The 105239-nt window shown below is 55.6% G+C and overlaps 4 protein-coding genes across 10 annotated transcripts in view; 2 read left to right on the forward strand and 2 right to left on the reverse strand.

Moving 5' to 3' along the window:
* Positions 1 to 14279, forward strand: part of AMBRA1 (autophagy and beclin 1 regulator 1) — a 138817-nt gene extending 124538 nt beyond the window's left edge. For all 4 annotated transcript variants that reach the window (XM_074909501.1, XM_074909505.1, XM_074909506.1 and 1 more), the window contains 3 exons: positions 1999 to 2091; positions 3625 to 3818; positions 12682 to 14279. In XM_074909501.1, coding sequence (XP_074765602.1) covers positions 1999 to 2091; positions 3625 to 3818; positions 12682 to 13172 — 778 coding nt within the window. In that variant the 3' untranslated portion in view covers positions 13173 to 14279. The remainder of the gene's footprint in view (positions 1 to 1998; positions 2092 to 3624; positions 3819 to 12681) is intronic.
* Positions 14280 to 31892: 17613 nt separating this feature from the next.
* Positions 31893 to 47029, forward strand: CHRM4 (cholinergic receptor muscarinic 4). Its single transcript, XM_074909097.1, has 3 exons — positions 31893 to 31981; positions 44149 to 44190; positions 44731 to 47029. The coding sequence occupies exons 1-3, from the start codon at positions 31927 to 31929 to the stop codon at positions 46206 to 46208; spliced, it is 1575 nt and encodes a 524-aa protein (XP_074765198.1). The 5' UTR covers positions 31893 to 31926; the 3' UTR covers positions 46209 to 47029.
* Positions 47030 to 48074: 1045 nt separating this feature from the next.
* Positions 48075 to 53607, reverse strand: MDK (midkine). 2 transcript variants are annotated; one of them, XM_074909084.1, is made up of 6 exons: positions 53592 to 53607; positions 52678 to 52789; positions 49747 to 49830; positions 49484 to 49645; positions 49230 to 49391; positions 48075 to 48793 (listed from the first exon to the last, which is right to left on the reverse strand). In XM_074909084.1, the coding sequence occupies exons 3-6, from the start codon at positions 49823 to 49825 to the stop codon at positions 48768 to 48770; spliced, it is 429 nt and encodes a 142-aa protein (XP_074765185.1). In that variant the 5' UTR covers positions 49826 to 49830; positions 52678 to 52789; positions 53592 to 53607; the 3' UTR covers positions 48075 to 48767. The 2 variants fall into 2 exon arrangements, with proteins under 2 accessions (XP_074765185.1, XP_074765184.1); XM_074909083.1 differs by lacking the exons at positions 52678 to 52789; positions 53592 to 53607 and adding an exon at positions 50950 to 50970.
* Positions 53608 to 56243: 2636 nt separating this feature from the next.
* Positions 56244 to 103699, reverse strand: DGKZ (diacylglycerol kinase zeta). Of its 3 annotated transcripts, XM_074909511.1 has the most exons (33): positions 89548 to 91673; positions 83254 to 84067; positions 82323 to 82431; positions 81568 to 81663; positions 80683 to 80760; positions 80288 to 80344; positions 78054 to 78122; positions 77536 to 77607; positions 77107 to 77223; positions 76943 to 77014; positions 76561 to 76656; positions 76206 to 76288; positions 75647 to 75707; positions 75199 to 75312; positions 74649 to 74789; positions 74052 to 74130; positions 73698 to 73753; positions 72604 to 72666; positions 72285 to 72358; positions 72062 to 72173; positions 71560 to 71759; positions 71158 to 71258; positions 70942 to 71021; positions 69761 to 69805; positions 69409 to 69478; positions 64536 to 64576; positions 63835 to 64025; positions 63292 to 63323; positions 62472 to 62515; positions 61977 to 62097; positions 61416 to 61449; positions 61025 to 61124; positions 56244 to 58682 (listed from the first exon to the last, which is right to left on the reverse strand). In XM_074909511.1, exons 1-33 carry the CDS (start codon positions 89570 to 89572, stop codon positions 58566 to 58568), a joined length of 3564 nt encoding a protein of 1187 aa, XP_074765612.1. In that variant the 5' UTR covers positions 89573 to 91673; the 3' UTR covers positions 56244 to 58565. The 3 variants fall into 3 exon arrangements, with proteins under 3 accessions (XP_074765612.1, XP_074765613.1, XP_074765614.1); XM_074909512.1 differs by lacking the exon at positions 69761 to 69805; XM_074909513.1 differs by lacking the exons at positions 69761 to 69805; positions 83254 to 84067; positions 89548 to 91673 and adding an exon at positions 103429 to 103699.
* Between the last annotated feature and the right edge of the window lie 1540 nt (positions 103700 to 105239).

Consider the following 105239-nt stretch of genomic DNA (forward strand, 5'->3'; position numbering starts at 1 on the left):
AGGGCACATGGAGCACCTTGGCGAGGAATATCAGTCATGCAGTCATGTAGGTGGCTGTGGGGACCACGCCTGTACTTTGGAAAGCAAGAAAAAGCATGGAAGGAGGAGAAAAGAGCATGGGTCAGTTTAGCTCTGTTGGGTAACAGCTGCAGATACCAAGTAAACTAGGCTTTTTCTGGAAATTTTGCCTACCAGGTCAGAAAGTCTCACTTGCCTAGGGAGTGTGCTACTTTGCAGATAGTGAAATGTGACAGCTAAGTCTCAATATACTAGGCAGGGGATGGAGCAGCCAGAGGGACTGGCACAGTTTTAGTGACAGGTTACCATCTGTCAGTAAACTCCAAAGCCTTTGTAAATCAGCATCTCCCTGGCAGCTGCTTTCATGGGGTATAATGCAGTGCAGGGCTAGCTCAGCACAAAAAAAAAAAAGAAAAAAAAAAAAGTGATGACTGGTTACTTCCTGTAGACTCCCTGCATGGTTTTGTTGACCTAATTTTTTCCAGCTTTCGCCCTTGGTCCCGACCTGGGCTACTATCACCTCAGAGCCTAGCCTGAGGCCCCCAGCACACACAGCTCTCCTATTGCAGCATGTCTGAGCTGGAGTTCTTGCCAGTTCTGCTGAGGCAGCTCATTACAGGGACAACAGCTTTTATATCTATGTAAAACACCATGTTTGTGCCCAAGCCATAAACAGCTGCCAGCTACTTGCCCTGAATCCTTCCTTCAGGCTGTGGGACTACCCTTAGTTCATGCTCTTAGGCTGCCTGCAGTGTGATGCAAGTCCATCTCTTCAGACACAATCCCCTTCTCTCTACACAGGACCTTTTTTTCTTTTTTTCTTTTTTACTTGCCTTGTGGTAACCACTGCACAGCACTGTTAACTAGTCAGGAGCAAATCTGCAGTCCAGCAGGTACACGATGGTACATGGCACCCTTTTGAAACTCCCAGGCCAGCTCCCAGGAGCTGGTGTGTTGGCATGGCATGGCAAAATATTGTACAGAAAGTCTCTTCTGTGGCAGTGCAGCCCATAGTGCGTCTGGAAGCAGGACACAGCAGTAGGTGGAAGATTGCCATACTGCCTTGGACTGCACAGTGTGTGCCTGTCATCTCACATTTCTGTATGGCACAGAGTAAACTGGGTTCACTCTTACCCTCTTCCAGTCTAAGAGCTGTTGGCCCATCTCCTTAGCGGGAGACGCACTTACAGCATTATGGTGGTTTAGTTTCTGTGATTGCCTGTAGTCTTTAGCAATGATGTGATGATTAGCAATACATTGTTAACCTTGCCTGTTGCTGTGAAGTGATTAGCCAGCACTGGCTTCACGTATCTTTTTGGGAAATGCACTGTGGAAGGTTGCCAGAGCATTGGCTGTTCTGTTAAACTTAGTAGCATTAGCTGTAAAATTCAAGTTTTGGACTTTTCAGACACACAGGTAGTTGACCTAGCACAAACTTTAGTGGAAACATTAAAATATCCTCTACATCTGCCCTTGCTCTGCAGTGATTGTCAGTGAGAGGGCTGTATAGAGATTTATTTCTACGTAGAATGAGAACCATTTGCAAAGAAACTAAATGTCAAATAAGAGCAGTGTTTTACTCCGCATTACCTAGTACAGGAAATGCTGGCAGGCACCACAGAATGGCCTTCCCATTCCAATTCTTTGTTTAGTCACTTGGAGTTAAGGTAACCTGATTTTATACACACAGTTGTAAGTCTTCATTTCCTGAAAATCTCTCTGCTCCTGTTGCTGTGCCTCAGTGCTAATATTGAAAGGAAATTAATGGAGTATTCCAGAGCAATCTGGGTAATACAATGCTCCATGTTTGCAAGGCTGTTTATGGTGATGAGCCCTTTTAACAAAAACATGAACTGAGCCAGATCTGCAGTTTCTGTAGGTCAGGAATCAACAGTGTCCTATGTGTTGTGGGGATGTAATGTTGCTGGCTGCAATCGTGTCCTGCCGTACTAATATTTTTTCCTTCTTTGGTGTTTCAAGGGCCTTAAACTCTGGAGTTGAGTACCACTGGGACCAGCTGAATGAGAACGTCTTCGCTGTGCATTCCAGCAGCAGGAGCACTGAGCGGCCTGGGTGAGTCTCCTGGGTGTGGATTAAAGAGACCTAACACTTCTTAGGCAATTTTTTCCACCTCTGACACTGCCTAGTTGGGCCACCTGGCCTGCTGCCAGTAAGTGACATTCAGTGCCCCAAAGTGCTGCCAGTGATAGGGAAGTACATGTGTCATCCGTGGCCTCAGTAGCACCCTTGAGCAAGCTGTGGGAGGAACATGTGGGGCTTGATGCATCAAAAGCACCATGCACAGTAAACAGCCTTTGGAGGATAACTGAAGAACGGGGTGAGCGTTCACAGACATGGATGCAAATCCATTGGGCGGTCTTGGTGTCTGATTTTCATCCCTCTGGTTTCTGGTCATGGGACAGTTTTTTTTCAGCAATAAACTCTGAAAATAAAACTAAATCATTTGACAGCCCTATTGGCTGCTTCATCCAGTCTGTCCAGTGATACACACGTTAGTTATTCTAAACATGAGGGTGATGCTGCAGTCCCTTGCTTCTTGTCCCAGTGAAGAGTGTTTTTCCTTAAGCCATCTGCTCTCAAGAGGGTGGCAGCGGTCTTGTTTCTGAATTAGGAACTCCAGGATCCCAGAGAAGTTACAAACGGGTGTACAGGGCCATGTCTGTGCTGTCCCTACAGCTTTGGACTGACTGAGAGTGAAAAATAAGCAGTAGAGGTTCTTTCCTCTGCCATGTCAGTGGATATTGCCACTACTCATGTTTTTTGACAGCAAATATCAGTCCTGCATGGTGGGTTAGGAGCAGCTTGAAGGCAGAAATACTGCTCAAAGAGCAAGAAAAGTGTGGCAGGTTTCAAAACATTATAAAGAAGGGTTGTGAATGAGGCAGTCTTTCCTAGAATCCATCATTTTCAGCACTTACAGCCAGAGGTCAGTTTTGGAAAGAGCATCCAAGCATTGTCAGGATTCAGCTCTTGTAGTGTTGTACACTTCAGCTGTTCAGTTCTGAGAAGAAGCTAATGAGCCTTGAGGCAGTTCCTGTTGTTTGCTCTTGAGAACAGAGAATTTCTCTTGTCCGATTGGAACAGGCAGGAATGCCTGCTGGAGTTCATTCATCTGTGATGCTGACAAACCAGAAGGTCCAGAGGAGGGAAGGGATACACGCTGCGTCCTTGGGAGTTAAAACCGATGTGCAGAGGGAGGTTGTATGTGTGTTTACGGTCCTGCGTGGCGTGTCGTGTTGCCTACTCAACTCTGACTTCAAGACAGTCATTCTCCAGGCTTAGTGATGCTGCAGGGAGATCAGTCTGTGCCTGGCAGGCACGCTGCTTCTGTGGAAGGGTGGGTGGAGTGCAAGAATCTGTTGGCCTAAAACTCAAGAGATTAGACCAGCCAGCTGAGGTTGGAGAGGGGTGTCTGTGTGTGTGTAAATAAGTGCAGGTCACAATTCCCTCCAGCCCCATCTGCACAGTGGCTAGCAGGTGCCTGGTTGGAGTGGAGGCAAGAAGAGGCTCAGGTGGATGCTTCAATCTTGCTGGGACACATTGCCTCCAATGCTCCTGGTCTTATTTGTTTTTTTCTCTTTTCAGAACCAGCAGAGCCACATGGAGGACAGACAGGGACATGGGCCTGATGAATGCCATAGGCCTGCAACCCCGAAACCCCCCCACCTCTGTGACTTCGCAGGGTACCCAGACCTTGGCGCCTCAGCTGCAGAATGCCGAGACTCAGACAGAGAGGGAGGTACAGGAGCAGGAATCCGCCTCTGCAGGGACTGGGGAAGGTAGGAGCTCAAGCAATGATTTATCTGACAGAGCTTACCTGGTGAGTGAGGAGTTTCCACACAGGTTCCACATCCTGTCAAGGAATTTGGACACTCCTGTTATCTCTTCAGCAAAGATTTCTCCAGCCTAATTTGCCTGTAGCTAAGCTCAAGATGATCAGGAGCTATATAAATAGAGAACTTGTCTTTTTCACATGCTTTAGAGGGCAAAATGGACTCTTCTTCATTGCGTCTTTGTAGAATCAGCTGTACTGGCATCACTTCTCACAAATCTCCTGAACTCTAACCATCAGTAAGGCTGCAAACTGCTAAGAATTATCCTTTCTGCCTTCTGTTAAAAACTTAGCTTGGTCTTATCAACCTCTGCATTCAAAACCTGTGCAGGCTTCACAAGCTCAGAACCTGGATACAAATCAGTTCTCACAAAGCAGGTATGAGTATCCTGTGTAGTCTGATTGATGCAAGCTGTGATGAGTGTCCGGCTCAGCTATTCAAAAATGTCTCTAGTGTTTTCCAGTCCAGGAAAACTTAGCAACATGTAAAGAGCTGGAAGCAGCTGGTGTACAATTCCTACATGATGATAAAATCACTTTTGAAAGCATGGTGGTTTTCTCCGGGCTTCTTGTCTCTTGAATCCAGCTCTGAAGGCTTGCCTAGGAAAAAATTGGGCAGTATATCCACAGGAAAGACAGAGAAAATCAAAGAGACTGTTTTGAAGGTGTTGGTTCATGATGAACCCACTTGGCTTTGGGAAGCAGCCCGTGACATGCATTTTTTTGCCTGTATGCTTACTTGTGCTCTGTTACTCTGAAAGATGCTTTTTGGCATGTGACTCTTCCACAGTTGCTGTTGTACAGCATCCAGCCTGTGTGATAAAGCTTTCTCTGATCTCGGCTCTTCTGTTCAAAGTTAAGTAGCAAATTCCTGACCTGGTGGGGTTTCCCATCTGCTTATCTCAGCAGAGCTGGGATTAACTTCTCTGGAAGGTTAGTCCAGTTGAGGGCGTGTGAATAAGGCTGGAACATAGGCTGTCTGGACAAATGCTGATCTTATGGGAACTGGTTCTTCCATTGAATGTTGGTATGCAGGCTGAGAACAGGGTACAGTGTGGGACCTTCTTACATCAAGGCCATGATGGCTGACACAGCAGGCTTGGGGATCTTTCTCTGCTCTGTTAAACCAGTGGAGTTCTCCAGTGCTGCTTTTCTCTGCTGCAGTTCTGCAATCGTCTGGAGGTTTTGTTATCTCATTCTTTCTAATTAACCTTTCAATTTTCAGATCTAGGTCATGGTTTTTAACTAGACCATTAATGAGATGAGGAAGGGTTGTCCTTTACCAGTGCCTTGGGCAGGCTATCTCTACAAAGGAGCAAAACATGTAGCATTTGGAAGAAAGGGAGCACAGATAAGAAACCTAGGACAGGGACCTCTCTTTGTCTCCTTTCTTGCTTGGAAGAAGATTGGTAGGTTCCTGTCACATCCTGCTTAGATGAGGGAGACCGATGACTTAAATTCATAAAGCCCCCAGCGGAGTGGACAAAGGTGAGACAACTCTCAAAGTCCAGACGTTTATTAACTTCCCACAGTGTACTAACTGAATACATGATAACTGGCTAAGTATATAACAAGTTATGGCAAGCAATATAGTATGCCTTGCTTTACTTAATGGTAGTGAGGGAAAAGGGGAAAAAGAAAAGGAGGGAGATAAAGAGAATATTGAAATAGAGATCACTGGTCCAGGTTCCTGTGTTGGTCCTGTCCAAATTTGTCAGGGGTTCATCTGTCTTCTTCACTTCTTCATGTCTTCTTTTTAATTTCTTCCTCTCACTCCTTGTCCCCTCCTCATTTATACCCGCTATCCTTGGGTCCGTCCCCTAGGTCAACCCACATACCTACGTATCCCATGTATGGGGAGGGGTAAGGTTCTTCATGGGATGATGTAACGAGCGTGATCTTGTTAATCTTTATTAGAACATTCAAGGGTGTCAACTTTAATATGTGTTTCATGGATAATGAAGCAAAAGTCATTCACCGGACAGATGGCCCTTGAAACTTTACAAGATGGACTAGAGCAGAACCATCCTATCTTCACAGGGTTCCCTCCTCCAGCTGCATCCTGTGCTATCCAGGTAGCCTTATCAGCTCTAAAATCCACACTATCCACCCTGTGACTAGTTTCACTACTTGTGTTTGAGATGTTCCTTGGCTCAGAGGGCCTCAGGTCCCCCATCCCTTATCTCTCTCAGACTGTTTTTTCTCTCAGGCCTTTTTTTTGGGGAGTTACAAATCGTCTCTCACAGTTCCACATCTGGTGTGATTTCTGGCTCAGATGCTGACTTACCACTCTTGTAAGTGGCCTCACCTGAAAAATGGGCTGTCACACTCCTGTGTACTATATAAGGACCTTTAGAATAAAGGAGTTATTCCAATATGGACATATGCACTGGAGATGAGCCAAGTGATTTTATCCTGTAATTGATGAATTGCATCCTGAGTGGAAATTCCTCTGCAAGGGCTCTAAGAGCAGCTCAAAGCAGGGAGTTGTCAAGATATTAACTATCAGAAGCATGTAGGATCAAAAAAACTTCAGTAATCCGTGACAGAGGAAGAGTACAAGAACCCATCATGGAGCAGAAAGTCAAATTTTCAGCTGTTGTTACCAACACCTCAATCAGTTAGCTGGGGACTTGTGGCATCAGTGATCTGGTTCATCCAGACTCTTCATGCTTCACATTATACTTGAGCCCTATTGCACTGCTTGTGGTTACTGTATTTTCAGCATCATAAACTCTTGTGATGCTTGTCCAGTGTGTTCAGGCAGGCTAGATTAGATGCTGTGCTGCTTTTCTGATGGTTAATTTGCCCCTTGTGTCTACCATAACCCTTTGTTGAAAGGAACCAGTGTTTCCTAACAGCAGGATCGAGAGGTCAATGACAGGAAGGAAAAAAAAAGAGAAAGGAAAAAATGTGCTACCACTAAGTTGGTGTGTGACTTAGGGCAAATTATTAATCATCTACTAAATGGGAATAAATCTTCCTATAGTACAGTACACCAGGGACCGTGAAGATTAATTAGTGTTTTGTATGGGTCTTTGAAGATGTAAATCACTACGTAAAAGCTTAGCAGTATTAGCAGCAGCAGAATGGATAAATCAGATGTGATTCTGAGTAATGTAAAGGGAAGTGGTTTAGTTACCACCTTGTCATGAGGGAAAAAACCCAAAACAAGACAAACCCACAAAACCCCCCTTGAATGTTTAAAAAATGAAAAGAAAGTAAAACAAAGGCTAGTGCTACCCCCAAGAGTGAATTTCTGTCCTATATCCTGTCAGCCCACCGTTGTGGAGAATTCTGGCTTAGGGCATTTCTTGCAGATATGTGCTTACTGTACAAAAAAAAAAAAAAAAGTATGCAGAATTGCATCAGAAATCTAATTAAGCTCCGTGTGGGTATAAATAGTTTCCTTTTCTCATGCAAAGCTCTGCAGAGACTTCGCTATTCTGATTATCTTTCTACCTCCTTTGGAGGAATGAGTATATGATGACTATTAGAAGTGAATCCCTGTAATGTCTGTATCTTTTTGTTTTGTGGCAGTTGATAGCTGCCTTGTGAACTCTTCTCCCAAGCCACACATAAACCAAAGGAAGTTAGAGTTGAGAGAAAACTAGGAGAGGTACTGAGAAATGCATAAACCAGTATTTCAGCCATCTCCTACTTTCTTTTAAGATGACAGGCATAGTGGAAATTGTGATGGAATTGTAACTTTGAGGGACTTTTAATTAGAAACAGTCAGTTGGGGGTTGTACTACACTTTCCCTTGCAGATGGACAGGTGTGATGGGAAGGAATCTGTATTCAGCTGGCAAATTAAATGTCACTGAAAAAACAACAAAAATTCCTAATGAGATTTAATGGCCCAAAGCTTTAACCTTTAGAAATTGTAATTCCCGATCCAGACTGGGTTGGGCTGTGGCTGCCACTTGTTCAGGCTGCTGGATCTCTGGAGTAGGGTGCGAGTGGCAGTAACTGTCTGGGACTGCAACATGCGAAAGGTGCTGCAGGCTGAGAGAAAGGGACATTTGCAGAGCTTCAGGACACTTGTTTGGTTGGGCTCCCATGGTGTTCCCTGGCTATTAACAGTATACCAATACATCTTCCAGAGAATCCAGTTGTTTAAAAAGAAAAAAAAAAAAAATGACCCACGCTCAAAAAAAACTTGATGGAAGGAACTGAAAGGCAATTGTAATCTCAGTTCCTATCATCTGCATTGTCTTAAAATTCAGATAGCCAGCTCAGTGCTCGTTGTGCAAGTAGGCATGTGTTAGGAACTACTGAAATTGTAGCCGTCAGAAGACCTGCTGTCAGTGGATTGCTACTTTGCCTGTCTTTGGGGGAGCAACATAATGACTACTGTCATGCTGTATACCGTTTTTAACCTATTTTTCTCACCAGCCAGTACAAATTTCCCTCCTGTCCAACTGCTTTTAGAGAATGCAGCAGATACTTTTTGAGAAGGAAATTGGTTGTAAAATGAAGGATTGGGTTTGTAGGATTCAGTCTGTTCAAACGGTGAAAAGACAGCACATGCAAGTGAAACTTCGCTGGCGTAAGCAAAGCATCCTGAGGATGCCTAAGGAGTCAGTGTGCCTGCATGTGATCTAACTTATTTAAACTGAGACATTAGGAACACTTGCCAGGGGCTGCATGGGCAGGAATACCCTGTCCCCAGCCAAACCTCATGAATGCTAAAAAGAAGCATGTTGGTTTATGTTAGCTGAACACATTCTTGCAATGCTGTTGTTGGGTGTGATACGACTTTTGTGCGATTAGTGTGGAGATCTGCCTCTCATTCTCCAAGTAGGAACGTGGGTAGAACCCTTAGCCTTTTATCTGCCCATCCATCTGCAAAATGTGTCATATGTCCTATAGAACTGCAAATTTTGGCTTCTCTTTAAAACCCTCTGAAAAGCACTACCTAAAAAATAGACTCAGGTTTTAGAGAAGCATGTACTATGCAAGCCTTTACAGTGTGAGCTGCTCCAAGTACCTGGCTCTCTTGGGATTAAATGATGGAGGATACTTTTAAACTCTTGTTACAAAAATAAGTTTCACTCATACAAATCACCAAGGTGAGATATTGCTAAGAAATTTGTTACAAGTCAAAGCGGTTGCCTGTTTTCTGATTTCTGTGGAGTTGTTTGGATTAGCTACTTCAGAAAGGAAGTGTGAACATGCTTCAGAGCTTGGTTGGAGAGAAAAGTAACTGGTAGTATTTCTTCTAGCACTAAGGGAGGTGTGATTATTCATAGCTGGTTATGCTATGCTGCGACCCTCCCTTTCCTATTCTTATTCAAGGAGTGAATTCATTTTAAAATACCGATATTTTTATCTTTGAGCATCTGAATTAGCGGGTCAGCTCACACCTCAGAGCTATTATTCCATGTTCTCTGAAGACTCAGATATCTCTGTAGTGCTTACTCTTAGTTCTAATTTTGAAGCTTTGTTTGCAAGCATGCCTACTAACTACTGCTGGTTTTAGAAAGAGGAAAGCTGAAAATAGGATAAAAATCAAGAGTGATATCAGTATATTCCACAGCCACAGAGGAGCCTGATCTCATCCTTGCTTCTTTGGGCTTTGCTCTTTATCAGATGTGTGCTGTACATGCCCAGAGATAAACAAGTTGTATCCCCGTAAGTACTTAAAAAACCACTTCACTTAAGAGTGGAAATGCTTCTGTGTTATGCCCAGCTCCACTAAAAGTTTGCTAGATGTTTCGCCCTTGTAGTTTTCTGTGTCAAGCTTTTGTGTTGCTGGAGTAGCATGGCCGAGGACTTCTAAAGACAGATGTATTAGCTAAAGAGTATTTTGTTAAATGTTGGAGCCAGTCAGCTAGATTGATGGTTAGGTCAGTTTTCTAGATTTTGTCTGTAGTGTTCTGTGAGGCTTTTCTATTTTTCTGACCGTAGAAGGTAGACTTAGAAGAATGAGAGCTTACAGTAAAAGATTTACAGAGCCTGGAAGATCAGAATGTAGTTTTGAGCACAAAATGAGAGGAGTTTCCTTCTTCGTATGGAGAATTAGATGTGCTGTCACTTGGCCTACTCCTGCATAAGCTCAGGTTCAAGCTCTGGATATGCCTAAAGCCTTTGGAGTCTGGAAGAAAGTGTCACAAGTATGGGGTTTCTCTCTGTCCTGGTTTTGTTCAGCTGGTGGCACAGGGAATGGGGTTTGGCCACTGCAGCAAGTTGTAACATCTAGCAGTCTGAGGTTTACAGCTTTGCTGTTGTTTTGGGTAAGTGCCTGTGTGCACACTCTGAACCTCCACCAAATGGAAGTTAGCTTATTTCACTTGTGCTGAGTACTAATGTAGTCTGCACTGGCAGTGTGGTGAAAGAACGTGTGTGGGAGTCACCAGGCAGTAGAAACAGGGCTGTATGTGAATCTGTGCTGTAGCTCAGCTCAAGGCAAATCGCACAGGAAGCTTTGCTCTGAACCAGTCAGCCAAAGCCATTGCCGAAGCCTAACGGGGGGAAATGAGAGGCCAACCCCCAAAGCAGAGGTGTTTGTTGGATGCTTGAATGGTGAGGCTCACGCCTGGTCCTTGACAGACCAGAAAGGAATTTCCAGCAGTGCTGTATCTCCGTGCTCGTAATCTTAAGGCTCATGACTTGCTGATTTCTGCTGCGGCATCAGCCCTTGCCTGGTTTTCTGAGCAAGCAGCTGCCTCAACTGGAAATTCAGACATGGCACATGGTAATTAAGGGGCAGGGAAGAGCAGGGGGTGCTGTGTTGTGCTCTGCCTGCAGGGACTCCTCTGGTGAAGCACATGTTTGTAATGCTGAGGAGCACTGGCTGGGGATTCTTGCTGATTCGTGGTTTTAATGCTCCTGTATTGGGCTACTTTATAGTAAGTGATCTGTCAAGAGCACAGTACCTGCTGTTTCAGGACTTGTGTAGGTAGGGCTGACTGGCATGTCACTAAGCCAGTTGCATGTCTTGGCTTTCTCAAACGTCCTCTCCGGCCTGGCCGGATGGTTGGTAACGGAGTGCTTACCACTGTACCCTCAGGAGGACGCGATGACTGAATCCAAAACCGTGCTTCTCACACTTTCCACTCACTGCTGCTCACAATCAATGCTTCGATAACCCCTGGCACACATGTTGTTCATGCTGAAGTTTCCAGTCTTAACAGCTGGCTCTGTCTGTTCTCAGTCTTTGTGCTGCTCAGTCAGGTTCCTAGTTCACGTCAGCCACATCCTGAACAGGGATTCTCTGCTAGAGCTGTGGGCCAGGCTCTGCCCAGGAGGTACACTTGCTCACTCCTCTAGGCTCCAGATTCTCAAGTGGTTACTGGTGTCTCTGTGGTCTCGCTGATGCTTTAACCGAGGAGCTGTGTAATTGCTGTATATATAGGGAGTAGAGCAGGCTTACTACATTCCTAGCAGACAGGGACTTATTCTACTTGTGAGGATTAAATTTGCCCTTAATGTCTGTAATATCTTTACAGCAGGGCAGTATGTCAGCAGACTTGCCTGAAGATTAAATTAGCCATGCCCTGTGGTGGAGGAAGCTGGTGGTGTTTGATGCAAGTACCACTGAGCCCATGAGGAAAGGGAAGAAGCCGTCACTGACTGTGTAACATGTTAACAGCTTTAACTATCTTGCTTTTTTAAAAAACAGCCGCTACAGTGGCATGGTGTAGACTGTGCTGAATACTCCATCTCCCATGTTGGATACATGATCTCTATCCCACAGCCCCGAGCGGTTTTGTCTTCTTAGTCAGGGTGGTATTTTGGTTTTTATTGTGTTTTAAGTCCTGCCTACATCTAGCCTTGTTGACATTTGTGTTCATTTCTGTGGTGCCAGGAGAGCTCACGGCTTTCTTCTCTCCTCTAATCAGCACTGCTGTAGCTTCATGGAGCTGGCAGTGAGATTTATCTCTTTAATAAGAATCCTCAAGATCCCAGTGTGGAATGATTCTACCAGTTTATGATTACAGATTCTTTTCCCCAAGCGGTCTGGGTAGGATTTGTAGCAAAAGGAGGATGCTGGGAAGTAGAACTGGGCTGGACTTTCCTGCCATGGGGATTTAATCTCCTATATGGACTATTTTTCTGGGAGATTTTGTTCTTCAAAAGTAATCTTCAGCAACCAAGTCATCTGATGGTTCCCTCAGAGCTCAGTACAGCGTGACTGTGAAGGGAAGGCCCAGAGATAGAGTAGACAAAGACTCTAGATCTTAAGAGTTGTCTTTTGCATTCCTCAAAACATATCAGCCAAGGGGAGCAGGAAGCCTAGATCTCCCCTTAATCATAGATGATGTGGACTCTCTTCTGTAGCTGCTGTCTGCTCTTGGCCTGTTGCCTGTGTCCCCCTTGATACTGGGGAAATTGCCATCAGGTCACCTGCCTGGGGTGTTTTCAAACAAGTGAAGTAAGAAAGGCCACAGGACTCTTCTGCACCACAGTGAAATGTTTGGTTTATTGCAGTGCAAGCTGAGGTTTTTCTTCCTGCCCCTGAGGGACTGGCTGGACTGTCTCTTCAGCTGTGAGAAAACATAGTGCCTCTGACTCATCTTTTTTTCCTACCTGTATGGCTAGATAAGAGCTGCCTCTCCTAGGCTTGGACATGCAAGTCTGTGAGGGATACCCGTGGGATTGGGCAAGATTTTCTTGACAGCGTTTGGTGCCTTCGTCTGGCACTTCACCAAAAGTTATGGAAATAAAATGTTGGGCTCCCTCTGGATCAAAACCCATCTTCTGTCCCAGCACACGCACACTGTGTGACGCATCCTACCCCGCATGCTTTCTCTTTGTGTTGTAGCTTGCCTTGTGCACCAAAGTTGCTTCTGCTTTCTCTTGCAGGTGAAGGTCCAGAATATGGGGCCAGTGGGGAGGATGCCCTGAGTAGGATCCAAAGGCTGATGGCAGAAGGTGGCATGACTGCCGTGGTCCAGCGGGAGCAGAGCACCACCATGGCGTCCATGGGCGGCTTTGGCAACAACATCATTGTGAGCCACCGGATCCACCGCAGCTCTCAGACTGGTGCAGAGTCCAGCGGGGCGGAGGGCGCAGCAGCGCAGCAGTCCACCTCGCAGCAGCTGGCAGCTGAGCTGGAGGGACGGATCCTCTCAGAGTCTATGCAGCTGTCGGAGCATGGCCTGAGCCCGCGGACAGCCTCTAGTGGGAGTGAAGGACAAAGCGCAGGTGAGCTGGACCTGCCAGAGCAGGCCCAGTCCTCCATGGACACTGAGGGACCAATTGAATACAGTGACCTAACTAATAATAACCATCTTCCTGACAGTACCAACTTCTATAGTAATGACAGCACCAGTGGGGAGTCGCGGAACAGGTAGAGGTTGAGTTGTGTGTTGGTGCTACCCTTGTACTGCTCAGCAGAGACCTGTACCTCACAGCTGGCCAGGAGCTGGAAGAGTAGGGATGTGTGGCTCTGGCAAGGATGCTGGTGATTCGGAGAGCTTCTCTATCCTGGGTGAGAGGGAGGGGATGAGGACTGCAAGGGAAGCCATGGGGGAAAAAAGCGTACTGTATTTCCAATGTTCCCACTGCTGAAGAGTTAACAGGAATATGAACTGTACTGGCTGTACATCATGCAGATTTTGAAGACCCATGGGATCCCCTGAGCTCAGCCCTAACCCTGCAATTCAGTGTCATCCTTTGTAAAGCTCCTTTCCTTTCCTCTTTCCTGCCCTTTTATGCCCAGGGGCTGATCAGTAGAGTGAGAAAAGGGAAGGGGCCCTGCAGCATCCTTCTGGAGACAGGCAGTCCTCCTGGGCAAACCCGGGTGTGATGCTCCAGCTCTGTTGCTGGAGTGGAGGAGTCTTCCAGGCCACAGTGCCGCTCTGTGGCACAGCACTGCTTCCACCTCAGAGTGGTGTTCTGAGACCTGTCCTGCCTGCGCTGTGGTCTTTTCTGGGAAGAACTGGGCTTTGCCGAAACCTGCATGGCACAGGATCTGCTCACAGGTGGGGCTCTTTCCTTTTTAGAGAGCTAGTTTACTACTTGGCAGGAACCTAAGCAGAGCTGCTGTATAGATGGGTAGAGGGACAAGGGCTACTGCTCTCTAGTCAGGATGCAGTTCACGCAAGGATGTTCTAAGCTGTGCCAATATTAACATGAATGAGCCATCCCAGTGGTTTCATGGTGCCAGGACTGAGCTACACCTCCTTGGCAGGGTGCAGGAAATGTCTTTCAGCTCTAGACCAGGGTGTGAGGTATGAGTCTGTGATGTAAGGTGTTGCATGTGAAATCTTGACCTTGTACATGTAGTTTCTAGTGGAGAAATCAAGGCTCTGATATTTTGTTTTTAGTCTCAAATGTGATTTTCCTTTTCGTTTGTAACTCTCCATCCCTAGCAGGCTTGTGGAGGAAGGACGGGGAGCGTGTGAGTGCTAACGAGGGAAACACCAAAGATCAATGTCATTAAAATATGACAAACCCTTGCTTGACCTACTGTCTTCATTTGTGTGATGGTTGTCTCCGTGTTCAGCCTCGGGATAGGTACATCCTGCTCAGCAGCTCAAGGTAGCTTACAAATGTCAAATGATGACCACCCCCTTCCCAGGAGGAAAAAGCAGACCCAGCCTTTGAGTTGGAAGCCCAGCACTGGGAAACAGGGAGGAGTATTTGGGAATCTTGATTGCAAATCACCGTTCAACCAGTCTGGAGGTGAGTGGGCACTTCTGTGTTTCCCATCATCCAAGTACTGCACTAGGGAGAAAGGGGAGTGCTTCTATAATCCTGCTTAAAAAGGTACACAGAGATGCAGCACTGCCTGTCTTAGGCAAGCAGAGAGTGGTTTGTCTTGCTGACCTCTCGGGGCAGAAAAGGGGTGCGGTGTCTGTCTGTCTGGGATGAAGGAATGCGTGCTCCGGCGTTACCCCTCTGCGGTGAGGGATGCTTCCCCTGCTGTCTGAGCACCTGCCGGCAGCTGCTGCGCTCCTGCCCGGCTCCTCAAGACTCTGCACTGCAAAGACATTACAATAAATAAGGCTGTCATTAGGCAGCACTCAAGCTCCCAGTCAGAAGAGTCTGTTAGAGAACATTAAGCAAATCTTCTCTTAAATCACAGCCTGGAAATGAACCTTAAATCAAATCAGCTGCTGCCAGGCCTCATTGCAGAGTGTTAATGAGGCTCTAAAACCTACCCTGAGCCAACCACATCCCTTATCTGACAGGAGAGCAGCCTGAAAAACGGGATTCCCTTGTGTGGTGAGGAAGGTTTCATGCATCCCTGTATTGCCTCAGCGTGGGGTGGCCTGAGGATGTGCTGGCACTTGGGAGCTGGAGGAGCTATGTCTCAGCTGGGGGCTCGGTCAGACAGGGCGGTGCAGGTCTAAGCAGAGCTGTTTACTGCTCTGCTTGAAAACAAACTAAAACAGAGCCTGGAAAAAAAAATGCTTCTGCTTCGGCTCAGCCTGGCATCTCTTTTTTTCCCTGCACAATTCCTGGAGGAGTCTTGAGGCCCATTCATGGTAGATGTGATGCATGCAGAGCGTTTACAGATGTCCATTTCCGTAGCTAGAGCCAACCTACCTACAGAAAAATTTCCATCATGGTTGGAGAAGAGTCTTCCGGGATGCCTCACTCTAGCACTGGCAGATTCTTGGAGTTCTGGCATGCACCACTGCTGGGCACTCTGTCCAGACTGCTGTGCAGAAGCCTGAAGCCTGCTCTGCTGAGGACTTCCCCTTGGTCCAGACCTGCCCCCGCCTTGGAGACAGTGGCAGAGCAGGTAGTGAGTTCCAGTGGGAGCAGGAGCAAGCACAGCTGCTGTCTTTGACATGGGCTCGGCACATCTCTGAAGCTCCAAAGCAGCTTTTCATTCAAGGCTTGTAGGGGAAACTCTTCCAGATGAGGTAAGGGTGAAGGTCTGACCAGAGCAGGCAGCTTTGATGTTTCTCCTAACCCACGTTGTAGCTCTAGGCCAAAGGCTGGTGACAGCTGCAGCCTGGCTCTGTGTTCATACAGGCTTTAAGTAGGAACAGTGGGCGGGAGGGGTGTGGGTAGGCTTAATCTTCAGCTGCTGCCTTGGACAGGCTTTGTAGGTGACCTGCTGTGGCCACACAACTAAGCAGATGCTCTCAGTGGTGGTGGGTTTGTATGCATGGAGACAGATGCTTTTTTTTTTTTTCTTTGAGTTTCAGACCTATAATCCACCAAGCTCAGTTTCTGTTCCTGCCTGAGACCTAATGGAGGGAGGTGGGTGTCTGGGAAGAGGGGGGTGACAGGGTGGAAAATTGAGCACACTTATGCCATGGTCTCACTTTCCCCCCCGCCCACCCAGTGCAATTTATTTTTTCTACTTCTTGTGGAACAAAACTCTCACTCTGCCTTGGGCTACCTGCACTGGCCCAGCAGTCTTCCTTGGTTGGTTTGGGCAGGGCTGAGCTCTGCAACACCCTTGAGCAACACCCCCAAATCCACGTGACGACCTGAGGCCTGGACCCCTGCGCAGAACGGGAGGGCGGGATTGCCCGTGTCCAGGACAAGCGCAGCAGCCACACAGGGCTCCTTCCCCAAACCTCGCAGCTCACCTGCTCGCTGCAGCATGGTAACGCGGCGCTGAGGCAAGCGCCCTGCCAGGAGCGATGTGGAAATTCAACAAGAGCTGCCTGAGGAAACCAAACCAAAGAGCTGTGCGTGCTTGCTGGCCCAATTTAGGAGGCAAAATGAGAGCTTTGCTGCGTAGGAGCAGGAAATAATCTTAAAAACCAAAAGCTTTTCTCAGCCTTAGCCTGTCAGGAGCCTTTAAAGGTGCTAACAAAATCCTGGGGAAAGGAGAAATGCAGTGCAGAGAATTTTATTTAGCTTTCAAAAGGCTTTTGATAAAGTCCCTCACAAGAGGTTATTAAAGAAACTTAGTCACCTCAAGGGTGAGGGGTAGAGTCCTCCTGGAGGTGGAAGCTGTTTGAGGTGGGAATTGGAGTCAAAAGTAACAGCCAGTTCTTGGCATGGAAAGAGGTTAATGGTGGGTTGGTCGGGTTCGGTAGGAGCCAGTGTTCTCTGAAAGCCCTAATGAGCTGGAAGAGGAGGGGAACAGCTGAAGATACAGGATTATTTAGGTTAGCTAGGAAGAGAGAAGGTTCCAGAAGCCTGGGGCGGTGGGAGAAGGTAATGGTTGGAGCTCCTGTGCTGCGAGGGTGCTGGTGTACGAATCCTTCCCAGCACTAACCTGCATGGGCACTGCTGCAGCCCATGAGTGCTCTGGCACTCCCAGACCTGGGACCAAAGCAGCTGGTGAGCACTGGAGGGGAGAACCGGGATCGCACAGGGCTTCCCGAAGCCCTGGCAAGTGGCACTGCAAAGTGATGACACCCCTAGTCCCTATGAGTCCTGTGTTTTCTGCCCTCTCCCTGCTTGCTTTGCTGGCCTCTTGTTCCATCTCCAGCACCTCCATTTGACTGCCCCTGGGTGCCCCATGCCCTACCCACGTGTGGCCAGTGTGGGGTATCCATGGGGTCACCCTTGAGCTGGGTGGTGCTGGGACCCAGCTCTGCATGACAACCCGGAGCTGTGCTGGGCAGGAGGAGAGGGCAGGGACTAGGTCACAGCTGGGTGCACGGGGACCCTCCCTCTGGCATTACCGGTGCCGAAGCCAAGCCCCATAGCCACCCCTTCACCCCCTGCTCTTGCTGCTGGCCAGGCAGCAGCTGCCCTCTCTGCTTGGTCCCAGTCTGTCAGAGAAGCTGTTCTCCACCAGAAAAAGGCAAATTAATTAAAGTGTGCAGTATGTGAGCCATCCACCTCTAATTGGGATCTCGGTGTGTAGCACGTAAATGTCATGCTGCTGCTGCCTCTGCGTGCAGGGGGCCCTGGGCTCTCGAGGGGGCTGGGGGGGCACACGGTAGCCTTTCATTTCCAGCTGCCACCCTCTGCCAGCTAATTAACGCTGGCGCCCCTTTCTCCTTGCCCCCGGGAGCAGAGGCCTCTGCTCCCTGCCCTGCTGCTGCTGCGTGGCTCCTGCTGTGGTAATAGGCGGGAGGCTCGTCACGGCCCGCTCCCTTCACTCCGGTGAGCATGGGGATTTGTTTCCCCACAGTGTCTCGAACAGAAGCGCCTCTCATCTGTTCTCGGTTAGCTCCCTCAGCTCCTGTTTGTTTTGCCTTTCAAGCAGTTGTTGCTGGCACGCAGCACCGGTAGGAAATGGCAGGGATCAAGCTGTCGTCCTCAGGACACCTGCCCTGGGCATCGGCTCCCCGCCAGCCAGGAGCTGGTGTCCTGGAGAGGGCACACATCCACCTCCCATCCGAAAATCGGCACGCTCCGAGCATCCACCCTCTGTGCCAGGGTCTTGCCAGCCCCTTTGGGCCAGGCTCCCTCAGCTCGGTGGTGCCACGTAGGAGGGACTGGGGGGGCCTGAGAGCTGCCTGGGCAGGGCTCAAACGACTTGGTGGGACAGGTGAGGTGTGAGTGACGGGAGATGGGAGCCCAGCAGGGAACAAATGCCACTGCTGGAGGAGGCAGCCAAACACCAAGGTCTCCAGGAGGACCTGTTGCTGAAGCTGAACCACTGTTTGTGGGGAAAGCTACAGCTGAGCCCTCCTGTCCCACTGAGCCTTCACTTCAGCTGGGGCTGGCATGTGGGTTTTGGCAGCCATTGAGGCTTCTCCTTCTGTCCTTGCGTCCCGCCCTGATTCAGCTTGGCTAGTGGAGTTGGGCTCTGGAGCCCCTGCTCCTTCCAAGCTCAGAAAACACCTGAGACTCTCTGGCCCTCCACCTTTACCCTCTGTGCTCCTAACTCCAGCTTTACAGAGGCTGGGATAAATAGCAGATGCTAAACATGAGCTGCCACGGTGCTTTAGGCTTGGTCCTTTTTAGTTTTAAGCTCAGCTCCATGTCCAGGCCAATATTCCCACCCCTGTGGGTGCCGTGGGTACACCACTGCTCCAGCTTTCCCCAAACTCTGTGCCAGGCAAATGACAGGCCGGCAGAGCTCCAGGTTTGGTGCCTGGCACTCTGAGCATGGCTTGGCACACACAGCAAACACTGTCACCCCTCACAGCTGCTGGGGGAGAGGAAAGTCTTGACCATCTGGGAGAAAACAGGAGAGCAGGACAGGTTATGGTAGGGGTCTGTAGATGCTCTGTTGTGAGTAAATCGGGGAAATGGAGAAGAGGGTAAAAGGAGCAATAAGGGCTTCAGCTGACAGTTCCTAATGTGCAGTGGGGCTCGTGTTCTCCCGTGCTCACTGCTGTGTGTTAAATGAGCTCCAGCATCTCTTACCAACACCCGTGAAGCATCCGGGCCAAGTCTTACCTTACATTGGTGCATTCTCCTTTTTCTGTTGAGGCTGGATCAGGTTCCCTGGTGCTGGTGACCTGCTGCAAGAAGGGAGACTGCTGTCCTGCCTCTGCCCCTGCCTGGAGCAGGGGGAGCAGAGCTGGGGTGTGGGGGCTGACTCCTTCCCATGCATCCACACAGCTGTGGGTGGTGGTGGGCTTGGTGGCTGCTCTGGGCCGGCAACCGTGGGGGTGATGTCCAGGTGGAGAGGAGGGTGCCTGGGCAGGGGCTCCCACCATGTCCCTGCTGCTGGCAGCAACCCTGTGCTGCTGGGGCTCTCCCACAAACCTGTGGTTTTAATGGAGGCGCAGGTGCCCAAGGGCAAGGGTGCTCTCCTGGGCTGTTTGAAAGGCTGGTGCACCACAAACATGGGCTTATGCCCTCCGCTGATGGCTTTTGTGGATGAACCTGCATTGTTTTCCTGCAGAGATGAAAACATTTTTATCCTCAAGAATTTTGTGGCATGCTATCACTGTCTCAGAGCAGGGAAAACAGGCGAAGCCATGGCCCTTCCTGGAGTTTAATGCTGGCCCCCTGATACCATCGTAGCTATTAAAGCCTGTCCCTCAGCCCCCAGTTCAATAATATGGTAATATCCTGATAGGATCAGGGGCTGGCTCCCATGGCAGATGGGCTCCAGTCCCTCCTCTGGCGCAGCGCAGGGCCCTGCCACCCCATCGCAGGGAAGCGTTGATTCGCAGATTAGTTGTTTTCACGGCAGGCTTTGGAAGGGGGAACGAGCGAGTTCCCGTTATCAGGATGGTGGTTCCTGGCTGCTGACCAGGCGCTGCTGAAAGCCAGAACCCTTTGCCGGGCTCTGTCCCGCTTTGCTGGCTGGTATCCAAACCCAGCTTCTCTCCTTCCCCGGGGTCCTTGTCAAACCTCCCCAGGGTGATGCAGCCATGGCTCTGTCCTCTCCCTGGGGGTCATTTCTTCTGGATTTGCTCGCTCCTGCCAGGCAGGGCTGTACCCCCACTGAGGTGGGCACCCACCCGCGGGGTCCCCTGCCTGTGCTCTGTGCCTGGGCAGGTGCTGCAAGCTCCATCCTGCTTTGGCCACAGGCAGAATTAGAGAAGGCTCAGAGAAGCTGGTCAAGACTGACTGGAAGCCATCGGGGAGGCTGATATTAAAGCATTTAAGTGCTACGGCAGTATGGAGGGCTGCACTTATCTGTCTGCCCACTGCAAAAGTTCCCAAGGAAGCCCTGCCAGCAGCCCCATGCTAATCACCTACATCAAAGCAAACACTAATTAAAGCAATGATTTAGGGAAAGATTGAGGCTGGTCCTGCTGCATTGCTGAGGGGGGGCCAGGCATAGCCATGAAACAGCAGCTTTTGGCCTCCAGGACTCAGCGTGACCAGCGATGACAAGTGGACAAAGCAGTTTTGTAACACACAGGGAGCACCTGGACCATGGGGTGCAGTCTTCGAGGAGGAGGAGAAGAGCTGAACATGCAGCAGTAACCTGGCACAAGGTGCTGTCCTGCACCCAGCCTTTCCCACCCTGCTTCGTCTCCCGTGGCCACTCGCAGGGTAGGAGTAAGGATCTTGCTCTGGGGACCTTTTATTTCAGTCACATGAGCTCCTCTGCAGCGGTACTGGCTCTTGGCAGGGGGGCTCAGGCTGCTCCTCACAGAGCTGCAGCCCCAGGCTGAGTGGTCGGCAGTGCTCGGGGTGCAGTGACCCGGGAGAAGCCCCGGAGATGGGTTTGCTCTGGAGGCGCTGAGGATGGCTAAACCCGGCATTGTTTTCTGATGAGACCTCAGGTTTGGTTGACAAAGGTAGCTGTGTCGGCATAATATGCTTAGGCTCCTGTAAGGTATTTGACATAATACTTCCTGACAGCCTGATCGGAAATTAGCCCTATGCAGCACTCTGTGGGTTTAATGCAGCTAAGTGCAACTCCGTACGTTTGGGGAGGCAGAATGTAGGTCGCAGCAGTGAGACGGGGCTGCGTGCCACAGGCGGCCAGGCGAAGGTCAGGGCAGCTGAGGTCCCAGGAGACAAGCGGAGGGGCTGAGCTCGTTGCCTGGAAGTTACTTTTGGAAATCAAACTTGGGGAATAGGTCAGCTAAAACCCCACTGAGACTCTGAGGTGACACAAAAGAGCTGGCTCAGGAACACCAGCAATCAGTAAACCACCAGCAGTCAGTAAACCACCAGCAAGTGAAATTCCCATCCAGGTCCCACGTGCTGCTCCCTGTCCTGGTGCTGTCTCCATTTGTGCTTGCTCCTCGCAGTCCCTCGCTGCAGGGCTCAGCAGGATTGGGCCTCTCCCATCCTCCTGGGGTTTCTCCGGACTCCTGTCCCCTGCTCCATTCCCTGCTCTTAGGTGCTTTTCTCCAGCAACCTCCTCCTGTTTTGTTTTTTTTTTTTCCCCCTCTGGAATGTTATTTATCTTCTGCTCATCAGGGAGTATGGGCTTTCCTGCATAGAAGCGCTGCCTCCCACGCAGTTAATGGAACTGATGGGAGCGGGACGGTCTGGAGATGATGCTCACCATGGCTCGGATCCATCCATGAGGATACTCCAGGGTGATGCAGATTCATGGGCTCTGCCAGGCTGCGTGTGCCCACGTTCTGCCCACACCACCGTGGGGGGGGACACGTCGGCCATCCGAAGTGCTGCCCTCAGGTAGACCCGCTCCGCATGGACCCACCTGAATGCTGCCAGCCTCGGCCCCGCTGCCTGCACAAATATTACTTTAAAGGACAGTAAACGGCTCTGAAACCACCAAAATTCCTCCTGCCTCGAGCAGCCCCTGCTCCATCTTCATCAGGGCTCTTTAAGGCCATCCAGATGGCCTAATGGACCTCATCAAAGTACAATTTGTATCACAGTGTGCAGCTACTTGAAGCATCCCAGCTCAAGGCTGGCGGTAACGCTTTGGCTGGGCCAGGGGCACGTCTGCCTCAGTTCACTGAGGATGGATGGAGGGACTGTGCTCCGGAGCCCGGTGTGGGGAGACTGGCCCAGCACAGGGGGATGATGAGGGACCTAGGGGGGGATTTTGCATGGAGCCTGTGGGGGGGTGCTGGTTGGGTCCCCCTGAGGGGTTGGCAGCTACTTCTGTAGGGTTGGATGCAGATGCAACAGGTCTTGTCCTTTAGGAAACAGGTGGAAAAGCCCTTTGAGCCCCCACAGGAGCTCGGCATCTGTCTCACCAGCTGCCCTGGCCTGAGCTTACAGCCTCGCTGGTTTGATGCTGGCCCTTTGCTGTCCCAAGGGGTTGCTCCTCTGTGCTCTCTGGGCAGGCTCTGTGTGCTGCGAGGGTCCTCCTGCACTGTGCTCCTGCCCAGTGGCCGAGCCGGGAGAGGTCTTATGCCCTGTGCTGAGGATGCTGCTGGGTTTCCAGGCAGGGTCTCAGGCCCTGAACAGGTGGAATAAGTAAATTTTCATACAATAGCTTTACCCTTCAAACAGATAAGATCACAACTGCTTACTTTTGTCTTTTGAAATACTATCACTGAGGTGGTGTATTTTTTAGTTGCAGTGATAAAACCTATTTAGGGTCAGGTACTCACCTGGGTATGAATCATTTCAGCTCATCAGAGTGCAGCGTCCCTCAATCTGTAGAAAATCTGTCCTCAGAATGCATTGCTCTCACTCAGGTAGCTCTGAAAATTTGCAAAAATAGATATTCCCCACTTTACGGCAGCAAGAAGGGAATCTAAATAGTTTTTTTCACTGTATTGTGCGAGTGCCTGCCATCCCACTCCATGGCAGCACTTGCAGGACACTGGCACGCCAGCGGAGAAGCACGGGCACAAGCAACTGCCCGGGCAGATGCACAAAGGGAGACTGAAGGAGTTGGGCTCAGCTGGACCAGTGGCTGGCGAAGGTACAACCAGAGCATGGGGAGAGGGGTGCTGTGAGCTGAGGTCTGAAGGCCCCCTCTGCCTGCAGTGGCCTCAGCCAGATCCCACACAAGCGACAGTGGCTGTTAACACCCCGTCTCCAGCGAGGCAGCTGGAAGCACTTGCTCTCTGGAGGTGTTGGCAGCTCCTCTCCTCACACTCAAGGTTGCAAGGCTGTGTGCCCGCTCCCCCCTTGGAAGGGACTCATGGTCCTTCTCTGCATCTGGCTGGGCCCTGGCTCTGCCTGACTGTGTCCCTCACTGCAGCCTAATCACCGTGGGGCTGGAAATTCACTCCCATCACAGGCTCATTTTCATTAATAAAAACATGGGGCTGGGCTGGCATTTTTATTTATTTTGCTGATGTGATTACCTCCCTCCCACCTGTGGCTTCGCCAGCCCCTGCCCAGTGAGGAGGGGGATGCTCCACATGGGTTAATGGGCTCCCATGGGTGCCTTGGCTGTACGCCATGCCCAAAAAACCCCAAACCTCCATCATCCCTACCCTGGGTGGCTCCTCAGCCAGACCCCGCTCCAGCTGCTAGGAAGGGGTGCTGGGGCATCCCCCCCTGCCACGAGCAAGGGTCTTCACTCTGGGTCCCCAAGGAGAAGCACTTTGTCCCCCTGCCCAACTGGGGGTGACTGGCCAAATCACTGGCCAAAGGCACGCACAGGGCCAGCGCCAGGGCAGAGCAGGAGCCAGCCAGGGTGCAGAGAGGAGGAGGAGGAGGAGGGCTGCATGTGCATATGTGTGTATGCACGCACGTGTGTTTGTACAAGGGAGCACCCGTGGAGGGGAGAGGGGCAGCAGTATGGGAGGACACAGACAGAGATGTGCTGGCAGCCTCCTGCCCTCCTCCTCCTCCTGTGCTCTCTGCCCTCAGAAGTCTGATTTAAATAAATGATACAATTACTGGGAATTAAGGGAGATGAGGGATTGATGCCAAAACAGAGGCTGCTTATTTCCAACTTCCCCAGATCCTCCAGGTTTTTCTGTATGCCCTCTCCCCCTCTCTCGAGTCTTCTCTTCCTCCCAGTGAAATCGTTGGAGGGATGGAAACCCGCCTGGCTGGAGGCTGGTTCCCTCCTCCCTTGGCATCTTCTTTCCTGACTGCACTGGTTCTTTCAGTGACTTTTTGATTTTTGAGTCACCTTGAGGGGGACCTCAGGGTCCCCAGCTCTGGGGTGAGTGGTCCCGAGGCTGCAGGGGTGCATCTTGCAGGCAGTCCCAGCCCCACCACCCTCCCGCTCTGCAGCACCCCCCTGCTCACTTCCCAGTTCCCCAGCAGACACAGTAGTGAGATTATCGTAATGATGTCCGACAAGGCAGTATCAGGAATTATGCTGATAAATCTAAACAGACAGCTTATAAAAAAAAAAAAAAGCAACCACAACTGAACCCAGGCCTGTAATTTAATACAGGGTTATTAGCCTGGCCGGCAGAGAACAGACCTCTCGCATCTTGCAGCCTCAAGTCTCCTCCGTCCCTGGCTCTGCCTTGAGAAATGGCCTCTTGCCATAACAAAAGACTTCAGCCAGATTTTTGCCTTGCTCTGGGGTGGTGGAGTCTCCTTGGCGAGTGCTGGGGCTGGGTGATGGGTACAGACCTGGGGGTGACTGGGAGACCCCGATATCAGTGGGTTGCCTTTACCCCCGATGGGCTTAGGGCTTACCCCGCTTAGGGTAAACCTCGGTGGGAAGAGGCTGTGGAGCAGGGCTGAGGAGAGGGGCAGCCACGCGTGAGGGAGGTGTGACTGCTGGCGGCTGCCCACCCTCATGCTTGCTGCCCACGGGATGAAGGCAGGAGACTGACGACTGGGTCCCTGCCCTGCGGCAGCCCCACAGGGGGGCCAGGTCCCTGCTGGGTGCAGGGCAGGAGCAGCATCTTTCTTGGGATCTGCTTCATTCTGGCCGTATTAAATGTTTTCTTGACACAGCAATTGCTGACTGGTTTTTCTCTTGCTGTGGTTTTTGCACATATACTGTGTTCCTCTTGGTTTCCTTCCCCACGAAGGGAACTGTAGGTAGCATTAACATTAAAGGGGGCTCTATGCAAGGTAAATATGTTTGTGGGGAGCATAAATCCTGTCCAAACAGGGGGCTGAGCTCGGCTGCCTCAGGTGAGATGCACATACGCATACATAGAGCTCTTTGTCCCCCCAGCAGTGCCAGCGATTACCTCAAACTGAGGGAAATGCACCCTTATAAAAGAGATATTTAAAGCAGTGAGTGCATTAAAGCAAATATTTATTAGGCTGCCTGTGTATTAGAAGGCAGGCTCCACCAAGCTGCTCGGTGAATTAAATCTGATGGCAGAGCAGCTGAGCTGCAGGCAGGGCTGCTGGCTCCCTGCCCCAGGGGGAGGACAAGCCTGGGGGGCTGCAGGGAAGCCCCCAGAGGGGCTTGGGTTTGCCTCGGTGCCCCCCGCGCTGGGAGGCCAGCAATCCGGGAGGCAGCTCTGCTGGAGGTTCAGGGCCTGTTTGGGGATGGGGCTCATCTCCTCACTTGGGATGAGTTTCTCTTCCAGTGAGTGGCTTCCTGTGCCAAAGGTGGTCTCGAGCCTATGGAGGTTTGGCAGGTTTGGAGGCTCCCACCCCTGTAGTCCGGGGGCTAGTGGACCAGGGTCTCCTTCAGCTCTGCAATAGTTGCTGGCACCTTCAGAACACACCGGCCTATAGAAATGGTACAGACTGACCTCCCGAGCTGGAAGGCATCAGCATGGCAGCTGACCCCAAAAGCTTTCGGAGGGGAGGCAGCAGCAGCCGGGCTCTCGCGCTGGCCTCATGCCGTGCTGGGGAGAAAGGCTGAGCGCTCCCGCAGCCGGCGAGGGAACCGCTGTACGCGTAAGCATGCGGGTTAGTGAATTTGCAGCTTGGTGACTTCATGAATTAATGAAGTAACGAATTAGAAAATTAATGAATTAGACTAATCTGTTAAAGGGGCTTGAGCTCCTGTTGGCTTTTTCCATGACAGTCAGCAAGGTGTGTGGGATGGTGCCTGGGAGAGGGGCCTGGGGTGTGTGGAGGCAGGTTGCCAGCTGCAGGCGACTGCAGGCAGGCACCGTGTTTCCCCGCATGCTGCCTGGCTCCACAGGCCAGGCCTGGCCCACAGGCTCAGCGGTCACGGGAGAGATGTGCCGTCTTCTGCGGTGGCATGGAAAACCGCAGAGGAACAGCACAAGCCTACATTTCCACTTTTCTTTTACTTTTTTTTTTTTGGATAATAGATATAAAAGAAGTGATTCAGAGGCGCTTTCCCCCTTCCATTACCCAGAAAGCAAATAAGAGTCGCAAGAATGGGGACTGCAACAAAACAATTACATTGAAATATTTGAAGTCGTGCTTATATGGCAAATGTGACAAAATTGAGCGCAATCTTAAAATAGCAGCAGCAGCAATCTTTTAAAACACAAAAAGCAGATGATTATTGACTGAAGAGATTGCAGCACACCAAGCTGGGCTTCAGGCTGTTGGGTTTAACTCTCTCCAGAGGTGCGTGCTGCCTGTGCCTCCCCGAAAGCCACAGCAGGCACGGGCTGCATCTGCCCTCCCGCTTTTGATGAGCTCGAGCGGTCAGCAATGCCCAACAACCAACTTTCCAAGGGCTAACATCAGGTGAGATAAAGGCTAACCTTTCACCTGCCATGCCTCTTCACCTGAGTTAAGGCACCAATATTTGCGGTCAGGCTGAAATCATGGGTGTCTGGCGGCCCCCTGGCATTTCAAGGATGTTCATGGGTGGGTGTGAATTGCACTAGACAGGTGTGGGAAGAGAAATTTCTACATTAGCCACGAAAAATCTTCTTCACATTCACCTGGCTTTGCTGCACATGCCAGAGCAGCCACACCCCACTTTCCTGGCTGTGCCCTGCCAGGGATCCCCAGGGCAAGTTGGGGCCACTGGTGGCACCGTCACACTGGCCGCTGAGGCCGCACCTGCTGCATGGCTAAACATAGTCACCCGCTCCCTGGGGCTGTGGCTCTGGGATCCTTCACTGGTGCTAAAAATGATGTTTTTCGAAATAATGAAAGACTCTTTGATTACCCTGTCTCTCCAAGCCACCCGGGAGGCTGGGAAACAGCTGAGCACTAAGTGATGTGTCTAATGTGGCTTCAGCATCGGTATTTTTGTTCCTCCGTCTCTGGTCCAGGCATGCCGTGAAGCGTGAGATGTGGCTGTGGGTGATTCCTGGGGGCCTGGCTAAGCAGCAGAGCATGACCAGCTGCCTCTGGTCACCTCCTCTCACCAAGGCTGCAGCAGCCCTGCTCCTCCTTGGGCCCTGCAAATCCTCCTGCCCTGCTCCCCTGCAGGATCACTTGCTCCCTGCAGCGTGGTTTTGTCCCGGCATGTTTTGGGTCCTGGCTTGACTCGCATCCGTGAGTGACTGCCCTCCCACAGAGCTCATGTCCGGGGCACTCACGGGCTGTATGGGCCTGCTGCTGCCCTGGCGACAGCTGGAATGAGGGGGAAAGGCTGTTTCCCTGGGGATGGCGCTCAGTGGGGAAGGGGAGGACTTGTGCTCATATCATCCTGCATCTCCTCAACTGGGGGAGCAGCCGGGGGAGGGTCCAAAGAAAATGTGGCCTGGGAGTGAGATTTATTTCAGACCCTTTAAACTGTCCTAAACCTCTTTACAAATGTGCCATCCCATGCCCTTAGGCCAACTATTACGAGAGAGGCAGGTGACGGCAAGGTGCTGTCCCCTCTCCCATGGGGATGGCGCTGTCCTGGGGGTATGACCCATGTCTCCCATGGGCTCACTCACCAGCACACAAGGCAAAGTGCCCACTGTAGGTGGTTGCCTACAGCCCTGGGTGCGGGCAGGGAGGCTGAGTTACTGTCCTGGCATTTAGACAGCCACCTCCTGCCAGGCAAAGCCAGCTCCATGCCAGCAAGCGAAGCTGCTGCCTGCCTCGGGGCTCACCTTCTGCCCTGGTGATCCCTCCAGGGTGCCCGGGGTGGCTCCTCACTTGGCCAAGAGCAGGCAGAGTGGCTGCTCCTGCTCCCCGTGTTGACCTTTAATGCTCTCACTGACTGCTGAGGGAAGCCTTCATGCCCGTCTCCCTTGTCAGGGTGATGCTCAGGAGGGCTGAGCCTTTCTCACTGTCACCAGCTGTTTTTTCTCTCTCTGCCTCTCCCATTCTGAGTTGGGTTTATTTTGTTGTTGGGCTGATAGACGGATTAGCATTTATCACCAGGCTGACTACCAGAGGGTTATTAAAAGTGATTTGCAATGTAAATACCTTCATCATCAGCCACATTTTCTTTAGACTGGGGTTGACTTTTATGAATATTAAAGCTGTGTGGATGGGTTTAGCGGGTCTGTGGGAGTATGTCTGTCGGAGGGAGGGGGGCTGGCTGGATCCACCCGAGGGCAAAGGCATCTGGTGCCAGAGGGAGGGAAACTGAGCATGAAAGGGTGTGTGTGAGGCAGAAAGAAAACTTGAGTGTCCTGGAGAGGGACCAAAAGAAAGGAGAGGGAGCATGCAAATGTATGCACAAGGGCATCTCTCTATGAGCGAGCCTGGGAGGACAAGCTGAGGCTGGGGCATTTTCACTGGGGACCAGCGAGGGCTTCCAGGCTGGGAAGGGCGTGTGGAGGGAGGAGGAAACCTGGCCAGAGCTGGCGGTGAGCGGGTTTGTCCCCGGCAGTGGCCTGTGCTGGAGGTGTGTGTCTGAGCAGGCAGGTGCCCCGTGTGCTGCAGGGATGGGTGATAACTGCTTCTTCACCTGCAGAGTCCCTGCCATGAGCGTGGGGCTCTGGGAGCAGGGGCGAATGCCCGGATCCCCTGGCAGCCACAGGCTGGCATTAAGGTGCGTACCAGGAGCTGGTGCTGGCTGCTGCGGAGCCTGCTGCCTGCTCTACACTACTACGCCTGTGAGTACAGCTACTGGGAATCTCTCAGGGACAACAGGTGGGTGTTCCCGGGCCTGGGGGGGAAGCCAGAGTAAATGACCTGTAACTGCCTTCCCTGCTCTTCAAATGTACCCATCGCCTAAGCGTCGCTCTGTGGCATAACCACTCCTCTGCCTCAGGATGGCTGTGGGTGAGAGCTGTAACAAGCCAAGATGGAGCATCAAGGTGGCTATTTGCTGCTGGCCCCTGCATCTCCCACCTCAGGGGCAGAGGGGAGAGGAGTGGCTTTGCCTGTTTCTAGGTGTTTGTGTTGTTTTGGTGTGAGGGCAATTTTTTGAGATGGAGAAGCCTGATGGATCATTGCCAACTGATAATGGGAGAGCTGCAATTGCTGATGAGACATCAGGCACAGCAAAGCTCGTGGGTATGGCTACAAAGAAAAAATCCCAAAGAAGCCATCCAAAAATAGAGGATGGCAGTACAGTGATGAAAAAAAGGGAGATGTGCAGTTACATGAAAAATCGCCAGCTCCAGGAGTATTCCAGATCCTTACAAGGTGACAAGTGCTGGCTTTCGGTCCCCAGGTACCTGCCAGGCCAAGCTGTGTCAGTCAAGCAGGATGGCAGGAGACTCAGACTGTCACAGGTCCTAATCCCAAAAGGGAATAAGGAAGGACCTTCCTTTGCTTAGGCCACTGAACACGAAGGCAGGTGAGCCTCTGGCTTCTGACATGAAGCAACCACAAGTCCCTCCTTGCCCACCCCACAGCTTGGCACAATATATCTGGCCAGGGGAAGGGTTGGAGCTGGGGTCAGATTCCAGAGAGGAGTTTTACTATTTTTGTGCCTACATGGCCTAAGAAGGAAAGTGATGTCACTTTGGTGACAGCAAGAGGGGCTGGTGAAACTCGCTGGCAGCCCATGAGCAGGGAATATGTGAGTGTGTCAAGGCAAGAGAAGCAAGTGCTGTCTTTAATTGGAATATGTATGGAGAGTCTGGGCTTTCAGAAACTCTACTTCTTCTGGCTAACGAGAGTGCATAAAGCAAGGCTACGAGTCAGAAACTGAAAAGTTTTGTATTCTGTTTGGTTACACATTTTTATCTCCATGACAGATCAGCTTTGGAAGATGACTTCTCACTGTTCATTACAGTCTTTTGTCTATCCATGGGGAGTTGTAGTTTGAAACAAGAGTCCAATCAAATAACCCAACTCCAGTGCAATCAAATTGTCTTCGAAGCAGATATTTCCGCAGTCGGTTGAGTTCACCCAGAGCGTGACAAAGGTTTTTTCACATTAATGTTTTCAGGGAAGGAGAAGGAGGAAGAGAGGGTGGTATTTATTTGAGGTCAGGGCTTTGGGATGAGGCAAGAGACTCCAATTAACTGGCTGGAGACTTTGACAGGTTTTGGCTGGTGACTGCAAAAATGGTGTGGGCAGACGTTAAGCTGGCGAAAGTCAGCAAAGCCTCACGGCACTCAGCGCAACCGCGTGGCTCCGCACCAGCTGATGCTGGGAAAGCTTTGTCTTCTCACTCCTCAAGGAAGACAGGAAAGAAAAGGAATACCAGTTGACTGAACGCTCACTAAAGAAATGCCAGGATCTGGCCTAGGGTGACCAAAATAAAAGTGATGTATCATCTGCCTCGCTGCTGTGGCAGGGGCCTCTCGGTGTGCAAAGGCAGCAGCCGAGCTGTGGATGCGAGTGCTGAAAGGCTTTAACCTTTTCAGGGTGCAGAGTGAAGCATTTGAAGCTGGAGATGTGTCATCAGAGAAAATTGTCTGAATTATCTTACAATGTTCTCATTGCTGGGATTCAGAAATACGTATTCGTCTCCAGGGAGAAGATACCAGATTGCAGGATCTGGGGAAGAGAGAGGTCAGATCGGTGAACTGGGCACATCTGGCTAACATTGTAGATGGAGACGTTGGCATCAAACACCGGCCTTTGGTTAAGTGCTACCTCCCGGAGCAAGAGATGTTAAGAGAGGAGGTGAAGGAGTGGATGGCTGGAACTTGTCTGAGACTGCAGTCACTCAAAGGAGGGAGAAAGTGGGGCGTTTATTTGTTTATGTGTATTTATGTGTGTATGTGTGAGAGCCGAGCAGATGGGGAAATGATACCCATGTGTATCTGTGAGACAGTACAAGTGAGAGGCAGAGGGTGGGTGAGAGAGTTGCTCTAGGTATAAGCTGAGAGAAGAGGAAAGGTGTAAAGGGAAGGGAAGACAGAATTTTTTTTTTTTTAATTATTTGTTTCTTCTTGCTTGACACTTTCTCAGAACTACGACGAACAAAGAAAGCAGAACCTGTGGGGAAGTCAACTGATTGTGAAACTGCCTGTTGGTGTTCTTGTTCCCGGGGAAAAACCCCCCAGCAGCCACTGTTAGTGACAGCCCGACAGAGAGCTCACCCCGAGTTTCGCGCGTGGGGGTGTGTGCTCCAGGACCGGACTGTAACCGGTAATTTGGGGGCCGGGGGGGTGCACGGGGGCCTCCCTGCGCCCGGGCTGTGCTGGACCCCGCTCCGCCGCTCCCGGTGACCCGCTCTGTCCCGCCTTGAGGCCCCGGTGCTCCCGGTGCTCCCGGCTGGCCACACCGGAGCAGGGTCCCCCCCCGCGCCCCCGGTGTCCGGGCGGGTCTGGGGGGCGGGGGGGCGGGGGGGGCGGGAGCGCTGTCCGTGGTGCTGCAGAGGAGCGCTCCGACGGGGGGCGTTGGGGGGGGGGTGCGCAGCCGCCCGGTACAGCCCCCCCCAACAGATCCACATCTGGGGGCGGGGAGTGGGGGCAGAGCAGCGGCGTGGGTGCCGTGGTCCCCAAACACACACACACATCCCCCCCGGTGCGTCTTTGCGTCGGGGAAGGGGGGGCGCACATCTGGGGGCGGCACATCTGGGAGGGAGGGAGGGAGGGGGGGGCGGGAGGGAGTTGGGGGGGGAGAGGGTGGGAGGACCGGGCCGAGGCGGTAGCGCCGGGCCCTCCCTTTCCCCCCGCCCCTCCCCGCCCCTCCGCCGCGCACGGCGCCGCCGGGAGCCGGGAGCCGGCCGGGCCATGCCTACCGGAGCCCCCGACGGCGCGGCGGCGTGCCCGGCGCTGCACCATGGCCGCTGAGAACGGCTCGGCGGCGGGCGGCGGCGCGGCCGGGGGGCTGCCCGGTGAGTGGCTGCTCGGGGGCTACGTGTGCACGGGGGATGGGGGGGGGGGAGGGCACCCCCGTGGGGGCCCCCCCGGAGAGTCCCTTGGCGGGGCGGGCGGTGGGCAGCATGGCTTAAGGGCGCTTGGGGAAGGGGGGTGCGCACCCCCGGGGGATGTATCGCCCGGGCGCCCCAGGAATGGGGGGTGGTGGGGGGGGTGTGTGGGGGTGGGGGGGTGGTGTTGTGTCTCTCTGACAACTTTCCCGCACTCTAGCAACCCCGGAGGTGCCCCGCGGATCGGGACCCCCTCCTTAGGTCGCCACCCCGGGGTGTGTGGAGTCGTGCGGGGCTGCAGCCCTGCCTGGGGCGTCGGGACGAGGTCTGGCACCCCTCTTCCCTGCTCCCATCCAAACCAACGCGGCTCCCCGGGATCCCCTGTCCAAGGCACCTCGAATCCCTCTGGGCACCTCGGGACCGGCCCTGTCAGCACCCTGCTGCGGGCATATGAGCAGCCTGCACCCCCCCCGCAGGGAGCCCAGGGTGGGTGTTTGCTCCCCTGGTGAATCCTCTTGGAAGGAGATTTGTTTTCCGGGCAAGAAACTACCTGCATGCTTTCTTTGCTTCCTTCTATATTCCAACAGGAACAACAGGGACAAGATCCCGCATCTGTTGGCTACTTTGTCCCCATGCTGGCCCTTGTGGTCACCTCCCAGGACCTCTGGTCCTCGTGGCCACCGCCCAGGACATGACTAGGCACAAGTCCCCCCACCTCCCCACAGAGCCCGTTGCCAGGTCGGACACTGCAAGGGGGCCAGGTCGTGTCCCCTCCTTCCCGAGGTGGGGATCCCATCTGCCCTTTAGCCCTTGCTGGCCTCACCGTGCCCTCCCCACTGGTAATGGCAGAGCTGCCCTGGGCTCTCTGTGGCCCATCGTGGCCAAGAGTCGGGCAGCCCCACCCTTCTTCTCTCCCAAAATAATGACACTGTCTTCAGGGAGCAGTTCTTGTCATTATTTTAAATGAAAGCAACACTGGCTTCTCTTCTGCCCTGCTTTCAACCCCTCTGACTGTGCGGTGGCTGCATTTTCTAGCTGGTCTTTGCAAAGCCCGGGGCTGGGGAGATCCTTCCCAACCCGAGGAGCAGCTAGCGTTGCTCGGTGCCCTGCTGGCAGCTGGCACAGCTGCTGAGCTCTGCTTGGGCGTTTGGAGGCTCCCTGCTTTGTCACAGATGCCTTGAGTGACCTCTGAGGGCAGCTCAGCTTCTCCTGCCACTACTTGAGGAATGAGGAGAGGGGCTGGGAAGGCTGGTACCCACCCAGTAGGGTGGCTTGTTGATGCTGGCTCTGTCTATCAAAATACTCAGATGCCAGGGTCCTAGAGCCCAGAATTTCAGTGAAACATCACCAGTGACAACACTTGTGTTGAAATCACAGGCTTCAGCAAGATGCTTTTTGCTGTCACTACTGCTGGGCATCACCCCCTTCTTCCTAACGCCCTGACTTCTGTGATCCGAGCACCCGCTGCTGCTCTCCAGCCTGGATTGGGCCCCCGTGAGGCATCCCAACAAAGAGCAGGGCATCCGAGGGGGCGACTTCACCCCTACAGAGATCCTGAGAAATAGCGATCCATCCCCGGTTCACCCCTCAGCTGTGCTGGTGACTGGCGGGCAGAGCCCCTGGGTGGGGATGGGAGCAGGTATCTGGGAGCAGGGGGTGGCCCCCGGTTCCTGCGGGAGCCACCGAGCCCCGGCTCAAAGCCGGGGTCCCGGCGCTGCCGGACAGAGCGGCAGCAGCCCCCAGGGTGTCCCGGTGAGTGGACAGTGGGAAGCTGGCAGGAGGAGGAGGAGGAGGAGGAGGAGGGCTACCGGTAAAAGTGGTTTGTTTATTCACATGAGGGGCATACTCATCTCAGCAGGTCAGTCTGTTTTCTTTCATAGAAGAGAAATGAACTGAAATGATTAATTAATGCTGTGATCCAATTACTCTGAGTTTGCAGAAGGAGCATGTTTTTTTCTGTTTAAACTGTCCCCACGAGGATCCTATTGATATCAGGTTTTGTCATGGTTGGGATTTTGTTGTGGGGTTGGTTTTTTTTTTAAAAAAAATTAAAATGACAAATATCTCCCCAGGAAAAAAAAAAAAAAAAAAAAAAAAAGAAAACAAACCACAACAAAACAAACAAACAAAAAACAAAACCAGGGAATAAAAATAGTGACCCCAGGACGCGTGGCTGCTGCAGAGCAGTCCCTAGCACACCTTTGCTGTGGAGCCCTTCTCCGCCTGCCCTGCGGAGCCGTGGCCGGCAGCACCCACAGAGGTGAAGAGGGCTGGTGAGTGCCCAGCTGAGGCGGCAGAGGCGGCTCTGCAAAGACAGCGAGGACAGCAATAGCGAGGGGAGAGGGAAATGGAGGCTGTTTGCAAGGGGCTGCTGCTCTCTGCACAAACGCAGCTCCTCTTTCCGCATGCATGTACACGCAGCAGGAGTTTCATGTGCACAAGCTGACCCCTTCTCCTTGGCACGCTAAAGCAGGGCTTCGATGGGCGTCTTCTGGAGAAGCAGGCATTGTCCTTAAGCCAGTCTCTGCTCAGTCTGACACGGGGCTATGCCCTTGTTGCTCTCAGTACACCAAGGGAGGAGGTCTGCTTTGGATTTCACATCCATTCTGGGCTGGCTCTAAAGCTCTGTATTTAAAGGACATGTGTTTTGGGGAAATGTGAAGGTGCAGGACCTGGTGCAGCCAAGAAGTGGAAGTTTGGACCAGATTGTTCCCATCTCCTTCCCCTCCTCTCTTCATCCCTCTCCCAACTGAGTGCTCCTTTGCACCAGTGCCCACCATGACTGTGCTGGGGGCCGCTGGGAGGGTGGGGTGGGGTCTCAGCACCCAGGCCACGTTGAAGCCTCTTCAAGCCGGCATTTGGAGCCACACCAAAGCCATCCCTCTTCTGAGAGATTCAGGCGACCAGTCAGAAAACAGACACTGGTTTCTAGGAAAACTCACATGCTCTTCTGCCCAGGGCCCAGCAGGCCAGGCAGTGAGGTGTGGCTGTTGTCTAACTCATAGCCAAGCGGCAGTGTGCCAGCCTCGACCGTTCTGGGAGAACACTGCCCACCACAACATCCCTTTAACCCTCTAGGCACAGGAAAAGGCTCACTGCATCTGCACCCTTGAACATACCGAGGTTGGCCCTTTGCACTATATTTGGACAAATTCATTTGTTGAAGTTTCAAGGAGAAGTTAGGCATTTCCTGAACAAATCAGTCTGAGGTGAGTGCTCCCTGGGCAGGCTAGCCCACTACACCAGTATTTTGCTGTTGCAGGAGTGCAGGGCAGGGTGTCTTGCCTACAGGTCCCCCCCTTGATGTTTAGCAGCAGGGTTTTAGCAGCCGACATACAGCCAGTCCCCATCCCCCCCAGCAGTCACCTGGGTGTCCTCACCCTGTGTGCGTGTTGGCATCCATCCCACCTTCGCTGCAGATGGGTGCACTGGTCCTCTTGGACTTGTCTCTGGGCCAGGACAACATCATCTGACCTGGCTTCAGACCTGGAGTCCCGTCAGCACAGTGAGCACGAGCAAACATGACTCTGCTGGAGATGCTCCCCAGCCAGCTGCTCACGCCTTTGCCCCAGGACTGCTCCCAGGACCCTTCAGAGATGCGTTCATCCCAGAGGCTGCACCACATGGAGGAGGAACTCCTACAAAGACTTGGTTTATGTCTTGTAAGATGCAAGTTTGCTGAGAAAATTAACTTCACCGGCCTGTCCAAGCCTCCAAACTCAGCGGCTGCAGGCACAGAGCCTTGTCCCTCTGGCACTGGAGGTCCTGCTAGTCAGATCTGTGGGAGCAACACCAGCCCTCCTGTCTTTCTGTGACCCTGTCCCCATCACCCCTGCATGCGCTGTGCAGTGTGGGCTTCAATCCCACTCGGTGCATGAGGCAGTGGCAGAGATGCCCAAGTGCCGAGTTCCTTCCCGGCTGGTGCAGAGGACCCACACCCACCCTGGGCGCTGTTTCCGTGACTCAGAGAGGGCTGGAGAGGGACATGGGGAACGACAGGGCTGTTTGCTTCTCTTCAAGAGCCTTGCAGAGGAATTCATCCTAGGTCAGCTGGCGCGGGAAGAGCAGCAGCCAGGAAATTTGTCCTTTAAAGGCAGGACTCGGTGTAAACCATGGAGCTCCTTGGACGCAGTGGGCTCAGCCAGAGCTATCGATGCTGTACCAAGCTATCGAAGCTGGCTGCGCTCCTCTAGCCAAGAAAGCCAGGCAGAGAAGCAGCCCCCCTGCTATCATGAGTGCTATTAAATCTAATATATTTTACAGCACCTTGCAGCTTGACAGAGGAGGCAGTGGGGGCTTGGCACCAGGTGCCTCAGCTGGAGTCATCTGGAGGAGTGGGGTGCTGGGTGAAGTGTCATCTGCAGGTTTAAGGCTCATGGCGGAGTTGGTTTGCGTCGACCGGTTAATGGGTTAATGTCTTTGGGCTCTTTAAGCAGAATTAGATTGATTCGTCTGTGGGAAACTCAGAGCTCCAGTTGTGCAACACCGAGGTCTGAAAACATCACTCTCCAAACACAATGTCTCAGGCCCTCGCGTCCGCTCCAGGTCACAGGGCAGCTCTCTAGAGGGATGCATGGCGCCTCGTTTCAGTGACCCCTTGCTCGCAGCCCCTCCTGATGTTGATGTTAGCAGGGCCCCCCCGGGCAGCGTGACGGGCTGGCTCTGCCGCAGAGGGACAGGCGTCCTTGTGGGATCTTTGCATGACTGAGAGGGGAAGGAGTGTATCCTGCATCTTATCTCTAGTGCCTTCGGGGTAGTTTGGATCCCTGATCTATTGGCAGTTACATCATGTGCAGCCCCAGTTAAAGCCAAAAAAGCGCGTGTGTGTGTGGAGAGCAATGAAACCCTACTGACAACAGGCGTGAGTTGCTTGGGCTTGGGTCTGCCTTCTGTGCCGCTCAGCAGCAGCGTCTAGCATGGTCATCTCTAAGCTGCTTTCAGAGCTCGGATCACTCACCATGGCCCATAAGTGATGCCCAACTCATGAAACCCTCTGCTACCATGGTGCAGCCACAGGCAATGAGGTGGCTAAACCCCTGCCAAGCGCTGTGGGGTGCTGCCTGTGGTGTTAGTGTTGGGCCAGGACAGGCTGGGGACCACCATCCTGTGGAGAGAGAGGTGACTTGTAGGCAGAGCTGAGCTGCCAGGCAGGAGAGCTGCAGCCCATGAAGGTTTGCAGCCACAGCATGGCTCCCACTCTGCCCATCCAGGAGCTGGTGGGAGCCTCGGGGAAGGCAGCAGAGAGAGGTTCGCAGGTAGTGTCTCTGCGTGAGATCTCTCCCTCTCGGAAGAGTTTCTTAGGACTCTTCTGCAGGGGACATATCTAATCCCTCCCTGGCAGCCTGGAGCTATTCCCACCTTCTTTCTCTGCATCCCTCCTCTCCTCTGTTGTTCCACAGGTGGGGGTTTCCTACCTGCTCTCCTCCCCTGGCCCCCACGCTTCCATGCTGCCTGTCCATGCCCTGGGCTCCCCTGCTCACCTTCTGCTGCAGCTTCTGTCCTTCGCTCTGTCCCTTGCTCAGGCATCACCTCCAGAGCCAAACCCTCTGGCAGGTCTTGTGGCCAAGTGGGGGCTAATATTTTCAATTTCCTTTTTCCATTAGCACTCCAAAGATTCCCCTCTGCTGTCTGTCCCCAGGACTAGCACTCCCCTCTGTCACATCCACATCCATCCGGTGGGACCCTTGCTCTTGCCCCATTTTCTGCCCTTGGCTCAGGGCATCAGCTCTCTTTTCTCTCAGCCATTGCTCAGCTGGCTTATTCGTCCCCTCAAAGCTCCACAGAGCCTCACTCTGCTCCATGGGGCAAGGGGCTCTGGTTCACATTGCCCACTGTTTAAAATTTCAGATGAGCACCTTCGTGTTTTCTCTCTGCGGTGCCTTGGCTCTGGGAGGAGCTGCTTATGGAGAAACACACACCACACCCCCCATCCCTCCTGACAGCTCTGATCTGCCCGAGCCACACCACAACCCTGATTGCCTGACCTGCATCCCTACCCCATGGCCTGTGGGCACCCCAGGGTGGGGGCAGAGGGTGGGCGCAGGGTGTTGCGGCTCTCCGCATGGGGGTTAGCCCCCACCTTGCCTAGTGCCAGCCCCGACTTCTGGAGGGGCCAGGGTGGGCTGGTGCCCCGGGCAGGTGGCAGGGACATGCTGTGGGTAATCATGGCTGTGAGGGGCAGTGCCAGGGTGAGGGAGCTTCCCCACAACTGCCTTCGCCAAAGAGGGGCTGAGTCCATCTCCTTTTCCATCCCCAGGCAAGGCCTGTCCTTGTCCCTGGAGCAGGGAGAGCTGCTCTTCTAAGCAACCAGATCCAGGGTCTTGCAACTCCCTGCCCGCTTCCCCCCAGTCCCTCCTTCAGCACCATCTATCCACAGGCATCTGACCCCAGCCCCTAACCTCTCCCCAGGGAGAGCCCAGCTAATCCAGGCAGTCACTTGTTGCTGTAATCCTCTCTCTCCCTCCTTCCCCTCTGGCAGCTGAGCCCAAAGCTCTTCCCGACAGCAGGACCTGTAGCTGCAGCAGGGTTACTGCTGTTGCACTGCCTTGAAACAGCTGGGTCCTATTAAAGCTTCAGCCCAGGGATATAAAAGAACGTGAGCATCTCTCTGAGGCAGAGAGCATTAATGCAGTAGATGGCAGAGGAAAAGTGTGGTTCTAGCCCAGGCTCAGCTGAAAGGCAAGCACCTTCCTGGCTCAGCAACATAAGCTGAGCTCTTCTTCCGGCCCAGAGCTGCAGTCCTGGGGAGGTCTAAGGCAGAGGGCACAGGAGGGAGGGGACAGTGTCCCCCTTGGCCCCACTGTGGGATGCTGCCATGGTGAGCCTTTTTCCCCTGTGATGTTACCCATCGGAGCCAGTGCAAGCGTGGGAGTTGCCGGTGCCCAGGAGCCATGGGCTGGGCACAGCAGGGTAAGGCTGGGCTTTGGCTTGGTCTTTGGCTTGCATGGTGTTTGCCGGGTGTGCTTGCTATTAATGTTCCTCTGGTAGGTCATTTATTGGGCCCAATAATTGGGTGACAGGTGATTAACTAATTGTCAGAGTGGCCAGCATGCTGGTAGATTATTTGTAAGAGTCTTAACCACTTAAACACACTTTCTCACCGATTTGCTGTGGGTAATGGTGTGTAACCCCTTACTGTGTACGATGCAGGGCATGTTAGGGATACAGACAAACACCACGGGGGGCTAGCTCGACTCGGGGGGGGGGGTACAGCCATGCCGGCTGTGGGGTGCTGGTGAGCGTGCTGGGCTCAGTGCTACTGAGGTGAGCAGCTTGTAAGCCACAGCTCTGACCTGCTTCTCACACACAGGGTGCCTCGGTTTTTGCTTTGAAGCCCGGTGACAACCACCTAGTCACAAGCAGCAGTGGAGGCAGGGGAGGCTCCTGGCTTACCAGGGTGGGTAGTCAGGTTAGATGACTGCAACACTCCCTTCTGGCCCCGGGCAGAGCAAATTTTCAAAACCTGATGCACAAACACGTGCCGAGCACAGGGAGGGTTCTCCAGCCACCTCGCCTCCCCCTGAAAGCTGGCAGCTCCTGTGCTGCTGAGCTCACTGCTTCTCCCGTGGCTCCAGAAAAAGCCATCAGAGACTCCCAGCTTGTGGGGATGGAGGAATTTTCTTTGCCTCACGAGAACCAGTTGAATAGCAAAGGAAGAATTATAAATTATTCAATGGAAAAATAAAATGCCCAGATCCACCCCATACACTATTGGCAAGAAGCAATTCCTCTGGTGTGATGGCTCAGATCTCCCCTGGAGCAGGATAAGGACCTCAAGGGTCCACACAGGGGCAAATCCCCCGACCAGGCACAGGGCCTCCCCTTGATCCTCTCCCTCTATATTGTCTTTCTAAAGTGTCTGTTCCCGGTATCTAGGAGCTCTATTTTCACACTCTTTGAGGAGTGTGAATCTGTCAACCAGAACAATCCTTCACTTGCTGTAAACTGGTGCCATGACTCAGGAACTAATTAACAGCTATTAGATAATGCAATTAGCACCACAAACTGTCACCCCTCCCATTGTCCCTTCCCTCTGCGTGCATAAGCCGTAAACACAAGTACCCTTCAGCATCTTCTATCCCTCCCCACGTTTTTCCTCCCTCCTCTCCTCAAATTCTGTTGTGTCTGCGCTAACTGCCCAGCCCTGTGTCACATCAGCAGTTTGACATGACGGAACAAATCCCATTAAGATTTTCACCCTTTTGGCGCTTCTAGGAAGGCCAAGACAAGGAGGGGGCCAGCAGCAGGGCTGGGAAGGCTCTTTCCAAGGGCGACGCCGGAGCTGATGTGGCTCTAGGTCTCTTCAGCTTTGCTGTTTCTCCAAAGGGCTGATTGCACTCATGCAGAGCAAAATCCTGTCTCCTCTTGGAGCCGCTCACCCGCGGAAGCCTCTGTGAAAGTAATGGTTTCTCTAATTCCTCTCCTTCTTCCCCTGACTGGCATGTGAGTGTGGGGCTTGGTTTCTGCTGGCGATGCTTGCCGAGCATGCTGGCTGCGTGCACGGCCCTGCTCATTCCCAGAGATGTTGCTTCAAGCCACACATGGACCAGTTGTGACTGCTCAAGGATGAGGATGGGGCTGCTCAGTCCTCTGCCAAGGATGAGGATGGGGCTGGGATGCAGGCAGTGGTGGTGCAGGGTGAGGGGCGGCTGATGGTGGTGTGAGGGTCATGGGCCGTGGAGGGGCACAGGGAGCAGAAGCAGGGGTCAGTAGGGCTGCTTGTTCCAGGAGCTCACCCCACAGCTCGAGGTGCCACCATCACATGAGCACACATCAATACCAACTTCTCCCGCTGCCTTCGCTGTGCCGGTGGGGAGGGTGGTCAGCTCCTGCTGTGCGGGGAGCAACAGGATGGGCAGGAGGGAGTGAGACTCTCCGTCCCACATAGGATGAGTGCTCAGCAGGGGCTTGGTCACTGTCTGAATGCAATGAAGCACCCATTCCTGGCCAGTGCAGATCTTTTGGGTACAGATGGCCCTCAGCAGCCCATGACAGAGCTTTCTCCTTTCCTACCTGGTGATGGGTAGCAAGGTGCTTTGCAGGGGCTGACAGGCTGGGAAGGTTTGCCAGAGTGGCACATAAGGTGTGCAGAGAGGAAATAGCAGCTTTCCGACGTGTCCTTAGATGTCACCCTGTGACTGAGGAGGGGTGGGCAGAACTGGCTTTGCTCTCTTGCTCTGGAGGTGTCTCCTCACCCAACAGTGGTGGCACCCATGATCTCAGGCAGCACTGGGGAGCTTGCTGTGCCAAGCACTACCCAAAATAGTTGGACTCTACTCAAATTACAACCTTCTTTGCTTGGATCTGTGTCTACCTGTGCCTGAGGTCTTCATCCATAACGTGCAAGATGTTGGGTGGGAAGGGAAAGGCATTTCTGTGTCTTGAGGGCACACTTGCTGAGTGCTGTAGCTGCCACAGAAACCCTTAGACCCAAAAGGTGCTGTCAGTGAAGAGCTGGAGGCTCCTAATGGCTTCAATGGAGAGGAGAAAACCAGCCATAAATCAGTGCCAGAAGTCCTAGGGAGGGAGGAGGCCGGTGATGGAGATTGCTGTTAGCTGCCTGGTGAGAGCAGGTCTGGGAGAGCACCCACTGAGCGCTGCAGACAAGGGACGGAGTGTGCTGGCTGAAAAGCCAGTTGGTGTCACAGGTAGGGGCCTCAGCCCAGGAGCCCTTCTGAAGTGGCCTCTGGGCTTTGCCAAGCGTTTTCTCCCTGGCTTTGGGGCTGGCATGGAGGTGGGGAGCAAAGGGGGATGGGGACAGGGAGCAGGAGGGGAGGGAGAGGAGAAATGTGCCCCTAGAGGTGCAGGAGGAGAGAGATGGGGAAGGCATTTAGTCCCGAAGAGCTCAGAGAGGGTGTCAGGAGCAGAAGAGAGAGACAGCAGGATGGGAAGAGCAGAGGATGGGTGAAGAAGGGATGCTCAATAGGCTGAGGCATGGTGGAAAATAGCCAGGGTGTCTGAGGTGAGGGTGCATGCTGTACACATCTTCCAGCTTGTACATGTTACTGTATGCCTGTGTTGTACTTCACACCCTCAACCATTTTGATTCCCCCTCCTACCCTCGAACAGGAGATTGCTCTATTTTTGCCCTTTAGTGAAGGCTGATTTTCAAAATACCCGTTTTAAGTCCTTCACCCTGGGGCTGCAGTTGCGGTGTCTCAGCACACCAGTTTCCAGCATGACCTCTGGGTGGCATCCAAAGACACGCGCGGGGAGCTGCGCCAGTCTTCTCCTCCTTCATTTCTTGTGACCTATACAAACATTTTTATGGAGTGGGCAGAGATGGACTTTTCTAACTTCGGGCAACCGAGAGCACAAGCCTCTGTCAAGGTTGATAATTAATTAAATGCACCTAGAAGAGGATGCTGGTTCACAAACTGAAGTGAAAAAACTGAAACCCTCATTTTAGCAGAGACAAAGGAAAGGTTTCTTTTCAGGATTTTTCAAATTCTTCCTGGAAGAGCTGGGGTAGATGTCTCCTTGATTGCTAGCTTGTCTGATTGGTTTGATTAGCTGTTACAAGAATGACAGCTAAATCTCTCCATTTGAGAGAAGTGAAGAATTTAAAACTCATTTCAATTGTACTGAAACCAACCCCCAAACTGCCACGATTATATATTTCTAAGCTATTTTATACACTTATCACCTCTTCTCACTTCCCTGGCTGGGTGCCCAGGAAGGATGGCAGCGGAAACTGCTTTCCCTCTCCCTTGATGCATCCCTTGTGCTTGGAGCTGGGTGTAAAGCTGGGCAGTGCTGCCGGGCTTCCTCACCCCATCACTATTTAGCTTTTAGTATCTACTGAAGGGTGTTGCTTTCTTTTCAAAGCACTTTGTCTTCTTGGGCCACATGTAACAGGCTCAGAGGATAACGGTACAGAGGTATTTCTCTGTCCCTCACCCACTTCTTTCCCCTGTGCATGTAAGAAAAGCCCGACAACTGTTGCAGCTGTAGCCTTGCTAATGCAGAAGCAGCCTTAATGGCTATGTTGGTACCCCAGCTTTAGCATCTCAGCAGCCATGTTTATATTTTCTCACACCTGTATCTCTTTAAAAAGTGATTATATTAAACCCTTGGCTGTTTGCTGATGGCAGAAATCTCCTACCCTCACCACAAAAGAAAGGCAAGGGCATTTCTTTTAAAAGACTTTAAATAGACGCATTGATCCCAAAGCCTGCCAAACCCTGCTTCGGAGAGTTGGGCGTTAACAGTGTGTTTATACATTTAGCAAAACCAGCTTCAGGAGCCCCAGGCGTTTGGAGCCAGCGCCGCTGCCTGAGCCAGCTCGCAGAGACAGGCGGTGCCCAGCGCTCCCGCTGCGCGCTCTGGCATGGCCACCTGCCCGCCGCCCCGGCTCCCGCTGGGCTACTGGCTGCAGCGCCCGTGGGGCTCTCTGGGCAGCCCGGCAGGACCCACCGACCCGCGTGGGGCTGCTTGGACAGGCTGTCCTTGCTGGGCTGCTGGGGTCGGGGTGTGCCCAGCACCCAGGGTGAGGCTGGTGAAGGTCCAGCAGGTTTTGGGGGCCTGGGGCGTGAGGAAGAGGCAGGTCCAGTGGGGAGCTCCTCTGTCCAGCCTACCTCCCCCAGTGCCTTTACTTCACCTTCCCCTTCCAGGAAATTCCTCTTCAGCCCAACACATCAATTTTGGTCCACAGATTTTTATTTTTTTTTTAAAGCCCATTCTCCTCTTACCTTGGGGGGTTAACCACAGGCATCTTGGTTTGGATGAAGACAGTCTTTCTGTCCGTAATTCTTGCCACCTTTCATAAATAATTCCATATATCAGGCTGAGACAGCTGGCTTCACCCTGTACATCTCCATGGCCAGTGTGGCTGCGGCTGTGGTGTGATGTGGGACTGGAGGAAGGGGACAGCATTTCCCAGCATCTCTGCTTGATGGCACTCGTGTGGCCCCTTCCCCACCCTGGCCCTGTCGGGGCTGGGCTGTGAACCAGGCCAAGCCAAACAAGTTTCAGCCTTGTTTGGGTTTTCAGCATCTGCCTCTGAGCAGTGTCACCCCTTTGTCAAGACCACCTCTGTCAGAAAGGTTGTTAACCCCCCAGTAAGACGTTGTGGGCCTCACACGAACCCTTTGGGGCTGAAGCTGTAGTGTAATTTGCTGTTTTCCCTGTCCCAGATTTCATCTTCCAGAAGGAGCTGTTTGCTGCCAGAGACACAGGTGAGCAGAGCGGACCACGGCACGGGTTTGTGGGGTAGCCCCATCTTGGGGAGGTGCTTTGGGGAGGCCAGCGGGACGTGCCTGGGGTATACCACAAACCTGTTCTCGTCCCTGGGGCAGGGCACGAGCTCCATGCTGTGCTGTCCTTTCAGCTGTGCACCACTGCTCAGCTCCGCAGCCTCCTGGAGCCCCTCCGCCTCACTGCGTGTCTCCCTGGGGCACACCAGGGCTGGGCGATGGCTTCTGCCCCTCCAGAGAAGGGACTCTGGTCAAAGGGCTGTCCCCAGCCCTGTCCCTGCTCCTCTCCTTGCCGCCCCGTGTGTCTCCTCCATTGCTAAATGGGGACACAAAAAGTGCCTTCAGAGAGGTCCTGGGGGAGGGCTGCAATGACAGAGAGAAGCCCGGTAGTGCCGGAGCAGGGTGGGTTTCAAGCACTAGCCAAGAGCACTGCTGGCATGAGAAACTGAGGAGGCAGCAAATGCTGCTAGCACAGGCTGGCAGGTGTGATATTCTCCCTTTCTGTCCCCGCTCCCCTTGCAGACCCCATGCACAACCTCTCTGCTCAGCCCTGGCAGGCGAAGATGGCCAACCTGACCTACGACAACTTCACCCTGGGCAACCGCTCTGAGGTGGCCATCCAGCCTCCCACCAACTACAAGACGGTGGAGCTGGTTTTCATCGCCACAGTCACCGGCTCACTCAGCCTTGTCACCGTGGTGGGGAACATCCTGGTGATGCTATCCATCAAGGTGAACCGCCAGCTCCAGACTGTCAACAACTACTTCCTCTTCAGCCTGGCCTGCGCGGACCTCATCATCGGGGTCTTCTCCATGAACCTCTACACGGTCTACATCATCAAAGGCTACTGGCCGCTGGGGGCTGTGGTGTGTGACCTGTGGCTGGCCCTGGACTATGTGGTGAGCAATGCCTCTGTCATGAACTTGCTCATCATCAGCTTTGACCGGTACTTCTGTGTCACCAAGCCCCTGACATACCCAGCCAGGAGGACCACCAAGATGGCAGGGCTAATGATCGCGGCCGCGTGGATATTGTCCTTCATTCTCTGGGCCCCTGCCATCTTGTTCTGGCAGTTCATTGTGGGCAAGAGGACAGTCCCTGAGAGGGAATGCTACATCCAGTTCCTCTCCAACCCAGCGGTGACCTTTGGCACGGCCATCGCTGCTTTCTACCTGCCTGTGGTCATCATGACGGTGCTGTACATCCACATCTCCCTGGCCAGCAGGAGCAGGGTGAGGAGGCACAAGCCTGAAAGCAGGAAAGAGAGGAAAGGCAAGTCCCTCAGCTTCTTCAAGGGCCCCCTGATCAAGCAGAACAACAATAACTCTCCCAAGAGAGCCGTGGAGGTGAAGGAGGAGGTGAGGAATGGAAAGGTAGATGACCAACCCTCAGCACAGACAGAGGCCACTGGCCATCAGGAGGAGAAGGAGACCTCCAATGAGTCCAGCACTGTCAGCATGACCCAGACCACAAAAGACAAGCCCACAGCAGAAATCTTGCCAGCAGGGCAAGGACAGAGCCCATCCCACCCCCGGGTGAACCCATCTTCCAAGTGGTCCAAGATTAAGATTGTCACGAAGCAGACTGGGAGCGAGTGTGTCACTGCCATTGAGATTGTCCCAGCTAAGGCAGGAGCCTCTGAGCACAACTCCCTGGCCAACAGCCGCCCGGCCAACGTTGCCAGGAAGTTTGCTAGCATCGCCAGGAGCCAAGTACGGAAGAAGCGCCAGATGGCAGCACGGGAGAAGAAAGTCACCCGCACCATATTTGCTATCCTGCTGGCCTTCATAATCACATGGACTCCATACAACGTGATGGTCCTCATTAACACCTTCTGCGAGACCTGCGTACCTGAAACAGTGTGGTCCATCGGCTACTGGCTCTGCTATGTCAACAGCACCATCAACCCAGCCTGCTACGCCCTCTGCAATGCCACTTTCAAGAAAACCTTCAAGCACCTTCTTATGTGCCAGTACAGGAACATTGGCACAGCCAGATAAACTGGCGCTCAGGGACCACTTCAGCAACGTCACGGAAGCCCTTCCCTTTGCCTCCTTTGCTGGGGAGGGGAATCCTCTGCTCCTCACTCACAACAGTGCATATTATGCAGTGATTGCAGATGATGCCCTTCATCCAGTGCTGACAAAGGTCCAAGGCACCTCTGAGCTGCAGCTCCTTCCAGTCACCCCAGGCCTGGGGACTAACTTGGGGAGCCAGCGGGAAATCTGGAGGCAAGAGGAGGAGATGTGGTCACCAGGAGCCCTCCCCAGCTTCTTGCTCTTGAGAGGTTAGCCAAATGGCATCAGTGTTTGTCCTAAGACTGGATGCCTCTTCTCCCCTGGCTGACCATCTCCAGGGCATCACAGCTTGTCTGTATGCAGACAGCCTAAAGCTGGATGCTTTCAATAGGCTTTAACACTATTTATTACCCAAGAAATGAGAACAAACCAGGGCCAAACATTTGCCAACCATCTTGGACCAGGCTGGTGTGGGCATGCTCGTGGGGAGTCCTGCTGGCCCAGCCAGGTCTCTCCCAAGGCAGTCAAAATTGCACCTTAGCAGATGTGGCAAACTCCTTCCTTTCCCTTGAGAGGTGCCATCGTACATCCTCACCCAGGGACCCGGGTGGGGGGCTTTTTCCCTGGGCTTCAGCTCTGCTCTCCCCTTTGTGCCCTTTGTCAACAATTGTCTGAACAGACAGACAGACAAATCAAACATCTCACTCCTGAGCGAGGAGCGCGAAACCCAGTCACAGCCTATAAGGACGGGAACTAAAACTGCAAAGAAAAGCAGTGGTGTGGTGCAGGACTGCTTGCTATGGCCCCAGCGGAGTGTGGTCCCTGAGAATTGGGCAGCAATGACAGTGAAAATAACTGTCCTGGGGAGGGACAGGGGGAGCTGGGGGGGGGGGGTTTGGAAGAGGGTCTGCAGTGTGGCTGAGGTGCCCCGTGTCTCATCTGGGCCATAAGCAGGTCCCTGCTCTCCCCATGGCAGGTGTAGGAGGCCTGATGCACGGCTCCTGCCCTGGGTGCCCTGGGTGCAGGAGAACACCCCAGGGAGGCCAAAGGAGCCGGCTGCTGAGCTTTGTAAATGGACATAACCCTGCCATCGGTGTTGCAGCGGAGCCCACAGCATGCAGGTTCCAGCCGGCATCTCCAGCCCACCGCCGTGTGCACCCCAGACCACCCCGGGGCTGCTCCTCAGCTTCTCCCAACGTCGGGGCTCTGCAAGCCTTGGTGGACACAGCTGGGTACAGCCGAGGGATGGGATGGGGCCATGCTGGCACCGGCAAACTCTGCATCTGTCTGTCCTTCCCAGCCCCCTGCCAGGGTGATGGTGGGCAACTTGAAGGCTGCCCCAGCCCAGATGGGGACACGCCCCCCACCCACTGCCTTTAGGATAATTCATATAGCGGTGCCCAAAATGCCTGGTGGGTTTTGGGTTTTTTTTTAACTGTTACAACCACGGCCCAATCCACCCTGAGACAAATAAAGACCTCGGACCTGAAACCATTGGCCATGACATGAGGAATTAATGGGTCATCACCTGGCTGCTCCTCCCCAGCTTCCCAGTGTCACCCACCGGTATTTCCTGCAGCGTGCGGGTGGCAGCCCCATCCCTCCTTCCAAGCCTGAGGCGAGGTGCAGCCCAAAGCGCTGCTGAGAAGAGGCTGTGAGGTCTGAGCCACGCGCCTTCTCCAGGACCACGTGTGTGTGGCATCCAGGCCACTGCCACCAGCCACACGGTGACTTAACTGCTGGTCCCAGTGGGGTTGGCAAAGCTGGGTTTTGCAGCACAGCAGACCCTTGTGGGGATGACAGGTGGGTTCTGATATTTTTTTTTTTAAAAAGATTTTTATTGGAAAAGAAAACAAACCCCATTTTCCAAAAGAAGTGAGAGCTTCCACCCAGCACCAGTGTTGGCATGTCGAAGGCAGAGGGGCTGCAGCCCCAGCATGGACACACAGTTAGAAGTGACGGAGGAGAGGGGACACGGTGGATCCCAGGGGCAGTGGCTTTCTTTTCCCCATTCCCTGCTGCAGGGAAGTTGTGCCCCAGCTGAAGGGATGCTGGAAGAAGCTCCCTGAGCAGAGAGCAGTCCTCATGTGAGTAAGGGGAATGAGTGATGGGGTTACTCGAGCATTCAACACCCAGCCCTTCCCTCCAGCACCGGTACCGGTGGAGGAGTGAGGAGGCTCCTGGGCTTGCCAAAGATTGTGCTAAAGGCAACTCATTTGTGCTGGAGGGTGGAAAAATGTGTGTTCCCATGCCAGCTCTCCCAGGCACATCCCAGCAAACCCCAACATCAGGTGAGAGGAGGCAAGTGGGACACACTGGCAGTGGTGGTGGGGCATCAGGGAAGGGGGGCAGACCCTCCTGTGGGGTGGGTGGGTTTGCTCTCTACAACACTAGCAATTAAAACAAGGCAACTCAGTGAAAGAGGTCAGGGAAAGGAGGAAGGAGAGGAGGAGGAAGACTGGAGCATGGGCTGGCTGCAGCTGGGCATCCAGCCCCGTGGGCACTGTGTCGAGGGCTTGATGAGGATGCTGGCTTCCCGCTCTAGTCCTTCCCCTTGCCTTTCTTTGCTGCATCCGAGAAGCACAGGAGACAAGAGTTAGTGCGTCTGCTGGCAGCTGATCCCCCAAGCACTGCCATGGCAGAAACGTAGCCAGCATGGCCGGCTTGGCATGGCACAGGGGCCGCATCCCTGCAGGCAGCCTCCCCACTCCGTGCAAAGTCACCTTCTGCACCAGCCCCACTGAGGAGATGGGGGAATCCTTGTCCCACCGAAACTGGCGGTGACTTGTAGGGGGGACACCAGGGTTTTTCCTAGCAGCACCTGCATCCCACCCAGCCAGCAGCTGGACTTTGGGGCTGTCACATGTGCTGGTGCAGATGGAAGAGCATCCTACCCAAGCCCCTACACCACTTGCAAAGCCCAAAGGAGGCCAAGCTACCCTTCGAGAGCCCCTGCCCAGGGTTCCAGCAGGAGCCTTGGGGACCGGAGGGGTGGAGACTGACCTTTGGATTTTGACTTGATCTTGGAAGAGCAGGGCTTGGTCACATAGACGACCTCCTCACACTGGGCATTGTACAGGGCTTTCTTCAGGATGCCGGAGCGAGTCTTCACACCTGTCTGAGCGCTACACCCCCCCCAGCTCTCAAATTTGTACTTGCAGTCAGCTGGAAGAGGGGAGAGGTGTCAGAGCTGGCCAGGGTCTGGCATGAGCACCCAGCCCAGGGTGGTCCCCAGCCACCCTGCCACATGCACCCACCTCCAAACTTCTTTTTCCAGTTGCAGGGGATCTTGCACTTGAGCTTCTTACTCTCATCTTTGCAAGTTCCCTCGCGGTAGCCCAGGCCACAGTCCTTGCTGTTGGGGACGCAGGGTCCCCAGTGCCAGTCCTCACACTCGGAGCCATCCTTCTTTGCCTTTTCTGCGAGGGAAGGGGGAGCGGGTGGTCGCTGCAGGGACACAGGAGCACGCCCCGGGCTGTACCCCACCTCACCAGCCCCCCCGCCCCAGGTTGCCCCTTACCCTTCTTGCTCTTGCCAGCCTCAGCAGTGGCAGCCAGCAGGATCAGTGCCAGGAGGAGGAGGAGGCCCCGGACCTGCATCCTGCCTGGGGAGGAGGGAGAGGATGAGGCAGGTGAGGGGTTGGGGGCAATGCAGTAGCAAGGAGGGGGTATGGCGGGCTGTAGGCGGCCTGCCTGGGAGTGAGATTTTGGGCTGGAAGCTTGTTCCCATCCCTGCAACCCTCCATTGACTTGCTAGTAGCGAAATGCTCTCCATGGGGATCCCCTGCACCCCACACAGCAGCTGGGCAAGGCCCTATGGTTCGGTGCACCCAGCACCAGGCTGCCTCAGTGCCTGTGCTGCTCCTGCCCCCAGAAAGCAAAGCAGACCCTGCCTGCATGCTGGCAGCAGGGGTCCTGCTCCCTGGTGCTGCAGCCCAGCTCCTACTCCATTTCTCTGTGGCTCCTTTATTCAGCACCCAGCAGGCTGCTGCCCCACACCAAAGAGCTGGGTGGGCAGAGCTGCCATGGTGTCTTTCTCCAGCTCCAGAGGAATTCTGGGGAGGGGCAGAAAGAAAAAAAATGCAGCAAAACCAATCCTGCAGCCATGAGGGGTGAGAGCTAAACCAGCGGATTAAACATGGAAAAAAAAAAGTCCCCACAGTGTGGGAGCTGGTTGGCGTGATGGAGCAGGAGAGCTGCGCCTGCTGCTGGCACCGCACCCGCTGCACGCAGGGAGTGTGTGTGCACGCGTGTGCATGCCCCTGGGAGCAGGATGGGGACGAGGGTGCACACACATGATGGTGCAACTCCTGGGCCCCTGTTCTCCCCCTCCCCAGTGGCCCCAGGCCAGGTGATGGCTCCCCTCCGGCTGCCACCATTAGCCTCTGTGGGACACTGCTGCCAACGCTGGGGTCCCAGCAGGAATGCAGCCATGTAGAGCCTGTGTCTCAAGTCTGGTGGCCCCTTCCCTGTTCCCCCAAAGCCTTTCAGGATGACACCATAACCACAGGGCAGCAGCCAGCCAGCAAATAGATCACACCCACCCTGGCTCCATGCTGGGCTCGGTGGGACAGGGCTGTAAAGCTCAGGGTGCACCGTGTGCCCCGTGGGACGCCAGCGCAGGGAAGAGCCCGGGGTCAGCGTTTTGTCCCTGCCCCCCGGCTCCCCGGGCAGCGTGCCGGAGAGAGCAGCTCCCCGCATTATTCAGGCTCCAGTGCACTCACCTTTCATGCGTCCGCCACCGCGAAGCTGCCGGCTTCGCTCTGCATTGAACTGTCAGAGGGAATTACACAGCCCGGCTGGCTGAAGGCGCAGCCGAGGGGGTGAGAGCTGCCTTCCCCCTCGCCCAGCCCGGCTGGGAGCCATCCTGCCAAGTACGGCACAGCTCAGCCCCGTTCCCACCCAGCTGCCTTCAAAGGGGGCGAGGGCTCAACCCCGGCGGGCCGGTTACAGATGGCAAGGCTGGGGCTGAGCTATGGGCACCCCTGTCCCGCTTTCTGCAGCAGCTCGGATGGGCCAGCAGCTCTGACACCCGCACTATTCACAGCATCCCCCTAATTTCAGGTGCTCTGTAAACTTCTTCCATCCTCCTTGCACCTGCCTCCCTCCCAGCCCAGCACCTTCCAGCTCTGGTCCTGTGGACATGGCCTCGAGTGCCCATAGCAGGCTGCCCCCCTCACCCCTGCCTCGCCTCCAACACGGACACCCTCTGCTCCCCACCGAACCGGCACCGCGGGGCCCTGCCCACACGTACGCGGGGATGTGGGCAGCGGAGGGCTCCGAGGGGCAGCCCAGCTACACCCCCTGGATCTGCTCCCAGGCTCTGCCCAGCATGTCACATCCCCCAGGCAAAGGTCTGCAGGGACCCTCTGCCGTGGCACGTTCTAAAGCATTCATAAGGAAAATGGAGTGCAGTTTTCCAACTGGTTTTCCAAAGAGCCTGCTCCCTTCTTTACTGGTCAAACAAGAGCTGTTCCAGGTCGGGCTGCCAGCGCCTTCAGTCGTGTTTTCCCAGCCCAGCTCCTCCCGCATCCCTGCAGGGCCCTGGCTCCTCTCCTGCTCCAAATCCGGCTGGCTCTCGCACCGCGTTGGTCGCTCCCTGGAACGGGCCACGCAAGCGGAGCAGCCTGGAGCCTGGCCACACCGTGGCAGTCCCTGTTCCCCTTCCCCTCGCTCCTCTAGCTGCCCTGGGTTTGAATAATCTAGGATCAGCTGTATGAAAAAAAAAAAAAAAAAAATTAAACCGCCTGGTGATGCTGAAGCCGAGCCCAGCACGGCGATGGGAGAGCCTGGCCCCCTCTCCGGACACCGCTGGGGGCCACCAGGCACTGCCACCCCCATCCTGCCCAGCTCCCCCCGGAGCGGGGCGGCCGGGGGGACTCGCAGCGCCCCCCAGCAGCCCCCCCCCAGCAGCCCGACCTCCCGGCTCGGCTCAAATTGCAGCGGGCTCTGGCAGAGGTGGGCGCAGGACCGCTGCCCGCCCTCCGCGGGCTGAGCCGCTCCCCGGGCGCGGGCAGGGAGCGCAGACCTTGGGCTCCTCATGATCTTGGGGTACCCGGCACCCCACCAGTAGGAATTTCCCCGCTGCCAGGAGAAGGGAGCCCGAGCTATGCGCCCTTCCACGCTTCCACCGTCTGCTCCCTCCGCAGGGCAGGCGCTGTGCAGCCCCTGCCCCTCCGGCCGGTCTCCCCCCTCGTCCCCCGGGCTCCGGCCTGAGCATCTCCCGCCCCCGGGACCCCCGTCCCCATCGCCCTTCCTGCAGCCCCCCCGCCCCCGGCAGCGCCCCTCTTTTCCCTCCGGGGAGCCCTCAGCCTCCCCGGGGAGGCTTCGCGGGAGGCGCCCATCCCCGTGGCGTCGGGCCGCCGGCCGCGGGGGCTTGGGGTGGGGGTCCGACCCCCAGTACCGGGGGAGTTGGGGTGTGTGTGTGGGGGGGTGTGTGTGAGCACACTCACCTGCGGTGCGGTGCGCGGAGCGGTGCGGAGCGGTGCGGAGCTGCTGCCTTTGTGTGGCGGCCGCGTGCGGAGCCCCCGCGCAGCGCACAGCGGCCCCTGACGTCGGGCTCGGCTGGCAGCAAAAAGGTGGTTTTTTAGCCCAAAACTTTTCGCAAGCTCCTCCTCTGCCCCCCCGCCCCCCCGCCCCGGTACACAAAGGCAGGCAGGGCGGCCGGCGGGGGGGGGCGGCCCCGGGGAGCAGGCGGCCCCCCTGGGGGGGCTCTGCTCAGCGGTTGGGTGTGCTGGGCTCCCTGAGGGGTCAGGCCCCGGTGGGGCATGTCGCCGTGTCCCCTCCCCCTGCCCCAGGCGGAGTCTCACCTTCCGCCAGGCTCCGTGAAGCCGTGGGGGTGCAGGTGACCACGCACCCCAACAACGCCGAGTGGGTGAAGGGGTGCAGGCTGAACCGCCGGGCAGGGCTCCCCGCCGCGCTCAGACCCGCTGGAAGACGGTCCCTGGGGCACCCCTGGGGCTGGATGGAGTGAAGGGAACCACCCTGCGTCTCCATCAGCTCCGTGGACGCCTCCTTCCCCATCAAGGCCACTGGTACCAGCGAACCCACTTTTCATGGTCTCTGCCCTCTTCACCCTCATCGGCTGGCTCTGCCCCTCGTGGGAGGGCGCTGGGGAGGGGGCTACCTGCTCAGCACCCAAAGCAGCACCTCTCTTTCATGCTGGCCCAATTGTCTCCCCAGCTCCATCCTTTGAGCCCGTCCCCAGCTCAGCCACGCCACAACCCTGCTCCTCAGACCAAGCGGTGAGACGAGATCAGCCCCGCTCGTCGGGGGTGCAAGGAACTTGCAGACGTGACTGCTCCCTCCCCCCCATCCACCCCCTTTTCTTAGGAGGTGAGGAGAGGCAAGGGCCAAACCAACTCACTTCTGGAGTTACCAGCTAGAAAGGCGAGTGTCATCCCAGAAGAATGGGGCTGTGGTGAGGAACGGAGACATTTTTCCACCCCTTGCCCTGGAAGAAAGCTGCTGAAAGCAGGGCCGACACAGGTGGGGTTGGGGGGGGAGGTGGGGTGGGGTGTAATTTTTATGAGCTGCTTCACCACCAGGAATCGCTTGCTTGCCGAGAGATTCCCGCATTTAACTCACACCCTGCCGGCAGTTTCCTGAACATCTGCAGAGGTTTCGAGGAGGGCCAGCAACTGTGGGAGCACGTCGTCTCCCCTGCCCGCTACACACACAGCAACGGGTGCTGCTCTGGGTGATGAGGGCTCTGGGCATCCTGGGCTCTACCTTTGAGCACAGTGTGCAGAAATGCGTCCTGACAGCTGGACAGGAGTCCTCCCCCACCAATCTCTGTGCCTTTAAACCAAAGCTGAAGAAAGCTGCAGAGACAAACTTCACGCTCAAGAAGAAGGGGAAGGGCCTAGGTGTGCTGCTTTTGGCTGGGGTTCAGTGGCATCAGGTTTGCAAGTCTGAGTTACAGGACTGTGATGAGCAAACCAGGGCCTGGTGGCGCTGTGAAAGGGCTGGGTGTGGGGGCAAGCGCTGCTGCTTTCCTTCAGCCATCTCTGGCCAGGAGCCAGAGACCCTGCTGGGGTCCCCAGGGCAGAGCAGCCCAAGGTATGGTTAAACTCTGCAAATTTTCACTCTCTCCGTTTTCAGCCGTTCCCATTCCCCTCCCGTTGCTTCCTCAGGCTGGAGACCAGGAGACAGGTGCTAGTTTTGTGGCCGAGCAGAGATGTGTTGGTGCACATCGCTCTTGGCAGTGGCCGTGCTCGGACCCTTCAGGCACTTTCTGAGGGATGCAGAGGAGAGGGAACGGCCCTTTCCCCAGCTCAAACAAGCACCAGGAGGCTGTGTTTGCAGAAAGGGGCCTCATACTGAGGGAAGGAGGGAAGAGAGGGAGCGTGACCAACCCAGGTATGTTTCCCTGCAATTCCTTAAGTGGAGCTTTCCACCTCTAAAAAAGTCACAATGTAATTCATGGCACGGCAGCTCCGCATTTTCCACCTCCAGTCAAAGCCTGATCCTTGGGGCAGTTACCCCACTGCCAGCGCAGGGACCCAGCTGCGCACGGGGGGAGTTTTCCCAGTTGGGGCTTGCGGAGGTGGCTGTGGGGCAGGTGATCATTAACAGGGCCAACTGCTGTCACCCCAGCTCTGTTCAGCTGGGGCTGGGCTTGCACGTCCTTCCCCAGCCTGCACGTGTCTCCCATGCATACACCCCCAGGGGTGTTTCCAGCCCACGAGAGGCCAGACAGACCTCCGACACCTGACACCCGGCTGAAAGAGAGAAAGGATGCTGAAACACTTCGGGGAGAAGGGCAGGGCTCTTCCCTGAAGGTAGACTGCCCCTTTCCTAACACCCCTCATCACAGCAATCGTATTTTGGGACCACTTCTCTCCCCCACCATAAATTTGACACCAAGGCAGCTAGAAAACTCTCATTGCCATGGTTACTGACGGTCCTCGCCGCCGAGACACGGGCCAAGCGCCAACGCGCCAGGGTCTGGGCACTGAAGCAGAGTGGGCCCCCTCCTCCTAGTTGCACGTACGCCTGGTCCCTGGGCTGCGGCCCAGGGAGGCCGGGACAATTTGGTGTGCCTTACACCCACTACAGACCCCCACTGTTAGCTCTGGGCAGGAGCTGAAAGGCTGAAGGCGATGAAAGGGAGGCACGGCGGGGTGGAAGGGACAACGCAGCTGGGGAAGGAGGCTGCTTCTCCGGGTGGAGAGGGGGCGGCAGGAGCGACAGGCAGGCTGCCAAACTGCCCTCAGGAATCTGAGTTTAAGGTAGGAGAATAGCTCCCCATCACCCACTGTGTCCATCTCCGGCTCCCTCCGCAGCACGCCGTCGGCTATAACGATCACCTCCCTTTTGCAAAGGAAACTCTGCATGAGAGATGGCGTTGGCCGCGGGCATCCTTACAAGTCTGGAAGCAGAAGCATCCCTAATCCCCCACTTGTGTAACTGGAGAGCTGTCCTCCCGCCGGAGCAGCGGAGATAATCCCAGCCCTCGACACTGCAGCCCCAGTGCTCAGCACTGGAGACAGGACCCTAAGGCTCCCCTCTGCAGCTGGGAACAAACGGGAAGAGCCGCAGAGCAGCGTGGCTGGGGACAGCTCACCATAAAAAAAAGACGACAAACATTTTGAAATCTGGAGGCTGGATGCCACTGTAGTACCAGCCATTAGCTGTTGCCTCCCATTCCAGGAAGGAACTGGAGCAGGGCAAGGAACAGCAGGGTGCCAGCTCCCAATCCACACTTCCAAGCCCTTCTGGATCACTTGGGATCATGGTGCACGGTTTCCCTGTTCCACATTACACCCAATATTGATGTATGCCACAGAATGGGGGAGAAAGTCCCTCAGGACAAAGACCCTGTATCTAGGAACTCTCCCAGAGGGACGCTGTGCAGGGAAGCAGGCAAGGACCTGGCCCAGCAGGGAACTCCCCCAAGAGTACCCCCAGTTAGGACAGGGGCAGAGGCCTCAGGGTACAACCTCACTTGCACTGCGCAGGGCATCACTGGTGCAGCGCCTGCTGCATTCTTGCAGATGCAGCGGGAGACAGGAACTAAAACATCCATCTCTTTATTTCAATGGCAAGAAACAACAACATCCAAACAGTCCAAGTCGAAAAGCGATGGGAACGCAGGCTCGTGCCAGGCCCTGGGCCTGCTGGAGCTGGCACCCTCACAGAGTTACAAAAATACAATCCTACAACAGCGTTTAGGAAACACAGACCCAGGTATTGCACACAACCCCTGCCCTCCACGGGCAGGGCGACCAACACCCCCTCCGCCTTTGCCAAAATACAAGCCAGGCTTGGAATTGCACAGCAACTCAGCTCACGCACGTACGGAGGGGCCAGGAAGGGAGGGGGACAGTGTGTCTCTCAACTACCTGTACAAAAACTATAAGGGAAGATACAAAACCAGGGAGAAACTGGGAAGCTGGAGCTGTAAACGCCCCTGGGCCAGGCTGGATGGTGCCGGCTGGAGGAGCAGCAGTTTGGACCTCTGAGATGACAGTGCCTTGTCTGTTGGTGGCCTGAGAGCAGTGCTGATGGGAACTCCAGGTGCTGCTGGAGCATCCCAGCTCTGAACAGACTGGCGTGCTGTCGTTATTAATTGCCAGCACTGCCACTGGCCCCTGGCATTCTGCACTGCCCTGCACCTCTGCTCCCCACCACGGCATCCCTCGTCCTCCAAAAAGCCTGAAAGGTATTCTGGTTTTCTGCAGTATCCTCATACTCGTTTTTTGGTATTGGTATTAGGAGGGATTAAAACGGTGCCACCTAGCACTACCCAGTGGGCGCAGCTGGGTGTGAGTGCAGGTGGGACTGCACAGACCCTGTGCATCCTCCTCCTCCCCTTCCTCTCTTGGGACCCAAGCTGCGAGCAGCAACCCACTTCACAACTGCCACCCACCCAAAGGTGCCAAGCAGGTCTGCAAGGCCCAGAGCCATCAGCTCTCTTCCTCTGCTAGCACCTCCTGGTCCCAAAGACTGTCAGTTCTGCAAAAGCCTTCCTGAAGGGCTGGCTTGATGCCTCTGTGGATGCTCAGTGCCCACAGCAGTCACAGGGGAGATGGGTTGTGGTGCCTCGTGCCCCATGGCAGGCGGTGAGTGAAATGCCATCCCATTGCACATGTGACTCGGGGCTGGGAGCACTGATGCTTCCTATGCATCCAAATCTCTCTTTCTGCTGAAACTGAAGAGGGTGAGCTGGTGGCCTGCCCAGGGAGCTTGTGTCTGGGCTGGGTGAGCTCCCAAGTTTTCCTTGCAAAGTCCTGAGCCTCTTTTGGGGGATGGCAGGAGTCAGACTCAGAGGATGCATGTTGACAGGTTGGGGGGCACGGGGGAAATCCCTGAGAGCAGCACTGACCCCAGCACTGCCCCTCCAGCCCAGTGCAACCTCTAGTATCAGCGGGGGAGCTGAAGTGGGAAGGGCAGCTGGATCCAAATCAGCATTTGGGAAATAGAACGGGCTCCACCGCCACCTCTGCCCAGGCCAAGCACAGCTCACTACCATGGCCATGTGCTGCAGCAGGCTCACGGAGAGATGCCAGCAGACACGGGGTGTTCAGGCTGCCCCAGCCAGCCCTGCAGAGGGAATGATGGCGGGAGGACTCAGTAGCCTTCCTCCAAGTCATCCCTGCCCTGGGCCAGACTGCTGACTGGCTTGAGCACTAAAGACAACCAGGAGGGCGGTGGCTGCCCTGCTTCCAGAGCATTTGGGACTGGGGCAGCTGAGGGAAGGCTGGGTGCGCCAGGGACTTCCCTCCTGCCACAGAAGACCCTGGTACGGCCACACAGAGATCTGGGGCAGCCCCAAACCAACAGGAGCGGGGAGGAGGCAGGGGCAGTAAGTCACAGCGCTTCCCTTGGGGAAAAGTCTGAGGCTCACGGCTTCTACTGTCTGCCCGCATAGCCTGTGCCTCCCGTGGCTGTACCAGACAGGAGAGGAGGAGCAGGACATGAACCTAGCCAAGCATCTAAAGGAGGGGCACTGACGGCAGGGAGAGGGGGCGAGCAATGATATCCCACAAGGATCATAGGTAGGAGCCTGCGGAGCGGGCACTAGCATCATTCCAGTGCACAAGGGTGACTGGGGGCTTCAGCCTGGCCTGTCCCAACAGGGCTGTGGGATGGAGCCCATCCAGGGCAGGGAATGTGAAGGGACACACACACAAAGAGCCAGGTTTCAAGTCCCAAATACCCACTGTCCTCATAAACAGAGTCCCAGCCCAGCCTGGGGCAGAGCTCTGCTGTCTCCATCTCCTCCGGGGACCAGGTTGACATCTAGGGAGGGCTGGGCCAGACTCACAGCTCTGCCAGTTGGCATTGTCCTCTCCTTGTCCTGCCCGAGCTGGCTTGGGCTAAGGCACGCCGAGCACTACACAGCTGTCTCCTGGTCCTCACGCTGGATCATCTGGTAGTGCTGTCGGTTCTCGAGGTAGGCAGCTAAGTCAGGGTCGTTGGCTTTCTCAGCCCGGTGCTTGGGGGTGTCTCCCTGCATAGGGGAGGCAAAAGATGTCAGGGCATCCAGCACTGTCTAAACACACCCAAAGGTGCCCCTACTCCCCCACCAAAAAGGTGGCCACAGCTGGGTCCAGCAGAGCCCGCAGCCAAGCCCTGAGGCAGGCGGTAGCCAGATGCCTATGTGCTCGCCATGAGCCCGACTTTGCTGCAGGGCTGGAAGCTGTCCCCTGCAGGTCCATCAGCCCCACGCACGGGCCAGGACAGAGACTGGCCCTGACCGTCACCAGCCCCTGAGAGGAGACAAAGGTTGGTCCCCATGACCTGCTCTTCCCCAGTGCTGGGGAGGCAGGCGGGAGAGGGTGAGGAATGAGGGGTATGTCTAGGGAATGCCCAGGAATACCAACCCCCCTTCCCTCTCGCAGCCCGGCTAGCGCTCCTGCTCCCGGAGGAGGATCACATTTCACCAGCTTATTGCAGCCATCTGGACTGTGTCCACTAATGAACTCCCGCACTCCATAAAAAGCAAATCTGTTAACAGCTCCCAGCTCCGTCTCCTCTCCCCCTTCCCTCCCCCTGCTCCTCGCTCCTCCTCGCCAAGCGCTCGGGCTCTGCCGTGCCGCTGAGAAAGGCCGCGGAAACCTGGCACTCTGCCGCTGCCATTGAAAACCGGTCCCGGAAGGGATGCCCGGCCTGCCCGGCTCCTCCCTGGGTGCACAGCGGGGCACCGGCGGCTGCGGCGGGGTGCTGGGGCCTCCAGGGTGACCCACAGCCGTATTTCTCCAGGAGGAACAATGGTCAGACATGCAGAGCCTCCGCCGGGCCTGGATGCAGCTGTGGACAAAAGCCCACTCATGCGCAGCTGCGGAGAGGTGCGATGCACCGAGAAACCCCTTCTTTCACATGCGCACCCCAAGACTGAGCATGCCCCCTGGTCCCACACACATCCCCCAGCAGGCACACAGGCAGGGGGATGGAGACATCTCTGTGCTTCGGTGCTGGCTTTCCTCGGGGGCCTCCTTTATGCAAGCACTCATTTAACAAAGTGGGGGGAAAAAACCAGAGGAGGAATTGAGTTTCTTTCCCGTCCCCCTGCAGAAGCCCCACTGCAATGCTGCCTGCCCACAGCCTGAAACCGGAGCTGCCAGGGCCCCTCTGCCCAGCCGGGCTGAGGCACGCCAGCTGATAAGGCTCGGCCTCCCTCACCGCTGCAGGGTGTGGGATGGATGATCAGCCCGCTCCAAACCCGAGCTACAGGTCTGATGCCGGCTTTGGGATCCTGCCCGTGCAGGCAGGCTGTGACCCGCAGCCCGTGCGAGGTCAGCGCTGAGGGGTCCCCAGACAGCTACAAACCTGGACACGCGTTTGCACAGGCACGTGCAAGCCCAGTTCCCTGGGGCAGCCGGCATGCCTGAGCGGGACTGCCTTTTGTGCTGGCAGGTTGGGGGCTGCTCCCCTCCTTCAGGCAGATGAGGGGGCTGACGGCAGAGAGGGGCCGTGCCCCCAGAGCTGTCCTCTCACCCCTCCCAGCTGAGTCTTCAGCCAGGCCAGCCCCACTCTGGGCACTGTGCAAGGCCCAAGCCTTAGACTAGGACCAAGGAGGAGTGATGGGGAGCCAGAGATTGTCTGTACAGCACCTCCCTGGCAGCAGTAACAGGTCTGCGCATTGTCTGAGGTGGCCCCCAAGCTCCACCGGCCCCAGCAAGCTTGCAAGCTGGGCTCCTACACTGTGTCCCAGACTCAGAGCTTGCACCTTCTTGGCTTGTTCTACAGCCCATCACTTCAAGCCTCCACCAGACAGAAGCAACCGTGTCTTCTCTGCCGCATGCCAGCCCCAGGGACCTCTGCTACCAAAACACAGCCTCAATCCCCCTTCCCCCAACTCCTCTGCCAGGGCTGGTGCAACTCCCTGGCACCAAGGCACATCTCAGTTAACTTGACACGGGAGGGAAAGGGCCGCCACTGCCTGCTCCTGCTCCCTGTGGGCCAGCTTCACCCGCCGAGAGGAGCTCCCAGCACCCCCATCATGGCCGCTCGTGGGGGAGAGCGGGGGGAGCCCTGCAGCTGGGAGGGAACTTACAGCAAGAGTGTCCTTGCTCTGACCCCGGAGGGTGGGAAGGGGGAGACAGGGATGAGACATTCCAGCCCCTTGCTTTTAATTTAATAAAACAACAGGGAGAGAAGCGTGGGGAGGGGAGGGATTTAACCCCTCTGCAGCCGGGCTCTGCCAGGCAAGCACGGGTGCTTCGTGTCAGCTCCCCTCTGGCTGGCAAAGACCCCAGCCAAAACACTCTTGCTCTGCTTTCCTGCTGGCCCTGCTCCTGCCAGCCCCCCAGTCCCCCCCTGAAGCCCCCCTGCTAGCCCTCCCACCGTCACCTGCAGGTCCGTCTTCATGAGTGAAGCCCCGGCCTCCACGATGTAGTGGCAGATAGTGCGCTGGCGTAAGGCTGCAGCCTGGTGCAAGCTGGTTTCGCCGCTGAGGAGGAGAAAGCGGGACATGTGAGACGTCCCCCTGAACAGGGACAAGCAGCGCATGCAGGTGGCAGCGAGGGACAGCAGTTCAGAGGCAGCAGGAGCTGTCGGTGGGTTGCGTGCTTGTCCAGGCAGCCCTGGCAGAGGAGGGGGTGCTACTTGGGGAGGGTCAGTCCAGTGTGGACTGGGAACTGTGGCTGGTAACCAGACCGAGGGCAGCTGGTAAGTGCCCAGATGACTGGTCACCTCACAGAGGGTCTGGCCATCAGGTAATGCAGGTCAGTCAGCAACTTACTTCTCCTCTGTGGCATCGAGGATTTCTGAAGGGGCTGTGGAGAGAAAGACAGTGCAGGGTGAGTGAGACCCAGCTGCGGGGCAGAGACAGACCTGCCTACTCCCCAGTCACACTCTGCATCTTTCCATAGGGGCTGCCATTTCCATGAGGCCTGCAAAGGTCCTGGCTCCAAAGCACTCAGGCCAGCAATGGCATCTGAGGCCAGCTGAGCCCAGGGAAGAAGAGCTGTTGTGGACTCATTACAGGGAAACATCCAAATAAAAATAAAGCAGCCTGTATTTCAGTGAGAGCTGCCAAAAACAACAGGTCAGCTGCCCTGAAGCAGGACATTGAGAAATGTTTCCCAGAGACATGCTGGTCCCTGCCAGGATGCGGCAACAGCCACGGGGGCACCCCAGCGCTGGCTGGCAGATGCCAGGGAAAGCCCATACGCCAAAAGAAGGACGTAGCAAAACTGGACGGAAGGGATCTAAGCCCAGGAGCACCCCTTCTGAGCAGAGCGCCGAGTTTTTTTGGCTGTCGGGCTCCTTTGCTAAGGGTGGCACTCTGGCCCCAGCTCACCATTCTCAATGATGTATTTGACGATGTCCTTGCTCCCTGATTTGACAGCGTGGTGGAGGACGGTCTGGCCTGAGGAGTCTCGCACCATCAAGTCTCTTCCAGCCCGGTGCAGCTCTTGGAACTACAGGATTGCCAGATTGCTCGAGATAAGTTACCTTTCCCAGCTACAAGCCCCAAGCCCTGAAGCTGCGTCCCCAGGGTGCCCGGCAGGTTGTGTGGATATTCGGGGCCTGGCAAGGAGCTTTGTCCAGCTCAGCCATGACACCAAGTCCCTTCCCTCTGTGTCCCCCAGGAGAGGAACAGGGCTTGTTGCCAGGAGCCTGTCTGGTTTCCAGCCACCACTCCTAGAGGAAGGCTCGACAGTAGCTGCTCCAGGGCAATTGTGGAGTGTGGCTGGCAGGGCTTTCCATAGCCCAAGGGGCACACCAGCTGAGCATGGCTGCAGGGAGACTGCCCAGAGCCAGCCCGGCTGCTCATCGCAGTGGGAGCGCCTACCTTGCTGAAGTTGCCACTCTTGGCAGCTTCTATCAGAAGGTCATCTGTAAAGGAGATAGGTCGTGGTCAGAAAAGTCGAGCTGCAATGCCATTTATTTAATGCTGAAGCTAAGGGTTGGGCACCAGAGGCATGGAGCAGTCAGCTGAGGGTACAGCATGAGCTCCTCCAGGTGCTAACCCCTTGGTCAGACTGGATTTATGTGGCTCCTCCACCTTCAGGCATGTAAGGGACAAGCCAGGGGAAGGAGGGAGACACCACATAGCCAAGGACACAGCCAGACCTCAGCCCCAGGGAGGAGCATGTGCTGGGGAGCAGTCTCTGCCCACCGGCAGGGTGACACGTGATGGAAGCGGGGAGCAGATCTCCCCAGTGCCAGCCAGCGGCCGAGATGCCTCTCACCCATGACTCACTCACACTTTCAGGCACTGGGCTCCACAAAAGCTCCAGGAAACTCTTTCCATTTGCTCAGCTTGGTGAGGCCCCTGACCTTGTGTTCCCACCTCCCTCCCCAGCTCCCACCAGCCCTCTGGCAGATACAGCCCCCCAACCCAGCCCGCTCAGCCCCGCAGGTGGGGGATTAACCCCTCGCCACATCATTTCCCGTGGAGCCGGGAAGGCGCCTGGCCAGGCCACTCCACAAATCACTGTCAGGGCTTTCCTGCTCACCTCTGGGGTCACGCGCCCACAGGGCTCCAATGCTCCTGCCTGGCACACAGGCAGCAGGGATTCTGCCTGCACACCAGGCCAAAAAAAACGTGGCAGGGACCCAAACCAGCACGACCTGAGAGGGGGTGCGACAGAGGCTGGGACAGGGCTCACCTTTGTGCGGGAGGCAGCGCTCAGGCTCAGCACTGGAAGGGAAGAAGAAAAAGTGTAACTAACCCTGCCAGTCCCGGCAGCAGATCATCCAAAAGGGGTGGCTGGGAGTAAGCCTGCCCATGGCACCCTTCCAGCAGGCAGGAGGAGTGGCAGGCCAAGGGACTTTGCTGTTCTTTGGCCATGCCTTCTGCTTCTTCCCTGATCTGGGTTCTTCCCAACTCACATTTCTACTGCTGCTCCCAGCTCTGTTGCTCACCCATGCCTGAGGCTGGCCTCAGATGGGACAAAAGCCATCCATGCCCTTTATCCTGCAGGCCAGGCTGAGCCATCTGGTGATGCCCCAGTGCTCCCAGCAGCACTGGAAGAGGAGCAGAGAAGACAAGATGGCACCTCACCCCTTGGTCTAACTCAGCACTGAATTCTTCCTCACTTCTAGAGAGCCTCCCTGCAATTTGGCCCAGGGATCAATGCTGTGAAGGGAACCCTGGCTCTTGCATCACTGCCCATCCTTCCTGAGTTCCAGCACCCCCACTCCAGACTCACCTGGGGGCAGGAGAGGAGGGTGGAGAGGAGGAAGAGGAGGGGAATGCAAAATGGTGCCCAGTGGGTGTAGCAGACGAGTCAACGAGGTCAGGCATAGCAGGAGAGGTGCCCACAGTCTGGGTGATCACCAGCTCTGGGTCCAGCACATAGAGCTCATCCTGAGAGATCTCTGTCACATAGTTGAGGTGCTCCTGAAAGACACAAGTCAGCCCTCCTCAGAAGCAAGACCTACTTCTGCACAGCTCCATCCCCTCACACCCCATGCTTTGCAGCCCACCCACTCGCTCAGCAGAGCAATGGTGGCTTGAAGAGTCCTGGGACCTGTGCCGGGGAAGCCTCTGCATTTCCTTGTCCTTTCAGGCTTTCTATCTCCTGCCAACTTAGCAGATGACCTGTACACCCATGTCCTTCTCTCCAGATCATTAGGGAAAGTTAAGATGACCCCAGTCACTTGGGCCCCCTGGCCAGCCTTGCTACATTGCTATTCCCTACCCACTCTGCCGCAAGGCTCTGCAGGCAGCTTCCAAACCAAGTCTCTGTGCTCCCACACACGCATCCTCCCTTTTCTGCAGGACCCCGGAGATGCTGGGGCTGGTCCTGGGCCAGGCTCCAGCACCTCAATGTCTTTCTTGTAGTGAGGGGCCCAAAACTGAACAGAGATGCCGGGGGGATGATGAAATAGACGCCGAGGCTGCACTCACCTGTGCACGGTCTATTCTGTAGAACCGATCAGCTGTGGTTGCTGTAAGACAGGGACAGAGTGAGACAGGGTCATTCTTGGTGTGAGATGAGGGAGATGGGAACATTCCACCACCGAGTGATAGTGAACTATCCAGCCACTTCATGGCTTGCACAGAAGGCACAGCAAAGTGAACAGCAACCCCCAACCAGGAGCAGCCCCCTTCCCTTCGGGACCCTGCCGCTCTCTCTACCCGAGAGGCAGCCCCTTGGGCCTACAGACCACTATGCCCCTGTGCAACATGCCTTTGCCTGCCATCTCCTCCTCAGTGACTCCTGTCAGGGAGCCACAGGAAAGGTAAGAACACACCTACCTAGCTGATGCCATGGCCTTTCTGGGGGCTTTTGGGGCCTTCAGCATTAGCCTGAGCAGATGAAGCTCAGGGCTGTGCAGTGCACATCTCAGCATTCACTTGCAGCAGGTGAGAAACTGCTCCAGTTTAACACCGCACATCTTGTTGCACAGCACTAAGAAACGAGGGCACTGAGCAGGGCTGGGAGAAGAGGGAGCTCAGCCTCAGCTGACTTGACTAAGGTCCCACAGACCACCCCGAGGCCACAAGAGAGCTTGTGACTGCCAGGCACAACAGAGCACGGCCACCACCAGCTGTAAGTCCAAGTGCCCATCTCCTAGGATGGCAGGTGAGCTTCAAACCATTCTCCTCTGAGTGCAAACCTCTGCTCATTCCTCTTCTGTAGAGGAGAGATTCTGACAGCAGGAGAGGTGCTCCAACACCAACGGACCAAGTGGCTGTGCTGGAGTCAGACCCATGAAGCCAGGGGAGCAGGGAAGGGCTGGGGGCTTACGGCATCACCAAGGGAGAGCAGAACAAGTAAGAACACAGTGTCAGGACAATCGGGTTCCCACGCAGGGTGGCATTTTCCCCATGTCCCACCAGGCTGATGGTGTCTGCTTAGGTGAGGTTGCTGCAGTGGGACCCTTGGGGACCCAGGGAATTGTTTCTGCAAACAGAGCAGGGACAAGCCAGAGCAGATGAGAGGAGTGAAGAGCCACGTTTGGAGATTTACAGCCAGGGAGCTGCTGCTGAAGGCCTGTAATTCAGCTGCTTGAATGAGCCTGTGCTGTCTTGAACGAGGCTCTGGCCTCTTTCCTGACACATTTTCTGGAGCCCAGCACCTGCTGGTGGGAGACTGGCGGGAGGAGGGAAAGTGGTTCTGGTACAGCAGTCGTGGTAGTGACACCTGGGAGGGCAGTGCCAGCAGCCCCATGTGCAGGGCTGGAACCCCAAAGGGAGAAAACTGCATTCTCTGCCTAGCACAAGGCTTCCCAGGCCCACTTTGCAACGCACGACTGCTCTATGCCCTGTTACTGGGAAGTCTGGGAGATGAAGTGCCCCCCCGAGTCATTTCTCTTGGCCAGCTTGCAGATACAAAGGGAGAGCTCTGGAGCTCTTGGTCAGTGAAGGCAAAGGGAGAGGAGAAAGCTCCCCTTCCGGCAGGGGCGAAGCAGCAGCTGGAGCCTGCTCCCCATACCACTGGGACGTTCATGGCGAGCCTGGCTCCCAGTGTGCTGGAGCAGGAGGGCCCCCTGCCTGCGTGACACAGGAGAGCAACCCCAGCAGTCCTGCAATAACCGGGGACAGGCTGCCAAGCTGCCTTCAGCTCTGGGGACAGGAGGGCAACAGACGATACCCCTCGCTCCACTTGTGGGCAGCAGCCAGAGACACAGCCCAGGGCAAAGCACCGCTGCACTTTGCCACAAAGTCTCCAATACCCGTAAATCCCAAGTCTCATGTGGCTCTTAGTGGCTTGTCTGTCCCCTCACCCTCCCCAAATTGAGAGAATCATAGAATCGTTTAGGTTGGAAACGACCTTTAAAATCATCGAGTCCAACCATTAACCTACCACTGCCAAGTGCCACTAACCCATGTCCTTAAGAGCCACAACTCCACTTCCAAGTACCTCCAGGGATGGTGCCTCAACCACTTCCCTGGGTAGCGTTTTCCAGTGCTTGACAAACATTTCAGTGAAGAAATTTTTCCTAATATCCAACCTAAACCTCCCCCAGTACAACCTGAGGCCATTTCTTCTTGTTCTATCACTTGTTACTTGGGAGAAGAGACCAGCATCCACGTCACTACCACCTCCCTTCAGGGAGTTGTAGAGAGCAATAAGGTCTCCCCCTCAGCCTCCTTTTCTCCAGACTAAACACTCCCCCACTCCTCATAAGACCTGTGCTCCAGACACTTCAACGTCTTTGTTGCCCTTCTCTGGACACCCCCCAGCACCTCAATTTCTTGTAGTGAGGGGCCCAAAACTGAACACATCATCGAGGTGCAGCCTCACCAGTGCCCAGTACAGGGGTAAGATCCCTTCCCTGTCCCTGCTGGCCACGCTACTGTTGATACAAGCCAGGATGCCATTGGCCTGCTTGGCCACCTGGGCACACTGCTGGCTCACATTCAGCTGGCTGTCAACCAACACCCCCAGGGCCTTTTCTGCCAGGCAGCTTTCCAGCCACTCCGCCCCAAGCCTGTAGCATTGCCTGGGGTTCTTGTGACCCAAGTGCAGGACCCAGCACTGAGACTTGTTGAACCTCACTCACCTGACCTCGGCCCACTGATCCAGCCTGACCAGATCCCTCTGTAGATCCTTCCTACCCTCAAGCAGATCAGCACTCCTGCCCAGCCTGGTGTCACCTGTGACCTTAATGAGGGTGCATTCGATCCCCTCGTCCAGAACATCAATAAAGATGTTAAACAGAACTGGCCCCAGTGCTGAGCCCTGGGGAACACCACTTGTGACTGGCCACCAACTGGATTTGACTCCGTTCACCACAACTCTTTGGGTTTGGCCATTCAGGCAGTTTTTTACCCAGCAAAGAGTACACTCATCCAAGCCATCAGCAGCCAGTTTTGCCAGGAGAATGCTGTGGGAAATGGTGTCAAAGGCTTTACTAAATTCAAGGTAAACAACATCCACAGCCTTCCCCTCATCCACTAAGCAGGTCACCTTGTCATAGAAGGAGATCAGGTTAGTCAAGCAGGACCTGCCTTTCATAAACCCATGCTGACTGGGCCTGACCACCCGGTCATCCTGTACGTACCACATGATGGCACTCAAGATGATCTGCTCCATAAACTTTTCTGGCACTGAGGTCAGACTGACAGGCCTGTAATTCCCTGGATCCTTCTTCCGGCCATTCTTGTAGTTGGGCATCCCATTTGCTAACTTCCAGTCAACTGGGACCTCCCCAGTTAGCCAGGACTGCTGATAAAATGATTGAAAGTGGCTTGGTGAGAACTTCCACTAGCTTCCTCAGTACCCTGGGGTGGATCCCATCTGGCTCCATAGACTCGTGTGTGTCTAACTGGTGTAGCAGGTTGCTATCCATTTCCCCTTGGATTATGGGGGCTTCATCCTGCACCCCAGCCCTGTCTTCCAGCTCAGGGGCCTGGGTACCCGGAGAACAACTGGTCTTACTATGAAAGACTGAGGCAAAGTTAAGTACCTCAGCTTTTTCCTCATCCTTCATCACTATGTTTCCTTTGGCATCCAACAAAGGATGGAGATTCTCCTTAGCCCTCCTTTTGTTACTAATGTATTTATAGAAACATTTTTAACCGTCTTTTACAGCAGCAGCCAGATTAAATTCTAGTTGGGCTTTGGTCCTTCTAATTTTCTCCCTGCATAACCTCATGACATCCTTGTAGTCCTCCCAAGCTGCCTGTCCCTTCATCCAAAGGTCATAAACTCTCTGTTTTTTCCCTGAGTTCCAGCCAAAGCTCTCTGTTCAGCCAGGCCAGTTTTCTTCCCCGCTGGCTTGTCTTTTGGCACATAGGGACAGCCTGCTCCTGTGTCTTCAAGATTTCCTTCTTGAAGAATGTCCAGCCTTCCTGGACTCCTTTGCCCTTCAGGACTGCCTCCCAAGGGACTCTCTCAACCAGGCTCCTAAACAGGCCAAAGTCTGCCCTCCGGAAGTCCAAGGTAGTAGTTCTGCTGATCCCCCTTCCTTACTTCTCCAAGAACTGAAAATTCCACCATTTTGTGATTGCTATGCCCGAGACAACCTCCAACCATCCCATCACCAACAAGTCCTTCTCTGTTCACGAACAACAGCTCCAGCAGGACGCCCTCCCTAGTCGGCTCCCTCACCAGCTGTGTCAGGAAGCTATCTTCCACACACTCCAAGAACAAACCCAAGAGGGTTTCCTCTCTGCTGTAGTGTATTTCCAGCAGACATCTGCTAAGTTGAAGTCCTCTCTGAGAGCAAGGGCTAGCGATTGAGAGACTTCTCCCAGCTGCTTACAGAATATTTCACCTGGCTCTTCATCCTGGCTGGGTGGTCTACAACAGATTCCCACCACAGTATCTGCCTCATTGGCGTTCCCTCCAATTCTTACCCATAAACACTCAACCTGATCGTCGTCATTGTCAAGCCCTATACAGTCAAAACACTCCCTAACATACAGAGCTAGCCCACCACCTCTCCTTCCTTGCCTCTCCTTACTGAGGAGTTTACAGCCATCCACTGCAGTGCTCCGGTTGTATGAATGAATCATCCCACCATGTTTCCATGATGGCAACTATGTCATAGTTTTCCTGCTGCTCAATGGCTTCCAGCTCCTCTCCTCCAGTCTGTTGCCCATGCTGCATGCACTGGTGTAGATGCACTTCAGTTGGGCTATGGATCACATCACCTTTTTTGGGGAGAGAAGTCCTAATTCCTACATGACCATTCTCAGGCGAGTCTGTGGTTTCTAACACATCAGGAACCCTTGTGTCTTTGCTACCTCCACTGAGACAGCATACCAAAGGACCTCACTAGCACACTGTCAGCCACAGTCAGCACTCTCAGGGGAGGACAGTACTCACAGTCCAGGAAGCACCACTTGGGTGACAGCTTCTGGGATGACAGTGTCTTCGGTTTAGCTCCCTCTCCCTCCTGCATAAGAAAAGAGAGGATAAAGTTGTGTCTCTTGGCCTCCCCATCTCCCCGGTGCATCCCTCCTGCTTTTGGGAGGTCCCTGCAGACATGGAGGAACACAGGCACTTGGATGAAAAGGGGAACTTGAACACAAGCAGAGCACACAGCAACACAGCAATGGAGAGCAGCATGGGACAGACTGGAGCTGACACACTAGAGAGGTGCTACAAGATGAACTCACAAGACTGGCACAGTAGACGTGACAGATGGACCCAGGGGATGGAGTGAGGCCATACACACCTGAAAGTGCAGGTGCTCTAAAGCAGAAGGCTGTGGAGGGAAATCCTGCAGAAAGGCAAGGTGTGCCATTACAGCCTTTGTCTAGGTGCCCCCCAGCCCCTCTCTCATCCCACTAGTGGCATTTAATGTGCTGTCGTATCTGGCTTTACACACTGCCTGGCCAAGGTCCCTGGTCCCTGCCCTGCTTTGAGGCCAGAGCACAGTGATTGCCTAAGGACGGAGAAGAGTTAAACCATGAAGTGACTAAGGAACAGCAACCTCAATGCACAGGTTTAGAGGAGGTTGCAGAGGCATCAGTCTACCAGGCTGATGCTGAAGGAAAGTGTTAATCTCTGAGCCCGGGAGCTGCGAGCCATGTGTCTACCTGCATGCCCTCACCAGTGCCTGGGCACAAGGCAGGCAGGAGACAGGCATGTAGAGCAGGCAAAGGAGCAGATGCCAATGTGCCAGCCTGGGCAAGCAGCTCTGCACTTCAGCTGCTCAGGACACTATGCACCACATGCTGGATGGAATTCCATCAGGCACGAGAACCTGCTAACTGGGGCCTGAGCAAGGTCTCTTCAATCTTCCGGGAGAAAAATCAGACAGAGCAGTGTGGTGCCAGGAGGCAAGTTGTGGGCTCAGAAGGCATTGCTCACCAGGAGCAAGGGTTACACAGCCCGTGCCCGGGTCATGGACACACACTAGCACATTGGCAGGAGCACAAAAGTTAGTACTTACAAATGAAAAGAGTTGGAAGGGGGACAACCCTAATCCAGGCACCTCGCGGGGGGCAGAGCTGTGCCAGGAAACACGAAGCCCGCAGAGGGCTGAAGGAACACAGCACAGCAAACAAAGGGACAGAGAAAAGGCTTCCCCAAACACTCAGGGCATAATAGGTCCCCAAAGGATGTGTTCTGGCTTTTTCCACTGCCTCATAATTTTTCTGGGTCACCGACACTCTGGGACTGGATAAGGTCAGAAGGGCAACCCTGAGAAAGAAGCTGCCAGAGACCAGGCAGCAACAAGCCATCCAGCCTGGGATTCTGCCTCCACTACATGGTGAAGGCAAACCATGACCCGCTACCAGAAGCAGGAGTGTGTGTGTTGGTGCGTGCAGGTCAAGGAAGCTTAGAAATCCCTTCCCTGAGTCCCTCCATCCTCAGCATCCAGCCGTGACCACTTCCCACGCAGAGGCTCACCTCCTGCAGCCTCTCGATTTGGGTCCGGCACAACTCCAGGTCGCTGTCTCCTGGAACCACGATGATCCCCAGCGGCACAGCTACACGACAAGGCACAGATACAACTCAGGGCACAGCCTGTGCCCCATCCCCGACACCTCACACAGCTTAGCTGATGGCAGTGCCAGACTCAAGGACCATGGCTCCCACCCCCTGGTCACTCAGCTGGTCACTCACAGGCTTCCTTGAGCTTTTCCTTGTCGTAGTGCAGTGCCTCATAGTCACGCATGCTGATTCGGCTCACCCGGATCCGCAGCCGCTCGGGCACTGGCTGCTGGCTGCATGCAGGGTAGACGGAAAAAGAGAAGGGATCAGAAAATGACAGTCCACTTTCTTATCCCTCTTACCCCTCCAAAACAGGCAAGAGCAGAGTCTTGTGCAGAGACTAGGGTGGGAAGCTTGGCACCAGCAGCTTCTTCAGCATTAGGATCTGGCCATAGTTCTGTGACCTGATCCCTTCTCAGGCCCTCCTTGAGAGAGGACTGAAATGCCTCTGAGAGCAATGGATCAGCCCCATCCCTTCCCCTTTCACCCCTCCTGCCTTGGAGAGGAGGTGGCAGATTGATCTGAGGAACCTACTCATTGAGCAGAGGCATGGAGTTGCGCCGCTTGGTCTTCTGCACCATGTTGGCTTGGTTGCGCAGGGAGATGTGGATGCAGGAAGCCGCCAGCTTGCAGGGCTCTCCATCTACCTGCATGGGGATGGCCTTGGACGTGGTGAGAACCACCTGCCTGCACTGGCACAGCCGCTCCCCGTGGCCACCCACCTGCAAGGCAGCCTGCGAAAGTGTCCAGAGTGAGAGCAGAGCATGGACTGGAGGGTGGATGGGAGAGCACCCGCTGTCAGCCAGATGTTACAAGTGGACCAAGTTCTGAGGGTCTCAGGCCTGATCTCAGTGGGAAGGGATCCACAGAGACCAGGGCATGACAGCACCTTGCCTAAGTCTCACGCTGTCACACAGGCCAGGATCACAACTCCCCAGGAGAGAATCTGTGGAGCTGGTGGGCTGGCTGACGCCTGGTCAGTGGTACCAGTCACTCCCCTGGTTGCCAGATACAACCAGCAACAGCGTTGACTCACCAGAGACGTCATGGTGAAGCCAATAACTTCAATGCAGCCATCGTCATGGCGCTGCGGCTCGAAGTCGTGGTGCTCCCCGGGGTTGCCCCAGGGCATGGTGCCTGCACAGTACCTGTGAAAGGATGGTGAGTGAGGCATGCACAGGCCCCCCAAACCTGGGCAGGGATCTGTGGCTGGGGGGTGAAGAGCCCAGCACACGAGGGCAGGTCCTGGGGCAGCTCACCTGGGGATGTTCAGGAAGACCAGGCACTGGGGCTTCAGGTCCTGGATCTTGGAGGTCAGGTCTGTCCCATCACACTGGAGACATCACAGTGGCATTCAGGCTGCTGTGAGGAGGAGGGCTGGCCCACCCTACCCACCTGGGAGGAAAGGGCCTCCCTCCTCTGCTCCCTACAGTGACTGTTCTCCAAGCCAGGGGAGGCTGATCCTCCCAGGAACACGTCCTCTCCCCAACTGTGAGATACTCAGCATGCCAAGGGGCCGCTCCTCACGCCTCCGCAGCTCACCCCCCTCCTTGCCCCAGAGCACCCCTGCACACTCACCACCAGCTTGACATGCTTTGCCAAGTCTTTGGAGCTCCCGGTGAGGAAGTCCGAGAAGGCTGTCTGCCAAGGGAAGAGACAGTGTTAGTGCCCAGACGTTCACCAAAGTGGGCAGCCAGGAAGCCTGCCACCGACCTTCAGACCTCAGCTGCTGAAAGCAGCAAATCCCCCTCCCCGTCCACTGGTAGAAGCCCTCTCCTCTCCCCTTCCCAAAACAACCTGATCCATTCCACTTCCTATTTTGCCTACCAAAACCTCAGGGCACCTTCAGTAACATGCCCCAATCTCTTGCCAGCCCAGTCCTGGCTTTAGGGAAGAGCTGGCAAGGTAGGTCTCCTCTGGTGAGAGACTCGATTCACAGGAGACAAATTCAGTCTCAAGGTTGATGAAGAACCATGAACCAGAGCTGATGTGACCCCATCTAGAGATAACAGGAGAGACAGTATGGCCCTAGGGTCCCCTTTGGGTTTAACTACACAGACAGAAGGGGAGACACAAACAGGAGAGATGTGAGATGGTACAGAGCAGCACTTGGCCTTTAATACTGCTCACATACTGGTCACCCAGCCACCCGGGTAGGGAGGTACATTGAGGATGGGGAGATGGCCGAACAAAGACAACACTGAGACACAAAGTTCTAGAGGTGAGATACAGGAGGGTGGCATAATTAGCCAGGAATCTGTAACTGGCCCAAGGTATAAAATAAAAGACCAAAGTAGCATGGGGACTCTATGGAAAGGTTCCTCTGCATGGGGGACAGCCTGCCTCCCCACAGCTCTGGGGAGGTCCTGCCTGTGAGCTGGAGAACAAGAACAATAGTGGCAGGAGATCAAGACAGCAACTGTACCGCAGGCCAGAGAGCAAGCTGTACCACCAGCAGCGCTCGCAACCGAAGAGGAGCTGCAACTCCCAAGGCTGCAGCCTTTCTCCAGCAACTCTCCAGCTTCAGGGGGGCTCTGCTTGGGTGCACATGAAGGCCCATGTAAATTGGATGAGTGAATTTAGGGTGCAGACAGGAGGCAGGGCCGTGCTTGTGCTCTAGCTGATGCTAAGGCTACTATGAAGTCATGCCCAGATATCCTCCACACACTCACCCCAGCATAGAACATTTTATTCCGAAACCGGCTGTTGAACTTCTCTGGGTTGGCCTCTAGGGAAAGAAGAAAAAAGTCCAGGTCGTTGGCCTGCACATGAAAATACTTCACTTGCCAGCTCTCCCCAGACACAGCTCTCTTGCCAGCCTCAGCCAGGAGGCAGCACCCAGCTCTCTTCCCATGCAGGCACCCCTCTTCCCCTTTGGCAGCCTCCACTTGCTCCCCAGGTTTTGCCTCCAGCCTTATGCCCGGGGGCAATCCTCTTGCTCAGTTTCCTGAGGACCATTTTACAGACTCACCTCTGGGGCAGCCCCCCACCACAGACCTTGTCCCAGCCCTGCCACCCCCCCATACCTCTGGATTCGTGGAACTCCAACGTCACCCGCGCATCAAAGCCGAGGCTGAAGTAGTTATTAAAGACATCCAAGGGGAGCTGAAAGGGAAAGGAGGAATATGAATGAGGCTGCCAGCAAATGGCCATGGCAAAGACAAGGTCAGGCTACAGCAGAGCCGCTGTATGGTGCTCATGAGGCTGAGGGAGTTCGCTTGCCCTCCCCCAAGGAAAATACAGAGGTCACCAGCCTGAGATGATGGATTGACCCCTGGGTCCTAGAGGTAAGGGACATGGCCCAAGGGGACACACTCTGCTCTCTTGAGGTACCTGTAATCACCCATGTTTCTGCTAAAGAAACAGTCTCAGAGGGGACTGGGCTTACACTTGTCACAAGCTGTGGTTAAAAACCTCTAGTGGACATTTAGTTCTCATCTCTACATGGCTCACAAGGAGTGCTGTGGGTCAGAGCCACGAGAAGAGGAGTGTAATTGGAGCAGGGACAGGGAAGCACCAACCCAACACCGTAGACCCAGGTGCTGGGGCTGCCTGAGCCAGTGGGAGAAAGGAGAATGCAGACCCCCAGCACAGGGAACAAACACTGGGAGGAGGTGTCCCACCTTCTCACTGGCTGCCTCATCCTTTTCCTCAGGGCTTGCGTCAGGGTTTGGCTCCACATGAAGGTTCCAGCGATCGAGCTGCACAATGTCCCCATCTTCCACATGTGACAAGATCTTGGACAGAGGCTCATCCGTGTAACCCTGGTGAAGAGCAGGACTTGGTGAGTCTCCTACCTGCTTCCCGCAGAAATGTCCCAGAGACTGTGGGATTTGGGAGACATCCCAGAGCAAAATATGTGGAAAAGATCGATTCTACTTGAACGCACAACAAAGTGGGACTTTTGATTTAAAACAATACATATTCCTTCTAAAAATCCCCTGAAGTTCAAAATAATGATTGCTTTTGCTAGTGTCCTAATAGATTATAATCTAATGCAGAATAATTCACATGTCAGAAGAAAAGTAACATCCAAATGGCACTTAGTTGTTGGTCTGTGTTTAGGGAAAGTCAGAACACCCAGCCCGTGCAAATCCCCACCCGTGTCTGGAAGCAGAGTTGAAGCGCTCAGCCCTGCTCTGTCAGCAGCACGCTCTTGTGCTCATCGCTTACCCCACCCCAGTTCAGTGTCCTGGCCAAGTCGTTCCCTGTCCCCAAAGGCAGGATGGCCACAGGAGGAGGTGGGTTGAGGCGTAACTGATCCAGAATGGAGAGTATCCAGCCCACCTGCTCGAGCAACAGAGTGCAAAGGAACAGCTGGTTATTTCAGGGACCGGCAGGCAGAGGGAGGTGACACAGAGCAATAGTGATGGCAGAGATGGGGTTCCCTTAGCTACCACCAAGGCCAATGAGAGTCATTAATGCTCCAAACAAGTGCTCCAGGAGATATCAGTAACCCCAGTGAGGGCACTGTCCCCCAAAAGGGCTACAAATCCAGACATACCACAGACTAGCACTCCCTGGAGCACTGCATGAGGGGACCTACAGCATCCAGTGCCTACCAGCACTGGAAAGACCTGGGGCAAGGGCACTGCAGGCACGAAGGGGTTGGGGGACTCACCGTGCCGTCTCCCCCGCACGCCAGGATCCGGAGGTTGTGGACCTTGCGGTACAGCTCCAGCCTGCAGGGAACAGGGAGGGTGAGAAGGGACGAGGCACCGAAGGTGTTACACAGGGGTCCTTGCCCTCACAGAGCCCTTGGCATTCACAAAGCCACATGCATGTCTCCCTCCCCACCGTCACAACAGTGAGCGAAGCCATGGTAACTTCGGCTTCACCAGCTCTTGCAGAGGAAGAGGGGTGTCCACAGTCTGCATACACATAGATAAACCAAAATACAGCAAACAGATAAGACTCACATGACATTGAACATTATGAAATAGGTCTGGGAACCTTACCCATAGCGGGTCTCTTTGCCCCTAGCCTTAAGATTAGACCAGCTGCTGAGTGACCACAAGATATCTTAAGAGAGGCCTCTCAAAGCATGAACTAGTTGGAGGTCTCTTTGCACAACAGACCTACAGACCATCAGGCCTCTGCTAGCTGTGGGGAGAGCTCTGGGAAGGAATATCTGGGGCAGGGATGGGGGAGACAAGGGTGCTGCCTCCATCAGTACTCACGCCTCCTTGGGTCCACCCTGGCTGAGGTCAAAAACTTGACGTGGGTTGAGATACCACATGAAAGATTGGATGATTTTGGCTCCCTATGGGGAGAAGAAAGACTTCAGGTAACAGGGGGTTCCCTGGACGGCAGAAGGCAGCACCTGGTCCTGGGAACAGGCCAAGACAACATCGTTCCAGGGGTCTCAGGCAAAGCCTGGCCTAGGTGGGAATTGCCGGGCAGCAAACTGGCATTGCAGGGGTCTTGTCTGTTCTGCAGCTGAGACATCACCAAAATTATGATGAGACCTCAGCGTCCAAATGGCAACGCCCTGGCAGAGCTGCCTTCTCATGGAGACGTAGGATAAAGCCATACCTGATTCCCACCACTCTTGGGGTTCACAAACACCAGCAAGGGCTTCATGAGAGGAGCTGGCATAGGCTTGATGACAAAGGGTTTCCACCTCCCTTCCTGCAAGAGACACCGCAGGTCCTTCAACAAACTCAGGGAAACACAAACTCCCACCTCCAGCTGAGCCCTAACATCCTGCAGGTCAGGAGTGGAAGAGAATGTCCCAGCCACCCCGTAAGACTTATAGCTGGGATTTGCCCTGCCAGCAGGCACCCTCCCTCCACCTCACCTTCCTTAACCTCAGTACAGACCCAGCAAAGCACCCTTGTTTCCCAGTCCTGCTCTTCGCTGCCCAGTCCCTCAGGCCTTCCAAGACAAGATCATTCCCTGTCCCCGCATCTCTTACCTCGGCCCCCTTTTTGCTGGATTTCCGCTTGAACGATGTCCTCTTCTTCTTCTTGCTAGATTTCAGTGGATTCTAGAGAGAAAAGAAACAAACCCCAAAACTCCGTGAGGAGCTGCTGGGCAAGCAGGAGTCATGGAAGAGCCACAAGAGCTGAGGTGACTTACCTGGGGCCGCCGGACCCGCAGAATCCAGGTGGGGGGAACAACGACAGCAGCATGAGCCCCCAGCGAGCAGGGCTCTTCGATGTGTTGCAGCATAAAACATGACACTTTGCTGTGATACTGGGGAAGGAGAAGACAGAGAGAAAACTCAGCTGCTCAGTTTGTTGGGGACAGCCACCTTCTCCTCCTTTCAGCTCCCCCATGCCAGCGCAGGGAGTGCTGGAGGAAAGCATGCAGGAACTCTGTAATGGGAAGGCAAGGAGGAGAAAGTTTCTCATAGGAGCTCACAGCTACCACAGTACAGCCCCTCTCTCAGTAAGAGGAGCTGTTAAGGGCAGGCTGCAGAGAAGCACCTTGGGGAGTCCCAGCAGAAAGCCAAGGTCACTAGGTGCAGAACAAGCTGGTAAGATGTTCAATGGGGGCTTTGCTCACCGCTTGCTTGCACCAGGAACAGCTGATGGCTACAATCTCTTTACTGTGGAAGGCAAACTTCTGCTGGAAACCCTGTGGAGGGAAGGATAAGAGGCTTAGGAAATTCTCTCACAGCTTTCTACCATCCAACAGGACTTTCCCACTGCCAAAAAAGACGTCAACAAAGAGAGCATGCCTGCAGCTGGAGCCCTCTGGATCCCTGTCAGAGAGCCCCTACTGCCACTAAGGCACCAGGGAGGCCACTGCACTCTGCAGGGTGTTCCTATTGCTCAAAGAAAGCATGTCAGGAAGACAGGCCCCTCCAGGACTGACTGGGCCCAGGGGAACAGCTCTATGTGGGAAGCACTTATGTAGTGCTTCACAGTGCAAAACAGGGCACGTGTCTTGGTTTTGCTGTAGGCTGTTGCTGATGTCAGACAGGAACAATGGGATACCCCTGGTCTCCAGCCCTGTTCTCGTCTCTGGTTTGACCTTAGCTTTCCTTCAGGCTGAGAGAAAAAAACAAGATGCCCTCTCACCTTGCCACACTGCCGGCATTTCCCTTCCTGCCGCCTCCGGTGTACCCAGTGATGTCGGACAACAATGGGCTAAGGGGAAAAGGAAAAAAAAAAGAACAACAACAAAATAAGGAATGAAAGGCCCAGTGTGTGAGAGAATGCAGGAACAGGCAGAAGAAATGAACCCAAGCCAGCCAGGACCTCTGCTCTTGCAGCAAGCCCACTGCTCACATGCACCAGCCCCAACCCTCTGGGAGAAGGCAAAGCTGAAGACTCAGGGGGCAAGAGGCCAAATAAAGGTGCTCAGAGAAGAGGGGAATTAAAACCAGAAAAAGCAGGAAAGAGGGTAGGGAAACCAAAGACTGAGAATCACATGAAGCAAACCCAACAAAGCGTGGGCAAGCAGTAGTGCGGAGCACTACTTTGGCCATAAATCACATCTCCGTCCCTTAACATCTCTGCCCAGATGCCCCCAGTGCCAGGTGAAAGGGAAACACAGTTTGTGCCCATGGCAAGAAGAAGATGAAAGCGCTCACAGCTAAGCAGCAAACAGCCTACCTCCATGTTCCTCAAGAAAAGCAGCAGCCCCAAAGCCCCCCGACTCACCTTGCCCTGTTCTTCACCCCAGGACAAGTCCTGCCAGCCTGCCTCAGCCCCTGCCCGCGGGGAGGGAGCAAGGCTGCTGGCAGGCACCTTCTCCCTGCCTGCAAGTTCACGGTGGGTGAGGGCTGGGACTTGCAGGAGAACTGTGAGGAGGTCAGAAGTTCTGTCGTGAAGTACCACATTTCCTAAATCCCACCCACCTCTTCCAGCCCTGTACTGGGGACGGCCTTGCAGGGAGGGCAGCAAAGAGAAGAGGGAATGCGAGTTCACAGCCCAATGCAGTCGTGCCCAACAGCCTGATTTTAGGGTTATGATGATGATAGAGGCAGAAACTGGCAGGAGGTCTGGGTCACCTCCAGTATTGCCTGCTCTGCATGCAGCACACGGGAGAGGAGAAAGAATCCCGTTGGCTTTAGCAGACATTAATCCAGTGGGAGAAGAAGGCAGGGGGTATGCCTTGAGCTCAGTTCTAGGTCCCAGCAGGCACATCTAGGGAAAGGACTGACCCTGGAGGGGATCCCTGGCAGCACAAAGGCCAGAAAAGCACCTTTTTAGGAAACAGGAGGGAAGAGCCCTTGGAGGAACTGAGGAGTATTAGCAATACAGGATGAAGAAGCAGGGTTTGCAAGAAAAAGAACGAAAACCAGGAAAGGGGAGGGAGAGAAAATTCACAGAGGTTGGAAAGGAGGAAAATAGAGACAGAGGAGTGAGCAGAGACAGAGAGTTGTTATCAGAGCCCAAATAGTAAGTGAAGGATAAATAAGGGAGCTGGGCTAAGAGTGATAAGGGAAAGAGGCATGGAAGAACAAGCAAAGGAAGAAAAGAAGGTTTAAAGTGATGTTAAAAGCTTCACCTTACCAGGTCATGCTGGCATTTCTGAGCAGGCAGCCCTGTGTTTGAGTACCTTTCCCCTATTGCGTCTGCTGTGCCACCACAAACACGGTGTGGGGGCAGCAGCTGTGTTACCAAAATGGCCGATGACAGAGCCACCAGACCCACTCCAGAGCACTGCATGGGCTACACTGGCTCCGCGGGCTGGAGGGTGAAGCACGAGGCTGCCGGGTGCTTCCACCACCGCAGCTCAGCGGACAGGTCCCTGACCACTGCTTAAGCCCAGTACATTAAAACATGGGTTAAAGGGCTCTGACAGAACCACTAAAGGCATCTTTCACTGCTACCTGGAGTACCTGTGCACCCAGATCAGGGCTGCATGACAAAGCCAGAAGTGAGACCATACTGCATCCTTCCAAACTGTGGGAGACTTGGGAACCTGCTGTTTGCCACAGCTATGTGCTTGGGGACCAGCACAGCGGGAGAAAAACTTCCGGAAAACACTGTTTGCAGGTTCCCCCCATGCAGAAGCAGGAGTTTTAGGACATGCATACCAGAAGAGGCTCTGCATTTGCTGCCTGCGAGCTCCTCATTCCTCACACCCAGTCTGTACCACTGCCTTGCAAAGAAACACCCCTTTCCCTGTGTCATCCCCTTGGCGCCAGGAGGCAGAACGATGCCTGCACTGTGATGATCAACATGCTGGCAGCATCTGCCATCTTTGCCACTAAACTGGAAAGGGGAGGGGGCAGACATGTGATTAATGTGTGATTAATGGCATCATATTAAGATGTGGGCAGCAGCCGAGGCATGTCTCTCACCTCCCGTACGTTCCGGGATCCTGACTCCCTGAAGGAAGGTTTGCAGCGGAAGTTTATCTGTAGATTGAACACACATGAGAGGAACTGGTAAAACCATCATACCCAAAGGAAATCTACTGCAGTTTACTACATCAGGCCCAGAGTATCTGCAGATGTTCAGTGCTTGCCACAACACCCCTCACTTATCTCTGTTACTGAACAAAACGGGGCCTGGGGTCCCAGTTGTGTCACTAGGTGCTCCTTTTGATATTGTCTCCTCAGAATACCCCTCTTTGCAATGATACATTGCAGTTCCCCAATCTCCTTGTGTTTCACTACCCAAAAGGAAGGGCTGCCCAGGAAAAGGCTGTTACAGCTTTGCAAGCCACAGAGAGGGCTTAACAGGCTCTACTCACTTTCTCCAGCTGTTCAATGCAGGGTGTATGCACTACAATCTTGCAGGCTGCACACTTACGCCTGGAGAGGGGTTTTTGCTGGAGGATGAGAAAGAGGGAGGAAAAAACATGTGTGTGAATAGTAGTGTTCAGAGGCCTGCAAGCTCAGCCTTCCATCACACGTCCTTCATATAGTTCAGAAGGTAGAACAAGTCCTATAGGAAAGTTAGACATAACCTAGACCCCTTGCAAGTGAAGGGATCTAAGCATGTGACTAGAGCAGATGCTCTCAAGTCTGGGACTGAGGAGGGAGGTGCTCTCCCACTGTCCTGCCCACAGTCCTTGGCCTCTCCCGACACTGCCTGAGAGCAGCACGGAAGCTGGTCTAGGAGACACCTTCAGGGCTCTCATGGTAAGTCCCACGGGCAGGCACAGGATGACATCAGTGCTTGTGTCCTGCGCCACAAGCAGGACTAAAGCCTACAAGCTGGGAGAGAGGACTGCAGCAACCTCCAACCTCGCCGTAAGATGAGTGCTGCCTGCAGGGTCAGGAGGCAGCAGGACAGGGTCCTCGGTGCTCACTTTTCTCCTCTATTCATCTATTCTTGAATTCAGATCATCCCTCTAAGGGTGTGGGATCCCAACAGCCTCTCCCTGGAATATCATCATATCACCTCTGGGTGAGCAGCAGCCCTGCATCAGGTTCCTGTTGCAAACTGAGCACCAGTGCTGACAGAAATTGGGAAACAGAGGTAGGAGGGACACACTCCCCGCCCTGGCAGCCCCCCCAACCCCAGCATGTCCCCCAGCAACAGCAGCATGGCCTTCACAGTCTCCCTGCAGGGTGGCAGCACAATCCACATCTGTGGCCCCGGCCGGGGAGATGGGTGACCCCAGGGGACTCACCAGCAGCTTTGCCATACAGTTCTGGTCCCCAACGTAGCAGAAGTCCCCAGAGACATTGGTCTCGAACCAGATGTGCTCCCCATAGACTGCAGTCTCCTGAAAGACAAAACACTGTTCTCTGAGAGCACCCCCAGATGGTATATTAGCCCCTAAAATGCTTTGTGTGAGGGACAAGATAGTGGATGATGCTGTGGGGTGGAAAGTTGGAGTTAGGTGTAGGCAAAGAGACAGGATGCAAAGAACAACCAGGGCCAACATCTGGACAGAGGAAACCTCACAAAGCTGCTGCCATGGCCCACCTGTTGGAAACGAGAAGGCCCCAGGAAACCAACTCTAGTGTCCTGCACAGGGGAGCTGCTTCCATCCCCCCTGAGAGGAGACATCTGGGCAAATTCAATGCAGGGGACTTCTCTGAAACAGCTTCTGTTCTACGACCTCAGGGTGAAGTTTAAAATGTGCTCCTGTCTCTTGGTCCCAGCCCCGGCCCCCAGAAGACCTTGGCTGCCAGACACAGACGAGCTGGCAGTGGCAGAGCTGTGCCATCCTCCCAGGAACACCTGCGCCTGCAACCTCTCCTGGCAGCATCAAAGGGCGCCGCCAGAGCACAGACACTGACACCAGCTGGTGGCAACGGTGGAGGTTGTAAATGTGTCAAGGCCAGAGTCACCTGGGAAGCCTCAGCCTGGGAAGAGCCCGCTGTTTGTTGGCCAGGAGCCCATTCCATGCAACACCCAGCAAAATGTGCTACAACTTACGGTCCAGTCCACAGTGCTGCGTATCTGCCTCTCCGAGTCGTTCCTCACAGCTAGCACAGGGTTTGGCTGGGCTACCATGTGCTGGAGGCTGGACTTGGCAATAGCTTTCCTGGAAGACACAGGAGGGTTGGCTATTAGATCAGGGGAGGAGGAATATGTGCAAAGCACAACCTGCTTCTAGGGTGGATGGTGAGGCTGGAGCAGAAAAGCATCCTCAGGACCAAGTGGCTGGAAATGAGGTGAATCTCCAGCACCACTGGCCAAGTAGTACCTGCTCTTGCGAGGCAGCCCTGTGGAACACAGAGGTGCTGGCCATGTTGCTGACAGCTCAGCTAAAGACAGCTTGCACTCAGCAAAAGGCACAGCCTGGGCCTGCTGGGTCAAAGCCCTTGGGGATGACAGGTCCACTGCAAAAGAGCCTGGGATGCTCCACCAAGCTGTGGTGATGAGGCTGCCTTTGCAGGGACAACCCACAGACTTTGCCCCACAAAGGCTCCCCACAGCTCTCCGTTATCAAGGCACCTCAGCCTGAGGTGTTTTTGAGGATCAGCACAACTGGTCAGAAAAAAAAGCAGCTGTTTGCTCGGGGCTAGGGAGCTCCCAGATGTGCTAGGGTGGAGGAAAGGAGCAGTAGAGCCAGCCAGCTGGAGAAAAGGTGCATGTCCAACCCACATTCAGGCCTGCCACCTCCCTTCAGCCCCGGGCTGGCAGGAGGGGATGTCCGCAAGCCCCGGGGATGCACCAAGAGCATCAGAGGCAGCGCGGGCCGGAGTGGGAGATGCTCAAGGGATGTGAACAGCACCGCAAGACACAGATGGCAGCCAGGGCCAACAGTGCTGAGCCCTCTCCCTCCTTCCCTGCCAAGCCTGGATCTGCACCCAGCCTCCCCTTCCTGAAGCATCGCCCGCTTGCACGCCACCACCATACATACAGCAGTCGGGGGCTCCAGCCATCCGGGGCGGCGTGGTGGGCAGGCTCCGGTCCCAAGCACTCAGGGAGGTTGGCAGAGGGGCACAGGGCTCCGGCCACTGCCATGCAGCGCTGGGCCAGCAGCCGCGGGTGGCCGGAGGGGAGCAGCCCGAGCCGGGGGGCATCGCTGGAGCGCCGGCGCTGGCTGAGGCGGCGGTAGCGGCCCGGCAAGCCGTCGACGGCCCGGCCGTACATGAACTCGGTGGGCAGGCGGTGGGAGGAGGCACGCCGCAGGCACCGGGGGCCCCGCGACAGCAGCCCAGCCTGGAGTGGCCGCAGCCGGGGCAGCATGGCCAGCCACTTCTCCTCAGCCCACCATTCACGCCGGCCCCGCTTGGCTCGCACTGATGTGCTGACCCCGCCATCCTCTGGGGACTCAGATCCGGAGCTGTCGGTGTGGGGCACCCCGTCCCCCTCCTCTCCGGCAGGGATGAGGCTGGACAAGAGGATGGAGGGGCCCACCAGGTGGGCATCGATGGCTTGCACCCGGCCCCCACGCTTTGTCTGCACAGCGAACCTGGGGCTGAGGCAGGGCGGCATGGTGCTGGAGCGGCGGCGGGGGCCGGGGTCGGGGCGCCGAGGCAGGCCCAGGCAGGAGAGGGCTGGCAGCGGGGCTCCCAAGCCATGGCGGCGCTGGGCCAGAGAGGCGGAGGGCAGCCCAGCCTGGGAGCGTCGCCTGGCCTTGCCCGTGGGCACAGCCACCACGCTGGCACGCCGCAGCCCCTTCCTCCCAAAGTGCCGCCTGAAAAAGGTTTCCATCACACACCAGATGGTGGCTGTTAACACAGAGACCAGGAATTAAATAGGGTCCACTGTGAGTCTCCGGGTGGGCTGTGGGGGTCACGGCAGGGGGATGGCAGGGGACAGCAGGCAGGAGTGAGGAGAGGGGGACACGGGGATGCCACCCAGGGCACATGGCAGGGTTGGGACCCACTTTCTGAGCAGACACACTACTGGGGTTCCTGCTCCCCACAGCTCCCCAACTCCTTGAGCTTCATGGCTCAGCCCAGGGTGCTGCGATGGCAGGGCAGGTGTCACTGCCTGGCCGGGACTCTCCATATCCCCTGCTCACTGCTGTGGGATCAGCAGAGCCCCTGCACCCCGAGGTGACCATCAGTCCTGGCAACTACACCCACCACACTCCTGGTGCTGCTGGTCCACCTGGTTTCCCCATGGGAACTGCTCTGGCTAAGCACTAGCCCCACCAAATGGAAACTGAATCATAAAGAAAAAAACAACTGGGCAAGTAAAAGCAGGGCAGGCAGATTTGATAAAAGCTGGCTGGGGGAGCTGGAGGCTGGGAGAATGGAGGAGGGCTAGGAAAAATCACCCCAGCAGTACCGTTTAAAACTTCCCTCTCCTGGTCAAAAGAGCTTTATCAGGGTTCTCAAGCTTTCCCTGCCCAACCCTCAAAACTTGACAGGCTGCCCAGACACTGCAGCCGTCCACAGAAAGCTCTTGGCCACAGGTGGAAGGTGCTGCAGCAGTTTCAGTGCTGGAAGCTCAGCATGCAAAGGCTGGAGTTAGAAGGGGCTGAATCTGGCTGACTCCAGTGCTCCCCTCCTCCAGAGCTAGTGGTTCGCTTCCCACTCTCCAGCTGCCGCCTCTCTTCAGCCACTAAATAGAGAGGATTTATTTGAGGGCAACTCAAAAAAAACCCCCACCAAGACCCAGTTTGAGAGAAGTAACCTTCTGGCTCTTCAATTGCTTCCAAAGCAGGGCACTCTGGATCATGCCAGCCTGCAGCCACCACCATCACTCTCAACAATCTCCACACTGTACAAGGCAGTGCCTCAACCCATCACAGGAATATGGGCATGCTGCCCATCACTTCACTAAGACTAGCATCTGCTCCACTTGCTTCTTCCTTCCTCCCTTCTCATGCTTTTCTATGCACTCACTTGTGGGTCATCGATATCAGAGGACCTTCAGGAGAACACCCTGGCTGAAACCTCTACTGACCCGAGGTCCACACGAACAGACAAATTTGTCAGAAGCTTCCCTTTTCGTTTGGGAAATGCATGTAAGATGGGACATATGTGTTATTTTCTGGGCCACAAACCATAGCTTTTGCTTAGTGCCTGTACCACAAGCAACCCATTGGGCTGTACCTCTGTCTTTTAGATTAGTACAAAGCTGAGCTTGCATTTTTGGAGAAGGCCAGGCTTGGTTTGGTCTCCTCCAGCCTGGTAGGCAAGGAAGCCAGCTCTTTAGTTTCTACAGTCTCATTGCCATGCCTGTACTCAGTAACATAGCACCAGGAGGGAAGGAAGGGCAGCAATGCCCTCCAGAGAGCAGCGTCAGGGCAGCTAAAGCCTGGTTGAACTGAAAACAAAAACAAAGTGCCACCTCCTCAGAGGGACTTCTCAGGTCCCATCACAGCGAACAGTGCAGGTACATGGTCACCAGCAGGTTAACTATCACACCACCGAGGCACGTGCAGCTTTGCAGAGGGTGAAAGCACGTTTTGCTGCTCACTTGGCTTCCAGCCTGTCCTCGACACTGCAGTGCTCCATTCCTGTCCCTTCTGCCCATCCTCTGCAGGATGATGCACACTAAATGTAATACCAATAGGTGTTAAAAATTGTCTGAACAAATAAAATGTTAAAAAAAACAAGACAGAACACTGCCTGGGTGTGGCACACTGCAGCAGAGCCTTTTTGGTCGGCTTTAGCTGCTGGGGCAGATGTACTGTCCGGCTACAGCCCGAATGGGCTGAACGGATGCTCCCTCCTGCCCCAGATATTTCACTAGCAAGAAGGTGCTGTAGTGCTTGCTGAGCTGCTGCTATGGGCAGGAAGATCTCTCAACACAGTTTCCTTCCTTTTTGCACAACAGTCTCATGAGGAAATCTGCTAGAACAACCTTGGCTTGACATTTATGTTTGGGTACTAGCTGATTACGGCTCTTTTTATCTTCAGGCACATGGACTCACGCTCCAGCCACCAGTGGTGAAGGTTATTACCAGGCAACCATCTGACAGCCCACAACAGCAGCACGTGGCAGCTCAGATACGATGGGTGAAGATAGCCCCAGCTCTCACAACTTCCAATCTGAGCTCCAAATGGTGTATCACAGGTGTTGAGAGCTGCTGCTCTCAGAGCAGATGGACATACTGCTGGGGGTGCCCAGGCTTGATGTGCATCAGCAGAGCTGCGTGCAGAGCAGCTGGGGAACCACGCACCGCCCGGAGAAGAGCCAAGCCCTGGAAGACCCTGGCCTAACACCATCACATCTTGGGAATCTCCACTGTTTGTCAGAGACAAGCCAGAGAAGAGCTGGCACCTGTGGCTGCTTTGCAGACTGCATGGCTCAGCTCAGTTAGGTAGGGAGGCTGGACAGAGGCAGCCTGGCATTTGCAGGGTGGGAAAGGAAGTACTGCTGCACGCACTAGGACATCGACTTATGAGCAGCTATGCACTATCATTTCAATCTCTGTCTGTGAATGAGGAAGAAGACAGCACCTCTGGTCTGCTCATGATCTACAATCAGAGCTCTTGGAAGGTGTTTTGTTTCTAACCAGACCCCTCAGAAGTCCTCAGCCTCCTGTGCTCCCTGCGTGGCATTGGTGGGCAGAGATGCTGCTGAAGCAGGAACATGTCCTGGAGCGCAGGCGGGCACCAGCGCTGCCCTCAAGAGATGGGGGAGGAGGGGGCTGCTACAGGAAGCTCCCTGGGCACTCAGAGCAAGCTGCAACCTCTTACTCTGAGGACAGAACTAACCTCAGTGGCAGGACCTCAATGTCCTTGGAAAGTCAAACAGAGATCTAAGAGGAAAAACTTGCATCTTGTTACTTCAGTGGACAGAGAGCTCGTAGACTGGCTGATGAGGAGATCCTGCTCTCTGGACAGCCAGCAGCCATCCCTCTGGCGGTGATGGTAGCTCCAAAACCAGACAGGCTGACTCCTAGGGCTAAACACGCAGTGTCCCTCAAGGCATAGGGTCTGCCCATGTCAGGAGAAGCTTCTTGATATTCAGCTCATTATTCTGCTTTGCTTCACTAGCCTCAAGCAAACTCCCACATACCATACTGAACAGGCCCTCTGTGCCCTTAGACTCATAGGGGAATGCTGCGCCACACACCTGCTTGGTCCTTCCTCTACACTATTATTCCCTCTGTCCCTCCAACAGCCTGGTCTACTCCTGCCAGTGCCCAGAAGCAAGAGAGATTCCAGGTTACCTTCATACAGTGCCAAATCTGGCACCCCTCTCCTGGCACCAAGGGTGGCAAGAGAACCCTACTGCAGGACACTGCTGGCACCACAATGCACAAGCCTTGAGCCCTAGAGAAGTCTGGACTTGAAAAACACCATCAACTCCTCCCGACCTTTCAGCAAACCTCCAGTTAGTTGACTGGAAAGCATTTTTTCCAACCACAGGGCTACAGCAAGGGAAACAAGTCTGAGAGTTTTGTCCTGCTCCGTGACGAGCGCCCATCCTGATGGCAGCTGGCTGTGTCCTGGCTTGCTGTGGGTGCTGGGGAGCTGCTGCAGCACCAAAGCTGGCAGCGTGCAAGCAGGAGCCCGTTTCAGTTTACAAGCTGTCTTCCCCTGGCAGGGATGCTTGACTCAACCACAGGGAAAGTGTAAGTGTTATTAATAGCCACCCCTGCGTGACACCAAGATCTCCTGGGCTTCTGCCTCTCTGTCTCCTCCCTGCCAGGACACCAAAGGGACTGAGAGACAAGAGCCCAGGAGCCCATCCAGGGAGATGCTAGTCATTCCCACCCCACTGACATACCCTCACTTGCTTTCAGCCTCTGTTTCCATCACAAGCTCGCACCACCCCTCACTCCGGTGCTCTGACACTCAATCTTCCCACGTACACTGCTGTCGCCACACCACTCCTGCCGAGATCCTGTCCCCACGCTTCTGTCCTGCTCCTGGGCATCAGCCACCGACCTCTCCTCTCCCTCAGGCTCCCCCACCAGCCCTCTCAAGGCGCCACAAAGAGCAACCTGCACAGATGAGGTCTGCTGAGGAAGCTGCCCCCATGCCAGATGTGAAGGGAGCACACTGGCCAAGATGTGGTGCAGCCCTCAGGGCTTTGGTTGTGGTGAAGTGAGTAGTGATCAGCAAGTTTCCAAACTGCGCAGTTTGTTTCTACCCAAAATTTCCATTCCAGATGTAATCTCTCCTACATCACCGAATAAAACAAGAGTCAGGAGCTGCCCCATGCTGAGTCCAGCACAAGCAAGAAGATGCAGCTCCCCCCAGCACAGGGAAGCTCTGTCAAAACCACAAGCCTTTCAAAGCATCGTGAGGGGTGAGCTATGGGCTGTGCTCACCTTCTATTTTAGGATTCATTCACTTGATCTACTGCAACAAGTGCCACTCCCCACATGGGCCACAGCACCTCACTCCCAGGCTCCTGAGCTGCCAGAGCACGGCATTCCCACGGCAAACCGTGGCCAAGGACATCCTCAGTTGTCACATCACCCTCATACTGTGGAGGAGGAGATTACTGCTGCAACCTTAAGGCTGCTCCTCCAGGCTGCAGAAGGCACTTTCTGGTCCCTGCAGGGCACTCAGAGGTTCCCACCTATGTCTCAGCAAGCTCCAGAGTTGATCCAGGGGACTTCAGACCTCTCTCCCAGTGAGAGAGCAAGGCCAGGGCTTAGAAACAGGCCAGTGGCCACAGGCATGCAGCTTGCCCTCCTCCCAGCCCTGAGGTCTCCACACATGTGGCCCTAGCTTCCCTCTCTGCAGAGAGTTTCACAGAGGCCCCTGCCAGGGCTACTGACCCCAGACAGCGAGACCAAGGCACCCCCGGCTACACCTAAGGGCTTTGCTAACTTGCCTGTCAGTGCTGCTGGGCACTCTGGTTGACCAACCCAGAGGCCCCAGGACTGACTGCACTGTTCACAAGGCATGGGCAGCAGCGTCAGTCCAGCCTCTTTGTACCCATCTTACATGTGGCCAAGCAAAAGCACAAGGCTCAGCCTCTTGCTCTCACACATACACACCTCTGCTCCACGGCCTCGCAGCAGCACCAGCGCACGGACCTGATGCAAATACCCTGACGTACCCCAGACACAAAAGGGCAATGATGGCCCTACACTAGATGGCCAGAAGGAAAACTTGCCCGTGGGCTTTATTTCAGGGGACTTTCAGAGGAATTTCAGGGCCCACCCCAGGGTGGCAGCAACAGCTCAACATCACCAGTTCAGCATCACTTCTGACTGTGGGTGCCCTGGGCAGACCACCACGCAGTCCATATCAGGGACGAGACACAGCCACTAACATTAACCTCGCACCATTTTCTGGGGACTCACACTCCATCAGGAGCTGGGGATGCCCATGGAGGAGATGCAGTCTCTAAGCCACCTTCTTTGAACGAGCAAGGCAGGGGGACGGATGTAGGGACAGGCACCAGCAGCTCCTTGCAGGGGGCTGTAGGCAAGGCAAAGAAAAAAAACACCATGGCTTTGCAGCTTGTTATGGGAGCCTTCTCCAAGGGGCAAAGCCAGGTGGAAGGAACCGCCCAGGGCCACACAGTGACCTGAGTGCTGGCCCCACCTCGACCAAAGCAAAGCAAAAGAGAACAGCCATCCCACCCTCCTGCCTGATCCTTCGCAACAAAATGCTCTCAGGTTTGGTTTGCTGGGAGAACAGGGCTGGAAGCAGAAGGGCCTGAGACTTTTTTACAGTTCCTAGCATAATCCTTCTGGTGGGAGGTCCATCTTGCCTCTCCCCAAGCTGTGCACAATGCCCTGGTGCCACTTCCCTTTCACTGCCTTCTCAGGGTGAACCTGAGATGTGCTTTGAGGCACATCTGCCAGACTACCTCAGACCCTCCACTTACACTTCATAAAGTCAGGGATTTGCCAGCCCTAAGGCTCAGAGTAATGTTCCCATTACAACAACGTGATTTCCTTCCCAAAATCCATGGAAGACAGTGTTTTGTCTTAATTTAGACTAAAGCTGTTTCCTTGGAGGCTCCTGGGCTGACTCTGGGCATTCATATCCCTTGACAACTTTCCACCATCATAACATTATGAAGTTTATTTGCCACTACAGTAAATAATCTGCCTCCTGGTTATCAAGAAACCTGACATCCCTGATTTAAACAATCTGTCGCTGTGTTTGGCTGGGGAGCCAAACGGCAAGACTGACGGCCTCAGGCAGCGAATTAATTCAGGATGAAACTCAAAGGGTGAGCAACTGCCACAGCGTGCTGGGGCCCAGGCAGAGCAGGGGTCGGGGGAGAGGCTGGCCATGCAGTTTCTATTTTGGTCCCATCGGCAGGATCAGGCTGGGAAGGACTTTGAGAGTTTCTTCTCTCTCTCTGACCTCCCTTTGCAGAGTGACAGCATGAAGCAGAGCAGCACGGGGCTCCCCAGGGCACCCTGGCACTTTGGGTGCCCAGCCCATGGTTTCTTCAGCAGATTCCCACCGTCCTCCCCAGGGCTGGTCCCCTCCTTCCCTACGCACAGCTCCGCGCCTCCATTAGAGGAGGGACGCACTATTTAAAGGGAGACCGGTCCCACAGCCCAGCTGTCCGATTCAAACTCCCCAAGCAGCCCCGGAGTTCTCCCTCTGGATGGGAGGACGATACCCGGGCATGGTGCTGCCCTGGGAAGGGCAACACGCAGCATCTGCCCAGGGTAGCGGCCCCAGGGGGAAGGTGATGAACCCCACGTAAAGACAAAGCTGCAATGTGGCAGAGTGCAAGGCAGCGTTTCCCAGGGCTGGGGAGTCTTTGGACCTCCCAAAGGCATGCAAAGACCTCTGCACCTCCCAAAACAAACCAGAGCGAGCCTCAGGCGCTCAGCCACAGGCACGATAACAGAAAGATGGGAGTGGCACGCACCCCTCCGGCCCATGGCAGGGATCAGGAAGGGCACCCCACTACTTCCCGCAGAAGCAGGGCACCTCACTGCCACCAGCACCAGCAGAGACACCCAAGTCTGTCCTGCTTCCCTAAGCTATCCCTGGGCAAAGTGACCGGGGTCTGGGGTCCAGGCACGGCACAGGCTGGCTCCCCACGCCACTGTCCTCTGCCACCTGCAGCTCTCCCGCTGGCATCCCCATGCCACACAGGGTGGCAGGGTGCAGCGCGTGCTGTAACAGACAGCAGGCTGGGTGGCTGGAAATGCACCTCTGGCAGGGAAACACCCTGCCCTCCTTCCAAAGGGGAAACAACTGCCAGGTGCCACCAAGTGCCACCGCAGCTGTGTTTTACAAAGCCCCTGCCTCAGCCCCAGGGACTGCTTGTAGCCCTGCAGGCTCGCTCCAGCCTCCAGGAGCAAACGGTGCTCAGCAGGAGCAAGGTTGAGTGTCTCAGGGATGACGCCGGGGTCTGCTTGTCCCTGCCTTTCCCCAGCGGGGTGAGACCCGGTTCCTGCTCAGACCATACCCACGAACTAAGGGCTGGCTCCCCCGGTCCCCTCCCATCCCCCACCCAGCACAAACAAAAGCAGCAAAACATGGGGGGACGAGGAGGAGGAGAAGGAGAGAAGGGGAGAGCGTGAGGAAAAGCCCCCGTGACCTGATCCGGAGCGGCGTGGGGGTCCCTGCAGGTGCCGAGCGGGTGGCGGTGGCCGCGCAGCAGCGGCCGGCCAGCCCTCCCCAACCAAGTCCTAGTTTGGAGAGCAAGCGTTCAGCTTCTCCCTCCGCCTCCTCCCAGAACTGCAAACCCTGACAGCGCTCGTTAAAATAACCAACTGCACTTCCTCTCCAAGCAGCCCCGAGGCCAGCTCCCCCCTGACCGGAGGCGCATGCACCAGAGGGGGCCCACAAAGTGAGGGGGTTCCCCCCCTCCTCTGGCATCCAGCTGCCCTCCGAGCACCCCACTGCAGCTGGAGGATGCCCCAACACTTCCCTCAGAGCGGCAAGAGGACGATAAGGGGAGGAACCCACCGAGGAGGTGATTCTCTCCCGCCTCCCTGGGACCTCGATAAAGGGGTTCGCACAGTGATGAGAGCCACAGCACCTGCCGTGGAGAGCCTGTGGAGAGCCTGTGCTCGTCCACAGGAGGTAACCTGCTCCTGAGTTATGGACAGCGTCTGGTCCAGGCAGGCTCCAGAGACGTCTCAAGAGCTTTTTACTTGACCTCCTTGCAGCAAACAACCCATGGGACCTCTGGCAGGCAGGCTGGGGACTTCCCCGTCACGCTTCGCTGCTATCCGGGTTCCCCAGCTGCCCCCAGGGACCCGCTCTGGGCTAAACACAACACAGATCCCTTTCGGGGCCATGAAACCCAACTCTGCTTCGGCCTTTGCAGAGAGGGGAGGGGGAGTCACGCTGAAGGCCAGCTTGCTCCACAATGCCTGCAAGGGTGTGAGTCATCGGCTATTGTTATTTCGGTCATTCACCCGGCCACGGGAACCGATAGCCACGCACGTGGCTGTACTGAGTCAGCGCGGGTGGCCGCAGCTGGGACCTCGTCCTTTCACACCCTGCCCCCTCCTGCCTGCCCCTTCCCCTTGCGTACATGTCATGGCTAAAATTAGACAGAGAGCTCTTCTCTGTGCGTAGGAGCGTGCATGCATTTGGACCATGCCCAGTGCTCCTTGGGGCCTGGAGAGAAACTACAGTAAAACAATCAAAACAAAACGTCAGGGGAGGTGCTGCCAGTGCGGCGAAGGCGACCAGCTGCCTTCCCCAATGGTATCTTGAAAGCAATTCACAGGAAACCATTAACCAGAGGGGAGCCAGGCCCGAAGGCTGAGTTACCACCACCGCCACCATCTCTGTCACAGCAGAAGGAGCAAGTGGCCTTTGTAAAGCGTCAGGAGTCGGTGGTGGCTGAGGGCACGTGAGCAAACCTCTCCAGCACCAAAGCTGCTGAGTTTGGCTCTTTTCTCACAGTGCCAGAGGGGAAGGGGAGCTGAAGATGCACAGGGCAGGCAGGAGGATTTGTTCACCCCTGCTCAGCCCTCTCTGCCCTCAAACCTGGCAGCTGTTGAAGGATGGAGAGCACTGCCCCTTTTCCTACACAGTGTACACGTCCTTTGGACTTCCCTTCCCAGTTCCAGGAAAGGGCCACCTGCCACTAGCAGCTGAGCAGGTCTCTGCATCCTCACAGCCCCAGGGCGGCCACAGTGCTGGCTGTGACCACAGGAGGAAAGGCTGTGGAAGGGCCCCTCGGAACAGTCCCCAGTCCACCGCTGTTATGACCCACCTACTGGGACTGGCAGGAAGTTTTATCAAAGAGAAAAATTTAAATTGTGCTGTAACAGCAGCTGTGTTTGGCTACCAAAGTAGCCCCAGCCCCATCTCCAGCCAAGGCAGCTTCTCTCCAGCTGCCACACGCCCACCCTGCTCTCCCTGTCCCCTGCGGTTTGCGCACAGCAGAGACCCCCGCTGACATCACCTGCTGCTCCTCACCCCTTCCACAGAAATGGAAATAGCCCGGAGGGATGCCCAGGGTGGATTCTAGCTGGCCCTAAAATGCTTCCATATCAAGCAGACCAGTAAGAAACCAGGACACTGGTTCTTCAAGTCCCTTTCCCTGGAGGCAGGGGGAGCAGGAAGCCCAAGGGCCCTCTTCTCAAGGTAGCCAGGCAAACCTTCCTGCTGCTGTTCTCCTCCTCCCCGTGACTTACTAAAGCCCTCATCTTGCAAACACGCATGCAGGCGAATCAACAGCAAGGGAGACCTTCAGCTCCCTGTGCTGCTGTCACAGGTTTCAGTCTGCTGTGTTCAAGCAGAAACCACTACTCTGAGCTGAGAGGCTCCCCAGCCCCATGCAGCCCTGAGTAAGGCTTTCCAGGCGAGGACAGCCTGGTCCCACGCACCTGAAACCACACGAGTGGCAGACCCTGCAGGTGTCTGCAAGGGGAAAACTGCTCATCAACCCCAAGAAACCCAGTCCCCAACGATCTCCCCCCACCCCTCTCCAAGCCTGAGGCTAAGACAGGAAAGACACCTCCTCTTTCTTCGTCCCAAGGCTTCAGCGTGACCCCATGACTAAGCAAAGCACATGCCGATTTGCCACGCAAAAGGCCTTTGTTGGTTTAACTGTGACCCTGCTTACTGATATCAAGTCTAATCTTTGGTTTCACTTTTTCACCTCGTGGCAGTGAGCTGCCAAGTCTTTTTCTCCCCCAACTCACGTCAGAATTAAAGTAACTCCTTTTAGTGATGTTAAATCTGTCACTTCTTGGTTCTGCTAAATGTCAGCTTGTCCCTCTGCTACAAATGAGAGGGCAGGAGGAGAAGTTGATTTTTTTTTTTCTCCTCCACCCTTTTTTGTTCTAAACGCCTTCAGTATATCTGCTCTTACATGCTTCCTTTTCTTCTCTCATCCTAACATCCCCACGCCTGCCAGTTTCTGCAGCCTCACCGACGGGCTATTTTCTCCCACCATCCTTTGAAGAGGAGATCCCAGGGGAAGAAGTTCTGCAGGTGCAGAGTTCACCACTCTCCCCTTTCCTGGCACAGACTAACACTTCACTGCAGACCAGTAGCACAGGGCTGCCTCACTCTGCTCCCACTCCAACAGGGTGACACCGAGTGCTCCAGAGACCACCGGAGCGCAGGGAGCAACCCAGGCTCCAGGTGCAGAGGTTGGGTGGGTGCTGTCGTGTGGCTCCAAGAGCTACCAGGACACACAGGCCCGTGCAGCGGCGAGCTGGCTAACGGCTGCCTTGGCTGGAAGTTTGTCTCTGAGCATCAGCCAGCCTGCAGCAGCAGCTGACAAGTTCAAGCCAGCAAGCTGAATGGCCCCTTCACCCATGGCAGCACAAAAAAAACCTCCACGCAAAAACTTTGCAAAGCCTTCAATTGCAGAAGAGAGGAAAACAAAACCAGGAGTGAGGAGACAAGGTCAGTGACCCTACAGAGGGGACATGCCATGATACCCAGCTGAAGCAAGCCTGGGAGAAAGGGCTGGAGCTGCACAGCAGAGCACAGAAAAGCTCTGAAGAGCGACCGTGCCCTCTGGTGTTCAACCCATGGCACTTTGGGCTTCTCCAAAAACCCAACCGCCTCCCCAAAACCCATCCACCTCCCCTCTGCACAGGACTAACCCACCATGCTGCGCCTTGCCCCCGACACCTCCAACCACGGGACTCCCAAGCGGCACTGGGACACAAGACTTTCATGTCTACAAGGTCAGGCAAGCTGAAGACTGAGTGGGAAACTCGGAAAAGCCCAGGATGCTGTGCTGATGCGGCGATACCCAGAGAATCCATTCAGCAGAAGCCTGGAAGCAGCAGTCCTCAGCAGGGGTCTTCCACCACAGCGCTTCTGTGTGGCACTTGCGCAAGCACAGTCAAATCCTGACCAGGCTGATGCGCTGCTCCACAAAGATGTGGCACAGAGAGCCTGGGAACGGGGCCTGGGACTTGTCCCTACCTCCACAGGTCCTTGGGAGTGCTCGTGAGCCCCTAAGGCTAGCCTAAGTATTGGCCCCCACACAACAACTACGTCCCAGCAATCGTGACTGCCTCGCAGGCCCTGGTTTCCCACCATGCCTGGCAGCCCCAGCCCTACTAAATTTCAAGTTGCTTCAGCCATTTGGCTAAACCACCACCCTCTCAGCATTGTCACTGTAGGTCTTCAAAGTGTTCAGCATGCACAGGGTCTAGGTGCTACAGCCCTCATGCCCACAATGGTTAGGACATGAAGGACGAAGACCTCAAACGACCTTCACCCGAAACACCAGCAGAATGCAGGCTGCCATGTTAGCCAATGAAAGTCCGGCAGCGAGCTGCCCTCTAGAACAAGGTTAGTGACACAGGCAGCAGGCAGGCAGCCTGGCTTTTGGCGACCTTGGTTAGTGCAGACACAAGAGGGTGACGTGGGGGTGAGACATGAGTGGAAGGGAGAAGAGCTCTTGAGCAGAAATGCTGTGGCAGCTGCTGGGACTGCAGAGCCTGTGCAAGCCAATAAAAATACCACATACTTATACACCGCTGGCCGGTGCTTTATCCTCCTGGATCCCCATCGGCCGGGCTGGCTGCCCTGGAGACAAGGGAAGACACCTTTGTGGGGCAGGTGGAGTCTAGGGACACAAAGAGAGTGGTCAGCAAGCCCTCCCCATAAACACGCCTGGTCACCTGGCACATGCCTCTGTGCTGTGCTGATGCCATCCCTCCACCCCACATGCTCTCCCCACGGCCTTGGCGTTTGCAGAGCCCCGGGGCCCTGACAGCACCCACACCATCACCCCTGCTGTAAACCATGGAGGCCCATGGAGCTGGGGTCAGCAAGGCTGTTTCTCCTTTCAGAGCTAGTCTACAAACATCAAGCACCTGCTCCGGCTTCTGGGATACTAAATCCAGCCCAGTCCATAGTCATGTCCAGCCTGACCCAGATGGCTGCAAGAGCCTAAGGGTGCCCAGCCGTGCACCTGCATGGGGTGCATGGCTCAGGGACCAGGGCCAGGCTGGCACGGAAAGGGAGCCCTGCTTCCCTCCCTCCCCCTCGGCACCAGCCTGGCTCCTGGCAGCTTTCACCTCGACCGCTGTGTCCGGGTATGAATTTGAATTTCAAATAAATTGTGAAGGCACTCACCAAGCCTCGCACGGAGAGGCATTGTTTGTTTGGGCAGGGCAGGTTGCCTGCTCCTAACCCTCTGGCCCCTGCATGTGGGCACCGAGCCCTGGGAGCCCCAGTCTGCCGCCAGCCAGGGGCTGGGGAGCAAAGCTCTTGGTGACCCCAGTGCAGAGGGGAAGCACCTTTCCTGGGACCCCTCCAACACCCACCCCCACCACACCTGCTTCCTCCACCGTTCAAATGACAACAAAGCTTGCAGGTGGGTGACACTGTTGCTCAAGGACCCAGGTGGGGGTCCTTACCCGTATCCTCTGCTGGAGCATCTCATGGCCCCAGGCCAACCCAGAGCCCGGCTGGGAGCTGTAATGGGGAGCAGGGTGCCAGCAACTGCACAGCCCAGGAGCTCTCACAGGATGGAAGTCCCTGCCACCTCTTAATCCCACCATCTGCCAGCCTCCAATGGGCACAAAATCCCTGCAGAAAACACCACCCCCCCGCCACATTTCAGCAGCAGCAGCAGCTGGCAGGCGCCTGCCACCAGAGTGCCCCACGCCACATCCCCTTACGTGGTGACCTCAGGCTTGGGCAGTAAGAGGCTTAGCAATGGATCCAAGCAGCTCCCAGCCGGGCCTGGGGTGGCAAGGAAGGACGAGATACAAATAATCTGATTGAGGGAACTTTCACACAGAGGGGCCAGCACATGGCCAGCTGCACGCCCCCCTCGATCCCTCTCCGGGCTGGCTACGGGCTGTGCCCAGAGGCCAGGAGCTCAGGAGGAGGCTCCGAGCTGCCTTAGGTACTTCTACCCTGTGACTCTCCATCCGGCCCGTGAGCCCTGCCCCAGAGAGGAGGTGGGACCCCCACAGTCAGAGGGGAGCAGGCAGGAAGGAGTCCTGCTGCTCTCCAGATCCAGATCTGCACCTGGGCTGCCAACGGTAAGGGAGGGACGGACTGTTCTGGCACCCACGTTTCCTGTGGGAGCCAAGCTGCGCCAAAACAAGGGGAAAACCCTTCGCAACGAGCCTCTTCTTTAGCTGCCCTGACTTCCTGGGACAGCCAACCAGCAGAGCCCCGCGACTTTCTGCAAAGTCACAGCGTGTTTAGGAGCCAAGGCTGCTCCCACCCCACGGAGCCAAGCTGCAGCTGGTGAGCAGGGTCAGGGAGATGGAGCAAGAGGAGCTGGGGAAGGGGTGAACACCGAGCTCTTCCCTGATGGTGCTGGGTGGGATTTTCACACCTCTCTAGGTGGGAGCCCCCCCATGGGGCTGGGACGAGGCTGCGGTGAGGCTAGAGCCTGCCGTGAGCCGGCATCCTGTAGTAATGTCAGGGGAATGGCAGCAGCAGCTCAGCCGTGCCCACCAGCAGCAGCCCATGAGGAGCACTGAGGGCATTTCCCACTGACATGGGACATGTGGAGGACAGGGTGGCAGCCAAAGGTGGGACTACCTCTAGCCAGACCTCCATCTGCCCCCAGAGCAGGGCTTCCCACACCAGTGCCATGTACCTACCTCCCTGTGCCCACATCTTGGGCAGCATCCCCTAAACCCCCAGCGATCTGACCCCAGCTTCCACCAGTCCCTGCCAGCTGGGAAGGGCTCCTCCGAGACGAGGGATGCTTAGCTCACTTCCCCATGCCCTGAACCAGTGGGAAAGGCTGACAGCCGTGAGATGGGCAAAGCTCGGGCAGGTTGTTCCCAGGCATGGGCTGCAGGTAGAAACTGGAATTGGCAGCCTAACCCAGACAGCACAACCCAACCCGCGGGCAGGGCTGAGGCAGGAGGCCTATTAACTCCTACCAGCTGGGACTGGGAAGAGGTCCTCTCAGTTAGTGAGGAAGAGAAACTTAGGAAGAGTTTCCTCTCGGTGCAGAGCTCACGGTTAACATAAAGTTAACACCCCCAGGCATCAACCCCTATGCCTTGGGCAGGAGAACAGCTGGGTCTAACACAGGCATCCAGCTCAGGCGAGGACTCCATCCCCCAGGGCACTGGCCTGGCCAGTGCAGCCTCATAGCTTGCCTTGGCAGAGCTTTACCCTCCACCTAACGTCCTGAAAGGGAGGAGAAGACAGCCTCCCAGCCCCCAGAGAGAGACTGCAGCTGCTGCCCCGCCTGCAAGTTGCAACAGAAACACAGGGTATTACTTCTGTAATACTGGAGAGTTGGCCCAGGAAAAGCTCCTGGAGTTGGGATCACAGAGTCACTTATTCCCTCCAAGCCTGGTACCAGCTCAAGAACCAGCAGGACAGGTTTCCCCTATTTCCACACCTTGTCTCTGTCCCCAAGTCAGTCCTGCACCAGTCCCTACCTCCAAAAGTCTCCAGCAGAAGCCATTCACCTCCTGCCAGTCCCCATCTTTTCCAAAAAGGATGGTTTATGGTGAGGGAGCCCAAGCCTCAGCCTGCAGGCCGAGCTTTGCTCCTGAGCTCAGCATCTCAAAGTCAGCGCCCGTTTACAAGAGCCAGTAAGCAAGTGAACATGTGGCTGACAGCTCAGGGGCTTCAGCTCATGGAGTCACTTGGGAAAAAGAAACTAGAGCTCCACCGAGAGCAGAGCTGGAAGTTCAGTGTAGAAGCTTTGCCAGGTCTCTCAGGAGACTGACTGCTCCTCGGGCACGACACCACGATGAGTGAAGGAAATCCTACACTGCATCCCCCACCACCTGCGGAGCTCAGGTTGCCTTCCATGAGAGCATCCCCCCCATCGCAGAGAGCTGGCCTCGCCCGAAGAGCATCTGCTCTTAGCCCCCAAGAGGACCCACACAATCAAACAGCCCTCAGACTCTCCCCTCTCGTATCACTCGTGGCTCTGCCTCTCCCCTCACAATGCCTCCTTGCAAAGACCCGTGCCTGACCTACACCTCCACTGCCCTTCTCTCCCCATCATATTTCTTCAAAGGAGGAAAGAGTTCCATCATCCTTCTCTCAGCCCCTCGAGGAGATTACAGGGTTTCCTGGAAGGGATGCTCCAACTCCTAAACAGATTATAGGTCCTGCCAGCTAGGGTCCAGCCCCTGCTCTGATCTTGGGAGGGCAGCAAAGCCGCCAGTGGGTGCCCAGGGCTGGAGAGACAAAGCAGGTCACAAGCAGGGACCATGTCAGGGAGGACTCCAGCCTCTGGAAGCAGCCAGGCCCCCTGCACTCTGACCCTTCCCTGCCCCATCCCGACAGCCTCACTGCAAGCTGGCGGCCACCCCAGCCTTGCTCTGCCAGAAGGCTGTGTCGGCTGCCCAGTGTGCCCAGAGCATTTATTTTTTTTTCCCCCGGCAAGATCAAAAGTCCCAGAGCCGCCCCATGGGAGGTCAGGCCTGGAACAGAGAGCGCAGAGCAAACGCAGCAGTGGGAACAGCTCTCCTGGCACATCCCACCTGACCGGCAAAAAGCCCAAGTGTCGTCGCAGGGGACAGCAGGGGACTCCCATGGGTGTCACTGGCGAGGACCCAGTTAATGACACCCATCACCTGTGAGTGCACAGGGAGCAGAGGCCGGAGGGTTTCAGAGCTAGAAGCGTGCAAAATCTGCATGCATGGAGGAGGAGGACGATTGCTCAACAGCTAGCTGGCAGCAAGGCCCGTTGTTGAAAAAGCTTGTCCTGAGGTAAGTGCTGCTCTCAGCCTGCCAGCACGCAGATCACAAACTGCAGGCTCCCCACTGCCTGGCCTTCCCCCAGGGTGCCTGGGGCTTACCCCACCGCACAGCCCCTCTACTGCACCTGCGCCGGGGGAAAGCAGAGCCAAAGCCCCGCACCCCGGCTGGGCCCGCTCACCGGCCAAGGGCCAGCAGGTTTGAGGGGATGCAGTGGTACCCCCCGCACAGAGGGGATGGGAAAGGCTGGGCTGCCATCCCAGCGACACATCTCCCCCAGCTTTCACACGGGCGTGAGCGTCAAGCTGCAAGAAAGACGGTGACAAGCAACGTCCCAGAAAGACGTAGGCGGGTGCTCGGCTCAGTTTCTCGAGTGCCGTTTACCCACACGCCATGCAACCCACAGACCTTCCCTGGGGCAATGGCAGGTGCCCCCGGGCTTGCGTGCAGGCTCCAGCACCCAGCCTGCCAAAGCACCACAGCCAAAAACTCAGTCCCCCGCTCTCTGCAGGGCAACCGTCCACTGGCTGCCACGATGGCTTCACTCCCTGCTTATGCTGTCGCACCAGCCCCATCCATCACACTAACTCCTCTGAAGGGGGACATGTTAAAGACCCTAAAGACCATGGGTAAGACTCATTTCAGCATCCCATCACTCCGGCACAGGTGAGAGCAAGAAAGGGGCTTCGTCCCCAGCACTCATGCTCCCTCCTCAAGTTCCCCTCAGAAAGCGTAAACTGCTGTTCAGTCACAGCACAAGAAATGAAGCACCTAGGAAGGAAATTTAATCCTAACCACCTATTATCTGATCAGCCCCAATCTCTTTATCAGCCCAATTAAAAGAATTACCCATCCATGGCCCGGATGCACGTATTGTGCACTTGTCTCTGTCAGCTCTGGAGCCAACTACTCCACCCTCCTGGAAGACAATTACAAGGTACAGAAATAAGCCTGCTTGCAAAATGCAGGGGACTAACGTACCACTGGAGGCCAGAGCTCAGGAGCTCACCCATCTTTTGCTTCAAACCCTCTTGGGGCTCACCTGCCCTGGGGACAGGCTCTCTTGCTATTTTGTGTACCTGCCCCTTGCCTGGCTGTGGCTGTGGGTAGAGCCCCAGCAGCACGTGCCCACCTCGGGAGATCTCTCTTCTCCAGAGACTCACCGCTGCTAGCGAGCAAGCTCTTGTCCATTGTCTAAGTTTCCTCTAGACTTGTTTCTCAGTCACATGTGCTCTGGCTAAAGCCCAGAATCAAAGAGGGTGCAAATTTCCTCACTGATGGCTGTTGGAAAGCATTCCGGGGGGGTAGAAGCTGGCTGTACTTCTTGCCAAAAGAAAGTGCAGCAAAGCCTTCCCCCACAATTCCCTCAGAAGAGTTGAAACTTCACACCGTCCTCTGCTCCAGTGCTCAGGTGGGCATGAATTTGGTGGCGTGCAGCCAATTATCCTGCATGGCTTCCTGCCGAGCTCACCTCCCACGGGTGTGTGTGGGAGCCCTTTCCTTCTTGGGGGCCTGTGGGAATCTCTCCTCACTCCCCTGCAGCTCCAGGGTCTGCATTTGTCACCCCGAGAAAGAGAGAACCGAGTCCCTCCATCAGCAGAAGAGCGAGAGAAGCATCCACACACCGAACAACCCGACAGGCATTTCCAGCCGTCCCCGGGGCCATGCTGGCTCCCTCCAGCTCAGCACCTGCTGCCCACCCCACTGTGCTTCTCACCCATGTGTCCATGCTGCAGAAGGTTGTTCACATGTGGAAAACCTCCCCTCGGTTAGGCTCCAATACACATTGCAGTAACAGCATCCCTGGGAGCCAGAGAAAGATGCCATACAGTATTGGGGACAGGCCAGGGACTGCCAGGAGCTCCAGGCAGCCACTGCCACCAGCTCTGAAACCAGAGCAGAACACTGCTCTGTGGTGGAGCGACCTTGCAAGCCCTCCACCCCCAGCTCCAGCTTGGCTGGGGAAGTTGAAATTGGGGCCTTTCACCTCCATCCAGCACCTGTGACACCACCCAGGAGCACTGTATCCTGCTTTGCGCCCTCCCTACGCCAAAAATGCTGATTAGCTACAGCAAGTTCAGCACAGGGTCACCAAGACAGTTGGAGGCAGGAGTTATCAGATACAGGGAGAAGCTGAGGTAACGGGGGTGGTTTGGCCTTCAGAAGAGAAGGTTAAGGGGAATATTATTACCGTTCTCAGCTACCTGAAGGGAGGGTACAGAGAAGAATGAGCCAGTTGCTGCCCAGAGGCGCACAGCGACCGCCTGAGAGGCAACGGGCACAGTTTGCAACAAGGGAAACTCGGGGGGGGAAAAATTCCCGAGGAGTTGAAGAACGGGAGCCGGTGTGCAGGGAGGCTGTGATCAAATTCGGCCCTGCTGAGAGGCCAGGGCGGACCAGGCGACTTCCAGGGTCCCTTCAGACCTCAGTTACTCAGTGTTTTTATACAGCTTCGTATGGCAGGGGCACCACTTTCCCTTAGGCGGGTCGAGAATCCCCCAAATCCCCCAAGGCCATCGAGAAGGCTGCGGGAGGCTCAAGGAGCCCGGCTGGCTCTGGGGGGTAAACGAGGGATGCAGCTCGCGATCCCAGTGATCCCAGCAGCTGAAAGCCGGGATCCCAGCAGGCAGCACCGGCCGGGCACAGCCGTCACCCCGGCGCTGCAGGACGGCTGGCCTGGCCGCCGAAGCGCGGGGTGGGTGTGCAGGGATGGAGACAGGCGGTTCTGAGCGGGAGGGAAACAAAACCTCCCGAGGTGAGGCTCTGACTTCGCCGGAGAGGAGAGCGGGCACGGCAAGTGCGATGCTTCCCAGCTTCCCACTGCTCGCGTCAAGAGCTCCGCAAGAGGCAAGCGCCCACTCGCCCCCCTCCATCCCCGCACCGCGCTCTGCATCCCTCGGCGGTTGCGCTCAGCCGGTTGCCGGCTTTATCACCGGGCTCGGCCGCCCCTGCGGGGCTGGCAGCTGCCCCGATGGCGGGAGGCTCCCTTCGGGCGGAGGCGAGGCAGCGGCTCTGCAGCCTCCGCTGAGGATGCTTCAGGTGCCCGCGGCCACCCCTTGCCCCGGGAGATCGGTCTCCGGCGCTGCCCGCCCGCCCCTGCCGCTGCTCACCTGCGCCCGAAGAGCTTGAGGCCGGTGAAGCGCTTGTTGCTGTGCCGGCGGCCCAACGACGCCGGCGGCGGCGGCGGCCCCCGCTCGGGGTCGGCGCCGCCCGACGCCCCGGAGGAGGAGGAGGAGGAGGAGGAGGCGGCGGCGGCGGTGGCAGCGGCGGAGGAGGAGGAGGAGGCGGAAGGAGAACCGCCGGGCGGCGGGGGCCGCGCCGCCTCCATGGCCGAGCTCGGGGCTCGGCGCCGCCGATCCGGCCGCCCCGCGCCAGCGGAGGGGAGGGGACCGGGGATCGGCCGGGCCTCCCGCGGCTCCCGCCCCGCCCCGCCGGGGTCGACAGGAAGCGCGGCCGCGCACGGCAGCGCCCCCTGCCGCCGAGAGCGGTTCGGGGGCCCGGGGGGCGGCGGCGGGCCCGGCGCAGGAGCCCGGGTGTCAGCCCCGGCGCTCGGGAGGAGGCTCGGCTGCAGCAGCGGAGCCTCCCCCCCCTCTCCTCCGCCTCCCATTGTTCGCCGCCGGACGGAGCCAGCGGCCCCGCCGCCCTCTCTGGGGACCGGCAGCCACCTCCGGCCGTGCCGCCGAGGCTCCCCGCCCAGCCCGGCTGCCCTGCCGCTCGCTGTTCCCCCGGGGGAGCCGGGCTCGGTGGTGCGGCGGCGGCCTCCCGAGCCGGGAAACGCGCTCCCCGCCCGGCCGGAGCGATGGCTGCCCGCTTCTGCCTGGAAAAAGGGCCGGCCCTGACGGCTGCTTCCCCCCGCACCCCCAAGGGCGCTGAGCCGGGCTGAAAGTTGGGGCTCCCCGGGCAGGGTCCCCGGGCGGCTGCTCGTGCTGACCCCGTAACCCCCGGGGCATGACCCGCTGGCCACCTCCAGCCCTCGCCGTTCCCAGGAGGGCCGTCGGGGAAGGGGACGCGCTTCCCAGCTCCCACCGGCTGCGGGAGGAACCCGACGGCCCAGGCAAAGCCCCGCTGACCCCGTCTGCTCGCAGGCTCGGCGTCGAGGGCGCCCACGCCACCCTCTGACATCCCCGCTGGGGAAGCTGGGCTGCGCAAGCCTGGTGCTGGCACCGGGAGAAGAGGAGGGGATTGCTGGCGAGGCACCAGGAAAGCATGGGAAGCCTTTCCCCAACTCCCAAAGCACCGGCTGTCGGTGCCAGCCACAGCACCTCGGCCCCCAGCGAGCAAGAGGAAGGCGGCAGAGCCCGGCTCGGTGGGTACCTCATATCTGCGTCGCCCGGAGGGCTCTGGGGAACGTCCCAGGAGCGGTGCCGCCACATCTGCCGCAGCACGAGCTGATGCGCTCAACCAGCCCGGGGTTCACTCTCGCTCTTCCTTCCCCGGCGGCCGCTTTCCGGAGTCATCCCGAGGGCAGGTCCCTGGCAGTGCTCCGCCGCCCGGCCGCCCGCCCCGGGGCCCCGGCTTTGTTTGCACCCTCCACCTGGTTCCTCTCTCTGCACTTCCTGGAAGTGTGAGGGCGGCTGTCATCGCAGCCAGCTGCGCGGCACTGTCCCCTGGCAGCCCACGGCACAGGGCCACGTCCTCTGCCGGGCCCTCTCCGGAGAAGCGTCGTGCGCGTCCTCGGCAAGCAGGAGCACGCCCTGGCACGCCGGGCTGCATGCCGAGGAGCTGCGCCTCCCTCGCCGGGTGGCTCTTGAAAAGCCCCTGGGCTCAAGGCAGCCCCCTCTCCCAAAGCTGGCCCAGCACACCAGGGGTTGTCCTCCTGGCACCCACCCTGTGCCGTGCCCATCCTCAGCCTGTACCGCGCTGCGGCACTCACAACCCCCTGGCTGTATGCATCCCATGCTGTGTGACGGGTCTCCAAACA

Source organism: Athene noctua, chromosome 6, assembly GCF_965140245.1.
Source record: "Athene noctua chromosome 6, bAthNoc1.hap1.1, whole genome shotgun sequence".
Lineage (NCBI taxonomy): Eukaryota > Metazoa > Chordata > Aves > Strigiformes > Strigidae > Athene > Athene noctua.

Excerpts from the sequence above, each read along its gene's own strand:
- DGKZ (XM_074909511.1), bottom strand. The coding sequence starts at position 89,572 with ATGGAGTGTGAGTCCCCAGAAAATG. Across the intron at positions 78,123-80,287 it reads GATCCCGGAACGTACGGGAG|CCCATTGTTGTCCGACATCA; the intron begins GTGAGAGACATG and ends TTTTCCCCTTAG. Across the intron at positions 71,760-72,061 it reads GCTTCACCATGACGTCTCTG|GCTGCCTTGCAGGTGGGTGG; the intron begins GTGAGTCAACGC and ends ACACTTTCGCAG.
- MDK (XM_074909083.1), bottom strand. Across the intron at positions 49,392-49,483 it reads CTGGAAAAAGAAGTTTGGAG|CTGACTGCAAGTACAAATTT; the intron begins GTGGGTGCATGT and ends CCCCTCTTCCAG. Across the intron at positions 48,794-49,229 it reads GATCAAGTCAAAATCCAAAG|CAAAGAAAGGCAAGGGGAAG; the intron begins GTCAGTCTCCAC and ends TCTCGGATGCAG.
- CHRM4 (XM_074909097.1), top strand. The coding sequence starts at position 31,927 with ATGGCCGCTGAGAACGGCTCGGCGGCGGGCGGCGGCGCGGCCGGGGGG. Across the intron at positions 31,982-44,148 it reads CGCGGCCGGGGGGCTGCCCG|ATTTCATCTTCCAGAAGGAG; the intron begins GTGAGTGGCTGC and ends TCCCTGTCCCAG. Across the intron at positions 44,191-44,730 it reads GTTTGCTGCCAGAGACACAG|ACCCCATGCACAACCTCTCT; the intron begins GTGAGCAGAGCG and ends CTCCCCTTGCAG.